General features: G+C 46.1%; 1 pseudogene; it reads left to right on the top strand.

Annotated features, from left to right (window-relative positions):
• Nucleotides 1–1,511: 1,511 nt before the first annotated feature.
• Nucleotides 1,512–80,929, top strand: LOC141183449 (uncharacterized; annotated as a pseudogene).
• Nucleotides 80,930–144,179: the final 63,250 nt, after the last annotated feature.

A 144,179-nucleotide genomic window follows, 5' to 3' on the forward strand; every position in this document is an offset into this window, starting at 1 on the left:
GTATGCGTAAACACTGCAAACATCTGTAGATATTATCCTCTGCCTCAAATTGCCAGAAGAGTATGCATAGAATCAGTCTCAGGTAAAGGGAACCAGAAACTACAGATGGATTCACAAAAGAAAATTATATTAGCATAAAAATGAAAATGAATAAAAAATTAAAAACAAAACACAGACTGCTTAGTGACAGTTGTGGCAAGTGTCAAAAATTATTATAAAAACGACGAGAAGCTAAGTGCTTCATTAAGACCACATAGAACTACAGTCCCCAGGGTGACAATCCATTTGGTCTCGCACTGCGCCAAACGTTTTCTTATATCTCCTCCCCGTATGCCAGCATGGATGAGATCAATCACCCTCCCCTTAAAGGACTTGGGGCTACAGTCATGATGCATCATGAAATGTCGGGGGATGGTTTTTAATTGGGTAATATCAGCCGCTGTCCTGGCTACAACCATGTCCCTCACATGTTCCCACACGCGTACCCGCAATTCTCAGGTTGTGAATCCAATATATATCTTTGAATATCCGCAGATAGCATAATAAACTACATTTGTACTACTACAAGTGATATAATGTTTAATTGTAAATTGGCGGAGTCCATCAGTCGACGTGAAGGAAGAGCTGCGAAGGACATTGCTGTAGGCGAGACAGCGGCCGCACGGAAAGCATCCCAAATTAGGACCCCTATTTCAAAACAAATTTGCCACAGGTGGTGTGTAGTGGCTTTTAACTCTCAAATCTTTTACATTTGTGCAGCATCTAGATGTCATTAGAGGGGCGACTGGTAGACTCGATTGCGAAGACAATTCTGTCTTAAGAATAGGCCAGTATTTCTCTAAAATGGTTCTCATATGATGCCATTCATGGTTATAAGTAGAGATGAATCGAATTCTCCCATCGCACCTCTGTCACTTAGAGGGGGTTTAAAGGAGTGAGTTCCGTGAGGTATTCTTGGCCCGCCTATAACCTGCCTTGATGCATCTCTGACTGTAGCCCCTGTCCTCAAAGCGAGATCTCAAGTCCCTCGTCTACATATCAAACTTGACCTTGGAACAAATCCGCCTCATCCTGAGGAACTGGTCAACTGGGACAGCACGAATAGTCGCCGCACTGTGTGTGGATGATGCATGTATCAAGGAGTTAACGGAGGTGGAGTTCCTAAACACATCTGTCTGCATAAATGCATCATGGTCTACTTCCAACTTAATGTCCAGGAAGTCCAACCTCCTCTTATCCGCCCTGTATGTAAGTTTGATGCTAAATGAATTTTCATTTAAACGACCGATGAGCCGCTCAAGCTGCTCCACCGTCCCTTTCCAAAGAAAAAATAAATCTTCTATATACCTATACCAGCACTGGATGGGTTCCATGGCATGTGCGCCCTTACCGCCAAAAATAGTCCTCTCCCAAAAACCAAGGAAGAGGTTGGCATACAAAGGCGCACATGCCACGCCCATCACAGTGCCGTGCATCTATAAATAAAATCTATTTTTGAAAACCAAAAAATTATGAGTAAGGACGAAGTGGAGCAGCTCAAGTATCAGATTACAGGTCGTGCTGTACCAGTTGCTGTCCCTCAGGAAGAAGCGGACCACCTCAAGTCCATACTCGTGTCTGATGCAGGTACAGAGGGACTCTACAGCTGCAGTTACAAATAGAACATCTGGCTCCACAAAGATCCCATCCACCCTCTTCAGCATATCAGTCGTGTCTCGTATATAAGACTAGTGATGAGCGAGCATGCTCGCTACTGCTCACCGAGTATTTCTGGGTTGCTCGAGTGGGAACTCGGGTCCTCTCCCTGCATGTTTGGCGCTCTTTAGAGAGCCAATGAACATGCAGGGATTGCCTGCCATGCACTGTAATACCGTAGCCATGTTGGTTGTGGCATTACAGTGATTGGCTGGCCGCACAGCGTCATCAGGCCTATATCAGACCTGGCGCCGCCATGCTCATCACAGTCACTCCAGATCAGACAGTGTAGGGAGAGGTGCTGTGTCAGGGAGAGATTTGATCATGTATTAGGTAGTGTAGGGAGAAAAACCGTACATTACTCATATCCATCTTAACAAATAGTCCTTCTGAGGACTAATCTATCTGTAGAGATATCAGGCAGGCAGGGTGTATAGGCAGGCAGTGTATATAGCAGACTGCAGTGCATATAGCACAAGAGGCTCCATTCCAATTCTGCCTTCTGCTGTTGTTAGATATTTCTATACAAAGGCCCAGGTCTCAGGGGACAGGAATACTTTTCTTTGGATCTTAATCCTCATTATTTGCTTAAAAAGCAATCCAGAGAACACGATTTTTTCAGCGCCATTTGATTGTTGGCACTGCAGAATACAGCCAGGTCCTTTCAAAATTAGAGCGCTAGAAATCCAGCTATTTAAAACTCTGTTTTCTTCATCAAACGGATCACATATACGTTGTCAGAAAATACTGCCATTTCTGGCCTCCATTAAAAATTTAAAGCAATACATCGCCATGAACCCAACTAAACTAAGAGAGATAAGACTCTTGGCCATCGACAGGGATCTCGTCGATTATGCCGCTCAACTAATCAAACCCAATATCTGGTCTCCCCCAGTGTTCCCCTACCTCCAAGATCTCCCAACAATCAGTACTCATGCTGATTTCCCTCCGCCTCCACCTTCACTTCCTCTCCCAGAGATGGAAGAAGCGGACCAGAATATCGGCCAACCCAAATATACCCCTTTTTCCACAGCACAGACGGATACTCTGTGTAACCGTCTCCTGGATCCCGAACACTCCCCCATGGCTTTTTGCAGGGGCATGACTGCAAATAGAGAGATATATTCTACAACAAAGCAAGATCTTCCACACCTGCTCCGTGTAAAAGCCGGTGAAGGATATTATCCAATGGTAGAGGCTGCTATCCCATATAATAGAGCATTAGACGCCAATATGTACGACAGTGGGTTTGACTTTTGTCAAGCCCTTAAAATATGGGCTCAGGATAAGTTGGCTGATCAATCCACTACCCTCACAGACGCCATTCAAGAGAAGGGGGAGTTGGCTGAAAAGTTTTATGGGCGCCTTATGCAGGTCTATAAGGACCTTGAGTTCTCCTTACATACTAAAACTCATTGCCAGCTGTTAGTGTCCACCTTTATCCAGGGTTTACGACTGAAATCAAGGACGCGATATTGGCTGTAAGACCAGATGTTGAGTCTGCCACCCCAGGAGATGCCCTAAAGGTAGCAAAAAGCTTCCAGAAAAATGTCGCCCGGACCACTTCTGCAGTTAAGTCTAAATCCAAACCCGCTGTAGTGGCAGTTGCGACACCTGCAGTACCCGTAACACAGTATCCTCCCTTACAGCCCCACTATTATCCCATGACGGTGCCTAATCAACAAGTAATGTATCCCGGGAAAAGACCAGTAGTGAATTCCTGTCTTCACTGTTGGAGATGTGGCCGGACAGGACACTTCCAAAGGGACTGTCACACCCCTGCTAGCCAGTGTACCGCCCAAGCCCCCATATCCAGAAATAGGACGCCTAGCCCACGAGACTCACGAGAAAATGTCCCCCAAGACCGTCCATACTGAAATGGAGGCCAACCAGAGTCTGCCATTGTGATGCCCGTAACCACCCCTGGGCTCTGTTCATCTGTCGTTCTCCCAGTAGGAGGAAATCCGGTGAAGTTCATGGTAGACACTGGGGCGGCCAACTCCATTCTAAAATCCTCTGAACTGCCCCAGGGTCTCCTGGTCCAATTTTCTAACGACAATCTAATATTGATCGGTGTGGATGGCAGACCTAACAAGCATACTCTCACCAAACCTATTCCAATTGGCCCTTTCCCGGAAGTAATGGCACAACTTGTCATATCCCCGACCTGCCCGGTGAATCTTTTAGGGGCAGACCTCTTGTCTAAATTCCGATCCTGAATTCAATACAAGGACAATGGTCAGATGATCCTTACTATAAAGGATCCAAATTCTGATACACACGTAGAGGACGTCTGCATCTTACGAGCACTACCCACGGTTATGGTTACCGTATCAGATACAAATGAAAATCTCCCAAACGATCCCAGGTTAGCCCCACACATAGGGGAAATTCCTTCTCATCTGTGGTCATAAGGCCCAGACGACATTGGGAGATTGCTGGTAGAACCAATACAGGTGTACCTCAAGCTCGGTGCGCCCTTTCCCAAGGTTCGCCAGTACCCACTCAAATATGCACAAGAACAAGGTCTACACCAGCAAATTCAGACCTTGTTAGAGAAAGGGGCACTAATTCCCTGCGTCTCCCCGTGCAATACACCGTTGTTCCCTGTAAGGAAGAAATCCCAACCGGGGCAGCCACCCACTTATCGATTGGTGCAGGATTTGAGGAGAGTAAATGCAGCGACACTCTTGGAAACTCCTGTGGTGCCTAACCCACATACGCTTCTCTCACAAATACCATCTACCGCAGCCTGGTTTACAGTAATCGATTTGGCAAACGCCTTTTTCAGTATTCCACTACATAAAGACTGTCAGTTTCTGTTTGCATTTACATATCAGGGTAGGCAATTGACTTGGACGGTGATGCCGCAGGGAGCACAGAGTAGACCCAATCAGTTTACAAAGAACATGTCCAGCTGTCTGCTGCCGTGGCAGCTGGACAACCCTGAGGTAGTGCTATTACAATACGTTGATGATCTTCTTTTGTGCGCCCCCACGGAGCAAATGTCCATCAGGACCAGTGTTAGCCTCCTCAAGCATCTAGCAAAACTGAATTGTCGAGTCTAAGCCTCGAAACTTCAGCTTTGCCTTGGTCAAGTGGTTTTCTTAGGCCACTGCCTTACTCAGGGTGCCAGGCATCTCACAGAAGAAAGAAAAACGACCATATATCTACTACCATTCCCAAAGGATCCCATAGAGCTGCAATGGTTCCTCGGACTATGTACATATTGCAGACAATGGATCCCAGACGCCTCACTGATGCAACCCCTATATAATGCACTAAAAGAAGACACTCTGCCTTATGTAAACAACAAGGACCACCAAGAACTGCTGCAACAAGCCTTTGAGCAACTAAAATCAAGGATAATGACAGCCCCTGCACTTGGAAACCCGGATTATGCTTAACCTTTCCATTTGTATGTCTCCGAGACAGGAGGGCATGCAGCCGGGGTACTCATGCAGAGACACTGTACAAAGCAGCGCCCGGTTGGTTATTACTCAGCACGTCTGGACCCGGTAGCCAGGGCCTCCCCCAGCTGTCTACGAGCGATTCACGCCACACAACAGTTACTTGAAAAAAACGGCGGATATCCTCCTTGGACATGTGACTCACATTTATGCTCCACATGATATTGCGGCTGTTTTAGCTTTACAGCAACCTAAACATCTGTCCACACAGAGACACCTGCGGCTGCAGTGTTCGTTGATTTTACCAGAAAATGTGAAATTACATTGGTGCACCACCATCAACCCGGCCACCCTGCTGCCAGCACCTGAAGGAGAGGATAAAGAGGCTCCACCACATGATTGTCTGGAACAAATTACTGCGGAGTCAACTCCACTTGTTTTAGTGGGGGAAGTACCCTTGGACGACCCAGAACTCACGTTATATACGGATGGATCCAGATATGCTGATAACTCTGGCAGGTTTCATACTGGATATGCTGTCACAACTGAAGATACATTGGTAGAGGCTGCAGTCTTACCTCCCAGTATGTCAGCAGAGGAAGCAGAGCTCAAAGCTTTTACTGCTGCTTGTCAACAGTAGTGTTGAGCCACCCTCGTAGTGTTCGAGTTCGGTTCGGTTCGTCGAACACCCATGTGTTTGCCAAACTGTTCGTCGAACACCTTCGAACACCGTTAAAACAAATGGCAGGCAAACAAAAACACAGAAACACATAGAAAACACCTAAAAAGGTGTCCAAAAGCTGACAAACTGCTCAGAAGACACAACTAACACATGGAAAAGTGACACGTACATACAGTCATGCGAAAAGAAAAGAGGTGGAGGAGTAAAAGGAGGGGGAGACACAGATATAGGCATGTCATGCCCTTCTAAAATCCAAAAAGTGAGAAGCCTACACGGCCAGTCCGTTCCTGCCCGTGCCACCTCCGTGTCGCCGGGTTTGTGCCAGAGCCGCGGTGGACCCTGACGGCCAGCCCCCCTCTCCCAATACTGGTACCTGTCCGCTGGTGGGTCGAGCGAGCCCCCCTGTGGTGGAGGCAGCTCTAAGCTTTTTAATTTAAATTGTCTCTCTAATTTGAATGAATACACTTTAAATCCTTTTACAAGGATCTATTGGAGGGCAAGTCTCATGCCAGCAGCCGCGTAATTCCAGCTCCAGTAGCGTCCACTAAAGCTGCTGCAGTTAAAAAGCTTTTATAAGGATCGAGCTCGGCTGTCCACCGCAAGGCGTCCTACCGCCAGTCCCAGCCCCTATGCCTTGGGGTGCCTCCTGATGCTCTTCACTGAGTATCCCGTGGTCCCGAAGCATTTCCTTTGAAAAAATTAAGTGTCCAAACTACAGGTGGTGTAGCTTGCTTAACAGCCTGGATAATCCGCTGACTAGCAGACACTGCTACTAGGCACAAAGTATTTCCTGGGCTAGATGCAGTTAAAAATTTGTAATTAGATACTCTCGTTGGATGCTGAGAAAGCATTCCATAGAGTCTCCTGGCACCCCATATATTATTCTCTTAAAAAGCTTGGGGTAGGGGTCTAGGGGACCCTTTTATAGCCAAAATCACGGCCCTGTATCGCAATACGTCACCTAGGCTGAAGATAAATGGAACTGTAGCACCCTGAGGGCTCGGTTGCTACAGAGGTATTGCACCTCACCCAGAGGTGTGATATCTCACTCTCAGGTAAGGATGGAGTGTGGATCAGGACCCGACACCTGCATGCATTACACCACATTGCCGTGGGGCAGGGCGACCAATATCCCCCTGAGATGGGCACGAAAGTCCTTTTCCCTGGCTGGAGTGGGGGGAGGGAACACTGAGGAAGGGGAACCCTGTAGTGCAGGAGCAGGGAGGAAGCAGTTCCTGGGTGCATTGAGAAGGGAGTATAAAAGGTGGGCACCATCTTAGTTCAGTGCGGAAAAGTCTGAGGAGAATTGACAGGGAGCAGGGGCTCTGCATGAGCTCTGCTCCGGAGGCGGGCCTAGTAACAGAGGCCCAGGCCTGGAAGAGGGAGAAGGAAGGAAGAGGAGCGGAGAAGGCTCCAGGAACGAGGAACGAAGGGATCCCAGGGGTGCGAACTGGCGAGTCGCCACCGCACGCCCGAATCCACCAGCGTGGAGGGGTCAGGCAAAAGGGGGAGACCGGTCCCCGAAACTAGTGGAGGCGGGAAACGACCCTCAGCTAGAAACCGGAGGCTGTGACATTTTATGTGGCGCAGCCCCTCGCTACACCCGCTAGGAAGGCACCACATAGGATCAGAGAAACTGGCGCCAAGTTTACCAAGAGGAGGCCCGAGGCAGCCGGACAGAAGGGTTGGTAAGAAAGGCCAGACAAAGGACACAAAAAGGGGGTTCTGTGAAGCGCTCCAAAGGTAGCTGGGAGTTGTCTGAGCCCCTCACCTGGTGAGCATAGTACGACGTGGGCAGCCGTTACCTGCAGAAGTGGTCTGGATAATAAGAACTGTGAGTAAAGGCCCTGGACTGCATCACTGACTCCGTGTCGTTACTGCTGCTGCCCTGCACCATCACCCCCATCCTCCGCATACACTGCCCTGAGGCTATACTCCTCCCGTGGGGAGTTATGCTACGCTCTGCTGCACCCACAACACCAGCCTCAGCGGTCTGCCCTGCAGCGGCGGTTCACTCTGACCGCAATCCACAGGTGGCGTAGTCGGACATTTAAACATGAAAACCACATAAATAGTTCCGCCACTGGTTTGACCACCCTGAGCCACGGAACCGGGTCGCCGCCACGGAGACTACAACCACCAGCATCCACCAAAAAGCGTCCGGCTCCGGATGTCCCAAGGCCCAGGGGGCGCGTCAGAACATTTTCATCACCTTTCATAATCACCAATGGGACAAGGCAGGGATGTCCTCTGTCCCCTCTCTTATACATCCTAGTGACGGAGCACCTGCTCTCATCAATTCGCCTTAACCCCAATATTAGGTGGATTGAGGTGGGAGGCACCGAGAACAAGTGCTCTCTATTTGCTGATGATGTCCTAGTATATATCACTCAATCACATATATCCATCCATGCTGTTATGGCTGAAATAGATCACTTTGTTACATGGTCAAATTTTAAAATCAATGCAGCGAAGTCTGAGGCCCTCGATGTCTCCCTCCCCAAATCCATACAGGATTCCATCCAGTCCAACTTTCCCTTTGCCTCATCCTCACAGGGTATCAAATACTTAGGAAATCCTATTCATAGAGAACTCTCCCGTCTATGTTATCTTAATTTTGGGCCCTTTATTGAACAACTCCATACAGACCACGGTTGGCAAGTTAGAACTGTAAGATTCACTACGTGAACCACTGGTGTTTTGTGGAAAACACATGTACACTGTGTTCCAAATTATTATGCAAAAACTGTTTAGGAGTGATAAGGGAATAATTTGTTTGTTTGTCAGTTAAACTCATTGATGGTGATGTGTGTCAGGGCTCTTTATATCACTGTAAGCAATTGCAGACACCTGTGCTAATTAGTTTGGCAGGTGTGTCCAATGAAAGGCAAGACTACTTAAGAAGGCTGTCCCACATTATTAAGCAGCCTACATTTTCTGCCAAAATGGGAAAGAAAAAGGATGTGTCGGCTGCTGAGAAGCAACAAATTGTGGAGTGTTTAGGTCAAGGCATGACTACAATCAACATTGTGCGATGATCAGGATGAAGTGTCTTGGCAATCAAGAAGTATGTAGCTGATTCACAGTAAACACGTGTGCGTGCTGAAAAGGGCAAATTGAGGACTCTTTCCTACAGGCAATTAAGTCAGGTTAAAAGAGCAGCGGCAAAAAAGCCTTGTCATAGCAGCAGACAAGTTTTTGAAGCTGCTGGTGCCTCCAACGTCCCCCGAACAACAAGATGCAGGGTCCTTCAGAGGTTTGCAGCTATGCGTACGCCATCCTGTCGACCTCCTCTATCCACTGCACACAAGCAGAAACGGCTCCAGTGGGCCAAACAATACATGAAGACTGACTTCAAAACTGTTTTGTTCACGGATGAGTGCCGTGCAACGCTCGATGGTCCAGATGGATGGAGTGGAGGATGGCTTGTTGATGGACACCCCACGCAAACACGGCTACAGCGCCAACAAGGAAGAGGTGGAGAAATGTTTTGGGCTGGAATCATGGGGAGAGAGATTGTCGGCCCCTTTAGGATCCCTGAAGGGGTAAAGATGAACTCCATAATGTATGTGGAGTTTCTCAAACAGCACTTCCTGGCATGGTTCAAGAAGAAGAACCGTGTATTCCACAGCAACATCATTTTCATGCATGATAATGCACCGTCTCATGCTGCACATAACACATCTGCATCTCTGGCTGATATGGGCATAAAAGGGGACAAACTTATGGTGTGACCCCCATGCTCCCCTGACCTCTACCCCATTCGGAACCTCTGGAGCATCATCAAAAGGAGTGTCTATGATGGCGGGAGGCAGTTCACATCTAAGCAACAGCTCTGGGAGGGTATTCTGTCCTCATGCAAAACAATTGAAGCAGAAACCATCCAAATCCTGACAAATTTAATGGACGAGAGAGTTCAGAAGCTCCTTTCGAACACGGGGCCCTATGTGCAAATGTAACATTACCTAGAATAAAGTTTTGAGTTGAAAACTGTTTGATTTCAGTTTCTAATAACCTGCTAATGCTTATAATTTCAAAAATGAACATTTTTTTGGTCTTTATTAAAATGAAAATGTTGATCGAAGAGTGTGGGGGATCTAAGAGTGTGGCAACCCAGTAGTCAGGATTTCTTCGAATTCTGACAATCTGGGTGTCATGTTGCAGGTAGTGCAGCAAGAAGGCACTTATGTGTCTTGCGCATCTCGGATCCCCAAAATTATTTTCCGGGCTAGATGCAGCTAAAAATTATTATTAATTTTAAATCTGGTGGAGCTTAGTATAGATGGCCTAATAGAATTAGTACTGCACACTGCTACAAAGCCCAAATTATTTTCCAGCCAAGATACAGATAAACATGATTAGTAATTTTAAATCTGGTGGAGCTTAGTATAGATGGCCTAATAGAATCAGTACTGCACACTGCCACAAAGCCCAAATTATTTTCCAGCCAAGATACAGATAAACATGATTAGAAATTTGAAAGCTTAAAACGGTTGGTGAGGTGATTTTAACCAATCATCAAGCTTTTACTCTCCCCAGGATGACACAGGGGTAGAAAAGTCGTTTCGGATCCATGATTTGTTCATCTTTATGAACGTGAGTCTGTCTACATTATCAGTGGAATGCCGCGTGCGCTTATCTGTCAGCACACCACCAGCAGCGCTGAACACACGTTCAGACAGAACGCTGGCTGTGGGGCATGACAAGATCTCCAAGGCGTAAGTGGCGAGCTCCGGCCATTTATCCAAATTCGAAGCCCAAAAAGAGCAAGGGTCCAGTGACACAGTCATGGCTAGTGTTGAGCCACCCCCGTAGTGTTCGAGTTCGGTTCGGTTCGTCGAACACCCGTGTGTTCGCCGAACTGTTCGTCGAACTGTTCGTCGAACACCTTCGAACACCGTTAAAACCAATGGCAGGCAAACAAAAACACATAGAAAACACCTTCAAAGGTGTCCAAAAGCTGACAAACTGCTCAGAAGACACAACTAACACATGGAAAAGTGACACGTACATATAGTCATGTGAAAAGAAAAGAGCTGGAGGAGTAAAAGGAGGGGGAGACACAGATATAGGCATGTCATGCCCTTCTAAAATCCAAAAAGTGAGAAGCCTACACGTTCAGTCCGCTCCTGCCCGTGCCACCTCCGTGTCGCCGGGTTTGTGCCAGAGCCGCGGTGAACCCTGACGGCCAGCCCCCCTCTCCCAATACTGGTGCCTGTCCGCTGGTGGGTCGAGCGAGCCTCCCTGTGGTGGAGGCAGCTCTAAGCTTTTTAATTTAAATTGTCTCTCTAATTTGAATGAATACACTTTAAATCCATTTACAAGGATCTATTGGAGGGCAAGTCTCAAGCCAGCAGCCGCGTAATTCCAGCTCCAGTAGCGTCCACTAAAGCTGCTGCAGTTAAAAAGCTTTTATAAGGATCGAGCTCGGCTGTCCACCGCAAGGCATCCTACTGCCAGTCCCAGCCCCTATGCCTTGGGGTGCCTCCTGATGCTCTTCACTGAGTATCCCGTGGTCCCGAAGCATTTCCTTTGAAAAAATTAAGTGTCCAAACCACAGGTGGTGTAGCTTGCTTAACAGCCGGGATAATCCGCTGACTAGCAGACACTGCTACTAGGCACAAAGTATTTCCTGGGCTAGATGCAGTTAAAAATTTGTAATTAGATACTCTCGTTGGATGCTGAGAAAGCATTCCATAGAGTCTCCTGGCACGCCATATATGATTCTCTTAAAAAGCTTGGGGTAGGGGTCTAGGGAACCCTTTTATAGCCAAAATCACGGCCCTGTATCACAATACGTCACCTAGGCTGAAGATAAATGGAACTGTAGCACCCTGAGGGCTCGGTTGCTACAGAGGTATTGCACCTCACCCAGAGGTGTGATATCTCACTCTCAGGTAAGGATGGAGTGTGGATCAGGACCCGACACCTGCATGCATTACACCACATTGCCGTGGGGCAGGGCGACCAATATGCCTCTGAGATGGGCACGACAGTCCCTGTCCCTGGCTGGAGTGGGGGGAGGGAACACTGAGGAAGGGGAACCCTGTAGTGCAGGAGCAGGGAGGAAGCAGTTCCTGGGTGCATTGAGAAGGGAGTATAAAAGGTGGGCACCATCTTAGTTCAGTGCAGAGAAGTCTGAGCAGAAGTGGCAGGGAGCAGGGGCTCTGCATGAGCTCTGCTCCGGAGGCGGGCCTAGTAACAGAGGCCCAGGCCTGGAAGAGGGAGAAGGAAGGAAGAGGAGCGGAGAAGGCTCCAGGAACGAGGAATGAAGGGATCCCAGGGGTGTGGACGGGCGAGTCGCCACCGCACGCCCGAATCCACCTGCGTGGAGGGGTCAGGCCAAAGGGGGAGACCGGTCCCCGAAACTAGTGGAGGCAGGAAACGACCCTCAGCTAGAAACCGGAGGCTGTGACATTTTATGTGGCGCAGCCCCTCACTACACCCGCTAGGAAGGCACCACATAGGGTCAGGGAAACTGGCGCCAAGTTTACCAAGAGGAGGCCCGAGGCAGCCGGACAGAAGGGTTGGTAAGAAAGGCCAGACAAAGGACACACAAAGGGGGTCCTGTGAAGCGCTCCAAAGTTATCTGGGAGTTGTCTGAGCCCCTCACCTGGTGAGCACAGTACGACGTGGGCAGCCGTTACCTGCAGACGTGGTCTGGATAATAAGAACTGTGAGTAAAGGCCCTGGACTGCATCACTGACTCCGTGTCATTACTGCTGCTGCCCTGCACCATCACCCCCATCCTCCGCATACACTGCCCTGAGGCTATACTCCTCCCGTGGGGAGTTATGCTACGCTCTGCTGCACCCACAACACCAGCCTCAGCGGTCTTCCCTGCAGCGGTGGTTCACTCTGACCGCAATCCACGGGTGGCGTAGTCGGACATTTAAACATCAAAACCACATAAATAGTTCCGCCACTGGTTTGACCACCCTGAGCCACGGAACCGGGTCGCCGCCACGAAGACTACAACCACCAGCATCCACCAAAAAGGGTCCGGCTCCGGGTGTCCCAAGGCCCAGGGGGTGCATCAGAACATTTTCATCACCTTTCACAATCACCAATGGGACAAGGCAGGGATGTCCTCTGTCCCCTCTCTTATACATCCTAGTGACGGAGCACCTGCTCTCATCAATTCGCCATAACCCCAATATTAGGTGGATTGAGGTGGGAGGCACCGAGTACAAGTGCTCTCTATTTGCTGATGATGTCCTAGTATATATCACTCAATCACATATATCCATCCATGCTGTTATGGCTGAAATAGATCACTTTGTTACATGGTCAAATTTTAAAATCAATGCAGCGAAGTCTGAGGCCCTCGATGTCTCCCTCCCCAAATCCATATAGGATTCCATCCAGTCCAACTTTCCCTTTGCCTGGCCCTCACAGGGTATCAAATACTTAGGAATTCCTATTCATAGAGACCTCTCCCATCTATGTTATCTTAATTTTGGGCCCTTTATTGAACAACTCCATACAGACCACAGTTGGCAAGTTAGAACTGTAAGATTCACTACGTGAACCACTGGTGTTTTGTGGAAAAGCACATGTACACTGTGTTCCAAATTATTATGCAAAAAGTGTTTAGGAGTGATAAGGGAAGAATTTGTTTGTTTGTCAGTTAAACTCATTGATGGTGATGTGTGTCAGGGCTCTTTATATCACTGTAAGCAATTGCAGACACCTGTGCTAATTAGTTTGGCAGGTGTGTCCAATGAAAGGCAAGACTACTTAAGAAGGCTGTCTCACATTATTAAGCAGCCTACATTTTCTGCCATAATGGGAAAGAAAAAGGATGTGTCGGCTGCTGAGAAGCAACAAATTGTGGAGTGTTTAGGTCAAGGCATGACTACAATCAACATTGTGCGATGATCAGGATGAAGTGTCTTGGCCATCAAGAAGTATGTAGCTGATTCACAGTACACACTTGTGCGTGCTGATAAGGGCAAATTGAGGACTCTTTCCTACAGGCAATTACGTCAGGTTAAAAGAGCAGCGGCAAAAAAGCCTTGTCATAGCAGCAGACAAGTTTTTGAAGCTGCTGGTGCCTCCAACGTCCCCCGAACAACAAGATGCAGGGTCCTTCAGAGGTTTGCAGCTGTGCATACGCCATCCTGTCGACCTCCTCTATCCACTTCACACAAGCAGAAACGGCTCCAGTGGGCCAAACATTACATGAAGACTGATTTCAAAACTGTTTTGTTCACGGATGAGTGCCGTGCAGCGCTCGATGGTCCAGATGGATGGAGTGGAGAATGGCTGGTTGATGGACACCCCACGCAAACACGGCTACAGCGCCAACAAGGAGGAGGTGGAGTAATGTTTTGGGCTGGAATCATGGGGAGAGAGATTGTCGGCCCCTTTAGGATCCCTGAAGGCGCTAAAGATGAACTCCATAATGTATGTGGATTTTCTCAAACAGCACTTCCTTCCATGGTTCAAGAAGAAGAACCGTGTATTTCACAGCAAGATCATTTTTTTGCATGATAATGCACCATCTCATGCTGCACATAAAACATCTGCATCTCTGGCTGATATGGGCATAAAAGGGGACAAACTTATGGTGTGACCCCCATGCTCCCCTGACCTCTACCCCATTCAGAACCTATGGAGCATCATCAAAAGGAGTGTCTATGATGGCGGGAGGCAGTTCACATCTAAGCAACAGCTCTGGGAGGGTATTCTGTCCTCATGCAAAACAATTGAAGCAGAAACCATCCAAAACCTGACAAATTCAATGGACGAGAGAGTTCAGAAGCTCCTTTCGAACAAGGGGTCCTATGTGAAAATGTAACATCACCTAGAATAAAGTTTTGAGTTGAAAACTGTTTGATTTCAGTTTCTAATAACCTGCTAATGCTTATAATTTCAAAAATGACCATTTTTTTGGTCTTTATTAAAATGAAAAGGTTGATCGAAAAGTTTGGGGGATCTAAGAGTGTGGCAACCCAGTAGTCATGATTACTTCGAATTCTGACAATATGAGGGTCATGTTGCAGGTAGTGCAGCAAGAAGGCACTTATGTGTCTTGCGCATCTCGGAGCCCCAAAATTATTTTCCGGGCTAGATGCAGCTAAAAATTATTATTAATTTTAAATCTGGTGGAGCTTAGTATAGATGGCCTAATAGGATCAGTGCTGCACACTGCTACAAAGCCCAAATTATTTTCCAGTCAAGATACAGATAAACATGATTAGTAATTTTAAATCTGGTGGAGCTTATTATAGATGGCCTAATAGAATCAGTGCTGCACACTGCTACAAAGCCCAAATTATTTTCCAGCCAAGATACAGATAAACATGATTAGTAATTTGAAAGCTTAAAACGGTTGGTAGGGTGATTTTAACCAATCATCAAGCTTTTACTCTCCCCAGGATGTCACAGGGGTAGAAAAGTCGTTTCGGATCCATGATTTGTTCATCTTTATGAACGTGAGTCTGTCTACATTATCAATGGAGAGCCGCGTGCGCTTATCTGTCAGCACACCACCAGCAGCGCTGAACACACGTTCAGACAGAACGCTGGCTGCGGGGCATGACAAGATCTCCAAGGCGTAAGTGGCGAACTCCGGCCATTTATCCAGATTGGAAGCCCAAAAAGAGCAAGGGTCCAGTGACACAGTCATGGCTTCAATGTTTACTTGGAGATACTCCTGTACCATCGTCTCTAGGCGTTGACTATGTGTCAGACTTCTTGTCTCCTGTGGCCTTGCAAAGGATGGGCTAAAAAAGTGGTGAAATGATTCCGCAAAATTGATGTTACCAGCAGATACTGTGGTTCTGTTACGGTTTGAGTGCTGAACACTTGACGGTCCCACGGTTGGCAAGTTGGAACTGTGAGATTCACTACGTGCACCACTGGTGTTTTGTGGAAAAGCACATGTAAGATTCTGCAACAGTCTCTGCTGATACTCCTGCATGCGTGCATCCCTTTCAATGGCAGGAATAATTTCTGCAAATTTACTTTTGTACCGGGGATCTAACAGTGTGGCAACACAGTAGTCAGGATTATTTCTAATTCTCACAATTTGAGGGTCATGTTGCAGGTAGTGCAGCAAGAAGGCACTCATGTGTGTTGCGCATCCAGGAGCACCAAGTCCCTGTTGTGTTGGTGGCAAGGTAACAATCATGCTTCCTTCCTCTGTCCTCTCCCCCTAACCTCGCACAACAGAAATGTGATCAAGGTCTCCCTCATCTGATGAGTCTTCCATCAGTTCGTCCTCCACTTCTTCCTGGGCTCCTGCACCTTCCTCACTAGTTTGGCTGCTACCATGCACCCTGGTAAAACCATCTCCCCCACCCTCACATGCCTGCCGCCTTGGCGCTGCCGACCGTCTGGACCTTGCAGATGTTAGCCCTTCCGCATACAACTCCTCCTCCTCTACTTCCTCCACCTCCTATTGTGCCACGACCTGACTCCGAATTCTGTTTAACATGTGCTCCAGCATGTAAATCACCGGAATAGTCATGCTGATAATGGCATCGTCAGCACTAAACATCTTCGTCGCCATTTCAAAACTGTGCAGAAGGGTGCATAGGTCCCTGATCTGAGACCACTCCTCCAGCGTGATTTGCCCCACCTCTGGATCTCGTTGGCCCAGGCTATACGTCAGAACTTATTCCACCAGGGCTTGTCGGTGCTGCCACAGTCGCTGCAACATGTGCAGAGTTGAATTCCACCGGGTAGGCACATCGCATTTTAGCCGGTGAAGTGGCAGGCCCAACGACTTCTGTAGAGATGTAAGTCGCTGAGCTGCGGGATGCGAACGGCGGAAGTGAGCACACAGCGACCGTGCCCTCTGCAGAAGGCCATCTAGTCTGGGATAGTGGGCTAAAAATTGCTGGACAACCAGGTTCAACACGTGAGCCATACAAGGCACGTGTGTGACATTGCCCCGGCGAAGGGCCGCACCCAGGTTTGCAGCATTGTCGCACACGGCCTTCCCTGGTTTCAGGTCCAGTGGAGACAACCATTCATGAAATTGGTTCTCCAGAGCTGACCACAACTCCTCAGCTGTGTGACTCACATTTCCCAGACATTTCAAAGTAAAAACCGCCTGATGACGTTGAGCCCTACTGCCAGCATAGTAAGGAGGTGTGCAGGATCCCTTCTGCGTAGTTAGAAAGCTTGTGGCATGACCAGACAGGCTTTGGGTGCAGGTGGAAGACCGAGAGGAGGTTGAGGAGGCAGAAGCAGTGGATGAACTTTGACATAAAGAGGATTGACGCACAACTCGTGGGTACGGCAAGACTTGGACATGCTAGTGGAGCGCAGGCACACCTTTCTTTGAGAAGTAGTGCCGACTGGGCATCTGGTACTGGGGCACTGCGACGGACATAAGGTCTCGAAAATCCTCTGTGTCCACCAGGCGGAAAGGCAGCATTTCTGTAGCCAAGAGCTTGCAGATGGTGAAATTCAACCTCTTAGCTTTCTCATGGCTAGGAGGAAATGGTCTTTTACTTGTCCACATCTGAGGGACCGAGGGCTGGCTATTGTGCTTAGACGGGGTTGATAAGGGTGTCCCCGGCAAACAGCCGGTCTGTGAGGAAGATGCAGGCGGACATGTTAGGTTGCCTTGATCCAAAGGTGGTGCTATCGATGTCGGACAGCGCTCAACACCAGCTGGTGTTACCACCTCCAAAGAAAATGATGACCTGCCAATCACGCTGGCTGTTGCAGGTAAAGAGGTGGCTGGTCTTCGCCCCAAAACAGGTGTGACTGCTGTCCCCCCAGTCACAGAGGATGAAGAGGCCGCGGATGCACAAGATATGGCAGACGGTGGTTGGCCCGGGCGGCTAGGCCGCATTGTAGCACAGTGAGCTTCCCACTGCAACTTATGCTTCATGTCCATGTGCCGGTTCATGCATGAAGTACTCAAACTATGTATTTTTTGGCCTCTACTTAGCTTTTGCTGACAAATGTTACAGATAACACGAGTTGGGTCATCTTTATCGATCTGAAAAAATGCCCAGGCTATGCAAGGCTTAGCACCCATGCGACCTGAAGAGCCACCACGACTTGTGGTCAGAGGCAGAGTTGTGTTTGAGGATGCAGTTGTTGACGTGCTTCCAGTACTACGTCTCTGTCCAGGAAGGCGCAACCTGAATTCGTCGTCACTAGCATCTTCCTCCACCTCCTCTGCTGACCTCATCTCTTGGCTGACTGTGGGTTGACAGTAAGTGGGATCTCCAACCTCATCATCATCACCCTGTGCGTTATCACACCCGTCGTCCTCAGAGCCAACCTGTTCCTGCCCTGACAAAAAACTAAAGTTCTCGCTCCAATCAGGTATTTGAGTCTCATCATCGTCTTCCTCATTGTCTCCACCAACAGGAGTTACAGTTTGGGAATGAGGGTCTACATTATGGTCAGAACCTTCTTCGTCTGGTCCTGGATCCGACTCATAAAGATTCTGGGCATCAGTGCAGATCATTTCCTCGTCTGGACTCACAGAAGCGCTGGAGTCGACCTCTGATTCCCAGGCTATAGTATGAGTAAACAGCTCTGCAGACTCAACCATCTGTTCTACCTCATACTCAGATGGGCAGCTGGAGATTTGGGAGCTGTGAGGAAGCAAGTGCGATTAGGGTGACACCTTTGAGGACTGGAGTATTTGTGATGTTGAAGTTGATGTGGAGGAGAGCCCACTTAAAGGAGCACTTGATATCCGTTGAATCACCTGCTGTTTTTGTGCCTCATCTGGAATTTGTAGCGATCGGCGTGGCCGTAAGAAAGGGATCTTATCACATTGTCCGCTAAAAGAAGTAGACATTTTAGTTTGGCTGGAAGATGGTCTTTCTTCTGCAGATGTTACTGTTGCTTTAACACCTACCCCACGGACACAACCTTTTTTCCCCTTCCCAACACGCCTATTCCCCTTTCCACCAGCAGCAGGCCTTTTTCAACTCATTTTGGTGGTTAACTAATTCACAACTCTGGAGTTGTTTGCACAAAAAAACAATGGATGGGAATCGAGCAGAGCTGAGTGGCCAAACTGTGGTATTAGGCCAAAACTATTGGCTGGGTTAGATGCAGAAAAAACTTATATTCAATTTGCAACCTGATGGAGGTCAGTATAGATGGACTAATAGAACAAGTCCCACACACAGCTAGAAGCCCAAATATTTTTTCAGAGGTAGATGCAGAAAAAAATTGTATTCAGTTTGCAACCTGATGGAGGTCAGTATAGATGGACTAATAGAACAAGTCCTACAAACAGCTAGAAGCCCAAATATTTTTTCAGAGGTAGATGCAGAAAAAAAATATATTCAGTTTGCAACCTGATGGAGGTCAGTATAGATGGACTAATAGAGAAAGTCCCACACACTGCTAGAAGGCCAAATATTTTTTCAGAGCTAGATGCAGATAAAAATTATTTTTAATTTGCAACCTGATGGAGGTCAGTATAGATGGACTAATAGAGAAAGTCCCACACACTGCTAGAAGGCCAAATATTTTTTCAGAGCTAGATGCAGAAAAAAATTATATTCAGTTTGCAACCTGATGGAGGTCAGTATAGATGGACTAATAGAACAAGTCCCACACACAGCTAGAAGCCCAAATATTTCTTCAGAGGTAGATGCAGAAAAAAATTATATTCAGTTTGCAACCTGATGGAGGTCTGTATAGATGGATTAATAGAACAAGTCCCACACACAGCTAGAAGCCCAAATATTTTTTCAGACGTAGATGCAGAAAAAAATTATATTCAGTTTGCAACCTGATGGAGGTCTGTATAGATGGATTAATAGAACAAGTCCCACACACAGCTAGAAGCCCAATATTTTTTCAGAGGTAGATGCAGAAAAAAATATATTCAGTTTGCAACCTGATGGAGGTCAGTATAGATGGACTAATAGAGAAAGTCCCACACACTGCTAGAAGGCCAAATATTTTTTCAGAGCTAGATGCAGACAAAAAATTATTTTTAATTTGCAACCTGATGGAGGTCAGTATAGATGGACTAATAGAGAAAGTCCCACACACTGCTAGAAGGCCAAATATTTTTTCAGAGCTAGATGCAGATATAAATTATTTTTAATTTGCAACCTGATGGAGGTCAGTATAGATGGACTAATAGAGAAAGTCCCACACACTGCTAGAAGGCCAAATATTTTTTCAGAGCTAGATGCAGAAAAAAATTATATTCAGTTTGCAACCTGATGGAGGTCAGTATAGATGGACTAATAGAACAAGTCCCACACACAGCTAGAAGCCCAAATATTTTTTCAGAGGTAGATGCAGAAAAAAATTATATTCAGTTTGCAACCTGATGGAGGTCTGTATAGATGGATTAATAGAACAAGTCCCACACACAGCTAGAAGCCCAAATATTTTTTCAGACGTAGATGCAGAAAAAAATTATATTCAGTTTGCAACCTGATGGAGGTCTGTATAGATGGATTAATAGAACAAGTCCCACACACAGCTAGAAGCCCAACATTTTTTCAGAGGTAGATGCAGAAAAAAATATATTCAGTTTGCAACCTGATGGAGGTCAGTATAGATGGACTAATAGAGAAAGTCCCACACACTGCTAGAAGGCCAAATATTTTTTCAGAGCTAGATGCAGACAAAAAATTATTTTTAATTTATAACCTGATGGAGGTCAGTATAGATGGACTAATAGAGAAAGTCCCACACACTGCTAGAAGGCCAAATATTTTTTCAGAGCTAGATGCAGATATAAATTATTTTTAATTTGCAACCTGATGGAGGTCAGTATAGATGGACTAATAGAGAAAGTCCCACACACTGCTAGAAGGCCAAATATTTTTTCAGAGCTAGATGCAGAAAAAAATTATACTCAGTTTGCAACCTGATGGAGGTCAGTATAGATGGACTAATAGAACAAGTCCCACACACAGCTAGAAGGCCAAATATTTTTTCAGAGGTAGATTCAGATAAAAATTATTTTTAATTTGCAGCCTGATGGAGGTCAGTATAGATGGACTAATAGAGAAAGTCCCACACACTGCTAGAAGGCCAAATATTTTTTCAGAGCTAGATGCAGATAAAAATTATTTTTAATTTGAAACCTGATGGAGGTCAGTATAGATGGACTAATAGAACAAGTCCCACACACAGCTAGAAGCCCAAATATTTTTTCCGAGGTAGATGCAGATAAAAATTATTTTTAATTTGCAACCTGATGGAGGTCAGTATAGATGGACTAATAGAGAAAGTCCCACACACTGCTAGAAGGCCAAATATTTTTCAGAGCTAGATGCAGACAAAAAATTATTTTGAATTTTCAGCGTGATGGAGGTCAGTATAGATGGACTAATAGAACAAGTCCCACACACTGCTAGAAGGCCAAATATTTTTTCAGAACTAGATGCAGAAAAAAATTATATTCAGTTTGCAACCTGATGGAGGTCAGTATAGATGTACTAATAGAACAATTCCCACACACTGCTAGAAGCCCAAATATTTTTTCAGAGCTAGATGCAGAAAAAAATTATATTCAATTTGCAAGTTGCTGGAGGTCAGTATATATGGACTAATAGAATGATGCTATGCCCAAAAGATTTTACTTCAGTAGGTGCAGTAAAAAAATTGGTATTCTATACACAGGTGGTATATCTTGCAACACAAATAGGCTACTCCACTGACTAACACACTCTGCAATAGGCCAAAAAGGATTAGCTTTGCTAGATTCAGCCAAATGCTGTGAAAAAAACTTGCACAGCACTGGCACAGACCTGCCTGGCAAAAACTGATAGGAACTGATGCAACCTAGTCCTGAAAAGGACTGCAATTACAATTAGTCTTTACTCCCACAATCTATCTATTTAAGAGCACAGACCTGCCTGATAAAAGTCATAGGAAATGCTGTAACCTAGTCCTTAAAAGGACTGCAATCACAACTATTCCCTACTCCCAAGCTATCTGTAGATTTGTGCGAAAATTGGCTTGAAATTAACAAGGTATAGCACACACAGCAACAGCGGTGCCATCTAACACGCAGCTGCAGCAGTGAGAAAATGGTGGCGACGGGGAAAATGGCTTGGTCTTATAGGGCAAGGACATGTGACATACACTGCCAATGACACATGCCCTTGCTTGTGTGAAAAAAAGCACTTCGCTCCGTGTGTGCGCTGCTGATAGGCTGACAGATTGCACCTCCCCACTGTAAATGCGGGAAAGAGAAAAAAAAATGGAGATCTTCATTATTCCTGCAGAGATCCATCCCCTGCCCCTCCCCCCACCCCGCTGTACACTCAAACTGCGTATTAACATTAATTTTCATCATTACTGAGAAATAATCCAGTTATGATTTTGGTGCACGAACAGTTATCAAACATAACCTCGAACAGCCGAATTTTTCTCAAATCGTTCGTGTTCGCCGAACGGCTCGAACACAGCCCAAAACAGCTCGAATTTGAGATTGGCGAACAGTTCGAGTCGAACAACGCTCATCTCTAGTCATGGCTTCAATGTTTACTTGGAGATACTCCTGTACCATCGTCTCTAGGCGTTGACTATGTGTCAGACTTCTTGTCTCCTGTTTCCTTGCAAAGGATGAGCTAAAAATGTGGTGAAATGATTCCGCAAAATTCATGTTACCAGCAGATACTGTGTTTCTGTTACGGTTTGAGTGCTGAACACTCGACGGTCCCACGGTTGGCAAGTTGGAACTGTGAGATTCACTACGAGCACCATTGGTGTTTTGTGGAAAAGCACATGTAAGATTCTGCAACAGTCTCTGCTGATACTCCTGCATGCGTGCATCCCTTTCTATGGCAGGAATAATTTCTGCAAATTTACTTTTGTACCGGGGATCTAAGAGTGTGGCAACCCAGTAGTCAGGATTATTTCTAATTCTCACAATTCGAGGGTCATGTTGCAGGTAATGCAGCAAGAAGGCACTCATGTGTCTTGCGCATCCAGGAGCACCAAGTCCCTGTTGTGTTGGTGGCGAGGTAACAATCATGCTTCCTTCCTCTGTCCTCTTCCCCCAACCTCGCACAACAGAAATGTGATCAAGGTCTCACTCATCTGATGAGTCTTCCATCAGTTCGTCCTCCACTTCTTCCTGGGCTCCTGCACCTTCCTCACTAGTTTGGCTGCTACCATGCGCCCTGGTAAAACCATCTCCCCCACCCTCACATGCCTGCCGCCTTGGTGCTGCCGACCGTCTGGACCTTGCAGATGTTAGTCCTTCCGCATACAACTCCTCCTCCTCTCCTTCCTCCACCTCCTCTTGTGCCACCACCTTACTCTGAATTCTGTTTAACATGTGCTCCAGCATCTAAATCACCGGAATAGTCATGCTGATAATGGCATCGTCAGCACTAAACATCTTCGTCGCCATTTCAAAACTGTGCAGAAGGGTGCATAGGTCCCTGATCTGAGACCACTCCTCCAGCGTGATTTGCCCCACCTCTGGATCTCGTTGGCCCAGGCTATACGTCAGAACTTATTGCACCACGGCTTGTCGGTGCTGCCACAGTCGCTGCAACATGTGCAGAGTTGAATTCCACCGGGTAGGCACATCGCATTTTAGCCGGTGAAGTGGCAGGCCCAACGACTTCTGTAGAGATGTAAGTCGCTGAGCTGCGGGATGCTAACGGCGGAAGTGAGCACACAGCGACCGTGCCCTCTGCAGAAGGCCATCTAGTCTGGGATAGTGGGCTAAAAATTGCTGGACAGCCAGGTTCAACACGTGAGCCATACAAGGCACGTGTGTGACATTGCCCCGGCGAAGGGGCGCACCCAGGTTTGCAGCATTGTCGCACACGGCCTTCCCTGGTTTCAGGTCCAGTGGAGACAACCATTCACGAAATTGGTTCTCCAGAGCTGACCACAACTCCTCAGCTGTGTGACTCACATTTCCCAGACATTTCAAAGTAAAAACTGCCTGATGACGTTGAGCCCTACTGCCAGCATAGTAAGGAGGTGTGCAGGATCCCTTCTGCGTAGTTAGAAAGCTTGTGGCATGACCAGACAGGCTTTGGGTGCAGGTGGAGGACCGAGAGGGGGTTGAGGAGTCAGAAGCAGTGGAGGAACTTTGAGATAAAGAGGATTGATGCACAACTCATGGGGACGGCAAGACTTGGACAGCAGCCCCTTGTCCTGCTGTCACCATAGTTACCCAGTGCCCAGTCAGCGACATGTAACGCCCCTGTCCATACCTACTCGTCCAAGTGTCTGTGGTGAAATGCACCCTGTCACACACAGAGTTTCTCAAAGAAGCGGTGATGTTGTGTGCGACATGCTGGTGGAGCGCAGGCACACCTTTCTTTGAGAAGTAGTGCCGACTGGGCATCTGGTACTGGGGCACTGCGACGGACATAAGGTCTCAAAAATCCTCTGTGTCCACCAGGCGGAAAGGCAGCATTTCTGTAGCCAATAGCTTGCAGATGGTGAAATTCAACCTCTTAGCTTTCTCATGGCTAGGAGGAAATGGTCTTTTACTTGTCCACATCTGAGGGACCGAGGGCTGGCTATTGTGCTTAGACGGGGTTGATAAGGGTGTCCCCGGCAAACTGCCGGTCTGTGAGGAAGATGCAGGCGGACATGTTAGGTTGCCTTGATCCAAAGGTGGTGCTATCGATGTCGGACAGCGCTCAACACCAGCTGGTGTTACCACCTCCAAAGAAAATGATGACCTGCCAATCACGCTGGCTGTTGCAGGTAAAGAGGTGGCAGGTCTGCGTCCCAAAACAGGTGTGACTGCTGTCCCCCCAGTCACAGAGGATGAAGAGGCCTCAGATGCACAAGATGGGGCAGACGGTGGTTGGCCCGGCCGGCTAGGCCGCATTGTAGCACAGTGAGCTTCCCACTGCAACTTATGCTTCATGTCCATGTGTCGGTTCATGCATGAAGTACTCAAACTATGTATTTTTTGGCCTCTACTTAGCTTTTGTTGACAAATGTTACAGATAACACGAGTTGGGTCATCTTTATCGATCTTAAAAAATGCCCAGGCTGTGCAAGGCTTATCACCCATGTGACCTGAAGAGCCACCACGACTTGTGGTCAGAGGCAGAGTTGTGTTTGAGGATGCAGTTGTTGACGTGCTTCCAGTACTACGTCTCTGTCCAGGAAGGCGCAACCTGACCTCGTCGTCACTAGCATCCTCCTCCACCTCCTCTGCTGACCTCATCTCTTGGCTGACTGTGGGTTGACAGTAAGTGGGATCTCCAACCTCATCATCATCACCCTGTGTGTTATCACACCCGTCGTCCTCAGAGCCAACCTGTTCCTGCCCTGACAAAAAACTAAAGTTGTCGCTCCAATCAGGTATTTGAGTCTCATCATCGTCTTCCTCATTGTCTCCACCAACAGCAGTTACAGTTTGGGAATGAGGGTCTACATTATGGTCAGAACTTTCAGCGTCTGGTCCTGGATCCGACTCATAAAGATTCTGGGCATCAGTGCAGATCATTTCCTCGTCTGGATTCACAGAATCGCTGGAGCTGACCTCTGATTCCCAGGCTATAGTATGAGTAAACAGCTCTGCAGACTCAACCATCTGTTCTACCTCATACTCAGACGGGCAGCTGGAGATTTGGGAGCTGTGAGGAAGCAAGTGCGATTTGGGTGACACCTCTGAGGACTGGAGAATTTGTGATGTTGAAGTTGATGTGGAGGAGAGCCCACATAAAGGAGCACTTGATCCATTGAAGCACCTGCTGTTTTTGTGCCTCATCTGGAATTTGTAGCGATTGGCGTGGCCGTAAGAAAGGGATCTTATCACATTGTCCGCTAAAAGAAGTAGACATTTTAGTTTGGCTTGAAGATGGTCTTTCTTCTGCAGATGTTACTGTTGCTTTAACACCTACCCCACGGACACAACCTTTTTCCCCCTTCCCAACACGCCTATTCCCCTTTCCACCAGCAGCAGGCCTTTTTCCACTCATTTTGGTAGTTACCTAATTCACAACTCTGGAGTTGTTTGCACAATAAAACAATGCATGGGAACCGAGCAGAGCTGAGTGGCCAAACTGTGGTATTAGGCCAAAACTATTGTCTGGGTTAGATGCAGAAAAAAATGATATTCAATTTGCAACCTGATGGAGGTCAGTATAGATGGACTAATAGATCAAGTCTCACACACTGCTAGAAGCCCAAATATTTTTTCAGAGCTAAATGCAGATAAAAATTATATTCAATTTGCAACCTGATGGAGGTCAGTATAGATGGACTAATAGACCAAGTCCCACACACTGCTAGAAGCCCAAATATTTTTTCAGAGCTAGATGCAGATAAAAATTATTTTTAATTTGCAACCTGATGGAGGTCAGTATAGATGGACTAATAGACCAAGTCCCACACACTGCTAGAAGCCCAAATATTTTTTCTGAACTAGATGCAGATAAAAATTATTTTTAATTTGCAACCTGATGGAGGTCAGTATAGATGGACTAATAGAACAAGTCCCACACACTGCTAGAAGCCCAAATATTTTTTCAGAGTTAGATGCAGAAAAAAATTATATTCAATTTGCAACCTTATGGAGGTCAGTATAGATGGACTAATAGAATGATGCTATGCCCCAAAGGTTTTACTTCACTAGGTGCAGTAAAAAAATTGGTTTTCTATACACAGGTGGTGTAGCTTGCAACACAGATAAGCTACTCCACTGACTAACACACTCTGCAATAGGCCAAAAAGGATTAGCTTTGCTAGATTTAGCCAAATGCTGTGAAAAAAACTTGCACAGCACTGGCACAGACCTGCCTGGCAAAAACTGTTAGGAACTGATGTAACTTAGTCCTGAAAAGGACTGCAATTACAATTAGTCTTTACTCCCAACCTATCTATTTAAGAGCACAGACCTGCCTGATAAAAGTCGTAGGAAATGCTGTAACCTAGTCCTTAAATGGACTGCAATCACAACTATTCCCTACTCCCAAGCTATCTATAGATTTGTGCGAAAATTGGCTTTAAATTAACAAGGTATAGCGCACACAGCAACAGCGGTGCCGTCTAACACGCAGCTGCAGCAGTAAGAAAATGGTGGCGACGGGGAAAATGGCTGGGTCTTATAGGGCAAGGACATGTGACATACACTGCCAATGACACATGCCCTTGCTTGTGTGAAAAAAAGCAGTTCGCTCCGTGTGTGCTCTGCTGATAGGCTGACAGATTGCACCTCCCCACTGTAAATGCGGGAAAGAGAAAAAAAAATGGAGATCTTCATTATTCCTGCAGAGATCCATCCCCTGCCCCTCCCCCCGCCCCGCTGAACACTCAAACTGCGTATTAACATTAATTTTCATCATTACTGAGAAAAAATCCAGTTATGATTTTGGTGCACGAACAGTTATCGAACATAACCTCGAACAGCCGAATTTTTTTCAAATCGTTCGTGTTCTCCGAACGGCTCGAACACCGCCCAAAACAGATCGAATTTGAGATTGGCGAACAGTTTGAGTCGAACAACGCTCATCTCTAGTCAACAGGCCAAAAGAAAACGTGTGAATATATTTACTGACTCAAGATACGCCTTCGGGATTGCACATGACTTTGGGGAGATCTGGGCAAAGAGAGGATTTGTCACGACTGCAGGTTCTCCTGTAAAAAATGCTGAAAGCGTCAGACAATTGATGGAAGCGGTACAACTACCAAGACAGTTGGCTGTTGTAAAGGTAAAAGCTCATACCCGACAAGACGCCCCTGAAGCAAGAGGTAATGCACTTGCTGATCTCCATGCTAAACAAGCAGTTCTTCTCCATGTCCATGGCTGTTACGCGACAGCAGACAAAACAGCTAAATTCCGTGCCAACTCAGGATCAACCTGCAGAAAATCACCAACCGGTCCCTCCAATCATAAAACTACGCTCCACACAGCAGAAAGTCTCTAAAGAGGAACGCCAGTCATGGAAGGAAGCAGGTGCTAAATTGATAGATGTGCTATGGAAAAAGGAACAACTATATTGTTTGCCTCGACTCCTATATCCTGCCGTTGCAGCCTGGACCCATGGACCGGTGCATCCAGGGAAAAACCAAGCTTTGCTACTAGTACAGAAACTTTATTGGGCCCCAGGAATTTCCACTGTGTTGAGCGCACAGAGCAAAGGTTGCACAACATGCCAAACCTGCAACCCAGGTAGATTACAGAATGTACCAACAAAACACCTTGCTAAACCAGAGTATCCGTTCCAACGATTACAGGTTGATATCACTATATCACGATATCACTCTCCCTAAAGCAGGATGATATGAATATTGCTTAGTGCTAGTGGATATGTTTTCCAGCTGGCCAGAAGCATTTGCCGTTCCAAACATGACTGCCAAGACCACCGCCAAGAAGCTGGTCTCTGAAGTTGTTTGCCGGTATGGAGTCCCAGAAGTTATCGAGAGTGAGGACCAGCCTTTTCCTCATGTGTATATCAAGAAATACTTACCATGATCGGATCAACAGTGGCATTACATACTCCTTACCACCACAGTCAAGCGGCAAGGTGGAGAGATTGAATGGCATACTGAAAAGGCAATTGACCAAAATGATGCAGGAGACTACGGCCCAGTGGCCTGAGCTCCTTCCCATTGCACTATATCACATATGTACCACCCCCATAGGGAAACATAAATTGTCACCCTATGAGACACTATTTGGGTCACAACCAGCTATAGCTCGATTTACCCCACAACAATTATCAGAAGAGACGGATTATGTTGTACAGTATGTGATTCAGCTTGCCAAAGCACTAACTAACACCCATGCGTTAGTATCATCTTCTATTCCAGATCCAGCTGATGCAGAAGGTTGTCATAGCCTCAAGCCTGGAGATTATGTGTATGTGAAGAGGCATGTTCGGAAACACGGACTAGAACCATTGTATGACGGACCATACCAAGTGCTCCTGACAACCCCAACAGCAGTAAAACTTGAAGGGAAGTTAACATGGATCCATGCTTCACACTGAGATGTTTTATGATAATATGTATGGTTAAATCAGTCAATACCTGGAATAGCCTACAACAGAATACTGACCTTTTTAATAACAAGTTCATTACTCACCACCACATTTTGGTACAAGAATTGAGTCAATTAGAGAACAACCAAATCAGTGACTGTTGGATATGTATTCACTCACCAGTTTCAGGTGTTAGTATGCCTTTCCTGGGGGTCCCAATCACTCTAGAAGAAATACTAAACTGGCCCAATTGTAGCGACATCCTTGCTGATAACGCTACTAAGTTTAGTAAGTTATGGAACACCACTATAGGTATACCAGTAGTTGGGTGGGTGGATCTCCCCTGGTGGCAAGGAAATATTACTGCCACCAGTAAACATCTACAATATCTTGCCCTTAAAGGAAACACATGGGTACCCAGGAACAAGTCTTCCTTGACCAATTTAGGCTTCATACCAACTGAGGGTCTACAAATCAGTTTTAATTCTACCTCTAGTATGGCTGTTGCTTTTAAACCATCATTATTGGAAAGATACATTCATAATCACTCATGGGTACATGTAAATCTGTTTATAAAAGGCACCAATGACACATGTTATGAAATATCTGGTAACGTCCCTTGTAATGAATCTTCTGAATATAAGCCTAGTGATCCAACATGTGGCAATCCGGATGTTGGATATTGTAGCCCCCTGGGACAAATGCCTTCATGGTGTATGCTGTCAAATATCACTGTTCTTATCAATTTGGTACATAAATTAGCATTACAGCACTCCGCTTTATGGAATCTGCCATCAGCCACATATTGGGTCTGTGGAAATAATGCGTATAAATGGCTCCCAGTCGGAGTAGGGGGGACTTGTACGTTGGCCCGGTTAACTCCAGCCACTTATCTTATTCCCCATAGTAAAGTAGATATGAGAGCCATCCCTCTTCATACCATCTATAAACGTGCCAAGGACAATACCCCACGCCCATCAGGAAGACCTCATTTGGTACAAATGGGTATACCCAATAAGATAGTTAGTACTGTTTTCCTCTACCCTATGGTAACATAAATGTGGGACAAATTAGTGGAAGTCACGGACTACTTAGATGACGAAATTTGGAGTATATTGGAAGTAATTAATACTACTGTTGCGGTGCAGAATCAGCTTATTATAGTGACCAATCAACATAACATAGTGCTGGACAATTTGACAGCATCTCAAGGAGGGATGTGTCAGGTTATAGGTCCTGTCTGTTGTCACTATATTGACCCCGACTCTACCATACGCTTAAAGACTAAAATGGAAGACATTAGGAAAATCAGGGAGGAATATAACAAACACAACGAATTGACCAAAGACAGTTGGTGGTCTGATACATTCTCCTTTTTGAATCCTGCTAATTGGTTTAAAGGGATTGGTGTATGGATTGTTGGAATTTTACAAGGAGTGTTGCATATTGCTATTTGCATTTTGTTAATATATGTCTTACTAAAACTAGTCTTTTATTGTATCCCAATTTGCATGAGGAAAACCTGCCAGTCGTCAGAGAGCAAGGAGGACGCTGTCAACCGGCATCCAGGGTTACTATACACGGATCTCACAGATTTAACCAACATTGAAGGCCTAGACGGTAAGGGAATGATGACCTTTATCCGCTCATCCCGACCATCTTCACGTCTGAAGATCAGAGCTCTACAATTATATCAACAAACAAGGGGGGATGGACATGCCGCAACGGCCTCAATTGGTAACATGGGCACTAATTGAGTGAAGACCAATGTCCCTCAGGCTATACATGACCCTGGGAAAGCACCTCTATTGTTGACAATAACATAATTTTTAGGGGGGAAATGTAAAGGACATATTGATATTCATACTATAGTTACTCCACTTTTGTTGCTTGCTTCTAAAATCATGTTATTGTACTACTTGCATAGCATACATTCTTTTCACAAGAACATTCTGAAGGCTACACTCTGCTCCTGTTCTAACTAGTTTACACTGGGATGTGTAACTTTGTGTAACTTTCCATCACGCGCCAAGCTTATGATAATATGACCATATGTGTGTTTCTGTAATAATTGTACTAACATTGGCTTAAGCCTGTAGCTTGGCTGCAGGTGATTGGTTATTGATATACTCAAAACAATATATAATGATAAGTAGAATAAACGGGGTTAGAGATTCTCCGAATCCTCCCATACAGAGCTCTGTCTCCATCTGGTTTTCTGTTGGATTGCGCAATCAACCTTGTAACATAGAAATTTGACACTCACTTGGTCAACCGTGAAGGGTCGTTGTTGCCCCCCCTCAACATGACAATGGGCTGAACCTGGTGACAGAGAAATGACAGCCGGGGTAGATACAGTTTCCCTCTATGCCAGTCCTTTCACCGAGCTAAAGAATATGGCTGTGGTGAAATACAACTCCCACTGAGAAGCTGTTTCAGATTGAAAAACATTGTGCCCACCAGACGATTTGATTCTGAGGGTAAACCTTTCTCACCCGCTCAAGAGCCCCATAGCAGCTGCAAAGTTAGCGCTATCATGAACTCTCCTGAGGTAGAAGCCAAGGCACACCAGAGGATTCTCTGGTGGGACCGTCCAACCCTGTTGAGAAGCAGTCCTGGCTTCTATGGCTGTTTTTTTACTGAGGAGGAAACACACGCAAACACGGGGAGAACATACAAAGTCCTTGCAGATGTTGTCCTTGCTGGGATTTGAACCCAGGATCCCAGCGCTGCAAGGCTTCAGTGCTAACCACTGATCCAATGTGCTGCCGTTAACCCTCTAATATATAACAGGCTGGAGAAACTTGCACCTACTGCCACTCTATCTTAAGCTCCTTTGTGAGAAAATGTATTTGGGCAGCCACTCAGTCTACCAAATAAAATTCCTGGGGATGGCTTCGCTACTGGTACTGTGGGCAGTGCTAATACCATGGTGTCGTACCATAGTTTGCTGGAAATATTCCAGGCTGGTAGGAGGCAAGCAAATTCCCACAGAAAAGTACCAGCAGTAATGTTCAGGCCACATTTCAAGTGCAAAGAGCTTTAGAGGACTTCCTGGGAGAAATGACACACAGGGTAGATACGGTTTCCCTCTATGCCAGTCCTTTCACCGAGCTAAATACAACTCTCAGCAAAAAACATTGTGGACTGGCTCCGCACCGTCCCTGGCCACATTCACCTGTCCACGTGTTTGTGGTTAGGCGGTCCTTCCCAATTAATGCACTGGGGAGGGCAAGGGTAATGTTGTGGGACCCGTGCTTGTGGATGGCAGAGGCGATACCGGGAAATATAGTGGCGGCTGGGGACTGAGTATGGACACCCGGCCGCCGCCGGCATGAGGTTGTGAAAAGCTTCCGCCTTCACGAGCCTAAAAGGCCATATTTCAAGTGCAACCAGCTGTCAAAAATTTGGCAGTATAGTATTGCAGCCTGTGGGTGGGTGGCTGCCTGCATACTTGTGCTTGCATTCTAAGGAATGGGGTAGGGACAACTGAACGCTGCAGTGGGACAAGGACGTGGACGGTGATTGTTGCAAGTCTGAAACGACAGGTGCATGGCGGGAGGCATCTTCACATGCTCCAAGGATCACTTATGATGGGCACACTTTTAGGCAGTGACCTGGGAGTCAGAGATGCTTCCAGAGGTCTTCCCCTTGCTGTTCCCATGTCTTTTCAGCACTGTATGCATGTGTCTGATGATGTGTCACACAGCACATGTCCAGATAAGGTTGTAAATTGTTAAAATGACATTTCCTGGTGATTGCATTTGTCTTGGTTGAAAGCAATTCAAAAGTGCAAAAACGCATCAAAAACGCTATGTGTGAACATAGCCCAAGTTGTGGAGGAGTATTTTTGTTTTCGGTTATTTATTTTGCCTTATATACAAGTCATTACCCTGGAAAGGATGTTCCTTAACATATTTCCCAGGAAAATCCACTTTGGTTTTGTTTTTGTATGTTTTATTGTGAGTCCATAAAAGTGGCGTAATACTCTGACAACATTGTTCACAGCAGTAACCTGGGAGTCAGAGAAGCTTCCAGGGGTCTTCCGCATGCTGTTCCCATGTCATTTGAGCACTGTTCCCATCGATTTGGGCAACTTTTAGGCCCTCTGCAGACCTCTGGGGAGGCCGCCGGAAAAATGCTTCAGTTTCCCATAGACTTACATTGGGCTCTTTGCTCGGATCGAGCACTCGAGTATTCCCATTTGCTCGACTCGAGCAACAAGTACCCGAGCATGATATGCTTTTGCACTTTTGCATTGCTTTCAACGGTGAAAAATACATTCACCGGTACATGTCATTTTAACATTTTACCACCACCTTCCTGTCTTATACACGGTCCAGTGTCAGAAGCCATGAGTCTGGACCACATTATTATTATTACTTTAGCGCCATTCATCCAATGGCACTTTACATGTGAAAAAAGGGTATATAAATACATTGCAAAAATAATTACAATAATCTTGAACAAAAATGTGACAGCGACTACTACAGGAGAAGAGAGGGCCCTGCTCGCAAGGGCTTACGGTCTACAAGGGATAAGTGAGGATAGAGTATGGGAGGATAGAGCTGGTCATGCAGCAGTATGGTGGAGTGAGGGTTACTGCAGGTTGTACGCTTGTCAGAAGAGGTAAGTCTTCAGGTACCTTTTGAAGGTTTCAACAGTAGAAGAGAGTCATACATTTTGGGGTAGAGAGTTTCAGAGAAGGGGGGATGCACGGGAGAAATCTTGTATGTGATTGTGGGAGGAGGAGATAAGAGGGGAGAAGAGAAGGAGATCTTATGAGGATCGGAGGTTGTGTGCAGGTAAGTACCGGGAGACTAGGTCACAGATGTATGGAGTAGACAGGTTGTGGATGGCTTTGCATGCCAAGGTTAGGGTTTTGAACTGGAGTCTCTGGGCAATGGGGAGCCAGTGATGGGATTAACAGAGAGGAGAGGCCAGGGAATAGTGAGGGGACAGGTGGATTAGTCGGGCAACAGAGTTTAGGAGAGATTGGAGGAATGCGAGTGTGTTAGAAGGGAGGCCACAAAGCAGGAGTTTGCAGTCGTCAAGACGGGAGATGATGAGGACATGCACTAGTGTTTTTGTAGATTCGTGGTTGAGGAATGTGCAGATTCGTGAGATTTTTTTTACTTGGAGTTGGCATCTTCCTCAACCTGATCCTCCTTCCTCCCACCGTTTTGAGTGCCCTGAGACAACTGATCCCACACTTGGACACTCCGAAGAGCTATTTTGTTAATCTTTCCATTTATTCTGGCTTCTCGCTTGGTCTGCTCAAAAGTAGAAAGAGCTTGGATATGTGGTTTAAAGGAGAGATTAGAGTCCAAGGTTACCCCAAGAGCTGTTCACTTTTCCATTGATAGATTCAGGCCTCTCAGTTTCCCAGCTTCAAGCAGGGCAACAGAAGATTGCATGCAATGATTTTAGCAGCCATGGTCACCCAAAGGTAACAGTGGGAAAGGGCAATTACTGTTGCAAGAGGTGGATAATGACGAGATACAATGGACAGAGTCAGGAGGAGGACCAGGGTGCGGAAGTGGAAGATGAAGCGGTGGACGATGATTTTACTGACCCAATCTGGCAAGGGGACATGCAGAGTCAGGACAGCAGCACACAGGGGGAGGGAGGCATAGCGCCAAAACAGGCAGAAACAAGCAGTGTGGTGGCCACAGACACAAGGTGGGCAACTGTTCCCTGGAACACCAACACAACGGAAGTTGCCAGTACAACTGTTAGGTCTTCTCGAGTCTGGCTCTTTTTTAAAGACTGTTGTTTAGATAACCCCAAAAAGGCCATTTGCAACATCTGCCAGGACAGCATCATCAAGAGCACCAAAACTACCAGCCTGACCACCACCAGCATGCTCAGGCACATGACAGCAAAGCACCAGACTAGCTAGGCGAAACACCAAGGTCCAGAAACAGTGTCGGCGGGTGACAACACTGCCTCTTCCGCTGTTGTGCATACACGCCAATCGCCTGTCCATGGCACATGTGAAGATGCCTCCCGCCCTCCACCTGTCATTGCAGACTTACAACCATCACCGTCCATGTCCTTGTCCCTACCCCCATCCTTGGAATGCAAGCGCAAGTATGCAGCCAGACACCCACCCACCCACAGGCCGCAATAAACTGCCACATTTCTGGACTGCTTGCGCTTGAAATGTTTCCTTTTAGATTCATGGAGGAGGAAGCTTTTCACAACCTCATGGCGGCGGCCGGGGATCTGTACTCGGTCCCCAGCCGCCACTATTTGTCCTGTCCTGACCGCCTTACACAAGCACGGGTCCCAGAACATTACCCGTGCCCTCCTCAGCGCAGATAGTGGGAAGGACCACCTAATCACAAACATGTGGACAAGTGAATGTGGCCAGGGACGGTACATCTCACTGACTCATTCCACTGGGTTAATATTGGGAAAGCAGGACCAAGTGGGACCCTGGGACGGAATACGTCCTCCTGATGCAGAGGATTGCGGGTCCTGGGTCAATCAGGGTTGCCCCTACATTCTACAGCCCCTGCACCACCTCCTCCCCCTCCTCTTCAGCCTCCATCTCCATCACTTGATTAATTTTTTCAGGAGATATTCCAGATTATGTACTTAAACTTCATGGGTGCCAATAAAAATAAGCAGAACTTAGGCGACAAACCGCACACCATTGCAGAATTGTTGAAAGCTGTATCAGAGAAACTGGTGGCGGCTCTGAAGCTAGGAAAGCTCGCACATGGACCATGCCTGGCCCATGTGCTCAACTTAGTGGTTCAGCGGTTTCTCAAAACCTACCCGGATCTGCCAGAGCAGCTTGTGAAAGTACGCCGCTGTGTGCCCATTTCAGAAAGTCAGCTACACCTTCCGCCGCCCTGGCATGGCTTCAGCATTGTTTACAGCTTCCAGCTCACCGACTGGTGGGCGATGTGACCACGTGTTGGAAATCAACGTTGCAGATGTTTGGAATGATTTTGAGCAGCAGAGAGCAGTTGTTGAGTACCAGCTTCAACATGCCTGTCTGCATTCAGGTCAGCCTCTGCACATGAGAGCTGATGAGTGGGTTTGAGGACTCCACCAAGATGGTAAGCGGCGATGATGCCATAATTAGCATCACCATCCGGCTTCTCCGTCTACTGAAACGCTCGCTGCTCACAAGTAAAGAGGAGGCATTGCAAGCGAAGCAAGGAACTATACAGGGTGATGATACTCAGTTCAGCCTCATCTCATCTCAACGTGGATTGGGTGATAATGAGGAGGAGGAAGAAGAGAACATGGACAGTCATCCTCTTGGTGAGAACAGGGAAGTTTTGGATGTTGGCATTCTGGCACACATGGCCGACTTTATGTTCCGCTGCTTTTACCGTGACCATCGAGTTGTACGCATTTTGGGCATTACAGAAAACTGGCATCACGAGAGAATTCTTGGAGACGGAGGTATGAGATTCTGATTAAGGACGATGTCAGTCTTAGATCAGTTGCAAAATGGAGGGCACGGGAGGGGTGATACACAGAATTGAGGGATGAGATATAGGGAGGTGCAGTACTGTGGAGAGCTTCGTGGGTGAGAGAGATGAGTTTGTATTGTATTCTGTAGTGATTATTTAACCTAACCAGTGCAATGACTGGTACAGTGTAGAGGCGTCAGTGAAGCGGCTTGATAGAAATACGACCCTGCCTGCTGTATTCAGAAGGGACTGGAGAGGAGACAGTTTGTTTAGAGGGAGACCGATTAGAAGAGAGTTGCAGTAGTGAATAAGAGCGACAGTAAGAGTTTTTGCAGTATCAAAGGTGAAAAAAGGTCGAATTCTGGAGATGTTTTTAATGTGCAGATGACATGAGCGGGTGAGTGATTTTCCACGTTAAATAAAGGAAAGTTGTGTGTAAAATATGAATCCACGACAGCAGGCGTGCCGAGTGGAAGTTACAGTGGCACCACCTAAAGGAAATTGTAAAGTAAGGTGTAGGTAGATTAGTAGAGGGAGGAAACTGAAGTAGTTCATTTTTGGAGATATTAAGTTCAGACTTTTGTTGAAAAAAATGATAACAAAAAAAAAAATCCCATCTGACAACACTGGCGGCAAAGGTCACAGACAGTTCATTGGACAACCAAGGAGTACAAGCGAGGGAGACACAAACCAGATGCGGCAGAGGCAGAGGAATGCTGTCAAAGGTGTGGGACAGTTTTCTCAGACCCTCCCAGCGCCCAGGCCCTGATACATGGGGTACTCTGACAAGGAGGGAAAAGTTTTGGAAGATGCTGAAGGACTACCTTGGCGACCATACCAGCGTCCTCCATAACTTCTCCCTGTGTCTTACAACTGTTGGGTGTCCAAGCTGGACAGGTGGTATGAACTTGCTCTCTATGCCTTGGAGGTCCTGGCCGCTAGCGCTTTGTCAGAGATGGTTTTTAGTGCTGCCGGGGGCATTATAACTGATATAACTGATAGCATTTTCAGTTGACAGGTGGATGTGCCTAACAGGCTGACTCATAAAAATGAACAAGAGCTGAATTGGATCAGACTTCTCAATACCACCAGATGATAGCATCGAACATAAACTTGAATCCAGTGGTTATTTTTTGGAGGGTCTATTCCCATGCACCCCCTCACACTCAGACATGGGTATACGCTTCAGGAATTTCTCTATTTTATGTTGCCCTCCTCCTTCTCCTCATCCTCCACCACCAGGGTGACCATGATGCAACACCCACATAATTTTTTGTAAGGGTGTTTATGATTAGGCATGAGCAAACATTTCAATGTTCGGTTCGGAAAAGTTCGCCAAACAAATTGATATTCGCCGAATTTATTCGCCGAATGTTCGTCGAACATTTCCGAATCACATAGGAGTCAATGGGAGGACCAAAAAAATGCATATACAACACCTAGAAACAGGACCAAAAGCTGCCAAAACACATCAAATTAGGTGTAGACACCAGGGAAGTACCATCAATTGACCCAGAGTACAAGTAATATAATTATTATTACTGTGACAGCGACATTTATTCAGTTGTGCTTTACATGTCAAAATGGGTCACCGACTGGTACAACAGGAGAGAGGACCCTGCCTGTGAGGGCACAGTCATGGACGTGGTTTGTGGAACCACTGTGCCACGGACCCCGGAGAGCCTGGAGGGGCGTGACTAAGCGAGCACCAGACTGCTCACTAGAGCCTCAGATAGTGAGGTTAGACTTTGCTCCCAATGAACGCCAGGTGCCACTCCAGGACAGACCAATGGATGCGCAGCAGCTGGACCCAGTAGGACAGAGTCTGTATCAGAGTGCAGCAGGCAGAGTCTGTATCAGAATGCAGCAGGCAGAGTCTGTATCGGAGTGCAGCAGGCAGAGTCTGTATCAGGAGTGCAGCAGGCAGAGTCTGTATCAGGAGTGCAGCAGGCAGAGTCTGTATCAGGAGTGCAGCAGGCAGAATCTGTATCAGAGTGCAGCAGGCAGAGTCTGTATCAGGAGTGCAGCAGGCAGAGTCTGCATCAGGAGTGCAGCAGGCAGAGTCTGTATCAGGAGTGCAGCAGGCAGAGTCTGTATCAGGAGTGCAGCAGGCAGAGTCTGTATCAGAGTGCAGCAGGCAGAGTCAGTATCAGAGTGCAGCAGGCAGAGTCTGTATTAGAGTGCAGCAAGCAGAGTCTGTGTCAGAGTGCAGCAGGCAGAGTCTATATCAGAGTGCAGCAGGCAGATTCTGTATCAGGAGTGCATCAGGCAGAGTCTGTATCAGGAGTGCAGCAGGCAGAGTCTGTATCAGGAGTGCTGCAGGCAGAGTCTGTATTAGAGTGCAGCAGGCAGAGTCTGTATCAGAGTGCAGCAGGCAGAGTCTGTATCAGGAGTGCAGCAGGCAGAGTCTGTATCAGGAGTGCATCAGGCAGAGTCTGTATCAGGAGTGCAGCAAGGACTGGTACGCAGCCTTACACAACTTAGACTGCAGAACAGGAAGGTTCCACTACAGCCAACCCAATAAATGGAGACCCAATCAGGATTCCGCACATTTTAACAAATTAGTGGCAGACGCCAGCAAAGTGGCATCAATTTCAGTATTACTATAGAAATGCATGGAGTGGAGACGAAAACTTCTTCCACTACAATCAACCCAATGGATGGAGACCTATTCAGGATTCCCCACATTTCCAAAAATTAGCAGCAGACGCCAACAAAATGTAATCAATTTCACTACAGTAGAAATAGTGTAAATGAGACCCTCATCTCTTCCAGTACAGCCAACCCAGGAGATGGAGACTTAACCAGGAGTGTTCACATTGCCCTAAATGAGAGCTTAACACCACCGAAGTGGCATCAATTTCACTAGAGTATAAGTATTGAAAAGGAGGCCTAAACCAAATCCACTACAGCCAACCCAATAGATGGAGTGCCAATCAGGATTCCGCACATTTAAAAAAATTAGTGGCAGACACTAGCAATGTCTAATCAATTTCACTACTGTACAAATAGTGTAAGTAAGACCCTCACCTCTTCCAGTACAGCCAACCCAGGAGATGGAGACCTAACAAGGAGTGTTCATATTGCCCTAAATGAGGGCCTAACACCACCGAAGTGGCATCAATGTCATTAGACTACAAGTAGTTTAACGCAGACCCAAACCTGTCCCACTACAGCCAACGCACTGGATGGAGACACAATCAGAATTCTCCACATTTACCAAAATTAGGGCCTAAAACCTGCAGCAGCAAAAGCAAGAGCAGGTATAGAAGCCATATCACAGACTGCAATTGTTAGAACTCTCCTGTTAGGTTTTTTCTATTATGCTGGTCACATGACCGTTTTTGCCTATTTAATCCTGCTCCGCCCTTCTGGCCTTGCTGGACTTCATTGTAATTTCTACTCTTAAGCTAGCCAGGTGCTTTGTTACCTTACTCAGTCAGTTTAGCTAGGTCTTTTGACCTCTATGTTCTATGTTGTTTGTTTGTCTTTTTACTGCTACAATTTCTGCTAGGAGGTGTCCATCTTTCTCCCAGTCCCTAGTTCTTGTAGGGATCCCTCCCATACATCTATAAGTCTTCGTTCAGACTAGCTGAGGACTTTAGCGGGTCTGATCGCAGGATCAGGTTCCCCGTTACATCGTAGGGATCTAGCTTAGTTCTATTGTAGGGACAGATCTCCTGTCTTTCCTTAGTGCTTGTAGCAGATCATAACAGTAAGTCCAGCCTAAAAAAAAATTCTCTAAGGAAAGACCTCCAGTTTCCATCATGGTGTCGGTTCAGGATTTGGCTCAACGCCTACAGGGACTCTCTCTGGAGGTGGCCGAGCTCCAGCAACACGTGAGTAGCTGTTCTGGAGCGCATTTTGTGGAGCCAAAGGTACGATTGCCTGATTTATTTTTTGGTGAACAACAAGATTTTTTTTCCTTTAAAAATGCTTGTTTATTGTATTTTCGTTTGAGACCCAGATCCTCTGGTGATGAATCACAGCGCATAGGGTTCATAATGTCACTTTTGCGCAAAGAACCTCAGGGATGGGTCTTTTCTCTCCAACGTAGTGATCCGTGCTTTAGATCAGTGGATAGTTTTTTTTCTGCTTTGGGGTTGTTGTATGATGATCCTGATCGTGTCTCATCAGCTGAGACAGAATTGAGACATTTGAGGCAGGGATCAGGTAATGTGGAAAATTATTGTACTCACTTCCATCGGTGGTCTGCTCAGGTGGGGTGGAATGATTCTGCTCTGAAAAGTTTGTTTCTTGTTGGGCTAGGTGAAAGGGTTAAGGATCTGCTGATTGCTTATCCTACACCTGGAGACTTGCAGGAGGCAATGCAATTAGCTATACGGGTGGAAAGGAGACTGCGTGCAAGGGTTAATGAGAGTAAATCCTCTACCATGTCAGCTCCGAGTCTTGAGAGGGTCTGTACTGACACTGGAGAGCCGATGGAGATTGGGGCGATGTCACCCCGCTCTCAGGAAAAAGACCGCAGGTTTTCTGAAGGTTTGTGCTTTTATTGCGGCAAATCTGACCATTTCATTAAGAACTGTGTGCTTCGTATGAACAAAGAAAAAAAAAAGGTCAGTTACGCCCGCATAGCCTGTTTAAACACTAAGGGTGTATTTCTTTCTGCTACTACCGCAGCTCAGGAAGAATTAATTGAATTTCGGGTATTTGTGGATTGTGGTTCAACTCTGAATGTGATTGATGGGGGATTCTTGGAAAAACTTAATTTAAAACCCAAACCTTTGTCATCCCCTATTGCCGTGGTTTCTGTCGATGACTCTCCCTTGAAATGTGTTACTCACAAGGTTTATGAATTTCCCCTCACTATTAATGGTATTCACCAAGAAAATTTGGATTTGGTGGTATTAAATAATTTGCCTTCTCCAGTAGTTTTGGGATTGCCCTGGTTAAAATTGCACAATCCTGTACTGGATTGGTCTACCAATGAAATTAAGTCCTGGAGCCCTAAGTGTTACGACAAGTGTTGTAACGGGCGCATTGCTGCTGTGGATGAAGGGGAATTACCTGTACCTATTCAGGATTTTTGGCAAGTTTTTTCTGAGGAGGAGTCGCAAATTTTGCCTCCCCATAGAGACTACGATTGTACCCCTGAATTTGTTCCTGGAGCGACTCTTCCTAAAAGTCATTTATTTAATCTGACTATTCCTGAGAGAAAGGCTTTGGAGGAATACATACAGACGAGCTTGGCCGCCGGTCATATCAGACCCTCTAAGTCACCTGGGGCTGTTGGATTTTTTTTTGTTAAAAGAAAGGACGGCGGCTTACGTCCTTGTTTGGACTTTCGCGAGATTAATAAAATTACTGTACGCAATCCCTACTAGAGATGAGCGTTGTTCTACTCGAACTGTTCGCCAATCTCAAATTCGAGCTGTTTTGGGCGGTGTTCGAGCCGTTCGGTGAACACGAACAATTTGATAAAAATTCGGCTGTTCGAGGTTATGTTCGATAACTGTTCGTGCACCAAAATCATAACTGGATTTTTTCTCAGTAATGATGAAAATTAATGTTAATACGCAGTTTGAGTGTACAGCGGGGTGGGGGGAGGGGCAGGGGATGGATCTCTGCAGGAACAATGAAGATCTCCATTTTTTTTTCTCTTTCCCGCATTTGCAGTGGGGAGGTGCAATCTGTCAGCCTATCAGCAGCGCACACACGGAGCGAAGTGCTTTTTTTCACACAAGCAAGGGCATGTGTCATTGGCAGTGTATGTCACATGTCCTTGCCCTATAAGACCAAGCCATTTTCCCCGTCGCCACCATTTTCTCACTGCTGCAGCTGCGTGTTAGACGGCACCGCTGTTGCTGTGTGCGCTATACCTTGTTAATTTCAAGCCAATTTTCGCACAAATATACAGATAGCTTGGGAGTAGGGAATAGTTGTGATTGCAGTCCTTTTAAGGACTAGGTTACAGCATTTCCTACGACTTTTATCAGGGAGGTCTGTGCTCTTAAATAGATAGGTTGTGGGAGTAAAGACTAATTGTAATTGGAGTCCTTTTCAGGACTAGGTTACACCAGTTCCTATCAGTTTTTGCCAGGCAGGTCTGTGCCAGTGCTGTGCAAGTTTTTTTCACAGTATTTGGCTGAATCTAGCAAAGCTAATCCTTTTTGGCCTATTGCAGAGTGTGTTAGTCAGTGGAGTAGCCTATCTGTGCTGCAAGATATACCACCTGTGTATAGAATACCAATTTTTTTACTGCACCTAGTGAAGTAAAATCTTTTGGGCATAGCATCATTCTATTAGTCCATCTATACTGACCTCCATCAGGTTGCAAATTAAAACTAATTTTTATCTGCATCTACAGTACCTCTGAAAAAATATTTGTGCTTCTAGCTGTGTGTGGGACTTGCTGTATTAGTCCATCTATACTGACCTCCATCAGGTTGCAAACTGAATATATTTTTTTCTGCATCTACCTCTGAAAAAATATTTGGGCTTCTAGCTGTGTGTGGGTCTTGTTTTATTAATCCATCTATACTGACCTCCATCAGGTTGCAAACTGAATATAATTTTTTTCTGCATCTAGCTCTGAAAAAATATTTGGCCTTCTAGCAGTGTGTCGGACTTTCTCTATTAGTCCATCTATACTGACCTCCATCAGGTTGCAAATTAAAAATAATTTGTATCTGCATCTACAGTACCTCTGAAAAAATATTTGGGCTTCTAGCTGTGTGTGGGACTTGTTGTATTAGTCCATCTATACTGACCTCCATCAGGTTGCAAATTAAAAATAATTTGTATCTGCATCTACAGTACCTCTGAAAAAATATTTGGGCTTCTAGCTGTGTGTGGGACTTGTTGTATTAGTCCATCTATACTGACCTCCATCAGGTTGCAAACTGAATATATTTTTTTCTGCATCTACCTCTGAAAAAATATTTGGGCTTCTAGCTGTGTGTGGGTCTTGTTCTATTAATCCATATATACTGACCTCCATCAGGTTGCAAACTGAATATAATTTTTTTCTGCATCTAGCTCTGATAAAATATTTGGCCTTCTAGCAGTGTGTCGGACTTTCTCTATTAGTCCATCTATACTGACCTCCATCAGGTTGCAAATTAAAAATAATTTGTATCTGCATCTACAGTACCTCTGAAAAAATATTTGGGCTTCTAGCTGTGTGTGGGACTTGTTGTATTAGTCCATCTATACTGACCTCCATCAGGTTGCAAACTGAATATATTTTTTTCTGCATCTACCTCTGAAAAAATATTTGGGCTTCTAGCTGTGTGTGGGACTTGTTGTATTAGTCCATCTATACTGACCTCCATCAGGTTGCAAACTGAATATATTTTTTTCTGCATCTACCTCTGAAAAAATATTTGGGCTTCTAGCTGTGTGTGGGACTTGTTATATTAGTCCATCTATACTGACCTCCATCAGGTTGCAAATTAAAACTAATTTTTATCTGCATCTACAGTACCTCTGAAAAAATATTTGGGCTTCTAGCTTTGTGTGGGACTTGTTGTATTAGTCCATCTATACTGACCTCCATCAGGTTGCAAACTGAATATATTTTTTTCTGCATCTACCTCTGAAAAAATATTGGGCTTCTAGCTGTGTGTGGGTCTTGTTCTATTAATCCATCTATACTGACCTCCATCAGGTTGCAAACTGAATATAATTTTTTTCTGCATCTAGCTCTGAAAAAATATTTGGCCTTCTAGCAGTGTGTCGGACTTTCTCTATTAGTCCATCTATACTGACCTCCATCAGGTTGCAAATTAAAAATAATTTTTATCTGCATCTACAGTACCTCTGAAAAAATATTTGGGCTTCTAGCTGTGTGTGGGACTTGTTGTATTAGTCCATCTATACTGACCTCCATCAGGTTGCAAATTAAAAATAATTTGTATCTGCATCTACAGTACCTCTGAAAAAATATTTGGGCTTCTAGCTGTGTGTGGGACTTGTTGTATTAGTCCATCTATACTGACCTCCATCAGGTTGCAAATTAAAAATAATTTGTATCTGCATCTACAGTACCTCTGAAAAAATATTTGGGCTTCTAGCTGTGTGTGGGACTTGTTGTATTAGTCCATCTATACTGACCTCCATCAGGTTGCAAATTAAAACTAATTTTTATCTGCATCTACAGTACCTCTGAAAAAATATTTGGGCTTCTAGCTGTGTGTGGGACTTGTTGTATTAGTCCATCTATACTGACCTCCATCAGGTTGCAAACTGAATATATTTTTTTCTGCATCTACCTCTGAAAAAATATTGGGCTTCTAGCTGTGTGTGGGTCTTGTTCTATTAATCCATCTATACTGACCTCCATCAGGTTGCAAACTGAATATAATTTTTTTCTGCATCTAGCTCTGAAAAAATATTTGGCCTTCTAGCAGTGTGTCGGACTTTCTCTATTAGTCCATCTATACTGACCTCCATCAGGTTGCAAATTAAAAATAATTTTTATCTGCATCTACAGTACCTCTGAAAAAATATTTGGGCTTCTAGCTGTGTGTGGGACTTGTTGTATTAATCCATCTATACTGACCTCCATCAGGTTGCAAATTAAAAATAATTTTTATCTGTATCTACAGTACCTCTGAAAAAATATTTGGGCTTCTAGCTGTGTGTGGGACTTGTTGTATTAGTCCATCTATACTGACCTCCATCAGGTTGCAAACTGAATATATTTTTTTCTGCATCTACCTCTGAAAAAATATTGGGCTTCTAGCTGTGTGTGGGACTTGTTGTATTAGTCCATCTATACTGACCTCCATCAGGTTGCAAACTGAATATATTTTTTTCTGCATCTACCTCTGAAAAAATATTGGGCTTCTAGCTGTGTGTGGGTCTTGTTCTATTAATCCATCTATACAGACCTCCATCAGGTTGCAAACTGAATATAATTTTTTTCTGCATCTACCTCTGAAAAAATATTTGGCCTTGTAGCAGTGTGTCAGACTTTCTCTATTAGTCCATCTATACTGACCTCCATCAGGTTGCAAACTGAATATATTTTTTTCTGCATCTAACCCATCCAATAGTTTTGGCCTAATACCACAGTTTGGCCACTCAGCTCTGCTCGGTTACCATCCATTGTTTTTTTGTGCAAACAACTCCAGAGTTGTGAATTAGTAAACCACCAAAATGAGTGGAAAAAGGCCTGCTGCTGGTGGAAAGGGGAATAGGCGTGTTGGGAAGGGGAAAAAAGGTTGTGTCCGTGGGGTAGGTGTTAAAGCAACAGTAACATCTGCAGAAGAAAGACCATCTTCCAGCCAAACTAAAATGTCTACTTCTTTTAGCGGACAATGTGATAAGATCCCTTTCTTACGGCCACGCCAATCGCTACAAATTCCAGATGAGGCACAAAAACAGCAGGTGCTTCAACGTATATCAAGTGCTCCTTTAAGTGGGCTCTCCTCCACATCAACTTCAACATCACAAATGCTCCAGTCCTCAAAGGTGTCACCCAAATCGCACTTGCTTCCTCACAGCTCCCAAATCTCCAGCTGCCCGTCTGAGTATGAGGTAGAACAGATGGTTGAGTCTGCAGAGCTGTTTACTCATACTATAGCCTGGGAATCAGAGGTCGACTCCAGCGCTTCTGTGAATCCAGACGAGGAAATGATCTGCACTGATGCCCAGAATCTTTATGATTCGGATCCAGGACCAGACGCAGAAGGTTCTGACCATAATGTAGACCCTCATTCCCAAACTGTAACTCCTGTTGGTGGAGACAATGAGGAAGACGATGATAAGACTGAAATACCTGATTGGAGCGACAACTTTAGTTTTTTGTCAGGGCAGGAACAGGTTGGCTCTGAGGACGATGGGTGTGATAACACACAGGGTGATGATGATGAGGTTGGAGATCCCACTTACTGTCAACCCACAGTCAGCCAAGAGATGAGGTCAGCAGAGGAGGTGGAGGAAGATGCTAGTGACGACGAGGTCAGGTTGCGCCTTCCTGGACAGAGACGTAGTACTGGAAGCACGTCAACAACTGCATCCTCAAACACAACTCTGCCTCTCACCACAAGTCGTGGTGGCTCTTCAGGTCGCATGGTGCTAAGCCTTGCATAGCCTGGGCATTTTTTCAGATCGATAAAGATGACCCAACTCGTGTTATCTGTAACATTTGTCAGCAAAAGCTAAGTAGAGGCCAAAAAATACATAGTTTGAGTACTTCATGCATGAACCGGCACATGGACATGAAGCATAAGTTGCAGTGGGAAGCTCAGTGTGCTACAATGCGGCCTAGCCGCCTGGGCCAACCACCGTCTGCCATATCTTGTGCATCCGCGGCCTCTTCATCCTCTGTGACTGAGGGGACAGCAGTCACACCTGTTTTGGGGCGCAGACCTGCCACCTCTTTACCCGCAACAGCCAGCGTGATTGGCAGGTCATCATTTTCTTTGGAGGTGGTAACAGCAGCTGGTGTTGAGCGCTGTCCGACATCGATAGCACCACCTTTGGATCAAGGCAACCTAACATGTCCGCCTGCATCTTCCTCACAGACCGGCAGTTTGCCGGGGACACCCTTATCAACCCCGTCTAAGCACAATAGCCAGCCCTCGGTCCCTCAGATGTGGACAAGTAAAAGACCATTTCCTCCTAGCCATGAGAAAGCTAAGAGGTTGAATTTCACCATCTGCAAGCTCTTGGCTACAGAAATGCTGCCTTTCCGCCTGGTGGACACAGAGGATTTTCGAGACCTTATGTCCGTCGCAGTGCCCCAGTACCAGATGCCCAGTCGGCACTACTTCTCAAAGAAAGGTGTGCTTGCGCTCCACCAGCATGTCGCACACAACATCACCGCTTCTTTGAGAAACTCTGTGTGTGACAGGGTGCATTTCACCACAGACACTTGGACGAGTAGGCATGGACAGGGGCGTTACATGTCGCTGACTGGGCACTGGGTAACTATGGTGACAGCAGGACAAGGGGCTGCTGTCCAAGTCTTGCCGTCCCCACGAGTTGTGCGTCAATCCTCTTTATCTCAAAGTTCCTCCACTGCTTCTGCCTCCTCAACCTCCTCTCGGTCTTCCACCTGCACCCAAAGCCTGTCTGGTCATGCCACAAGCTTTCTAACTGCGCAGAAGGGATCCTGAACACCTCCTTACTATGCTGGCAGTAGGGCTCAACGTCATCAGGCGGTTTTTACATTGAAATGTCTGGGAAATGTGAGTCACACAGCTGAGGAGTTGTGGTCAGCTCTGGAGAACCAATTTCATGAATGGTTGTCTCCACTGGACCTGAAACCAGGGAAGGCCGTGTGCGACAATGCTGCAAACCTGGGTGCGGCCCTTCGCCGGCGCAATGTCACATACGTGCCTTGTATGGCTCACGTGTTGAACCTGGTTGTCCAGCAATTTTTAGCCCACTATCCCAGACTAGATGGCCTTCTGCAGAGGGCACGGTCGCTGTGTGCTCACTTCCGCCGTTCGCATCCCGCAGCTCAGCGACTTACATCTCTACAGAAGTCGTTGGGCCTGCCACTTCACCGGCTAAAATGCGATGTGCCTACCCGGTGGAATTCAACTCTGCACATGTTGCAGCGACTGTGGCAGCACCGACAAGCCCTGGTGCAATACGTTCTGACGTATAGCCTGGGCCAACGAGATTCAGAGGTGAGGCAAATCACGCTGGAGGAGTGGTCTCAGATCAGGGACCTATGCACCCTTCTGCACAGTTTTGAAATGGCGACGAAGATGTTTAGTGCTGACGATGCCATTATCAGCATGACTATTCCGGTGATTTACATGCTGGAGCACATGTTAAACAGAATTCGGAGTCAGGTGGTGGCACAAGAGGAGGTGGAGGAAGTAGAGGAGGAGGAGTTGTATGCGGAAGGGCTAACATCTGCAAGGTCCAGACGGTCGGCAGCACCAAGGCGGCAGGCATGTGAGGGTGGGGGAGATGGTTTTACCAGGGCGCATGGTAGCAGCCAAACTAGTGAGGAAGGTGCAGGAGCCCAGGAAGCAGTGGAGGACGAACTGATGGAAGACTCATCAGATGAGGGAGACCTTGATCACATTTCTGTTGTGCGAGGTTGGGGGGAGAGGACAGAGGAAGGAAGCATGATTGTTACCTCGCCACCAACACAACAGGGACTTGGTGCTCCTGGATGCGCAACACACATGAGTGCCTTCTTGCTGCACTACCTGCAACATGACCCTCGAATTGTGAGAATTAGAAATAATCCTGACTACTGGGTTGCCACACTGTTAGATCCCCGGTACAAAAGTAAATTTGCAGAAATTATTCCTGCCATAGAAAGGGATGCACGCATGCAGGAGTATCAGCAGAGACTGTTGCAGAATCTTACATGTGCTTTTCCACAAAATACCAGTGGTGCACGTAGTGAATCTCACAGTTCCAACTTGCCAACCGTGGGACCGTCAAGTGTTCAGCACTCAAACCGTAACAGAACCACAGTATCTGGTGGTAACATCAATTTTGCGGAATCATTTCACCACTTTTTTAGCCCATCCTTTGCAAGGCCACAGGAGACAAGAAGTCTGACACATAGTCAACGCCTAGAGACGATGGTACAGGAGTATCTCCAAGTAAACATTGAAGCCACGACTGTGTCACTGGACCCTTGCTCTTTTTGGGCTTCCAATCTGGATAAATGGCCGGAGCTAGCCACTTACGCCTTGGAGATCTTGTCATGCCCCGCAGCCAGCGTTCTGTCTGAACGTGTGTTCAGCGCTGCTGGTGGTGTGCTGACAGATAAGCGCACGCGGCTCTCCACTGATAATGTAGACAGACTCACGTTCATAAAGATGAACAAATCATGGATCCGAAACGACTTTTCTACCCCTGTGTCATCCTGGGGAGAGTAAAAGCTTGATGATTGTTTAAAATCACCCTACCAACCGTTTTAAGCTTTCAAATTACTAATCATGTTTATCTGTATCTTGACTGGAAAATAATTTGGGCTTTGTAGCAGTGTGCAGCACTGATCCTATTAGGCCATCTATAATAAGCTCCACCAGATTTAAAATTAAAAATAATTTTTAGCTGCATCTAGCCCGGAAAATAATTTTGGGGCTCCGAGATGCGCAAGACACATAAGTGCCTTCTTGCTGCACTACCTGCAGCATGACCCTCATATTGTCAGAATTCGAAGTAATCATGACTACTGGGTTGCCACACTCTTAGATCCCCCAAACTTTTCGATCAACCTTTTCATTTTAATAAAGACCAAAAAAATGGTCATTTTTGAAATTATAAGCATTAGCAGGTTGTTAGAAACTGAAATCAAACAGTTTTCAACTCAAAACTTTATTCTAGGTGATGTTACATTTTCACATAGGACCCCTTGTTCGAAAGGAGCTTCTGAACTCTCTCGTCCATTGAATTTGTCAGGTTTTGGATGGTTTCTGCTTCAATTGTTTTGCATGAGGACAGAATACCCTCCCAGAGCTGTTACTTAGATGTGAACTGCCTCCCGCCATCATAGACACTCCTTTTAATGATGCTCCAAAGGTTCTGAATGGGGTAGAGGTCAGGGGAGCATGGGGGTCACACCATAAGTTTGTCCCCTTTTATGCCCATATCAGCCAGAGATGCAGATGTTTTATGTGCAGCATGAGATGGTGCATTATCATGCAGAAAAATGATCTTGCTGTGAAATACACGGTTCTTCTTCTTGAACTATGGCAGGAAGTGCTGTTTGAGAAAATCCACATACATTATGGAGTTCATCTTTAGCGCCTTCAGGGATCCTAAAGGGGCCGACAATCTCTCTCCCCATGATTCCAGCCCAAAACATTACTCCACCTCCTCCTTGTTGGCGCTGTAGCCGTGTTTGCGTGGGGTGTCCATCAACCAGCCATCCTCCACTCCATCCATCTGGACCATCGAGCGCTGCACGGCACTCATCCGTGAACAAAACAGTTTTGAAATCAGTCTTCATGTAATGTTTGGCCCACTGGAGCCGTTTCTGCTTGTGTGAAGTGGATAGAGGAGGTCGACAGGATGGCGTATGCACAGCTGCAAACCTCTGAAGGACCCTGCATCTTGTTGTTCGGGGGACGTTGGAGGCACAAGCAGCTTCAAAAACTTGTCTGCTGCTATGACAAGGCTTTTCTGCCGCTGCTCTTTCAACCTGACGTAATTGCCTGTAGGAAAGAGTCCTCAATTTGCCCTTATCAGCACGCACACGTGTGTACTGTGAATCAGCTACATACTTCTTGATTGCCAAGACACCTCATCCTGATCATCGCACAATGTTGATTGTAGTCATGCCTTGACCTAAACACTCCACAATTTGTTGCTTCTCAGCAGCCGACACATCCTTTTTCTTTCCCATTTTGTCAGAAAATGTAGGCTGCTGAATAATGTGAGAGAGCCTTCTTAAGTAGTCTTGCCTTTCATTGGACACACCTGCCAAACTAATTAGCACTGGTGTCTGCAATTGCTTACAGTGATATAAAGAGCCCTGACACACATCACCATCAATGAGTTTAACTGACAAACAAACAAATTCTTCCCTTATCACTCCTAAACACTTTTTGCATAATAATTTGGAACACAGTGTACATGTGCTTTTCCACAAAACACCAGTGGTTCACGTAGTGAATCTTACAGTTCTAACTTGCCAACCGTGGTCTGTATGGAGTTGTTCAATAAAGGGCCCAAAATTAAGATAACATAGATGGGAGAGGTCTCTATGAATAGGAATTCCTAAGTATTTGATACCCTGTGAGGGCCAGGCAAAGGGAAAGTTGGACTGGATGGAATCCTATATGGATTTGGGGAGGGAGACATCGAGGGCCTCAGACTTCGCTGCATTGATTTTAAAATTTGACCATGTAACAAAGTGATCTATTTCAGCCATAACAGCATGGATGGATATATGTGATTGAGTGATATATACTAGGACATCATCAGCAAATAGAGAGCACTTGTACTCGGTGCCTCCCACCTCAATCCACCTAATATTGGGGTTATGGCGAATTGATGAGAGCAGGTGCTCCGTCACTAGGATGCATAAGAGAGGGGACAGAGAACATCCCTGCCTTGTCCCATTGGTGATTGTGAAAGGTGATGAAAATGTTCTGACGCGCCCCCTGGGCCTTGGGACACCCGGAGCCGGACCCTTTTTGGTGGATGCTGGTGGTTGTAGTCTCCGTGGCGGCAACCCGGTTCCGTGGCTCAGGGCGGTCAAACCAGTGGCGGAACTATTTATGTGCTTTTGATGTTTAAATGTCCGACTACGCCACCCGTGGATTGCGGTCAGAGTGAACCGCCGCTCCAGGGCAGACCGCTGAGGCTGGTGTTGTGGGTGCAGCAGAGCGTAGCATAACTCCCCACGGGAGGAGTATAGCCTCAGGGCAGTGTATGCGGAGGATGGGGGTGATGGTGCAGGGCAGCAGCAGTAATGACACGGAGTCAGTGATGCAGTCCAGGGCCTTTACTCACAGTTCTTATTATCCAGACCACGTCTGCAGGTAACGGCTGCCCACGTCGTACTGTGCTCACCAGGTGAGGGGCTCAGACAACTCCCAGATAACTTTGGAGCGCTTCACAGGACCCCCTTTGTGTGTCCTTTGTCTGGCCTTTCTTACCAACCCTTCTGTCCGGCTGCCTCGGGCCTCCTCTTGGTAAACTTGGCGCCAGTTTCCCTGACCCTATGTGGTGCCTTCCTAGCGGGTGTAGCGAGGGGCTGCGCCACATAAAATGTCACAGCCTCCTGTTTCTAGCTGAGGGTCGTTTCCTGCCTCCACTAGTTTCGGGGACCGGTCTCCCCCTTTGTCCTGACCCCTCCACGCAGGTGGATTCTTGCGTGCGGTGGCGACTCGCCCGTCCGCACCCCTGAGATCCCTTCGTTCCTCGTTCCTGGAGCCTTCTCCGCTCCTCTTCCTTCCTTCTCCCTCTTCCAGGCCTGGGCCTCTGTTACTAGGCCCGCCTCCGGAGCAGAGCTCATGCAGAGCCCCTGCTCCCTGCCACTTCTGCTCAGACTTCTCTGCACTGAACTAAGATGGTGCCCACCTTTTATACTCCCTTCTCAATGCACCCAGGAACTGCTTCCTCCCTGCTCCTGCACTACAGGGTTCCCCTTCCTCAGTGTTCCCTCCCCCCACTCCAGCCAGGGACAGGGACTGTCGTGCCCATCTCAGGGGCATATTGGTCGCCCTGCCCCACGGCAATGTGGTGTAATGCATGCAGGTGTCGGGTCCTGATCCACACTACATCCTTACCTGAGAGTGAGATATCACACCTCTGGGTGAGGTGCAATACCTCTGTAGCAACCGAGCCCTCAGGGTGCTACAGTTCCATTTATCTTCAGCCTAGGTGACGTATTGCGATACAGGGCCATGATTTTGGCTATAAAAGGGTCCCCTAGACCCCTACCCCAAGCTTTTTAAGAGAATCATATATGGCGTGCCAGGAGACTCTATGGAATGCTTTCTCAGCATCCAACGAGAGTATCTAATTACAAATTTTTAACTGCATCTAGCCCAGGAAATACTTTGTGCCTAGTAGCAGGGTCTGCTAGTCAGCGGATTATCCCGGCTGTTAAGCAAGCTACACCACCTGTAGTTTGGACACTTCATTTTTTCAAAGGAAATGCTTCGGGACCACGGGATACTCAGTGAAGAGCATCAGGAGGCACCCCAAGGCATAGGGGCTGGGACTGGCAGTAGGATGCCTTGCGGTGGACAGCCGAGCTCGATCCTTATAAAAGCTTTTTAACTGCAGCAGCTTTAGTGGACGCTACTGGAGCTGGAATTACGCGGCTGCTGGCATGAGACTTGCCCTCCAATAGATCCTTGTAAATGGATTTAAAGTGTATTCATTCAAATTAGAGAGACAATTTAAATTAAAAAGCTTAGAGCTGCCTCCACCACAGGGGGGCTCGCTCGACCCACCAGCGGACAGGCACCAGTATTGGGAGAGGGGGGCTGGCCATCAGGGTTCACCGCGGCTCTGGCACAAACCCGGCGACACGGAGGTGTCACGGGCATGAGCGGACTGGCCGTGTCGGCTTCTCACTTTTTGGATTTTAGAAGGGCATGACATGCCTATATCTGTGTCTCCCCCTCCTTTTACTCCTCCACCTCTTTTCTTTTCGCATGACTATATGTACTTGTCACTTTTCCATGTGTTAGTTATGTCTTCTGAGCAGTTTGTCAGCTTTTGGACACCTTTGAAGGTGTTTTCTATGTGTTTCTATGTGTTTTTGTTTGCCTGCCATTGGTTTTAACGGTGTTCGAAGGTGTTCGACGAACAGTTCGACGAACAGTTCGGCGAACACACGGGTGTTCGACGAACCGAACCGAACTCGAACACTACGGGGGTGGCTCAACACTAAGCCCTACCCACTGCTATTGATTCCTGACTTGTTTAACCAGTTAGTGGGGGCCAAGTGGTTCTCTAAAATTGATCTCTGGGGGGCATACAATTTGTTGCGCATGAAGGAGGGTGATGAATGGAAGACTGCTTTTAACACTGCTGTGGGTCATTTTGAGAAGTTGGTTATGCCTTTTGGTCTTACCAATGCACCCGCATTTTTTCAGAATCTTATTAATGACATCCTTAGACCTTTGATCGGCAAAAATGTGGTTGTGTATTTGGATGACATATTGATTTATTCGCCTGACCTAGAGTCTCATTGGCGGAACGTATGTGAGGTATTGCAGTTATTGATTGACAATTCGCTTTTTGCTAAGCTGGAGAAATGTGAGTTCGCTGTACAGAGAATTAGTTTTTTGGGCTACATTATCTCCAGCGAGGGCTTTGAGATGGACCCGGTGAAAGTTCAAGCTGTGCAGGAATGGCCTAGGCCTATTGGTTGGAAATCGATACAGAGGTTTTTGGGTTTCGCCAATTATTACAGAAAATTCATTAAAAATGTTTCTAATATTGTTAAACCACTGACCAATCTCACCAGGAAAGGTTCTAATACGGTTCAGTGGACCACTGAGGCCATTGAAGCTTTTGTGTTTCTAAAGGAGAGGTTCAGCTCTGCCCCCATCCTTATGCAGCCTGATGTGACTAAGCCGTTTTTGGTTGAGGTTGATGCTTCTTCTGTGGGGGTCGGTGCGGTGTTGTCTCAGGAAAACAAGGATGGAGTACATCCCTGTGCCTTTTTTTCAAAATTTTTTTCTGAGACTGAACTTAATTACGATATTGGTAATCGGGAATTGCTGGCCATTAAACTCGCATTTGAACACTGGCGTCATCTCTTGGAAGGTGCTGATTTTCCCATTCAGGTTTTCACTGATCATAAAAATCTGATCTATCTTGATGCTGCCAAGCGCTTGAATGCCCGTCAGGCTAGGTGGGCACTTTTTTTTTCGCGCTTTAATTTTGCCGTTACTTACATCCCGGGTACCAAGAATGTTAAAGCTGATGCTTTGTCTCGCAGCTTTTCTCCCATGGTCGGTGCTGAGGAGGAGGGGAGCATTTTACAAGAAGGTGTTGTGATTGCTGCATTGGACTCCGTTTTGGAAGATGAGATTCTTAAAGCACAGGAGAATGCCCCATCTAACACTCCCCATGGGAGGTTGTTTGTGCCTAGGACCTTTAGGAGAGATTTGTTTGTTGAGTGTCATGAGTCTCGGTTGGCAGGTCATCCTGGAATTTCTGAGACCAAGAGACTTGTGGGTCGCAGTTTTTGGTGGACTGGATGGCAGAAGGAGGTCATTAAGTGGGTGCGTCAATGTACTGTGTGTGCTAGATCTAAGTCTTCACATACTCCTGCTGCGGGGTTGCTTTGCCCTCTGGAGGTTCCTAGTGCACCTTGGACACATCTGGCTATGGACTTTATTACTGACCTTCCCCCCTCTGAGGGTTTCACGGTCATCTGGGTGGTCGTGGACCGTTTTAGCAAGATGTGTCACTTGGTTCCCTTCATCAAACTGCCCTGCACTAAGACACTCGCTAAGGCCTTTGTCAGGGAGATTGTCAGACTCCATGGTGTTCCTACTGACATTGTTTCTGATAGGGGACCACAGTTCGTGGCTCGTTTTTGGCGTGCCTTTTGTGACAGGTTGGGAGTTCATTTGTCATTTTCTTCTGGATATCATCCTGAGTCTAATGGCCAGACAGAAAGGAAGAATCAGGATGTTGAGCAGTTCTTGCATTGTTTTGTGGCAGACAATCAAGAGGGGTGGTCTGAGTTTCTGCCGCTTGCTGAATTTGCTCTTAACAACCATACATCCTCTTCTGCTGGGTGTTCGCCTTTTTTTTGTTGTTCTGGGAGACATCCGTCTTTTGGGTCATTCTCCAAATTGGTATCGGCTGTGCCTGAGGAGGAGAGCTTATGTATCAGATAGAGACACCACTGCCACTGTTCCTCCGGTGGTGGAGGATGGGGAATATGAAATTTCCCGCATCCTTAATTCTAGACGGTATAGAGGGAGTTTGCAGTATCTCGTCGCTTGGAAGAGTTTCGGTCCCGAGGATAACTCATGGGTGAGGGCAGATGATGTTTCTGCTTCCAGACTTGTCAGAGCGTTTCACAAGAGGTTTCCTGATAAGCCTGGGCCTAGGGGATCTGGAGGATCCTCATAGAAGAGGGGGTACTGTTAGAACTCTCCTGTTAGGTTTTTTCTATTATGCTGGTCACATGACCGTTTTTGCCTATTTAATCCTGCTCTGCCCTTCTGGCCTTGCTGGACTTCATTGTAATTTCTACTCTTAAGCTAGCCAGGTGCTTTGTTTCCTTACTCAGTCAGTTTAGCTAGGTCTTTTGACCTCTATGTAGTGTTGAGCCACCCCCGTAGTGTTCGGGTTCGGTTCAGTTCGTCGAACACCTTAGAACACCGTCGAACACAGTTAAAACCAATGGCAGGCAAACAAAAACACATAGAAACACATAGAAAACACCTTCAAATGTGTCCAAAAGCTGACAAACTGCTCAGAAGACGCTCTCTTTAAAAAAGCCGGCCGGCAATTCAGCAGCGGCATACACCGGTACCCGACAATTTAGACAAGAAGGAATAGAGCATCACACATAGATTAGATAGATAGAAACATGTCAGTCACATATATAAGAAGTACAGTGACAGTGTTGGTTACTGTACTTGTCATTTAGTGTAAAGGATTTATTAAAAAAAATAATAGTGTTTTCGTGCACCGTCTCTTTAAAAAAGCCGGCCGGCAATTCAGCAGCGGTACCCGACAATTTAGAACAGAAAGAATAGAGCTTCACACATAGATAGATAGATATAAACATGTCAGTCACATGTATAATAAGTACAGTGACAGTGTTGGTTACTGTACTTGTCATTTAGTGTAAAGGATTTATTTAAAAAAATAATAGTGTTTTCATGCACTGTCTCTTTAAAAAAGCCGGCCGGCAATTCAGCATCTGTACCCGACAATTTAGAACAGAAAGATAGAGCATCACACATAGATTAGATAGATAGAAACATGTCAGTCACATATATATGAAGTACAGTGACAGTGTTGGTTACTGTACTTGTCATTTAGTGTTAAAATAAAGGATTTATAAAAAAAAAAAAATTGACGTGGGGTTCCCCGTAATTTTAGTCTCTAGCGGAGGTTAAGCAGATGGCTGGGGCAGATGTTTGAAGCCTGGGAAGAGGGTAATACCCACGGAGCTTCCCAGGCTACTAATATCAGCCCCCAGCTGAATACCTAGCCTTTACTAGCTATTAAAATGGGGGACCCCCCAAAAAAATGACGTGGGGTCCCCCCTATTTTATTAGCTAGCAAAGGCTAGGCAGACAGCTGGGGGCTGATATTAATAGCCCAGGAAGGGTGCCATAAATATTGGCCCCCTCCCAGGCTAGAAACACCAGCCCTCAGCCGCCCCAGAAATGGCGCATCCATAGGATGCGCCAATTCTGGCACTTAGCCTCGCTCTTCCCTCTGCCCTGTAGCGGTGGCAGTGGGGTAATTGGGCTGGGGTTGATGTCAGCTTATAATGCCAGCTGACATCAAGCAAAGGCTAGTAATGGAGAGGCGTCTATAAGACACCCCCATTACTAACCCCATAGTCAAAGTTAAAAGAAAACACAAACACCCAGAATAAAGTCCTTTAATTGAAATAAACACACAATTCTTTATTGTTCTAAATTAAACCATACTTACCGTCACGCCCATTCCAGCTGAAGCCAATGTCTTCTGCAATAAAAATAAAATAATAAAGCAACATCATCCTTACCTTTCCATGGTTCCCACGACAGCTCCAGCTCTGCTACATCGAGATGACAGGCTGGATCGCAGCAGAACGCTGTCATCCAGCTTGCCATGCCGCAGACACTGAGAAGCGCAGGCTTGCTTGTGCTCCTCAGTGTCTGGCTGTGACGGCATAAAGATGAGCCGAGGTCATGTCCAATGAACTCAGCTCACCTCATGCACGTCACTGACAGCGTGGGAAAATTCTCCTGCACTCAGCGCTTCAGCGTGACAATTTTCCCACGCTGTCAGTGACGTGCATGAGTAGCACAGTAGTGTTTAACTTTGGCGGCAAGATCAGTGATTGGTCGCGGGTCAATCACCATGGTGTTACAAAGGTCCGGACATTTGTGTTAAAAATCGCTGATTGGCCGTTGGCGCTGCCCGCGACCAATCACCGATTTGGGCGCCAAATTTAAATATCGGCCGCGACCAATCACCCATCTTGGCTCCACATTTAAACACCGCTGTACTGATTGGTCGCGGACGCTATTTAAATGTGGCGCCAAAATCGGTGATTGGTCGCGCCCAGCGTCGGCGACCAATCAGCACAGCGGTGTTTAAATGTGGAGCCAAGATCGGTGATTGGTCGCGGCCGATATTTAAATTTGGCGCACAAATCTGTGATTGGTCGCGGGCAGCGCCAGCGACCAATCAGCGATTTTTAACACAAATGTCCAGATCTTTGTAACACCATTCGGATACTGTGGGGACATCAGCGGCTAGGGTGTCAAGGGAGGACCGGGGAGCGGCGCTGCGGGTCGGGATACTTCTGCTGCGAGCAGTCGCTCATCTCCCGGCTTCTTGCAGCGGAAGTATCCGACCAGGCAGCGGCGCTCCCCGGTCCTCACCAATACGATTCGCTGATTTGTCGCGCTCTCCGCACGCGAACAATCAGTTATCTTGGCGCTAAAGTTAACCACCGCTCTGCTGATTGGTCGCGGACGCTGCCCGCGACCAATCACCGATTTGGGCGCCACATTTAAATAGCGGCCGCGACCAATCAGCGAGATTGGCGCCAAATTTAAACCCCGCTCTGCTAATTGGTCGCGGATGCCGGCTGCGACTAATCAGCATTATTGGCGCCAAATTTAAACACCGCTCTGCTGATTGATCGCGGTCGCTGGCCGAGATCAATCAGCAATATTGCCGCAAAATTGAAACACCGCTCTGCTGATTAGTCGTGGTCGCCGTCCGCGACCAATCAGCAGTATTGGCGCCAAATTTAAACCCTGCTCGGCTGATTGGTCGCGGTTGCCGGCCGCGACCAATTAGCGATTTTGGCGCCAAATTTAAACACCGCTCTGCTGATTGGTCGCGGCCGGCGATTGCGACCAATCAGCATTATTGGCGCCAAATTTAAACCCCGCTCTGCTGATTGGTCGCGACCGCCGGCCGCGACTAATCAACATTATTGCCGCCAAATTTAAACACCGCTCTGCTGAATGGTCGCGGTCGTGAGCAATCACCAATATTGGCGCCAAATTTAAACACCGCTTTGCTGATTGGTCGCGACCGCAACCAATCAGCATTATTGGCGCAAAATTTAAACCCCGCTCTGCGGATTGGTCACGTTCGCTGGCCGCGACCAATCAGCAATATTGGCGCAAAATTTAAACCCCGCTCTGCTGATTAGTCGCGGCCGCCGGCCGTTACCAATCAGCGATATAGTCGCCAAATTTCAACACCGCTCTACTGATTGCGCCGGGTCTGCCGCATACATATTCCAGAATACCCGATGCGTTAGAATCGGGCCACCATCTAGTTTCATGAAATAATAAAAAAAAAAATTGACGTGGGGCTTCGCACTATATTTGTGTCCAGCCAGGTACAGCAGGCAGGAACGGGCTGCCCCCAACCACCAGCTGCCTATTTGTACCTGGCCGGACACAACAATATAGGGAAGCCCTTTTTTCTTAATTATTTCATGAATTTCATGAAATAATTTAAAAAAAAAATACGTGGGGCTTCGCCCTATTTTTGGGTTCAGCCAGGTACAACTAGGCAGCTGGGGGCTGGAATCTGCAGCACAGGGAGGCCCAAGCTTTCTACCCCCCCTCCCCCGGTGCAAATTGCAGTCCGCAGCCACCCCGGAAAATGGCGCGTTCATAGAAGCGCCATCTTCTGGCGCTGTACCCAACTCATCCAGGGCCCTCGTGCGGTAGCTCACTGGGTAATAAAGGGGTTAGGGCCAGCTTGGCATTATCAGCTGGCCCTAAGCCCGAAATTCATGGGGTCACGCCAATATTAGACATGACCATCATGAATTTCTAGTAAAGTATTTAAAAAAAACACAACACCCAGAATAAAGTCCTTTAATTGAAAAAAACACACAATTCTTTATTGTTCTAAATTAAACCATACTCACCATCACGCCCATTCCAGCTGAAGCCAACGATCTCCTGCAATAAAAGAAAAATAATAAAGCAACGTCATCCTTACCTTTCCATGGTTCCCACGACAGCTTCAGCTCTGCTACATCGAGATGACAGGCTGGACCGCAGCAGAACGCTGCCATCCAGCTTGCCATGCCGCACAGACTGAGAAGCGCAGGCATGCTTGCGCTCCTCAGTGTCTCGCTGTGACGGCATCCAGATGAGCCGAGGTCATGTCCAATGAACTCGGCTCACCTCATGCACGTCACTGACAGCGTGGGAAAATTCTCCTGCACTCAGCGCTTCAGCGTGAGAATTTTCCCACGCTGTCAGTGACGTGCATTAGGTGAGCTCATGTCCAATGAACTCAGCTCACCTCATGTACGTCACTGACAGCGTGGGAGAATTCTCACGCTGAAGCGCTGAGTGCAGGAGAATTTTCCCACGCTGTCAGTGACGTGCATGAGGTGAGCCGAGTTCATTGGACATGACCTCGGCTCATCATTATGCCGTCACAGCCTGACACTGAGGAGCACAAGCATGCCTGCGCTTCTCAGTGTCTGCGGGATGACAGGCTGGATGGCAGCTTTCTGCTGCGGTCCAGCCTGTCATCTCGATGTAGCAGAGCTGGAGCTGTCGTGGGAACCATGGAAAGGTAAGGATGATGTTGCTTTATTATTTTTCTTTTATTGCAGGAGATCATTGGCTTCAGCTGGAATGGGCGTGAAGGTAAGTATGGTTTAATTTAGAACAATAAAGAATTGTGTGTTTATTTCAATTAAAGGACTTTATTCTGGGTGTTTGTGTTTTCTTTTAACTTTGACTATGGGGTTAGTAATGGGGGTGTCTTATAGACGCCTCTCCATTACTAACCTGGGCTTGATGTCAGCTGGCAATATAAACTGACATCAACCCCAGCCCTATTACCCCACTGCCACTGCTACAGGGCAGTGGGAAGAGCGAGGCTAAGTGCCAGAATTGGCGCATCCTATGGATGTGCCATTTCTGGGGCGGCTGACGGCTGGTGTTTCTAGCCTGGGAGGGGGCCAATATTCATGGTACCCTTCCTGGGCTATTAATATCAGTCCCCAGCTGTCTGCCTAGCCTTTGCTAGCTATTAAAAAAGGGGGGACCCCACGTCATTTTTGGGGGGGGTCCTCCATTTTAATAGCTAGTAAAGGCTAGGTATTCAGCTGGGGGCTGATATTAGTAGCCTGGGAAGCTTCGTGGGTATTACCCCCTTCCCAGGCTTCAAACATCTGCCCCAGCCGTCTGCTTAACCTCCGCTAGAGACTAAAATTAAGGGGAACCCCACGCCAATTTTTTTTTTAAATAAATCCTTTATTTTAACACTAAATGACAAGTACAGTAATCAACACTGTCACTGTACTTCATATATATGTGACTGACATGTTTCTATCTATCTAATCTATGTGTGATGCTCTATTCTTTCTGTTATAAATTGTCGGGTACAGTTGCTGAATTGCCGGTCGGCTTTTTTAAAGAGACAGTGCATGAAAACACTATTATTTTTTTTAATAAATCCTTTACACTAAATGACAAGTACAGTAAGCAACACTGTCACTGTGCTTCATATATATGTGACTGACATGTTTCTATCTATCTAATCTATGTGTGATTCTCTATTTCTTCTATTCTAAATTGTCGGGTACCGCTGCTGAATTGCCGGCCTGCTTTTTTAAAGAGACAGTGCATGAAAATACTATTATTTTTTTTAATAAATCTTTTAACACTAAATGACAAGTACAGTAAGCAACACTGTCACTGTACTTCATATATATATGACTGACATGTTTATATCTATCTAATCTATGTGTGTTTCTCTATTCTTTCTGTTCTAAATTGTCGGGTACCGGTGTATGCCGCTGCTGAATTGCCGGCTTTTCATGTTTCACTGTGGGCGCTGTTCCCATCGATTTGGGCAATCACTGTAAAGCCACCACCACCATGGCTGTGGCATTACAGTGAGTGGCAGGCAATCCCTGCATGATTGGTGCTCAAAATAGCGCCAGACATGCAGGACACGCTTTTGGTGAACGAACAGTTATCGAACATAACCTCGAACAGCCGGATTTTTTGCAAATCGTTCGGGTTCGTCGAACAACTCGAACATCGCCCAAAACAGCTTGAATTTGAGATTGGCGAACAGTTCTAGTCGAACACCGCTCATCTCTACCTCTATGTTCTATGTTGTTTGTTTGTCTTTTTACTGCTACAATTTCTGCTAGGAGGTGTCCATCTTTCTCCCAGTCCCTAGTTCTTGTAGGGATCCCTCCCTCACATCTATAGGTCTTCGTTCAGACTAGCTGAGGACTTTAGCGGGTCTGATCGCAGGATCAGGTTCCCCGTTACATCGTAGGGATCTAGCTTAGTTCTATTGTAGGGACAGATCTCCTGTCTTTCCTTAGTGCTTGTAGCAGATCATAACAGTAAGTCCAGCCTAAAAAAAAATTCTCTAAGGAAAGACCTCCAGTTTCCATCATGGTGTCGGTTCAGGATTTGGCTCAACGCCTACAGGGACTCTCTCTGGATTTGGCCGAGCTCCAGCAACACGTGAGTAGCTGTTCTGGAGCGCATTTTGTGGAGCCAAAGGTACGATTGCCTGATTTATTTTTTGGTGAACAACAAGATTTTTTTTCCTTTAAAAATGCTTGTTTATTGTATTTTCGTTTGAGACCCAGATCCTCTGGTGATGAATCACAGCACATAGGGTTCATAATGTCACTTTTGCGCAAAGAACCTCAGGGATGGGCCTTTTCTCTCTAACCTAGTGATCCGTGCTTTAGATCAGTGGATAGTTTTTTTTCTGCTTTGGGGTTGTTGTATGATGATCCTGATCGTGTCTCATCAGCTGAGACGGAATTGAGACATTTGAGGCAGGGATCAGGTAATGTGGAAAATTATTGTACTCACTTCCGTCGGTGGTCTGCTCAGGTGGGGTGGAATGATTCTGCTCTGAAAAGTTTGTTTCTTGTTGGACTAGGTGAAAGGGTTAAGGATCTGCTGATTGCTTATCCTACACCTGGAGACTTGCAGGAGGCAATGCAATTAGCTATACGGGTGGAAAGGAGACTGCGTGCAAGGGTTAATGAGAGTATATCCTCTGCCATGTCAGCTCCAAGTCTTGAGAGGGTCTGTACTGACACTGGAGAGCCGATGGAGATTGGGGCGATGTCACCCCGCTCTCAGGAAAAAGACCGCAGGTTTTCTGAAGGTTTGTGATTTTATTGCGGCAAATCTGACCATTTCATTAAGAACTGTGTGCTTCATATGAACAAAGAAAAAAAAAAGGTCAGTTACGCCCGCATAGCCAGTTTAAACACTAAGGGTGTATTTCTTTCTGCTACTACCGCAGCTCAGGAAGAATTAATTGAATTTCGGGTATTTGTGGATTGTGGTTTAACTCTGTAGGGACAGATCTCCTGTCTTTCCTTAGTGCTTGTAGCAGATCATAACAGCAATTTCAAGAGATCAATGCAGCACACTCAAAACGACAACATCACCTACTCTGTACAGTTTGCAATTGGGGTGCAAAAGTTCTTGGAGATCCATGACTTGTTCATCTTGATGAAAGTTAGGCGGTCTACATTTTCAGGGGACAGCCGGGTGCGCTTATCCGTCAAGACACTACCAGCAGCGCTGAAGACACGTTCAGAGAGAACGCTGGCTGCCGGGCTTGATAAAACCTCCAAGGCATGAGAGGCGAGCTCAGGACATTCATTCATTTTTGAGGACAAACATGTAAAAGGGTCCAAACCCTCCCTGATGGTATTGATATTGAACTCTAGATACTCCTGCACCATCCTCTCCAGTCGTTCACCACGTGTCAGACTTGTACTTTGTTGTGCTGGTGCACGAGCTGGTGCAAAAAATGTGTGAAAGGACTCCCAGAAATTGTCTTGCCACTTACGCTGCTGCTGCTAATGTTTTGGCGTTGACGAACTGACGTGCCGAAGGTTGAAAGACTACAGCTGCGATACACACTGTGTGTCTCACTGTTATCTTGGAGAAAACCTCTATTAAGGTTGCTTAAAAGCTTGTTTCAATACTCCAACATAAGCGGGTCACTTTCCAGGGCGGGAAGCATCTGGAAAAATTGTCTCTTATAACGTGGATATAGCAGAGTGGTAACCCAGTAGTCAGCATAATTTCGAATCCTAATTATGCAGGGATCATGTTGCAGATAGTGCATCTAGAAGACACTCATATGTCAGGCTCTTCCAGGGGGTCCAAAGCTAGGCTTTATTGTGGGCTGCGTAACACTGATACTTGTTTCCTCTGTCCCCTCCTGCCAACTACGTTCAAACGAGAGGGGATGATTATTCTCTTCATCCTCTGACAGCTGCTCGCCCATCACGTCTTCCTCCTCCATTAGTTCCTTGGCTCTTGCACCTTCACTAACAGTTTGCTTGGTATCACCAAATCCCCTCGATCGCTGTAATCCACCGTCACTTGGCATCCACCTGTGTGATGACAGTCTGGAAATTTGAGATATTGCTATCCCTTCCGCATCCTCCTCTTCTTCTGGAGCCACCACCTCCTGCCGCAGGTTATTCCAAGTTTGCTCCAGCATGTACAGTACAGACCAAAAGTTTGGACAAACCTTCTCATTTAAAGATTTTTCTGTATTTTCATGACTTTGAAAATTGTATATTCACACTGAAGGCATCAAAACTATGAATTAACACATGTGGAATTATATACTTAACAAAAAAGTGTGAAACAACTGAAAATATGTCTTATATTCTAGGTTCTTCAATGTAGCCACCTTTTGCTTTGATGACTGCTTTGCACACTCTTGGCATTCTCTTGATGAGCTTCAAGAGGTAGTCACCAGAAATGGTCTTCCAACAATCTTGAAGGAGTTCCCAGAGATGCTTAGCACTTGTTGGCCCTTTTGCCTTCACTCTGCGGTCCAGCTCACCCCAAACCATCTCGATTGGGTTCAGGTCTGGTGACTGTGGAGGCCAGGTCATCAGGCGTAGCACCCCATCACTCTCCTTCTTGGTCAAATAGCCCTTACACAGCCTGGAGGTGTGTTTGGGGTCATTGTCCCGTTGTAAAATAAATGATGGTCCAACTAAACGCAAACCGGATGCAATAGCATGCCGCTGCAAGATGCTGTGGTAGCCATGCGGGTTCAGTATGCCTTCAATTTTGAATAAATCCCCAACAGTGTCACCAGCAAAGCACCCCTATACAATCACACCTCCTCCTCCATGCTTTACGGTGGTAACCAGGCATGTAGAGTCCATTTGTTCACCTTTTCTGCGTCGCACAAAGACACGGTGGTTGGAACCAAAGATCTCAAATTTTGACTCATCAGACCAAAGCATAGATTTCCACTGGTCTAATGTCCTTTCCTTGTGTTCTTTAGCCCAAACAAGTCTCTTCTGCTTGTTGCCTGTCCTTAGCAGTGGTTTCCTAGCAGCTATTTTACCATGACAGCCTGCTGCACAAAGTCTCCTCTTAACAGTTGTTGTAGAGATGTGTCTGCTGCCAGAACTCTGTGTGGCATTGACCTGGTCTCTAATCTGAGCTGCTGTTAACCTGCGATTTCTGAGGCATGTGACTCGGATAAACTTATCCTCAGAAGCAGAGGTGATTCTTGGTCTTCCTTTCCTGGGGCGGTCCTCATGTGAGCCAGTTTCTTTGTAGCGCTTGATGGTTTTTGCAACTGCACTTGGGGACACTTTGAAAGTTTGCCCAATTTTTCGCACTGACTGACCTTCATTTCTTAAAGTAATGATGGCCACTCGTTTTTCTTTACTTAGCTGCTTTTTTCTTGCCATAATACAAATTCTAACAGTCTATTCAGTAGGACTATCAGCTGTGTATACAACAGACTTCTGCACAACACAACTGATGGTCCCAACCCCATTTATAAGGCAAGAAATCTCACTTATTAAACCTGACAGGGCACACCTGTGAAGTGAAAACCATTTCCGTTGACTACCTCTTGAAGCTCATCAAGAGAATGCCAAGAGTGTGCAAAGCAGTCATCAAAGCAAAAGGTGGCTACTTTGAAGAACCTAGAATATTAGACATATTTTCAGTTGTTTCACACTTTTTTGTTAAGTATATAATTCTACATGTGTTAATTCATAGTTTTGATGCCTTCAGTGTGAATGTACAATTTTCATAGTCATGAAAATACAGAAAAATCTTTAAATGAGAAGGTGTGTCCAAACTTTTGGTCTGTACTGTATATGACTGGAATAGTTACGCTGATGATGGCATCGTCAGCGCTAACCAGTTTAGTAGCCATTTCAAAACCATGTAGAAGGGTGCAGAAGTCCTTAATCTGTTCCCACTCCGCAAACGTGATATGCCCCAAGTCCGTACTGCGTTGCCCCAAGCTATACATCATGACATACTGCGCCAGAGCTCATTGCTGCTGGCACAGTCGCTGCAACATGTGCAGAGTGGAATTCCACCGTGTTGGCACATCGCAGATCAACCTATTAACTGGCAAGGACAAAGACCTCTGTATTGATGCAAGTCGATGAAATGAGGAGTGCGAACAGCGGAACTGAGCACACAGCTTCCGTACTTTGTGAAGCAGCTCATCCAGGCCAGGATAGTGGAGGAGAAATCACTGTACCACCAGGTTGAGGACATGAGCCATGCAAGGCACATGTACAAGCTTGCCTCGGCCTAGGGCCGCTAACAGGTTCGCACAGCCTTCCCTGGCTCTAGGTTCAGCGGAGACAGCCATTGCTCAAACTGAGCCTGGAGAGCTGCCCACAACTCTTCACCTGTATGACTGCGATCTCCAAGGCATGTTAATTTGAAGACTGCCTGATTACGGAGAGCCCTGACTGCGCAGTACGGAGGTGGTGTGTATTCGCTCTGCACCCTTGGAACGCATGTCTCGTTAGGGCAGAGGTTGAGTGTGCAGGTGGAGGCCCTAGAGGAGGTGGAGGAATGAGGAGGTGGATGCAGAAGCAGCGGAGGAAATGGAAAATACAGTGGTTTCTTCTGCAAGCCTTGGGGATTCCAAGATTTGTGGAGCAGCCCCTTCCCCAGCTGCCCCCACAGTCACCACAGTCACCCAGTGCCCAGTCAGCGAGATGTAACGCCCTTGGTCATGCTTACTCATCCAGGTGTCTGTGGTGAAATGCAATCTGTCACATGTAGATTTAGACAAGGAACGGGTGATGTTGTCTGCGACATGCTGGTGTAGCGCAGGCACAGCTTTCTTAGAGAAGTAATGGCGACTGGGCAACTGGTACTGGGGGACTGAGATGGCCATCAGTTTTCGGAAACCATCTATATCTACCAGGCGGAAAGGCAGCATTTCAGCAGCCAACAGATTGGAGATGGTGGAGTTCAACCTCTTAGCTTTGTCATGCGTAGGATGAAACAATCTTTTAATTCATAGTTTTGATGCCTTCAGTGTGAATGTACAATTTTCAAAGTCATGAAAATACAGAAAAATCTTTAAATGAGAAGGTGTGTCCAAACTTTTGGTCTGTACTGTATGTGACTGGAATAGTTACGCTGATGATGGCATGGTCAGCGCTAACCAGTTTAGTAGCCATTTCAAAACCGTGTAGAAGGGTGCAGAAGTCCTTAATCTCTTCCCACTCCGCAAACGTGATATGCCCCAAGTCCGTACTGCGTTGCCCCAAGCTATACATCATGACATACTGCGCCAGAGCTCATTGCTGCTGGCACAGTCGCTGCAACATGTGCAGAGTGGAATTCCACCGTGTTGGCACATCGCAGATCAACCTATTAACTGGCAAGGACAAAGACCTCTGTATTGATGCAAGTCGATGACATGAGGAGTGCGAACGGCGGAACTGAGCACACAGCTTCCGTACTTTGTGAAGCAGCTCATCCAGGCCAGGATAGTGGTGGAGAAATCACTGTACCACCAGGTTGAGGACGTGAGCCATGCAAGGCACATGTGCAAGCTTGCATCGGCCTAGGGCCGCTAACAGGTTCGCACAGCCATCCCTGGCTCTAGGTTCAGCGGAGACAGCCATTGCTCAAACTGAGCCTGGAGAGCTGCCCACAACTCTTCACCTGTATGACTGCGATCTCCAAGGCATGTTAATTTGAAGACTGCCTGATTACGAAGAGCCCTGACTGCGCAGTACGGAGGTGGTGTGTATTTGCTCTGCACCCTTGGAATGCATGTCTCGTTAGGGCAGAGGTTGAGTGTGCAGGTGAAGGCCCTAGAGGAGGTGGAGGAATGAGGAGGTGGATGCAGAAGCAGCGGAGGAAATGGAAAATACAGAGGTTTCTTCTGCAAGCCTTGGGGATTCCAAGATTTGTGGAGCAGCCCCTTCCCCGCCTGTCCCCACAGTCACCACAGTCACCCAGTGCCCAGTCAGCGAGATGTAACGCCCTTGGTCATGCTTACTCATCCAGGTGTCTGTGGTGAAATGCACTCTGGCACATGTAGATTTAGACAAGGAACGGGTGATGTTGTCTGCGACATGCTGGTGTAGCACAGGCACAGCTTTCTTAGAGAAGTAATGGCGACTGGGCAACTGGTACTGGGGGACTGAGATGGCCATCAGTTTTCGGAAACCATCTATATCTACCAGGCGGAAAGGCAGCATTTCAGAAGCCAACAGATTGGAGATGGTGGAGTTCAACCTCTTAGCTTTGTCATGCGTAGGATGAAACAATCTTTTACGTGACCACAACTGCGGGATCGAGGGCTGGCTAAGGTGCTGAGAGAGGATGGAGTATGGTGAACCAGAAAAACTGGTGGAGCATGAGTGAGGTGCAGATGTTACGGTGGATTGAGAAACATGTGGTGTGTTTGGTGAAGAAAACACAGCAGGCGTGTCCTCTTCCGTTACAGCTGACGGGCTGTCACTCAGCCTGAATGGAGCAGGTAAAGAACCGGAGTTTCTGCGATGGGAGACCTACGTGACAATACTTGGCACAGTAACAGAGGAGGAGGAAGAAGCAGCGGATGCATTTGATGGGGCAGCTGATGGTTGTTGATGTGCGCTGGTCCGCATTTCAGCGCAGTAAGATTCCCAGCATAAAGAATGTTGTTTGAGCATGTGAACGCTCATGCGTGTACTAGTCAAATTATTGCAGTTTTTCCCTCTACTGAGTTTTTTATTGCAAAGTTTGCAGATAACGTGAGTTGGCTCATCCTTTGCAGTGACAAAAAAGGCCCATGCTAGGCAACCCTTGCTGCCCCTGCAAGCTGCAGACCCGTGACTGCTGCTGGTCACAGCCACGGTTGTGGCTAAGGATGCAGTGCTCCTTGTGGTTGCATCACTCCGTGTCTGCACCATAGGGCGAAATGTAACCTCCTCGTCTTCCTACTCTACCTCCTCAGATGAGCTACTCGGCTCGTGGCTCTGGGTTCACACCAAGTAGGATCTTCAAGCTCATCATCATCCAATGTGTTTTCCCATTCCTTGCCCTCAGAGTGACCACTCTCCTCTTGTTGCCCTGACAGCACAGTACAGTCCGCATGAGCCTCAGGTATTTGAGTATCATCGGGATCACCTCCCTCCCCTGCGGTTAACATCTGGTGACGAGGGTCAGGAACCTGCTCAGACCCTACTTCATCCTTCCCCGAATGCAAGCTAAAAAAAATTTTGGCATCGGTGCAGATGCTTTCCTCCCCTTGACTCTGTGACTGTTTGGAGTACACTTCTGATGCCCATGGTGTAGAATGGGTGAAGAGTTCTACAGACTCGTCAATCTGTGGTTCGCTACAGTCAGTTGGGCAGTTGGCCAGTTGTGACGCGGGGGAAAGCATGGGTAATTGGGGTGCCACCTCCACGTACACCTTGAACACTAGGCCTATTCCCCCTTCCACCACACCCTCTCTTTTTCCCACTCATTTTGGTTAGATACAGTGGTAGGAGCACGCAATTAACTAAAGAAAATACATTATTTTTCTGTGCAATAGCTCAGCACACACCTGAATTTCAGCGACACTAAATGACAAGGTAAGATATGGCCTGCCGTAAAATGTTACTAACAGACAAAATGAATTTGTTAGTGTGCATGAGCCCCAATAAAACCTACGAGATATTCTCCAAACAATTTCAAACTAAGATGTCTCCTGCTGTATTACTTTAGGAACAGAAGAAATTTTTTATTGAATATCGATGAGGCCAGTATGACATAGAATATATGCTCCAAAATATTTCAAACTCACAAACCAGGGGAGGAGTCCTGAGGAGATAATTTGCATATTCCCACTGCATTTTGGGGTAAGTGAAGAGTCTCCGCGAGCTCAAAGAACACTGGATTTTGGCTGTTGGAGCTGAAAAGAGGACATTGGTAAACCGCGCGCCTACCGGCGCGCGCATTTTGAAGCTTTTTTTTTAAGCTTTTTTCACTGTTTTCAGAACATTAACAATAAGAACATGGAAGAGTCCAGGAGCCATTTGGTGAGCTGCATATCCTGCTACATGTTCACAGACTTGCCAGTGGAAAAGCCAAACTTTACATGCCAGAAATGCAAGCTTGTGTCCCTGTTGGAGGAAAAGTTGCGAAATCTAGAAGAGAGGTTAACTACCTTGAAAATCATTAAGGAAGGTGAAGAGTTCTTAGACAGAGCAGAATTATCTCTTCATGATTCAGTAAGAGAAGAAATTCGAACTGCACCTGACGAAACAGAGGAATGGAAGCATGTGACCCACAGAAGCAGGAGGATCGAGAGGCAGTCAGCACCCATACTGCTCAGGAACCAGTACCAGGCTCTCACGCAGGAGAACCATGAAGAAATACAGCAAAATAAGACTTTGCCAGCAATGAATAACCTTGTAAGCCCTCAGAATCCTCCTGGATGGAGAAAGAAGAATGTTGTGAAGAAAAAACGGAGAGTGGTGGTCATGGGGGATTCCCTGTTAAGAGGAACAGAGGCCGCTATCTGCAGACCAGACATAACCTCAAGAGAAATGTGCTGTCTTCCAGGAGCAAAAATTAAAGATGTGTCTGACAGGATATCAAGACTCTTCAGACCTACAGATCACTACCCATTCCTGCTAATACATGTGGGGACAAATGACACCGCAAGAAAGGACCTGGAAACCATCTGCAGTGACTTTGAAGACTTAGGCAAGAAAGTGAAAGAATTGGGAGCGCAGGTGGTCTTCTCATCCATCCTCCCAGTGGATGGCCATGGAACAATGAGGTGGAATAAGATTCTACAGGTGAACAACTGGCTACGTCGATGGTGCCGTCAACAAGGATTTGGATTTCTGGATCACGGAATGAATTACCTATACGATGGACTACTTGCTAGAGATGGGGTGCACCTTACGAAGACTGGAAAACATGTATTTGGAAGTCGCCTTGCTACACTCATCAGAAGAGCTTTAAACTAGAACAATGTGGGAAGGGAAGCAAAAGGCCAGAAAAAGCCATACAGCTGACAAATACTATTGAGATCTCTGCTACTGGAAGTGGAAAGGAAGAACAAAGACAAAACAATTTAAATAATAAAAATATGGGAGGAAGAGAAACCAATCACAAACTAAAATGTTTTTATACAAATGCACAAAGCATGGGCAACAAACAAGGAGAATTGGAACTACTAATGCAGGAAAAGGAATATGATGTCATTGGAATCACTGAAACTTGGTGGGACGATACACATGATTGGAATAAAAGGCTAAAAGGATACAACTTATTTGCAAGAAACAGACTTGATAAACGAGGAGGAGGTGTTGCATTGTATGTTAGAAAAGCGTATATCTGCACAGAGATTGAAGCTTCAGAGACTGGGAGTTCTGTGGAAACTGTTTGGGTAAGAATACAAGGAGAGAACAACGGAAAGGACACCATTGTAGGCATTTACTACAGGCCACCTGGGCAAGCTGAAGATATGGATGAACTCTTTATGTATCAAATGACCAAGTTCTCCAAAAAATATGACGTAGTGGTCATGGGAGATTTCAACTATCCAGACATTTGTTGGGAATCTCTCTCAAGTAAAACTAACAGGTCAAGCAAATTCTTATCGTCTCTTGCTGACAACTTTATCTTCCAAAAGGTAGGGGAGAAAACAAGGGGATCTGCTACTTTGGATCTAATCCTTATAAACAGGGAGGAAATGGTTGAGGAGGTAAAGGTGGCTGGGACCCTAGGAGGCAGCGATCATGCTATTATAGAATTTTGGATAACTAGAGGAGGAAGACATGTGAAGACTCAGACTTCAAGGTTAGATTTTAGAAAGGCAGATTTTAAGAGACTCAGAAAGAGAATAGGAGGGATCCAATGGCTGGATGTCCTTAAGGACAAAAATGTCCAGGAAGGATGGGAAATTTTTAAAAATGAGATTCTCAAAGCACAATCGTTAACAATCCCGAAAAGTAGGAAGAATGGGAAGCATTTAAGGAAACCAGGATGGATGAACACAGAACTTAAACACATGCTAAAAAGAAAGAAAGAAATGTTTATTAAATGGAAAGAGGGAGGCATATCTAAAGAAGATTATAATGCAGTCTGCAGATCCTGCAGGGCACGTATCAGGTTAGCTAAAGCTGACAATGAATTAAGGCTTGCAAGAGATGTCAAAAGCAATAAAAAAGGATTTTGGGGGTATGTCAAAAGTAAAAGAAAAGTCAAAGATGCTATAGGATTTTTACAGGATGAAAATGGAGAAATGGTAAGAGAGGATGTTGAGAAGGCCGAACTTTTTAATTCCTATTTTGCATCTGTTTTCTCTCAGAAAGAAAATGTAACATCAACTGATCTTCACTGTCCTTTTAAAGGAATAGAGGAATCCAAGTTATCTGTAAACAGAAAGATTGTGAGGGAATATTTAGCTAACATAAATGAGTTCAAGTCTCCAGGTCCAGATGAATTACACCCCAGAGTACTGAAGGAGATCGTAGAAGAAATTTTAGAACCACTCTCCATTATCTTTGAAAATTCTTGGAGAACAGGAGAAGTCCCAGAAGACTGGAGAAGAGCAAATGTTGTTCCTATCTTCAAAAAGGGGAAGAAGGTGGACCCAGGGAACTATAGGCCGGTGAGTCTGACTTCTATACCAGGAAAGATCTTTGAACAAATTATTAAACAACATGTATGTAAGTATATGGATAAGAATGAAGTGATTAACCAGAGTCAGCATGGGTTTGTAACTAACAAGTCATGTCAGACTAACTTAATTTCCTTCTATGACAGAATCACTGACTGGGTGGATCAGGGAAATGCTGTAGATATAGTATATCTTGACTTCAGCAAAGCATTTGACAAAGTATCTCACACCATCCTTATTGAAAAAATGACCAAGTATGCAATGGACCAGGCAACTGTTAGGTGGATTCATAACTGGCTTAGTGATCGGACTCAAAGGGTGGTTGTAAATGGCTTCACATCCAGCTGGATGAATGTCTCAAGTGGGGTACCACAGGGCTCCGTCCTGGGACCTGTATTGTTCAACATCTTTATCAATGATTTAGATGAAGGAATTGAGGGTAAACTGATTAAATTTGCTGATGACACAAAGCTAGGAGGGATAGCTAATACTAGAGAAGAGAGAGAGAGGATTCAAAAAGACCTAAATAAACTGGAGCAGTGGGCAGCAACCAACAGAATGGTTTTTAACAGGGAAAAATGCAAAGTACTACATCTGGGCAATAAAAATGAAAAAAGCATATACAGAATGGGAGGAATAGAGCTAAGCAACAGTACATGTGAAAAAGACTTAGGTATACTAATAGATCATAGACTGAACATGAGTCAACAGTGTGATGCAGCAGCAAAAAAGGCAAATACAATTCTGGGATGTATTAACAGAAGCATACAGTCTAGATCACGTGAAGTCATTATCGGTCTTTACTCCTCTTTGGTCAGACCTCATCTGGAATACTGTGTACAGTTTTGGGCACCACATTTTAAAAAAGACATAGACAAACTGGAGCAAGTTCAGAGAAGAGCGACCAGAATGGTGACTGGTCTGCAAACCATGTCCTATGAGGAACGGTTGCAGGATTTGGGAATGTTTAGCTTGCAAAAAAGAAGACTGAGAGGAGACTTAATAGCTGTCTACAAATATGTCAAGGGCTGTCACATTGTAGAAGGATCATCTTTATTCTCATTTGCACAAGGAAAGACTAGAAGCAATGGGATGAAACTAAATGGGAGGAGACACAGATTAGATATTAGAAAAAACTTTTTGACAGTTAGGGTGATTAATGAGTGGAACAGGCTGCCGCGAGAGGTGGTGAGTTCCCCTTCAATGGACGTCTTCAAACAGAGGCTGGACAGACATCTGTCTGAGATGATCTAGTGAATCCTGCTTTGAGCAGGGGGTTGGACCAGATGACCCAGGAGGTCCCTTCCAACTCTACCATTCTATGATTCTATGATTCTATGATTCTATGATCTAGCCAGCTGTTGATTGGTGCAGCCCAGAGAGAAGTAAAGTCCTGGTCAACCAGGGACAAAGGGACTGTGAAAGAGATACTGGCTCGCCTAAAGGACACTTTTGACACCCGCACTACAGCAGCATAGACACTGCAGGTTCACCATTTGTGTTTTTACCAGTCTGTTTAGCTACCCGGAAAGGGTCCAGAGACTAACCGGCTGAGGACTGGGAGCAGCCACTTTCTTGTAAATAGTTGCACCTCTTCAGGTGCCCTCTATTGGTTTTATATCTTTGTACTCAGTGACCACAGAACAAAAACTCGTGGAGGTGGCTGAAGATGTGGTCCGGCACTGGATCATCAATGCCCTGCAGCCACCCCAGGGCCTCCGTGGAGGGTTTTAGACGGGTCCCTCAAGAATTGCACCTCGTTTCAGTGAAATGGACACCTGGTTACAGATCATGCTGTGACTTGATAGAATGTGTTTTATATGAGAAAATGTGTTTATGCAACTGAAAAGAGTTTTATTGAAAGAAAAGTTTTATTATGCTGACAGTAACGTTTAAAAGAAAATTGCCTCCCATAAAGGGAAGATATACTGCGTTGATGATTTTATATGTGAACGCGTTCAAAAATTTTGCATGTCTTTGAAATATATTTGTCTTTTGCTCTGTTCCAGCCCGCGGACGTGCTGTGTTTTACCAGGGGTGTGTGTGGCGCCCCTGAGGGTTCAGTCGCCACAGAGTTATTGCATCTCATCCAGAGATGTGGTACCTCACTCTCAGGTAAGGAAGGAGTATGGCTCAGGACCCTAACACTACATCCACTACACTACATTTCCCGGGGACAGGGCGAGATTGCTCCTACGGGAGAGCACAGTCCCTGATCCCTGGCTGGAGTGGGGAGGAAGCACGTAGAGAGGGGGAACTATGTAGTGGATGGGTGGAGGACGTAGATCCTGGGAGCACTGGAGTAGGAGTATAAGTACGGGAGCCATCTTAGATTAGTGAGTCAGTGTTCAGTTCCAGTCAGACAGACTGAGGTGAAGACAGGGAGCAGGGGCTCTGCATGAGCTCTGCTCCAGAGGCGGGCCTAGCCAGGAGGCCTGAGCCTGGAAGGAGAAGAGAGGAATGGGAGCAGGAAGGCTCCAGGAACCGAAGGGACCCTAGGGGTACGGGCCGTGCAGCAAGCCTCCCGAACCCCCGCCGCTACTAGAAAGTAGGGGGGTCAGGCCAGATAAAAGGGAACCGGTCCCTCAACTAGCACGGAGCTACAAGGCCCAACTAGGAAACCGGAGGCTGCAGCACTTCAAGTACCGCAGGCCACAAGCCCACACCAGTACACTAAGAAGGTAGCCACATAGGACCCAGGGGACGGAACACACGTCGCCCGCCAAGGCCCGAGGAGACCGGATAGAAGTGCCACTGGGTGTGAGGTGCAGGGAGCAGGCCAGAGAGAGGACACACAGAAGGGGGTCCTGTTAAATGCTCCGGAGTTACCTGAGGGTCTGCTGAACCCCTCACTGCGTGAACACAGGACGCCGTGGGCCTTACACTGGCGCCTGTATCTGGAACTGCTACAATTGTGAGTAAAAGACCTGAGACTGCATCATACGGGCTCTGTGCTCATTACTGACTCCCTGCACTATAACCACCAACATCCACGCACGCTGCCCTGAAGCTACACTCTTCCTGTGGGGAGTTACACTACCTTAGCTGCTATACCACCAGCTTCAAAGGACTGTTCTGCAGCGGCGGTTCCTATTGACCGCATTCCACAGGTGGCGTAGTCGGACATTAACACTTATATACACATAGACTACCCTTGGTTTGACCGCCCTGGGTAGCGGACCGGATCACCGCCACAGTGACTACAACCCCCAGCATCTACCGGCCCGGCTCCGGGTACCCCACGGCCCAGGGGGCGCGTCACTTGCACAAGAACACCAAAAATGTGCTGCACCAGTGGTTGCAGAGGTACACAGGCCAGGAATTATCTACACTATCTAGCTAATATCTCTCATTACACAGGAGAACACTGAGCTGCATCTGTCTCCAGCAGTGACATGGATATGTGATTTCTGCAGCCAATTGCAGAAGCCCCTATGTCTGGACAGTGTAGATGCTTCCTGCACTATGATTGGCTGGCCGCACTTTCCTCAGTTACAGTTACTGCCCACAGGAAAAAAAAAAATAGTGCGCCGCTGATCTGACCTGTTCTAAGCTCTCCACAGCCCCCACACTCACCTGGCACATGTCTCCGCTCATCATACACTTGCACTATGCTAACAAAACTGATCAATACACCGTGGTTGCCCTGTATTCGCTTTCCCGCACAAATTCGTCAAACTTTTCCAATTTTGAGAAAATTTGCTCGCCTTTGCGATCCCGAATCCGAATGTGCCATATTCGTGCCGAATTTGAAACTTTCAAACATTCGCCGAACAAATTCGCTCAACACTATTTATAATGCTTGTAGGAAATTTTTTTAGAGGCCTATCTCTAACATTCTATATGTTATACAGTATGTTCATGTATACCTCCCAAGGGTAAATGTTTTTCAGCCCATGCACTTACCAGTACAGGAGACCCACTCCTTAACAATGGTAACAATCATGCCGTGCCCACATAATTTTTTTAAGGGTGTTTCTGATTAGAGACAAGTGACTGTTTCAATATTCGTTTCGGATTACGATCACAGTTTTTGCAATATTCGCCAATGTAATTGTCAAATATTCGCCAAACATTGCCGAACGCCATTGAATTCAATGGGTGCCAAAACCAATGCATACACAACACCTTCAAACGAGACCAAAGGCAGCCAAAACACATCATTTTAAGGGCAGACAGCAGGAAAGTGCCATCAATTGACCCAGAGTACAAGTAGTATAATTATTATTATTTATTATTATAGCTCCATTTATTCTTTTGTGCTTTACATGTGAAAAGAGGTTACTGACTGGTACAAGAGGAGAGAGGATCCTGCCCGTGAGGGCGCACAAACAGTCTATGGGATGGGTGAGGATACAGTAGGTGAAGGTATAGCTGGTCGTGCAGCGGTATGGTGGAGCGAGGTTTACTGCAGGTTATTGGCTTGTTGGAAGAGGTGGGTCTTCAGCTTCCTTTTAAAGGTTTCAACAGTAGGCGAGAGTCTGATATGTTGGGGTACAGAGTTCAAGAGTAGAAGGGATGCATGGGAGAAATCTTATATGCGATTGTGGGAAGAGGAGATAAGACGGGAGTAGAGAAGGAGATCACGTGAGAATCAGAGGTTGCGTGCATGTATGTGCCAGGAGGCTAGGTCACAGAAATATGGAGGAGACAGGTTGTGGATGGCTTTGCATGTCATGGTTAGGGCTTTGAACTGGAGTCTCTGGGCAATGGGGAGCAAGTGAAGGGATCTTATAGATTGCAATATTATAGATTGTTGGAGGCAGTCCACAGTAAAAAAGCAGCCATAGAATGTCCGGGACCCTTCATACAGACTTTTCTTAGCCAGGGCTGCTTCTCGGCAGGGTTGAACGGGCCCACCAGAGAACCAGAGACTCCTCTGGTGGGCCCTGGCTTCTCCTTCAAGACAGTTCATAGCGCAAACTTTTTGGTCGTGATGATGATAGAGGCCACCATCTCCTTAGCTTGCTGCTCATACCTTTCTGTGGGAATCAGTTTGGCTCCAACCAGCCTGGAATATTTCCAGTGCTTTGATATTGGCACCCAGTACCAGAAGCGAAGCATTCATAATTTCTTTCTCAGGAATTTTATTTGGTAAACTGAGTGGCTTCTCACAAAGGAGCTGAAGATACGGAGTGGCAGTAGGTGCAAATTTCTCCATCATGTTAGATATCAGAGGGAGAACAGAGAGGGCAGCCCAGTGGCACAGTGTTTAGCACTGCAGCCTTGCAGCAATGGGGTCCTGCATTCAAATACCACCCACCAAGGACAACATCTGCAAGGAGTTTGTATGTTCTCCCTATCTTTGTGTGGGTTTCCCTCTCAGTAATAAAGCAGCCATAGAATGTCTGGGACCCTTCATACAGACTTTTCTTAGCCAGGGCTGCTTCTTGGCAGGGTTGGACGGGCCCACCAGAGAACCAGAGACTCCACCGTTGGGCCCTGGCTTCTCCTTCATGAGAGTTCATAGTGCAAACCTTGCAGGTCATGATGATGAAAGAGGCCACCATCTCCTTAGCTTGCTGCTGGTGCTTTTCTGTGGGAATCAGCTTGGCTCCAACCAGCCTGGAATTTTTCCAGTGGTTTGGTATTGGCACCCAGTACCAGAAGCGAAGCATCCACAATTTCCTTCTCAGGAATTTCATTTGGTAGACTGAGTGGATGGCCAAATACATTAGTTTCTCACAAAAGAGCTGAAGATACTGAGTGGCAGTTTCTCCAGCATGTTGGATATCAGAGGGATAACAGAGAAGGCAGCACAGTGGTTAGCACTGAAGCCTTGCAGCGCTGGGGTCTTGGGTTCAAATCCCACCAAGGACAACATCTGCAACGCTTTTGTATGTTCTCCCTATGTTTGTGTGGGTTTCCCCCTCAGTAAAAAAGCAGCCATAGAGTGTCCAGGAACCTTCACACAGACTTTTCTTAGCCAGGGCTGCTTCTCGGCAGGGTTGGACGGCCTCTAGTGGGCCCTGGCTTCTCCATCAGGAGAGTTCATCATAGCGCAAACTTCGCAACTGCTATGGGACTCTTGAGCGAAGAGAAAGGTGGGCCCTCAGAATTAAATCCTCTGGTGGGCCCAATGTTCTTCAGTCTGACACTGCTTCTCAGTGATAGTTGTATTTCACCAAAGCCATATTCTTTAGATCGATGAAAGTACTGGCATAGAGGGAAACCATATCTATTCCCGCTGTCATTTCTCCGTCACCAGGTTCCGCCCATTGTCACACATGACCATGCCTGGCTGTATGTTCAGCGGTAAGAGCCACAGATCTGCCTGCTGTGTTACAGCTTTCAACAACTCTGAAGTGGTGTGCAGTTTGTCACCTAAGCATTAAACATATTATCTTCAGCACAGCCTGTTGCCGCTTGGCCAAGGCAGTGCTGCAATGCTTCCAGCTTGTGACAGATGGTCATTTTGGAGATGGAGGCTGACCTGGATGAGGATGAGATGCAGGAGCTGAACAATGTGATTACATTGAGGTTACATTGGCAAGTCTGGTTTTTATACTAAAGAAAGATCCTATTGTGTTTTCATATATTCATTTATTTTTTTACGTCTCTTCAAATGTGTATTGGAGATCGTTCTAATTTTTGTCAGCCCTTGAAATTGCTGCATATGCAATAACAGTATAGGAGACACACTCCTTAATAATGGGAAGGACAATTCAAATAGATTCTATATTCTAGAATATTACCTGTCTTATCTGAAATTCATTTACGGGTGAGGTATCGCAGTATGGATAGCGTATTTCACCGATCCAGGTATTATTGCCTTATACTGATGGTGCTGGCAAAAAAATTTAAAATCTGTTTTATTTCCTATCGATATCGCTGTTAGATGGATTTACAATAGGGACAGGTGCTGCTAGGTGGTATCATCAGCTCCAGATGAGTGTTCATTCTGGTCGCATAAATGTCTTCCTCAGTCCATAACTTTTTTTTTGGATTTCTTTTGCCTTATATACAAGTCATTACCCTGGAAAGAATGATTCTTAACATTTTTTCCATTTTAGCTTGTTTTTTGTATGGTTTTTTTTGTCAGTGCGCAAAAGTGGCGTAATACTCTGACAACATTGTTCACAGATATGCTATTTGTCAGCTACCAACTGTGAATAGGTTTGAACCCACAACTGCAATACTTTAAATGGAGTGTAGTATTTGACACGCTCACAAAAATTGCTGGATTATTAGGGCAGTCATATGGGATAACGTCTGATGGCCACGGTTTCAGGCTGTCACCTAATAGTTTGGTATTTGTCAGCGACCAAGTGTCAATTGGTTAAAAAAAACACAAGTGGCTGACTTTAATGGAGCATATTTGGCACGCTCCACAAAATTTCTGTATTATTACAGCAGTCATATGGATCACGTCTGATCATTGAAAAAAGTTCCTATGCTTCCACAATACAGTAATGTGAATAAAATTTAAAAAATTTGGCTGTGTTCTGCAAACGAGCAAATGGAGCAGTAAAATGGTGTACACTGACACACTGCTACAAACTGTAAATAGAGGACAATATTTTCCACATTCACTACAAATGGCTGGATTTGTACCACAGTTATATGTGATATGTCTGACGGACACCCACGGTTTTAAATAGTGGCCCTGTAGTTTACTATTTGTCACAGCGACCACGTGTGAATAGCTTCACCGGCACACTGCTACAAACTCTAAATGGAGGACAATATTTTCCACGTTCACTATAAATGCCAGGACTTAAACCGCAGTTATATGTGATACGTCTGACGGACACCCACGGTTTTAAATAGCGGCCCTGTAGTTTAATATTCTTCACAGCAAACACACAAATCATGTCAACCTAGCTTCCTATCACACTTTTTAGTTGGGGTCGGAACAATGTAAAAATGTTGTTGGTTGGATAACAGATAATGCTTCCAGTAAGTTTTCCAGCACCACCCTGTCTTTGACAGAGTCTCAGTAGCCGTGAGTCTGGACTACATAATCCTCACCCTGATCCTCCTTCCCCCCCACCATACCGAGTGCCTGGAGACAAGTTATCCCACACTTGGACACTCTGAAGAGCTGTTCACAATTCTTTAGAAATTTCCATAGATGCTGGCCTCTCGCCCTGCCCGCTTCAAGCGGGATATGAGGAGATCACATGTGACGATGCCCAAATATTTGAGCAGCCACTGTCACAAGAAGGTGATGGTGTGAAAGTGCAATTACTATCGCAAGAGGTGGATGATGATGAAACACAGTTGCCAGCAAGTGAAGAGGTGGACCAAAGGAGGACCAGAATGAGGAAGTGGAAGCCGAAGTGGTGGACGATGAAGCCACTGACCTAACCTGGGAAGGTGACATGCAGAGCGAGGACAGCAGCAACACCACCACAGGTAGGAAGAGGCAGTGGGGTGACCAGAGACAAGACATACAGCTGTTCCCCAGAAAACCAACAAGAGGAAAGTTCCAAGTCCAAGGGTTTTGTCTTCCAGAGCCTGGTGCTTATTGAAAGATTGTCCAGTTAACCCAAAAAAGGCCATTTGCAACATCTGCCATGCCAGCATCAGCTAGGGCAGCAAAACTACCAGCCTGACCATCACCAGCATGCTTAGGGCATGCTCAGACACATGACAGTAAAGAACCCAACTAGTTGGGTCAAGCACCAGGGTCCAGAAACCGTGTCTGCAGGTGGCACCACTGCCTCTTCCCCTGTTCTATGTGCACGCCAAGTCCCTGTTCATGATGCAGGCAAAGATGCCTCCCACCCTGTACCTGATTGTACACCTGCAACCACCATCAGTAACCAAGTCCTTGTCCCAGCACAGCGTTCAGTTGTCCCTACCTCAGTTCTTGGAACGCGAGCATAAATACGCAGCCACACACCTAAAGGCCACAATACTAAATGACCACATTTCCAGACTGCTGGCACTGGAAATGTTGCCGTTTAGGTTTGTAGAGACAGAAGCTTTCTGCAACCTCATGGCGGCTGCGGTCCCACCATACTCAGTCCCCAGCAGCCACTATTTCTCTCGGTGTGCCATCCCTGTCTTACACAAGCAAGAGTTGTTGAGTACCAGCTCCAACACGCCCATTGGTATTTGGGTCAGCCTGACCACATAATAGATGATTACTAGGCATAGATGTCTGACATCTGTTCCGTTCTCCAAAACTTTGAGGACTCAACCAAGATGGTGATCGACGATGATGCCATAATCAGTGTAACCATCCCACTTCTCTGTCTACTGAAACACTCGCTGCTCACAATTAAAGAGGAAACTTTGCAGGAGAAGGAAGTTGAGAAGGAGCAAGAAATTATACAGGATGATGCTGCACAGCCCAGCCTCATCTCATCTTCTCAACGCAGATTGGGTGATAATGAGGAGGAGGAGGAAGAAGAACAGGAGCTTGTTGCACGCACTACCGATGGTACTATCCACACCACTTTCATCCCATCTGTTCAGCGTGGATGGCATGAAGATGAGGAGGAAAGGGAGGACGAGGAGGAGGATGAGGAGGAGAACATGGACAGTCACCCTCTTGGTGTGGACAGGGAAGTCTTGGCTGTTGGCAGCCTAGCACACACGGCTGAGATTATGTTCTGCTGCCTTTCCCGTGACCCTTGCATTGTACGCATTTTGGCCCAACACTAATTACTGGTTGGTCACCCTTCTAGACCCATGCTACAAGGAGAACTTTCCATCTCTCTTTCCTGTGGCGGAGAGGTCAATGAAAATGTTGTAGTAGCAGAAGGCCCTAGTTGAAGATTTATTAAAAAAATTCTCATCTTGACAATGCTGGTGGCAGAGGTCACAGTTCCTTAGACAACCAAGGAGTAGACACGAGGGAAACACACACCAGATGCAGCAGAGGCAGGGGAACACTATCAAAGGTCTAGGATAGTTTTCTCAGACCCTTCCACTGCCCAGGCCCTGATACGTGGGGCACTCTGACAAGGAGGGAAAAGTTTTGGAAATTGCTTAAGGAGTAACTTGCCGACCGTACCAGCAACCTCCGTGTTTCCTCTGTGTCTTACGATTAGGCTATACAAGCTAGACACGTGGCATGAACTGTCTCTCTATGCCTTGGAGGTCCTGGCTTGCCCCACCACTACAGTTTTGTCGGAGCAGGTTTTTAATGTCGCTGGGGGTATTATAATTGATAGGCGCATCCATCTGTCAACTGAATATGCTGACAGGCTGACTCTTATCAAACTGAACAATGGCTGGATTGGCACCAGATGACAGCAGCGGAACATAAACTCAAATCCATTTTTTATCTTTTTCAGGTCTATTCCCATGCACCCCTTCCCACTCAAACATGGGTAGACTCTTCAGTATTTCGTCTTTTTGATGTCGTCGTCCTCTTCCTTCTTCTTCTTCTCCTCCTCCACCACCATATCAACAGGGTGATCATGCTACCCTCACTATAAATTTTTTAAGGGTGTTTATGATGCTCGCATTAATAATTTTTAGAAGCCTACTCTAACATTTTCTTATAGATATGTATACCCCCCAGGGGTAAATGTTTTCCAGACCATTACCAGTCTAGGATAAACACTCCTTTATAATGGGAAAAAATGTTTTCTGAGGCCCTCTAATACATCTCTTCAAAGGAGTATTAGAAAGAGTGCCTCCTTCTAATTTTTGGCATCCCTTGCACTTAGTGTATACGCTTTACTGTCTAGGAGACCCACTCCTCAGTAATGGGAAAAAATGCTTTTCGGAGGCTCCACCTTCTAATTGATGGAACATTTTTGAAAATCTAAACAGCCATTTGGCTCTATTAGTATATGATCCAGTTTCTTGTTGTGGGTTGTCAGTAGGTCGTCACATAGGGAGTTCTCACACTGCAGACAGGATTTCACCACCGAGACGGGAGACTTTGTACAGTAAGTACAGAAGATCCTGGTCTCCTCCATATCAGGCTGAGTTTATGCGAAATGCTCCACTATATTCCCCAACAGGGTAGATGAAATAACAGTCCTTGGTACTGCTACATAGAAAAAAAAAAATTTTGCAGGGCCGATTCAAATCTATTCAATATTCTAAAATATTACTATATTACCTCTCTTATCTGAAATTCGTGTACGGTGAGCTGTCGAAATAGGGATATCATATTACAGGCATCTAGTCAGGGATTATTGCTTAATAGTCCTTGCTGCTGCAACGGAAAAAAAAATTCTATTCTATTCTATTTTAATACCACTTTAGCTGCATTTAGTATAGGGATAGATGCTAGGTATCATCTGCTGGAAATAAGTGATCATTCTGGTCACATACATTTCTTCCCCTGTCTATAACGTGATTGATTTTTTATAAAAACTCATTAACAGATTCCGTTTTTTTATTGTTATCTTCAAATAAGAAATTAATCAAAGCAGGCAGGGTTGCTTGCATTTCTCCACAGTTTGGTGCTGTCACATACCAAAAAAAACTCTTTTCAGGGCTGATTCAAATCTATTCTATTTTCTACAATATTACCTCTTTTATCTGCAATTCTATCGCACAAGGGATAGCACATTGCAGGGATTATTGCCTTATAGTCCATGCTGCTGCAACAAAAAAAAAAGAAAAAAAATATATATTCTATTCCCTCTTAATACCCCTGTTAGCTGCATTTAGTATAGGTACATGTGCTAGGTATCATCTGCTGAAATGAGTGTTCTTTGTGGTCACATACATCTCTTCCACCGTCTATAACTTGATTGCTTTTTTACAAGAACTCATTGAAATATTCATGTTTTTTACTGTGATCTGCACTCAGAAATTCATCAAAGCAGGCAGGGTTGCTTGCGTTCCTCCACAGTTTGGTGCTGCCACATTCAAAAAAATTTATTTTCAGGGCCGATTCAAATCTATTTTGTTTTTTTCAATATAGCCTCTCATATCTGTAATTTGCATACAGTGAGCTGTCTCACTAGGGATAGCGTATTACAGGCATCTAGTCACGGATTATTGCCTTATAGTCCATGCTCCTGCAACCAAAAAAAAAAAGAAAAAAAAGTCTATTCTATTCCCTATTAATACTGCTGTTACCTGCATTTAGTATAGGGATAGGTGCTAGATATCATCTGTGGAAATGAGTGTTCATTGTGGTCACATAAATTTCTTCCACTGTCTATAACTTGACTGCTTTTTTTTATAAAAACTCATTGACAGATTCATAATTGTTATGGTGATCTGTAGTCAGAAATTCATCAAAGCAGGCAGGGTTGCTTGCGTTCCTCCACAGTTTGATGCTGGTAGGTACAAAAAAAACTATTTTCAGGACAGATTATAATCTATTCTGTATTCTGCAATATTACCTCTCTTATCTGAAATTCGTGTGTGGTGAGCTAATGTACTAGAAATAGTGTATTATAGGCATCTAGTCAGAGATTATTGCCTTATAGTCCTTGCTTCTCCAACGGAAAAAAAAATATTAATACCACTTTAAGCTGCACTTAGTATAGGGACAGGTGCTAGATATCATGTGCTGGAAATAAGTGTTCATTCTGGTCACATACATCTCTTACACTGTCTATAACTTGATTGCTTTTTTCAAACAACTCATTGACAGATTTGTCATTTTTATGGTGATCTGTATTTAGAAATTCATCAAAGCAGGCAAAATTAACTGATTTAATGTGTCCATTCACAGTTTCTCTATAGTATCTGTACGTAAGAGGTAGTGGTGGGAGACTTTACGCTACTGGAGCTGGAATTACCACTTCAGAACTCTTCAGTGCTTTGTTTCTATCCATTTATGGGTGCTTCTTGAAGTATGTTTGGAGTCATTGTCCTGCTGGAAGACCCATGACCTAGGATGCAAACCCAGCTTTCTAACACTGGGCACTACATTGCGACCCAAAGTCCTTTGGGAATCTTCACATTTCATTACGCCTTGCACACAGTCAAGGCACCCAGTGCCTTTATTTATAGACCTCATTCCATTTACAGTAAACAGTTGAATGATGTGCTTTAACAGTTAAATTAAACAAAATGTACAATTGGGGGAGGAAGGTTAAACTTGTTGGGTCCAGGTCTTTATTTAACCTTCGTTACTATGTAAAAAGATTTATCTTGGTCTCATCTCTCCATAAGACGCCTACGAGCAGCAGTCTATAAATAGTGGAGACCGTCTGCTGGCACTCTATAAATTGTGAGGGCAGTCTGCTGGCTCTCCAAGGTTCAAACTTTACAGAATATATACGAAAAAGAGAATTTGACCACCTCAGATGGATACATTATATTGCAGTAGCAATATGCGGCTATGCAAAGGATAGCCGGCTGCTGGCCCTCCAAAAATGCTTAGTGAGGGCTGGCTGCTGGCCCTTTAAAAAATGTTGGACATCTAAATTTTGAGTGAGGGCCGACAAATATCCCTCTGACAATAGTAAAGGCCACCTGAGGGCCGACTGAAAAAAAAATTGCACTTTCAGAGTTATTCCTTCATAAATTAGACAGGATGTGTCTGATCATGTCTCACGTACCACATGGCCAGATAAGGTATTAAAATGTTAAAATTACACTTACTGGTGAATGTTTTATTCACCGTTGAAAGCAATGTGAACGTGCTAAAACACTACGTGTGAACATGGCCCAAGGTGTGGAGGAGCATTTTTTTTTCTCTTATTTATTTTGCCTTATATACAAGTCATTATCCTTGAAAGAATGTTTCTTAATGTTCTTTCCAGTAAAATCCATTTTAGCTTCGTTTCTGTATGTTTTACTGTCAGTTTGTAAAAGTGGCATAATAGTCTGACAACATTGTTCCTAGCAGCGACCTGGGATTCAGAGATGCTTTCAGGGGTGTTCCCCATGCGGCTTTCATGCCATTTCAGCATTATTTCCATCAATTTGAGCAATGTTTAGACCCCTCCACAGCTCCGGGGGGCCGCCGGAAAAATGCTTGAGTTTCCCATTGACTTACAATATACTCGTTACTCGGGTCGAGCACCCGAGCAATATGATTTACTCGACTCGAGTAAAGAGTACCCAAGCATTTTAGTGCTCGCCCATCACTAGTGACTACACTATTGCCCAAGGTGAAGGAAAAACTAATTGAGACTCTTTGGATATTAAAAATATATTTTATGTTTATTTTTGCTTTTGATTTTTCTCAGAAGTCCTAACAAGTAAAACATGTCAATATTTAAATATTTGTATGCATAATTTACATTAATTGTAATATCTTTAATTCAATATGTTTAAAAACAATTTACAAAGTTTTAGCAAAATAAAATCTGAAGTTTGCTTTTATTTTCATGTTAATTTTTTGCTTGCTTTTTTCTGTTAAAATTGCCTTTCATTCCTGCCATTTCCATCTAACTCACTGAGTCATAGTACAAAAGTGAAGTGAACACATGCAAATTGACAATAGAAAATGTCAGAATGCTGTTTCTGGAGACTACTTAGCATTTGGATAGTACAGGCTTTGTTATCTGACTAAAGGTGGTAGTTCGGTTAAGGCAAATTCATTTGTGTATCTGCCCTGTATGTGAATGCAAATTTGCATTACTAAAAGTCAGCAGGCTTAATAAAAAAATTCTTCAAACCTTTTGTGGTTTTAAAAAAGAGGCCAAGTGATGAAGTATATGGAAACATACTTTTAATAACGTGGCCCAGCTAGGTGGTTTTAGTGAGCATTGTTCTGTACCTATTAATTCTATGAAGTACATTAAAATGCATTATTAGTTTATGTACCCGACATGGAGGAGCAGTGAAAAAGATTGTGTAAAAAATCCAATACAAAAATGTTATTTTTCACTACTTTTGAAAACACACCTTAAAGGTTGTATCCAGTAATTTTGTTTTGATCTCCCATCCTTGAGAGAGGTCATCAACATCATAGTGATGGAGGTCCAGCCCCACCACTTATCAGCTGTTCTTAGTGCTGGATGTTAATACCTGCGGAGCTGATCATAAAAGCGCTGTCAACTGAGTAGCGCTGTGAACTGGTTTCTGCCAGTTCCTGCAGATCAATTTTTATTCATTTGAATAGGGATGGACTTCCACCGATCTGTAAAGATAGGTCATCAATGCAAAAGTAGTGGAGCAATACTTTAATCTTACAGGGTGTAAAAAATTACATGTAAACAAAAACTACATTATTACATATATTAAAACCCCTTTACAGCCTGTGACGTATTAGTACGCACAGGCTGTAATCCCCCGGTTCAGTGAGGGCTCCGGCGGTGAGCCCGCACTGAACCGAGCACGTCAGCTGATTATTACAGCAGACATGTGCCCGCAACAGCCGCGGGTGGAATCACGATCCACCCGTGGCTGTTAACATGTTAAATGCTGCTGTCAATCTCTGACAGCGGCACTTAACTTGCGCTTCCCGGAAGCGCGTCCTAAGCCCCGCCCATCGGCGACCCCGTCACGTGATTGCGGTTCACCGATGGGTGGGCATGACAACCCAGGGTTTGCAGCAGATGCCTGTGGTTGTCATGAGCTGGTCGCTATGAGCGCCACCTAGTTGTCGGCTCTCATAGCACAGGACCATTTCTGCTGCATACAGGGGATCTGCTGATCCCCTGTATGTAGCAGAGGCGATCGGACAGTTGCTGCTTCTAGTCTCCTATGGAGACTATAGAAGCATGCAAAAAGTTAAAAAAAAATAAAATTTAAAAATATAAAAAAATTAAAAAAATATAAAAGTATAAATCACCCCCCTTTTGCCCCATTCAAAATAAAATAATAATAAAAAAACCTACATAGACATATTTGGTATCGATCGAGAAACGGCATAACGAGAAAAAATTTCTAAACGCCAGAATTACGTTTTTTGATCGCCACAAAATTGCAATAAAATGCAATAACGGGCGATCAAAACATCGGATCTACGCCAAAATATTATCAATGAAAACGTCAGCACGGTGCGCAAAAAATAAGCCCTCACCCAGCCCAAGATCCCGAAAAATGGAGACGCTACAGGTCTCGGAAAATGGCACTATTTTTTTATTTTTTTTTACCAAATTTTGGAATTTTTTTTCATCACTTAAATAAAAAAGAACCTATACATGTTTGGTGTCTACGAACTCATAATGACCTGGAGAATAATAATGACAGGTCAGTTTTAGCATTCAGTGAATGTGGTAAAAAAAATTAATAAAAAACAACTGTGGTATTGCACTTTTTTTGCAATTTCACCTCACTTGGAATTTTTTTCCCGTTTTCCCGTACAGGATATGGTAAAACTAGTAATGGCGTTGAAAAGTACAACTCGTCCCGCAAAAAATAAGCCCTTACACGGCCATATTTACCAAAAAATAAAAACGCTATGGCTCTGGGAACAAGGGGAGCAAAAAACGAAAATGCAAAAAGGGAAAATCCCAAGGTTGCAAAAGGGTTAAGTATATTTTCACTTTTTCTTTTGGATTTAAAAATTTAAGTTGGTTTGCATCTTATATTATACTACCCATTATATACAAAATGTAATATCAGTTCATAAAACATGTGTCTCTAATTTTAAAAGGATATTCCCATTTTAATTTTTTTATATTTGTGAATTTGTGAATATTTGTGAATATACCTTTCTTCTCTGACGCATGTGAGTTCTTCTTACTATATGCATTATCCCTCAGCTAAGAGCAGAATAGAAATCCCATGACATCCAAACTCCTCTTTAGCTACACATGTCACAAATTATTAAGGTAGCTGCAGACAAGGAGCATTTTCCTCTTTCTATAACCCCCAAATATCAATAAAGAAGGCATTGCTCAAGGATATCGTAGATATAGGCAATGGGATTCTTATATAAATACTAGAATATAAAAACTTTTGTTAGGCTTCTTGCACCTCACTTTCAAAATATTCCTAATCATATTTTTTTAATTAAATGGATGATTGGACCTCAACAGAAGGGCAAATCTTTGATTTGTGCGCATAAATTGCTTCAAATGTCAAAATGGACCTAAGCAGTTAAGTCAAATACTGCGGTAGGTCACGTTCTTTTTTAACCTTTTTATTAATAACTGCTTGGATAGAATGAAAAGCAAAGTGTTTTCACTGATGACACAAAACTTCCTAGAATACCTACAACTCAGCTTGATTGAAAAACTTAAAGGGAATCTGTCAGCAGGTTTTTGCTACCTCATTTGAGAGCAGCATGATGTCGCTAAAGAGAAGCTGAATCTAATGATGTATCACTTAGATTACTGGATGCAGCCGTTCACACACAATCACAGTTTTTATATTTAGCAATGCAGCAGAGGTGAGAAAGTTAACCCCACCCACACCAGGCTCTGTATGTACATAGTCTATAAACAGTGAGTTGCTTATCACAGAGGGGGCAAAGGATGATTGCCTGCATGCCTGCTAGTCAGCACAATGTTAATCACAACAGCCAGATATGTGACATATCACTGAGGTCTGTGTTTTAACCCCTACCTAATGCTGTCCTCAGTTTACATAGCAAAAACTTGCTGACAGATTCCCTTTAAGAGAATCATCTCAATAAGCTGATAACCAGTCCATGTAAAAAGCAAATTCAATTTGAAGCTGATTTATATAAATGAAGTAATAGTGACAAGTAATAGCCATGAGGAACATAGGTCACAGTAATAGTTATGAGGATCAAAAGCAGTACTGGGTGATCTCATGAAGACAACCTCCTTTTAGAAGAAATCTGGTGTTGCTGAGGCTCAGCTAATGCTAGCCTCTCTTTTCATCCTTGAGCTATCAGCTGTTCATGACTGTCAATTTATAATATGGGCAAACTAAGTCTGTTAGATATTCTCCTTGTTCTCACTCATCCTGAATGGGGTACAACTTCCATAACATCATTATGTTCAACAAGACAAATAAACTCCAAATATATTTATCTTTTCTCTACTTTAGACAATTATTTAGATATTTTACTAAGATTTTACTAAATCACATCTGTATTCATTTTAAAAGTGACATTACGGTAAATGGCTTCAAATACAGCTTCCGCAGGGGTTGTCATTTTCTATACCTCCTAAATAGTATATCAGTAATATATCACTTCATACCTAAAAGATTGGCAATTCAGCAGAAATGGGAAGAAACAAACCATGTGGAAGCTGTAATGGAAGCCATATTACAGTGCAAAACCCAAAATGAACTGAAAAAGTTAAATTTATTTGATAAACATGTTATAGCCAAGTACGGTGGTAGCATTCACCCCCCCCCCCCCCTTGGCTTTTTACCTATTTTGTTACATTGCAACCTGTGTTTAAATATTTTTGTACTCCCATTTGTGTGTGATGCATCAGCACTAAATAGTCTAAGTTGGTAAAGTGAAGTGAAAAGTATAGGCATAAATTTAATTGATGGGATAAAAAAAATAAAAATTGGCATGTGCATATGTAATCACCCCTTTTGCTATGAAGCCACTAAAAATTTCTGGTGCAAGCAATTACCTTCATGAGTCACATGCTTAGTGAACGGAAGCCCACCTATCTGCAATCTAAGTGTCACATGGGCTGTCAGTATATATGACGCGCCCCCTGGGCCATGTTCAAGAGACACCCGGAGCCGGATCTGGATAGGGGTAGTAGTCCTTGTGGCGGTGACCCGGTCCGTGCCCAGGGTGGTCAAACTAAGTGTGTGGCAGTCTTTGTAGATGTTTTTTGAGTGCCGACTACGCCACCCGTTGATTGCGGCTAGGAGGCCGCCGCTGCAGAGCAGACCGCTGAGGCCGGTGGTAGGTTTGTGCAGCAAGGATGGTATAACCTCCAACGGGAGGGGTATGGCCTCAGGGCAGCAGATGTGGAAGTTGGTGGTTGTGATGGTGCAGCAAGGAAGCTCAGAGACAGGTGATGCAGTTTCAGGGTTTTTACTCACAGTTGTTGCTCCGGTCACTCCGGCCTTGAGTGACCACCCGAGCCGTGCTGCGTCCACCAGGTGTGGGACTCGGCCAACTCCCAGGCAATCCAGAGCGTGGTCCTGAGCTCCCTTCTCTCTCTCTCTGCTGGCCGTTCCCACCAGGGATCCACCTTTGTCCGGCTCCCTCGGGCCTCTTGGTGGTAAAACCTTCTCTGGCTTTCCTGACCCTATTCGTGGTGTGCCTTCCTGGTGGATGTGGTGAGGGTCGTGGCAAAACTTAACCACGACCTCCGGTTCCTGGCTAAGGATCATTAGCCTCTGCCAGTTAGGGTTCCGGTACCCGTTTCTGCCAACCCTTCACCCTTTTGGTTTACTTCTGGGATCTTAGGGTTCCCTCTTGCCTTGTGTCTCTGGGCCTTTCTTCCTCCTTCTCTCCACTACAGGCCTGGCCCTGGAGCTGGGCCCAGCCAGAGCCACAGCTCCCTGTCAGCCCTCCTGGCTGAGCTCCTCTGCTCTGCTCCTCCTCAGTCTGACTGACCCTGTCCTAAGATGGTGCCCACCATATATACTCCCTCTATGTGTGAGCCCAGGTGACTAGCACCCAATGGGCTCCTACCTCTATGCCCAGAGTCCCTCCCCTATCTGCCCCTACACTACTGGGATGTTCCTCCCCCCCTCCCACTCCAGCCAGGGACAGACGCTGTCGTACCTGCACATCTAACTGGTGGGAGTACCGTAGTTCTGTCCCCCGGAAATGGGATGAGTGTAGTGCATGCAGCTGTCTGAGCTCAGTCCCACACTCCATCCTTACCCGGGAGTGGAATACCACACCTCTGGAGTGAGGTGCAATACCCCTGTAGCAGCCGAGTCCTCTGGGTGCTACATTCCCCCCTGGTAAATCACAGCACGTCCTCGGGCTGTAAAAGAATAAAAACATACCAAAACATACAAACTTTTTAAAACATACACTAACATATAAAACATTATAAACACATATAATATGACAGGTAACTTCTCATATATTGTTTTAGCAATATAACTTTTGATATAAAACTTTTCATATAAAATGTTCTTAAGCTTCTGGCCACTGTGCAAATTGTGACCAGGTAAAGGGCCACAGTCACTAGAAGAAAACAGCAGTTTTCCTATAAAACCGGTAGGGGGCGCCTTGGGAAGCGCAACTATGTACAGGTTATGGCCGCTCTCAGTCCTCGGACAGGTAGAGGGAAAGAACGACCGCTCTCAGTCCTCGGTCAGTGGGGATAAGGGATGGCTGCTCACAGTCCTCAGCCTGTGGGGAAAAGGGATGGCTGCTCACAGTCCTCAGCCTGTGGGGAAAAGGGGCACACAGGTAACAGTTCACACTAGTCCCAACGGGGACCACACTTCACTTAGCAGCAATTCACATAACAGTTCTTGTAACAGTTCTCATACCCCGACGGGTAACTTTATACAGTTCTCTTTACCGTTCAGTGGTAACGATGCCCTCCTGCTCCTTCCTGAAGGTAATTTTCAGACCCGTCCGGGTCCTCTTGTTCTCCTCCATACCGCAGCTCTTCTTCCGTCAATCGGTGCACATGAAGGGCGTACGGTCCTTTGGCACACTGATGCCGGGTGAAGGTGACCTCGTCACCCAGGTAAAGGTCACGACCACGGTGTCCCTCCGGCAGATGAGACTCGACATCCCTGCGGGTGACAAAGACGTCGCCGGGGGTTCTGTGATCCCTGATAAAGCCCCAACCGTGCTCCAGTTGGAACTTGATGACAGTCCCGGTGGCGCGGGGACCGTGGGCCGCACGGCGGTCTCGCCGGGTCCGGCTTTTCTGCTCCACGCTCTGGACCTGCAGCCGCTCCTCGCGGATCCGCCTCTCTCGCCGTTCCCTCTGAAAGACCTCCAGCTGCTGACGGCAGCACTCCGCACGCTGGGCTGCGGCCGCCCGGGTCTCTTGGGTGAACCCCATGAGGTTTTCGCCGGTGGGGTCCCATTCGAACTGCGCCTCCTCCAACGGGAGTGGGGTTATCTTGGCGGGCGCCGGAGCCGGGATCAGGGGCTCACATAGGGGTCTTTCCTTCCGGAGTCGGAGATTGAGGTACTCCGGTGGCCACTCAAAGGGCTGCCCATCCGGGCAAGTATGTTGCGTGAACAGGTCTTCACCCAAGGGTAGCACAGTGGAGGTTGAGGGCGCGGTGGTGGTAGCGGCGCCCGGATGCACCAGGCCTTGCGACCAGGCCGGTGGCACCCTAAAGGTGAAGGGCACTGTGGAGACGGCGGCGCCCGGGGGTACTCGGCCTTGCGACCAGGCCGGTGGCGTTTCCTGCTTGGCCGCGCTCAGGGTCAAGGCGTGTGACGTCACAGAGGGCGTGGCCGCGGCTCCTGCCGCTTGAGGCCTAGTTTGGAGCGGTGGCGGTGTAGCAACAGGAACGATCAGTGGGACTTCGGGCTCTGCGACGGGGAGCTGGGGCAGGCTTACGGCTTCTGGGCTCGGGGTGATGACGTCCCCTTTACCTGCTTCCATCTCTTCAGCTCCTTCCACGGCGTCGTCTCCGGCCTTCGTCCCTCCTGCACCATCCTCAGAGGCAGGCGTGCTCCTCGTTGCGGGTGGCGTCCTATGCTGGCGGGTTCCAGCCTGCAGGGCCATTTCTCTGCTCCACTCGGCCAGTACTTCTTGCTGCACTCGGGCCATCTTCCGAGCCAAGCCCTCCAGCGCGGTCTGTGCATGCTCCCGATCTTTGGGGAGCTGTGCCAGGATCTCCACCAGGCCTTCTGGGGTGGCGGCCTGCAGCAGGCTCCTGACCATCGGGTCGGTGCCGCCTGACTCTCCCTCCATCTCCGGGTGCGTTCTCTCCAGACTCCTCCAGGCTGCACCCATCCTCTCTCTTTTGTTCTTGATCCGCCCATACTGAGGGCGGTCCTGGGGCAACTTGGTGATTGTCAGTTCCAGGGGCAGCCCTCTCACGCTGATGGACATTTCTACCATTGCAGTCTCTGCTGGTGGGGGCGGTTTCCGCTTTTGGCGCCATTCCTGGACCTGGCCCACGATGGGAGGTGGCCTCTTGCCACCCTCTGGCACGCCCATAATGGCGTCCGCTCTGCCAGGGTGGGAAATCGTCTCAGATGGCGGGAATTGTCTCTTTATGGTGGGAAACTCCGTGGATGGCGGGAAAAGGCTGCAGATGGCGGGCAAACGGCGGGAAACGACCCGAGATGGCGTCCGATGGCGGGGACCCTCCGGAATTGGCGGGAGACTCCTTTTTACGGTAAATGTGAACTTTTCTTCAGGCACGCAGTACCCGGTGGTTGCGGGCATGAAATCCTGCCGACTACGCCAAAGTTGACGCGTCCCCTGGGCCATGTTCAAGAGACACCCGGAGCCGGATCTGGATAGGGGTAGTAGTCCTTGTGGCGGTGACCCGGTCCGTGCCCAGGGTGGTCAAACTAAGTGTGTGGCAGTCTTTGTAGATGTTGTTTGAGTGCCGACTACGCCACCCGTTGATTGCGGCTAGGAGGCTGCCGCTGCAGAGCAGACCGCTGAGGCCGGTGGTAGGTTTGTGCAGCAAGGATGGTATAACCCCCAACGGGAGGGGTATGGCCTCAGGGCAGCAGATGTGGAAGTTGGTGGTTGTGATGGTGCAGCAAGGAAGCTCAGAGACAGGTGATGCAGTTACAGGGTTTTTACTCACAGGTGTTGCTCCGGTCACTCCAGCCTTGAGTGACCACCCGAGCCGTGCTGCGTCCACCAGGTGTGGGACTCGGCCAACTCCCAGGCAATCCAGAGCGTGGTCCTGAGCTCCCTTCTCTCTCTCTCTCTCTGCTGGCCGTTCCCACCAGGGATCCACCTTTGTCCGGCTCCCTCGGGCCTCTTGGTGGTAAAACCTTCTCTGGCTTTCCTGACCCTATTCGTGGTGTGCCTTCCTGGTGGATGTGGTGAGGGTCGTCCCAAAACTTAACCACGACCTCCGGTTCCTGGCTAAGGATCATTAGCCTCTGCCAGTTAGGGTTCCGGTACCCGTTTCTGCCAACCCTTCACCCTTTTGGTTTACTTCTGGGATCTTAGGGTTCCCTCTTGCCTTGTGTCTCTGGGCCTTTCTTCCTCCTTCTCTCCACTACAGGCCTGGCCCTGGAGCTGGGCCCAGCCGGAGCCACAGCTCCCTGTCAGCCCTCCTGGCTGAGCTCCTCTGCTCTGCTCCTCCTCAGTCTGACTGACCCTGTCCTAAGATGGTGCCCACCATATATACTCCCTCTATGTGTGAGCCCAGGTGACTAGCACCCAATGGGCTCCTACCTCTATGCCCAGAGTCCCTCCCCTATCTGCCCCTACACTACTGGGATGTTCCTCCCCCCCTCCCACTCCAGCCAGGGACAGACGCTGTCGTACCTGCACATCTAACTGGTGGGAGTACCGTAGTTCTGTCCCCCGGAAATGGGATGAGTGTAGTGCATGCAGCTGTCTGAGCTCAGTCCCACACTCCATCCTTACCCGGGAGTGGAATACCACACCTCTGGAGTGAGGTGCAATACCCCTGTAGCAGCCGAGTCCTCAGGGTGCTACATATACACACCTTTTCTGAAAGGCCACAGAGGCTGCAACACAAGCAAGAGGCACCACTAATCACACAACACCATGAAGACCAAGGAGATCTCCAAACAAGTCAAGGACAAAGTTGTTGAGAAGTAAAAGTCAGGGTTGGGTTATAAAAAATATCCCAATCTGTGATGATCTCCCAAAGCACCATCAAATCCATTATCATCAAATGGAAAGAACATGGTACCACAACAAACCTGTCAAGAGAGTGCTGCCCACCAAAACACTCAGTCCGAGCAAGGAGGGCATTAATCAGAGAGGCACCACAGAGACCAAAGGTAACTCTGGAGGAGCTGCAGAGTTCCCAAGCAGAGACTGCTGTATCTGTCGATACGAACACAATAACAATAAGTACTCCATAGAGGTGGCCTTTATGGAAGAGTGGGCAGGAAAAGGCCTTTACTTACATACAAAAATTGTAAGACTTGTTTTGAGTTTGCCAAAAGACATGTGGGAGACTCTGCAAATGTATAGAGGAAGGTGCTGTGGTCAGATGAGACCAAAATGGAAATTTTTGGTCACCAAGGAAAACGCTATGTCTGGTGCCAAACCAACACAGTTCATCACCCCAATAACACAATTTCACTACATACATCTTCCCCTCGACTCAGACCATTTCCCCTTTCCCTGCGGCTGAAAAACATCCCCACAGCATGATGCTGCCACCATCATGTTTCACTGTGGGGATGTTTTTCAACAGCAGGGACAGGGAAATTGGTCTGTGCCGAGGGGAAGATGGATGTTGTGAAATACAGGGATATTCTTGAGCAAAACCTGTTGCAGTGTGTCAGTGATTTGAGACTAGGACGGAGGTTCACCTTCCAACAAGACAATGACCCAAAGCACACTGGAAAAGCAGCACTCAAGTGGTTTGAGGGGAAATGTGTAAATGTTTTGGAGTGGCCTAGTCAAAGCCCAGACCTTAATCCAATTGAGAATCTGTGGTCAGACTTGAAGATTGCTGTTCACCAGAGGAAACCATCTAACTTGAAGGAGCTGGAGCAGTTTTGCCTTGAGGAATAAGCAAAAATCCCAGTGGCAAGATGTGGAAAGCTCATAGAGACATATCCAAAGTGACTTGCAGCTGTATTTGCCACAAAAGGAGGCTCTACAAAGTACTGACTTTAGGGGGGTGAATAGTGTTGCACACTGAAGTTTTCAATTATTTTGTCCCATTTGTTATCTACTTCACAATAAAAAGAAAACCAAATGTTCACAGTTGTAGGCATGTTCTTTACATGAACTGATGCAAACCCTCAAAAAACTGTGAAATTCCATGTTGTGAGGTAGCAAAACACGAAAAATGGATCACATTTATTTTGTATCAGGTGTTCTCAGAAGTTGTGGCAAAAATTATTCCCCAGTTGATATATAATTTTTATATTATTTAAATCATATCTACCAATGCTCATATTGAGTGTCCAATAATCTATTGTTTAAATCAGGTTTTTATGTTAAATGTGTTTATAAACACTTATGGTAAATTTGTTTAATGTTTTATATCACAATATGTATGAAAACTATCCAAAATTTTGCACACTGGCCCCTAAGCCTAATACTAGACTCACAATTCCTGTCCTTTTCAGTATCCAAATGGGCATAAGCATTAATAGTAGATATGATAGCATCATTTGTCATTTGAATTTGCCAGGTTCGTTGAATTCACATTAAAAAATCTGATTCATGTTGTCCAATTGCTCTGAAAAGGTGTGTATAACATTCTGCGATCTCTCAGGAGTGTATCCAATCTGTTTAATTTGTTTATGAAAAAGAGAGAAAAGAGAAAGGCAAGGGCAGGGGGAGTGGGAGAGGAAGGGGGAGATGTGGAAAAGGGGAGAGAGAGACCCTTAGCACATTGACATTGATTTTATGGCTAAACCTATCATACTGTTTTTTAGCTGTAAGAAGAATGAAAAAGTGTGTAATTTAAATGCAAATACAGCAGAAAAGATACCACATTCACCATATCATTAGGCCACGGTCAGTATTTGGTGAGTTTCTTACCTCAGTATTTGTAGCCAAAACCAAGAGTGGATGATGAATACAGAAGTGGTGACGAGTTTCTATTATACTTTTCCTCTGATTGTTCCACTCCTGGTCTTGGCTTACAAATACTGAGGTAAAAAACTCACCAAATACTGAACATATGCACGTGGCCTTATTCAATTACACTGGCACTGCTGCTGTCACCTTCCTTATCTCTCTCTCTATTGATTACACAGGTTTGCAAGGGTAAAATTGTTTGAAAAGTAAGAGGTGATTTTTATATACTTTTGATCGCTGAACTCAGTAAAAATATCGAAAAAAAAATTCCATCACGTTCAATTTTTAACAAACCCTAACTCCATAGGCTTTTTCTTGCACCATATTTTGATCCCTTTGCGTGACCTTTGGTGGATGATTTTGGTGCCATTACATTAGATAGAAATTAATGGATGCTGCGCTATGATTGGCTGCTGTAGGCAGAGAAGATTTTCTTAACCCAGCTTCCAAAGAGTGTGGTGGTGTCCACAGCAATCAAACATAGCAAATGTAGTAGAGGCGAGAGAGCCTTTAAGAGAACTCTTACATGATGCTTCAAAGATGGAGAGAGACTGCCATCTGCTGGCCATACACAGTCAAGCGGAACCAAGAAATACAAGAGAAGTTGAAGAGACAGCAGATTTAGGCGCTGGACCCGGTCAGGTGACTTCCAGGAAGGAGTTCCTGGAGATAAGAGGCCAGCGCGCCAAGCCTGAGGAGTTTTTGGCACCAAGCAGCAGAGAGGAGCAGACGTGCTCCCTGCATGCTGAGAAGCCCCGCGTGGCAGGCCTAAGCCGGAGGCCTGCGAGGTGCCACAGCCGGGTGCCGGTGGATGAGCTCCGGATCCCTCACAGATGTGACCCGAGTGCTGTACCTACTGAGGAGAGTCGGAACCTGCTTGCGGTGCTGAGTGAGTTCGCGGAACCCGACGTCGCCCATCGACAGACGAGGTCTGGACCCCCCTATCCCCGGCTTGAGAGACTGCCTCCAACGGCCAGGAAGAGAGGAGTTGAGAGACTGCTGAGCCAGGAAAGTTACGCCAGTGAAAGCAGAAGAGCTGCATACGTGAACAGAGCCCTCACTTCTTCTGTTCACTCACGGTACCGGGGCCAGTTGGGTTTAGGTACTCAGGTTGGGAGGGAAACAGTTGGGGCGGAAGAAGCTAAATTTGCTTTAATTGATTTTGTCCGGAAAAGACTTGCGGCCTAGCGGGAATAACCGGTGACCCCCGCTAGAGCCAAATACAGAGATAAAGAACTGACGTGGTGACTCCCCTGACTGGGTGCACCACATTACTTTGAGAGACTTCATATTTTGTTAATATTTCAAATTACCGTTCAATACCCTTGTTGTTATCCCCTTGTTCAAAATACCTGTTTTATATATACATAAACTGTTTATAATCATCTCCGACTGTCCCTGCCTTGTGTCTCTGTGCATTGCATTCCGGCACCTGCATTACACATATCTTTTATTTTACCTCAGCAGTTTAAGAACACAGCTGCACTGTGACTGGTCGATATGGGGAGCAAAGGCAGATTTTCTTTTCGGCAGAGTTCATAAGAGTGTGATGGCGTGCTTACCACAATTACTTTCAATATTTAGTGCTTGTGGTGAATTAAGCTTCTGTTTCTAACAATTTGATCAAAATGGCTACAACAGGGGGTTGTAATTCACACGACAACTTTGGCTACATTCGAGGTTGTTTTATAGTGAAGAAACAATGAAGGATCATTCAGACTTCATTAGAAAAGTATATTATGTGCACTTTGGTGTAAAACTAGGTGATCAGGACAAGTCGTGGGCTCAACATGTACTGTGTTCTGTCTGTGTAGAAGAACTATGACAGTGGTCTAAAGGGAAAAAAGAGAGCTTTCGTTTTGGCATTCTTATGATCTGGAGGGAACCGCAAAATCATAATGATGACTGCTACTTTTGTACGTGCAAAGTTGAGGGATTCAACCTTAAAAATAAGAAGGAAATTATATTCCCAGACCTCCCGTCATTGATTCATTCTGTGCCTCATAATCCAGAAATACCTGTCCCTTCACCACTGGAAAAACTTGAAGATACACCTGATTCAGAAGATTCAGAACACGAAGAGGAGGATTCTGATGGAGAGTTTCACGCTAGTCCAAATGAGTTACAGTTTTTTTCACAGGTCAAATTAAATTATTTACTCAGGGACTTGGAACTTTTAGGCTCTAGACCAGTGTTTCCCAAACTCCAGTCCTCACGGCCCCCACAGGTCACGTTTTCAGGATTTCCATAGTGTTACACAGATGAGAGAAATCATGATGCCTTGATGATACTTCCATCACCTGTGTAACACTAAGGAAATCCTGAAAATGTGACCTGTGTGTTATGATCTGCAACAAGTACTAAGGAAAGAAAGGGAAAAGCTAAGCCTACAGTAAGACTAAGCTGAACCCCTATGATGTAGCGGGCTGCCTGTTCCTTGCGAACAGACCCTCCTTAGTCCTCGGCTATTCTGAGCAAAGACCTATTGCATAAAAGAAGGGATCCCTAAAAGAACTAAAGACTGGAACAAAAATGGGGCACCTCCTGAACAGAGAAGGTTGTTGCAGACCACAAAAAATAGACTGACAAAAAGGTACAAGAGGTCCCAGAAGGACCAAGCAAACTAACTGAGATAGGCACAGAAGCACCTGGCTAGCAAAACAGTCAAACAACACTGAAGTCTAGCACGGCCAAAAGGGCGGAGCTGGAATATATAGGCAGATGGTCACGTGACCGCAAAACACAAGATGGAAAAAAAGGAGGGTTCTAACACTGTGTGGGCCAAGAGGACTGGAGTTTGGGAAACACTGCTCTAGACTAAAGGAAAAGAACCTGTACCCTTCTGGTACCTTTTATTCATGGTACAGAAGCAGAGAAAAGGAATTTCTTCCATACTTTTATCAAGACGGGGCTCTATTGTATTGTAGTAATGTTCCTGGGTAGATGGAAAACTGTTACATTGAGTACAATATGAGTGAGTGGATACTCTTTATTGATTTAGCCAAAAAAAGTCTGAAAGCTGTGCTACTGCAAAATGGCAGCAAGTATGCTTCAGTGCCTGTATGGCAATATGTGCACTTGAAGGAAAGCTATAAGAATTAAGACTATATTCTCAACTTAACTATGAAGATCAAGGATGGTCAATAAGTGGTGATCTGAAAGTTCTCTTTTTGCTCATTGGGTAGCATGGAGGATACACAAAGTACTCATGCTTATTGTGTGAATGTGAGAGCCGGGATAGGACTCAACACTGGTGCCAAAAAAGTTGGCCAACATGAACTCAAGAACATAGTTGCGGAAAGTTTAGTTGATCAAACTAAAGTTTAGAGATGAGCGTTGTTCTACTCGAACTGTTCGCCAATCTCAAATTCGAGCTGTTTTGGGCGGTGTTCGAGCCGTTCGGCGAACACGAACAATTTGAGAAAAATTCGTCTGTTCGAGGTTATGTTCGATAACTGTTCGTGCACCAAAATCATAACTGGATTTTTTCTCAGTAATGATGAAAATTAATGTTAATACGCAGTTTGAGTGTACAGCGGGGTGGGGGGAGGGGCAGGGGATGGATCTCTGCAGGAACAATGAAGATCTCCATTTTTTTTTCTCTTTCCCGCATTTACAGTGGGGAGGTGCAATCTGTCAGCCTATCAGCAGTGCACACACGGAGCGAAGTGCTTTTTTTCACACAAGCAAGGGCATGTGTCATTGGCAGTGTATGTCACATGTCCTTGCCCTATAAGACCAAGCCATTTTCCCTGTCGCCACCATTTTCTCACTGCTGCAGCTGCGTGTTAGACGGCACCGCTGTTGCTGTGTGCGCTATACCTTGTTAATTTCAAGCCAATTTTCGCACAAATATACAGATAGCTTGGGAGTAGGGAATAGTTGTGATTGCAGTCCTTTTAAGGACTAGGTTACAGCATTTCCTACGACTTTTATCAGGCAGGTCTGTGCTCTTAAATAGATAGGTTGTGGGAGTAAAGACTAATTGTAATTGGAGTCCTTTTCAGGACTAGGTTACATCAGTTCCTATCAGTTTTTGCCAGGCAGGTCTGTGCCAGTGCTGTGCAAGTTTTTTTCACAGCATTTGGCTGAATCTAGCAAAGCTAATCCTTTTTGGCCTATTGCAGAGTGTGTTAGTCAGTGGAGTAGCCTATCTGTGTTGCAAGATATACCACCTGTGTATAGAATACCAATTTTTTTACTGCACCTAGTGAAGTAAAATCTTTTGGGCATAGCATCATTCTATTAGTCCATCTAAACTGAATCTAATTTTTTTCTGCATCTAGCTCTGAAAAAATATTTGGCCTTCTAGCAGTGTGTCGGACTTTCTCTATTAGTCCATCTATACTGACCTCCATCAGGTTGCAAATTCAAAATAATTTTTATCTGCATCTACAGTACCTCTGAAAAAATATTTGGGCTTCTAGCTGTGTGTGGGACTTGTTGTATTAGTCCATCTATACTGACCTCCATCAGGTTGCAAACTGAATATATTTTTTTCTGCATCTACCTCTGAAAAAATATTGGGCTTCTAGCTGTGTGTGGGACTTGTTGTATTAGTCCATCTATACTGACCTCCATCAGGTTGCAAACTGAATATATTTTTTTCTGCATCTACCTCTGAAAAAATATTGGGCTTCCAGCTGTGTGTGGGACTTGTTGTATTAGTCCATCTATACTGACCTCCATCAGGTTGCAAATTGAATATAATTTTTTTCTGCATCTAGCTCTGAAAAAATATTTGGCCTTCTAGTAGTGTGTCGGACTTTCTCTATTAGTCCATCTATACTGACCTCCATCAGGTTGCAAATTAAAAATAATTTTTATCTGCATCTACAGTACCTCTGAAAAAATTTTTGGCCTTCTAGCAGTGTGTCGGACTTTCTCTATTAGTCCATCTATACTGACCTCCATCAGGTTGCAAATTCAAAATAATTTTTATCTGCATCTACAGTACCTCTGAAAAAATATTTGGGCTTCTAGCTGTGTGTGGGACTTGTTGTATTAGTCCATCTATACTGACCTCCATCAGGTTGCAAACTGAATATATTTTTTTCTGCATCTACCTCTGAAAAAATATTGGGCTTCTAGCTGTGTGTGGGTCTTGTTCTATTAATCCATCTATACAGACCTCCATCAGGTTGCAAACTGAATATAATTTTTTTCTGCATCTAGCTCTGAAAAAATATTTGGCCTTCTAGCAGTGTGTCGGACTTTCTCTATTAGTCCATCTATACTGACCTCCATCAGGTTGCAAATTCAAAATAATTTTTATCTGCATCTACAGTACCTCTGAAAAAATATTTGGGCTTCTAGCTGTGTGTGGGACTTGTTGTATTAGTCCATCTATACTGACCTCCATCAGGTTGCAAACTGAATATATTTTTTTCTGCATCTACCTCTGAAAAAATATTGGGCTTCTAGCTGTGTGTGGGTCTTGTTCTATTAATCCATCTATACAGACCTCCATCAGGTTGCAAACTGAATATAATTTTTTTCTGCATCTAGCTCTGAAAAAATATTTGGCCTTCTAGCAGTGTGTCGGACTTTCTCTATTAGTCCATCTATACTGACCTCCATCAGGTTGCAAATTCAAAATAATTTTTATCTGCATCTACAGTACCTCTGAAAAAATATTTGGGCTTCTAGCTGTGTGTGGGACTTGTTGTATTAGTCCATCTATACTGACCTCCATCAGGTTGCAAACTGAATATATTTTTTTCTGCATCTACCTCTGAAAAAATATTGGGCTTCTAGCTGTGTGTGGGACTTGTTGTATTAGTCCATCTATACTGACCTCCATCAGGTTGCAAACTGAATATATTTTTTTCTGCATCTACCTCTGAAAAAATATTGGGCTTCCAGCTGTGTGTGGGACTTGTTGTATTAGTCCATCTATACTGACCTCCATCAGGTTGCAAATTGAATATAATTTTTTTCTGCATCTAGCTCTGAAAAAATATTTGGCCTTCTAGTAGTGTGTCGGACTTTTTCTATTAGTCCATCTATACTGACCTCCATCAGGTTGCAAATTAAAAATAATTTTTATCTGCATCTACAGTACCTCTGAAAAAATTTTTGGCCTTCTAGCAGTGTGTCGGACTTTCTCTATTAGTCCATCTATACTGACCTCCATCAGGTTGCAAATTCAAAATAATTTTTATCTGCATCTACAGTACCTCTGAAAAAATATTTGGGCTTCTAGCTGTGTGTGGGACTTGTTGTATTAGTCCATCTATACTGACCTCCATCAGGTTGCAAACTGAATATATTTTTTTCTGCATCTACCTCTGAAAAAATATTGGGCTTCTAGCTGTGTGTGGGTCTTGTTCTATTAATCCATCTATACAGACCTCCATCAGGTTGCAAACTGAATATAATTTTTTTCTGCATCTAGCTCTGAAAAAATATTTGGCCTTCTAGCAGTGTGTCGGACTTTCTCTATTAGTCCATCTATACTGACCTCCATCAGGTTGCAAATTCAAAATAATTTTTATCTGCATCTACAGTACCTCTGAAAAAATATTTGGGCTTCTAGCTGTGTGTGGGACTTGTTGTATTAGTCCATCTATACTGACCTCCATCAGGTTGCAAACTGAATATATTTTTTTCTGCATCTACCTCTGAAAAAATATTGGGCTTCTAGCTGTGTGTGGGACTTGTTGTATTAGTCCATCTATACTGACCTCCATCAGGTTGCAAACTGAATATATTTTTTCTGCATCTACCTCTGAAAAAATATTGGGCTTCTAGCTGTGTGTGGGACTTGTTGTATTAGTCCATCTATACTGACCTCCATCAGGTTGCAAACTGAATATATTTTTTTCTGCATCTACCTCTGAAAAAATATTGGGCTTCTAGCTGTGTGTGGGACTTGTTGTATTAGTCCATCTATACTGACCTCCATCAGGTTGCAAATTGAATATAATTTTTTTCTGCATCTAACCCAGCCAATAGTTTTGGCCTAATACCACAGTTTGGCCACTCAGCTCTGCTCGGTTACCATCCATTGTTTTTTTGTGCAAACAACTCCAGAGTTGTGAATTAGTTAACCACCAAAATGAGTGGAAAAAGGCCTGCTGCTGGTGGAAAGGGGAATAGGCGTGTTTGGAAGGGGAAAAAAGGTTGTGTCCGTGGGGTAGGTGTTAAAGCAACAGTAACATGTGCAGAAGAAAGACCATCTTTCAGCCAAACTAAAATGTCTACTTCTTTTAGCGGACAATGTGATAAGATCCCTTTCTTACGGCCACGCCAATCGCTACAAATTCCAGATGAGGCACAAAAACAGCAGGTGCTTCAACGGATATCAAGTGCTCCTTTAAGTGGGCTCTCCTCCACATCAACTTCAACATCACAAATACTTCAGTCCTCAAAGGTGTCACCCAAATCGCACTTGCTTCCTCACAGCTCCCAAATCTCCAGCTGCCCATCTGAGTATGAGGTAGAACAGATGGTTGAGTCTGCAGAGCTGTTTACTCATACTATAGCCTGGGAATCAGAGGTCGACTCCAGCGCTTCTGTGAATCCAGATGAGGAAATGATCTGCACTGATGCCCAGAATCTTTATGAGTCGGATCCAGGACCAGACGCAGAAGGTTCTGACCATAATGTAGACCCTCATTCCCAAACTGTAACTCCTGTTGGTGGAGACAATGAGGAAGACGATGATAAGACTCAAATACCTGATTGGAGCGACAACTTTAGTTTTTTGTCAGGGCAGGAACAGGTTGGCTCTGAGGACGACGGGTGTGATAACACACAGGGTGATGATGATGAGGTTGGAGATCCCACTTACTGTCAACCCACAGTCAGCCAAGAGATGAGGTCAGCAGAGGAGGTGGAGGAAGATGCTAGTGACGACGAGCTCAGGTTGTGCCTTCCTGGACAGAGACGTAGTACTGGAAGCACGTCAACAACTGCATCCTCAAACACAACTCTGCCTCTCACCACAAGTCGTGGTGGCTCTTCAGGTCGCATGGGTGCTAAGCCTTGCATAGCCTGGGCATTTTTTCAGATCGATAAAGATGACCCAACTCGTGTTATCTGTAACATTTGTCAGCAAAAGCTAAGTAGAGGCCAAAAAATACATAGTTTGAGTACTTCATGCATGAACCGGCACATGGACATGAAGCATAAGTTGCAGTGGGAAGCTCAGTGTGCTACAATGCGGCCTAGCCGGCCGGGCCAACCACCGTCTGCCATATCTTGTGCATCCGCGGCCTCTTCATCCTCTGTGACTGGGGGGACAGCAGTCACACCTGTTTTGGGGCGCAGACCTGCCACCTCTTTACCCGCAACAGCCAGCGTGATTGGCAGGTCATCATTTTCTTTGGAGGTGGTAACACCAGCTGGTGTTGAGCGCTGTCCGACATCGATAGCACCACCTTTAGATCAAGGCAACCTAACATGTCCGCCTGCATCTTCCTCACAGACCGGCAGTTTGCCGGGGACACCCTTATCAACCCCGTCTAAGCACAATAGCCAGCCCTCGGTCCCTCAGATGTGGACAAGTAAAAGACCATTTCCTCCTAGCCATGAGAAAGCTAAGAGGTTGAATTTCACCATCTGCAAGCTCTTGGCTACAGAAATGCTGCCTTTCCGCCTGGTGGACACAGAGGATTTTCGAGACCTTACGTCCGTCGCAGTGCCCCAGTACCAGATGCCCAGTCGGCACTACTTCTCAAAGAAAGGTGTGCCTGCGCTCCACCAGCATGTCGCACACAACATCACCGCTTCTTTGAGAAACTCTGTGTGTGACAGGGTGCATTTCACCACAGACACTTGGACGAGTAGGCATGGACAGGGGCGTTACATGTCGCTGACTGGGCACTGGGTAACTATGGTGACAGCAGGACAAGGGGCTGCTGTCCAAGTCTTGCCGTCCCCACGAGTTGTGCGTCAATCCTCTTTATGTCAAAGTTCCTCCACTGCTTCTGCCTCCTCAACCTCCTCTTGGTCTTCCACCTGCACCCAAAGCCTGTCTGGTCATGCCACAAGCTTTCTAACTGCGCAGAAGGGATCCTGCACACCTCCTTACTATGCTGGTAGTAGGGCTCAACGTCATCAGGCGGTTTTTACTTTGAAATGTCTGGGAAATGTGAGTCACACAGCTGAGGAGTTGTGGTCAGCTCTGGAGAACCAATTTCATGAATGGTTGTCTCCATTGGACCTGAAACCAGGGAAGGCCGTGTGCGACAATGCTGCAAACCTGGGTGCGGCCCTTCGCCGGGGCAATGTCACACACGTGCCTTGTATGGCTCACGTGTTGAACCTGGTTGTCCAGCAATTTTTAGCCCACTATCCCAGACTAGATGGCCTTCTGCAGAGGGCACGGTCGCTGTGTGCTCACTTCCGCCGTTCGCATCCCGCAGCTCAGCGACTTACATCTCTACAGAAGTCGTTGAGCCTGCCACTTCACCGGCTAAAATGCGATGTGCCTACCCAGTGGAATTCAACTCTGCACATGTTGCAGCGACTGTGGCAGCACCGACAAGCCCTGGTGCAATACGTTCTGATGTATAGCCTGGGCCAACGAGATTCAGAGGTGGGGCAAATCACGCTGGAGGAGTGGTCTCAGATCAGGGACCTATCCACCCTTCTGCACAGTTTTGAAATGGCGACGAAGATGTTTAGTGCTGACGATGCCATTATCAGCATGACTATTCCGGTGATTTACATGCTGGAGCACATGTTAAACAGAATTCGGAGTCAGGTGGTGGCACAAGAGGAGGTGGAGGAAGTAGAGGAGGAGGAGTTGTATGCGGAAGGGCTAACATCTGCAAGGTCCAGACGGTCGGCAGCACCAAGGCGGCAGGCATGTGAGGCTGGGGGAGATGGTTTTACCAGGGCGCATGGTAGCAGCCAAACTAGTGAGGAAGGTGCAGGAGCCCAGGAAGAAGTGGAGGACGAACTGATGGAAGACTCATCAGATGAGGGAGACCTTGATCACATTTCTGTTGTGCGAGGTTGGGGGGAGAGGACAGAGGAAGGAAGCATGATTGTTACCTCGCCACCAACACAACAGGGACTTGGTGCTCCTGGATGCGCAACACACATGAGTGCCTTCTTGCTGCACTACCTGCAACATGACCCTCGAATTGTGAGAATTAGAAATAATCCTGACTACTGGGTTGCCACACTGTTAGATCCCCGGTACAAAAGTAAATTTGCAGAAATTATTCCTGCCATAGAAAGGGATGCACGCATGCAGGAGTATCAGCAGAGACTGTTGCAGAATCTTACATGTGCTTTTCCACAAAATACCAGTGGTGCACGTAGTGAATCTCAAAGTTCCAACTTGCCAACCGTGGGACCGTCAAGTGTTCAGCACTCAAACCGTAACAGAACCACAGTATCTGCTGGTAACATCAATTTTGCGGAATCATTTCACCACTTTTTTAGCCCATCCTTTGCAAGGCCACAGGAGACAAGAAGTCTGACACATAGTCAACGCCTAGAGACGATGGTACAGGAGTATCTCCAAGTAAACATTGAAGCCACGACTGTGTCACTGGACCCTTGCTCTTTTTGGGCTTCCAATGTGGATAAATGGCCGGAGCTAGCCACTTACGCCTTGGAGATCTTGTCATGCCCCGCAGCCAGCGTTCTGTCTGAACGTGTGTTCAGCGCTGCTGGTGGTGTGCTGACAGATAAGCGCACGCGGCTCTCCACTGATAATGTAGACAGACTCACGTTCATAAAGATGAACAAATCATGGATCCGAAACGACTTTTCTACCCCTGTGTCATCCTGGGGAGAGTAAAAGCTTGATGATTGGTTAAAATCACCCTACCAACCGTTTTAAGCTTTCAAATTACTAATCATGTTTATCTGTATCTTGACTGGAAAATAATTTGGGCTGTGTAGCAGTGTGCAGCACTGATCCTATTAGGCCATCTATAATAAGCTCCACCAGATTTAAAATTAAAAATTATTTTTAGCTGCATCTAGCCCAGAAAATAATTTTGGGGCTCCGAGATGCGCAAGACACATAAGTGCCTTCTTGCTGCACTACCTGCAGCATGACCCTCATATTGTCAGAATTCGAAGTAATCATGACTACTGGGTTGCCACACTCTTAGATCCCCCAAACTTTTCGATCAACCTTTTCATTTTAATAAAGACCAAAAAAATGGTCATTTTTGAAATTATAAGCATTAGCAGGTTGTTAGAAACTGAAATCAAACAGTTTTCAACTCAAAACTTTATTGTAGGTGATGTTACATTTTCACATAGGACCCCTTGTTCGAAAGGAGCTTCTGAACTCTCTCGTCCATTGAATTTGTCAGGTTTTGGATGGTTTCTGCTTCAATTGTTTTGCATGAGGACAGAATACCCTCCCAGAGCTGTTGCTTAGATGTGAACTGCCTCCCGCCATCATAGACACTCCTTTTAATGATGCTCCAAAGGTTCTGAATGGGGTAGAGGTCAGGGGAGCATGGGGGTCACACCATAAGTTTGTCCCCTTTTATGCCCATATCAGCCAGAGATGCAGATGTTTTATGTGCAGCATGAGATGGTGCATTATCATGCAGAAAAATGATCTTGCTGTGAAATACACGGTTCTTCTTCTTGAACCATGGCAGGAAGTGCTGTTTGAGAAAATCCACATACATTATGGAGTTCATCTTTAGCGCCTTCAGGGATCCTAAAGGGGCCGACAATCTCTCTCCCCATGATTCCAGCCCAAAACATTACTCCACCTCCTCCTTGTTGGCGCTGTAGCCGTGTTTGCGTGGGGTGTCCATCAACCAGCCATCCTCCACTCCATCCATCTGGACCATCGAGCGCTGCACGGCACTCTTCCGTGAACAAAACAGTTTTGAAATCAGTCTTCATGTAATGTTTGGCCCACTGGAGCCGTTTCTGCTTGTGTGAAGTGGATAGAGGAGGTCGACAGGATGGCGTATGCACAGCTGCAAACCTCTGAAGGACCCTGCATCTTGTTGTTCGGGGGACGTTGGAGGCACCAGCAGCTTCAAAAACTTGTCTGCTGCTATGACAAGGCTTTCTTGCCGCTGCTCTTTTAACCTGACGTAATTGCCTGTAGGAAAGAGTCCTCAATTTGCCCTTATCAGCACGCACACGTGTGTACTGTGAATCAGCTACATACTTCTTGATTGCCAAGACACTTCATCCTGATCATCGCACAATGCTGATTGTAGTCATGCCTTGACCTAAACACTCCACAATTTGTTGCTTCTCAGCAGCCGACACATTCTTTTTCTTTCCCGTTTTGGCAGAAAATGTAGGCTGCTTAATAATGTGAGAGAGCCTTCTTAAGTAGTCTTGCCTTTCATTGGACACACCTGCCAAACTAATTAGCACAGGTGTCTGCAATTGCTTACAGTGATATAAAGAGCCCTGACACACATCACCATCAATGAGTTTAACTGACAAACAAACAAATTCTTCCCTTATCACTCCTAAACACTTTTTGCATAATAATTTGGAACGCAGTGTACATGTGCTTTTCCACAAAACACCAGTGGTTCACGTAGTGAATCTTACAGTTCTAACTTGCCAACCGTGGTCTGTATGGAATTGTTCAATAAAGGGCCCAAAATTAAGATAACATAGATGGGAGAGGTCTCTATGAATAGGAATTCCTAAGTATTTGATACCCTGTGAGGGTCAGGCAAAGGGAAAGTTGGACTGGATGGAATCCTATATGGATTTGGGGAGGGAGACATCGAGGGCCTCAGACTTCGCTGCATTGATTTTAAAATTTTACCATGTAACAAAGTGATCTATTTCAGCCATAACAGCAGGGATGGATATATGTGATTGAGTGATATATACTAGGACATCATCAGCAAATAGAGAGCACTTGTACTCGGTGCCTCCCACCTCAATCCACCTAATATTGGGGTTATGGCGAATTGATGAGAGCAGGTGCTCCGTCACTAGGATGTATAAGAGAGGGGACAGAGGACATCCCTGCCTTGTCCCATTGGTGATTGTGAAAGGTGATGAAAATGTTCTGACGCACCCCCTGGGCCTTGGGACACCCGGAGCCGGACCCTTTTTGGTGGATGCTGGTGGTTGTAGTCTTCGTGGCGGCGACCCGGTTCCGTGGCTCAGGGCGGTCAATCCAGTGGCGGAACTATTTATGTGGTTTTGATGTTTAAATGTCCGACTACGCCACCCGTGGATTGCGGTCAGAGTGAACCGCCGCTACAGGGCAGACCGCTGAGGCTGGTGTTGTGGGTGCAGCAGAGCGTAGCATAACTCCCCACGGGAGGAGTATAGCCTCAGGGCAGTGTATGCGGAGGATGGGGGTGATGGTGCAGGGCAGCAGCAGTAACGACACGGAGTCAGTGATGCAGTTCAGGGCCTATACTCACAGTTCTTATTATCCAGACCACGTCTGCAGGTAACGGCTGCCCACGTCGTACTGTGCTCACCAGGTGAGGGGCTCAGACAACTCCCAGATAACTTTGGAGCACTTCACAGGACCCCCTTTGTGTGTCCTTTGTCTGGCCTTTCTTACTAACACTTCTGTCCGGCTGCCTCGGGCCTCCTCTTGGTAAACTTGGCGCCAGTTTCCCTGACCCTATGTGGTGCCTTCCTAGCGGGTGTAGCGAGGGGCTGCGCCACATAAAATGTCAGAGCCTCCGGTTTCTAGCTGAGGGTCGTTTCCTGCCTCCACTAGTTCGGGGACCGGTCTCCCCCTTTGGCCTGACCCCTCCACGCAGGTGGATTCGGGCGTGCGGTGGCGACTCGCCCGTCCGCACCCCTGGGATCCCTTCATTCCTCGTTCCTGGAGCCTTCTCCGCTCCTCTTCCTTCCTTCTCCCTCTTCCAGGCCTGGGCCTCTGTTACTAGGCCCGCCTCCGGAGCAGAGCTCATGCAGAGCCCCTGCTCCCTGCCACTTCTGCTCAGACTTCTCTGCACTGAACTAAGATGGTGCCCACCTTTTATACTCCCTTCTCAATGCACCCAGGAACTGCTTCCTCCCTGCTCCTGCACTACAGGGTTCCCCTTCCTCAGTGTTCCCTCCCCCCACTCCAGCCAGGGACAGGGACTGTCGTGCCCATCTCAGGGGCATATTGGTCGCCCTGCCCCACGGCAATGTGGTGTAATGCATGCAGGTGTCGGGTCCTGATCCACACTCCATCCTTACCTGAGAGTGAGATATCACACCTCTGGGTGAGGTGCAATACGTCTGTAGCAACCGAGCCCTCAGGGTGCTACAGTTCCATTTATCTTCAGCCTAGGTGACGTATTGCGATACAGGGCCGTGATTTTGGCTATAAAAGGGTCCCCTAGACCCCTACCCCAAGCTTTTTAAGAGAATCATATATGGCGTGCCAGGAGACTCTATGGAATGCTTTCTCAGCATCCAACGAGAGTATCTAATTACAAATTTTTAACTGCATCTAGCCCAGGAAATACTTTGTGCCTAGTAGCAGTGTCTGCTAGTCAGCGGATTATCCCGGCTGTTAAGCAAGCTACACCACCTGTAGTTTAGACACTTAATTTTTTCAAAGGAAATGCTTCGGGACCATGGGATACTTAGTGAAGAGCATCAGGAGGCACCCCAAGGCATAGGGGCTGGGACTGGCAGTAGGATGCCTTGCGGTGGACAGCCGAGCTCGATCCTTATAAAAGCTTTTTAACTGCAGCAGCTTTAGTGGACGCTACTGGAGCTGGAATTACCGCGGCTGCTGGCATGAGACTTGCCCTCCAATAGATCCTTGTAAATGGATTTAAAGTGTATTCATTCAAATTAGAGAGACAATTTAAATTAAAAAGCTTAGAGCTGCCTCCACCACAGGGGGGCTCGCTCGACCCACCAGCGGACAGGCACCAGTATTGGGAGAGGGGGGCTGGCCGTCAGGGTTCACCGCGGCTCTGGCACAAACCCGGCGACACGGAGGTGGCACGGGCAGGAGCGGACTGGCCGTGTCGGCTTCTCACTTTTTGGATTTTTAGAAGGGCATGACATGCCTATATCTGTGTCTCCCCCTCCTTTTACTCCTCCACCTCTTTTATTTTCGCATGACTATATGTACTTGTCACTTTTCCATGTGTTAGTTATGTCTTCTGAGCAGTTTGTCAGCTTTTGGACACCTTTGAAGGTGTTTTCTATGTGTTTCTATGTGTTTTTGTTTGCCTGCCATTGGTTTTAACGGTGTTCGAAGGTGTTCGACGAACAGTTCGACGAACAGTTCGACGAACAGTTCGGCGAACACACGGGTGTTCGACGAACCGAACCGAACTCGAACACTACGGGGGTGGCTCAACACTACTAAAGTTCTGCTGCCACCACTCTACATTAAGCTTAGACTGATGAAGCAGTTTGTGAAAGCTCTACAAAAAGGAGAAACTTTTAAATACCTGTGTTCCAAGTTTCAGGGACTGTCCAAAACAAAACTGAAGGAAGGCATTTTTGTGGGTCTGGATATTTAGAAACTCATGAAGAATAATGTGTTCAAAACAAAAATTAAGTTGCTGAGAAAAGGGCTTCAGTTTCTTTTATAGAAGTCATGAAGAAATATCTAGGTAACAACAAAGATCCAAAATTGAAGTCCATTGTGGAGAACATGCTGAAAGTTTCAAAGCTTTTGGTTCTCTCGTGAATTTGAAGTTATATTTTTTCTTTCCCATTTGGACTACTTTCCTGAAAACCTTGATGGTGTTAGTGAAAAACAATGAGAAAGATTTCATCAGGATATTAAGGATGTGGAGTAGAGATGAGCGTTGTTCGACTCGAACTGGTCGCCAATCTCAAATTCGAGCTGTTTTGGGCGGTGTTCGAGCCGTTCGGCGAACACGAACGATTTGAGAAAAATTCGGCTGTTCGAGGTTATGTTCGATAACTGTTCGTGCACCAAAATCATAACTGGATTTTTTCTCAGTAATGATGAAAATTAATGTTAATACGCAGTTTGAGTGTACAGCGGGGTGGGGGGAGGGGCAGGGGATGGATCTCTGCAGGAATAATGAAGATCTCCATTTTTTTTTCTCTTTCCCGCATTTACAGCGGGGAGGTGCAATCTGTCAGCCTATCAGCAGCGCACACACGGAGCGAAGTGCTTTTTTTCACACAAGCAAGGGCATGTGTCATTGGCAGTGTATGTCACATGTCCTTGCCCTATAAGACCAAGCCATTTTCCCCGTCGCCACCATTTTCTCACTGCTGCAGCTGCATGTTAGACGGCACCGCTGTTGCTGTGTGCGCTATACCTTGTTAATTTCAAGCCAATTTTCGCACAAATCTACAGATAGCTTGAGAGTAGGGAATAGTTGTGATTGCAGTCCTTTTAAGGACTAGGTTACAGCATTTCCTACGACTTTTATCAGGCAGGTCTGTGCTCTTAAATAGATAGATTGTGGGAGTAAAGACTAATTGTAATTGCAGTCCTTTTCAGGACTAGGTTACATCAGTTCCTATCAGTTTTTGCCAGGCAGGTCTGTGCCAGTGCTGTGCAAGTTTTTTTCACTGCATTTGGCTGAATCTAGCAAAGCTAATCCTTTTTGGCCTATTGCAGAGTGTGTTAGTCAGTGGAGTAGCCTATCTGTGTTGCAAGATATACCACCTGTGTATAGAATACCAATTTTTTTACTGCACCTAGTGAAGTAAAATGTTTTGGGCATAGCATCATTCTATTGGTCCATCTATACTGACCTCCATCAGGTTGCAAATTGAATATAATTTTTTTCTGCATCTAGCTCTGAAAAAATAATTGGGCTTCTAGCAGTGTGTGGGACTTGTTCTATTAGTTCATCTATACTGACCTCCATCAGGTTGCAAACTGAATATAATTTTTTTCTGCATCTAGCTCTGAAAAAATATTTGGCCTTCTAGCAGTGTGTGGGACTTGTTCTATTAGTCCATCTATACTGACCTCCATCATGTTGCAAATTCAAAATAATTTTTTGTCTGCATCTAGCTCTGAAAAAATATTTGGCCTTCTAGCAGTGTGTGGGACTTTCTCTATTAGTCCATCTATACTGACCTCCATCAGGTTGCAAATTAAAAATAATTTTTATCTGCATCTACCTCTGAAAAAATATTTGGGCTTCTAGCTGTGTGTGGGACTTGTTCTATTAGTCCATCTATACTGACCTCCATCAGGTTGCAAATTCAAAATAATTTTTTGTCTGCATCTAGCTCTGAAAAAATATTTGGCCTTTTAGCAGTGTGTGGGACTTTCTCTATTAGTCCATCTATACTGACCTCCATCAGGTTGCAAATTCAAAATAATTTTTTGTCTGCATCTAGCTCTGAAAAAATATTTGGCCTTCTAGCAGTGTGTGGGACTTTCTCTATTAGTCCATCTATACTGACCTCCATCAGGCTGCAAATTAAAAATAATTTTTATCTGCATCTACCTCTGAAAAAATATTTGGGCTTCTAGCTGTGTGTGGGATTTGTTCTATTAGTCCATCTATACTGACCTCCATCAGGTTGCAAACTGAATGTAATTTTTTTCTGCATCTACCTCTGAAAAAATATTTGGGCTTCTAGCTGTGTGTAGGACTTGTTCTATTAGTCCATCTATACTGACCTCCATCAGGTTGCAAACTGAATACAATTTTTTTCTGCATCTACCTCTGAAAAAATATTTGGGCTTCTAGCTGTGTGTGGGACTTGTTCTATTAGTCCATCTATACTGACCTCCATCAGGTTGCAAATTGAATATAATTTTTTTCTGCATCTAACCCAGCCAATAGTTTTGGCCTAATACCACAGTTTGGCCACTCAGCTCTGCTCGGTTCCCATCCATTGTTTTTTTGTGCAAACAACTCCAGAGTTGTGAATTAGTTAACCACCAAAATGAGTGGAAAAAGGCCTGCTGCAGGTGGAAAGGGGAATAGGCGTGTTGGGAAGGGGAAAAAAGGTTGTGTCCGTGGGGTAGGTGTTAAAGCAACAGTAACAACTGCAGAAGAAAGACCATCTTCCAGCCAAACTAAAATGTCTACTTCTTTTAGCGGACAATGTGATAAGATCCCTTTCTTACGGCCACGCCAATCGCTACAAATTCCAGATGAGGCACAAAAACAGCAGGTGCATCAACGGATATCAAGTGCTCCTTTAAGTGGGCTCTCCTCCACATCAACTTCAACATCACAAATACTCCAGTCCTCAAAGGTGTCACCCCAATCGCACTTGCTTCCTCACAGCTCCCAAATCTCCAGCTGCCCGTCTGAGTATGAGGTAGAACAGATGGTTGAGTCTGCAGAGCTGTTTACTCATACTATAGACTGGGAATCAGAGGTTGACTCCAGCGCTTCTGTGAATCCAGACGAGGAAATGATCTGAAATGATGCCCAGAATCTTTATGAGTCGGATCCAGGTCCAGACGCAGAAGGTTCTGACCATAATGTAGACCCTCATTCCCAAACTGTAACTCCTGTTGGTGGAGACAATGAGGAAGACGATGATGAGACTCAAATACCTGATTGGAGCGACAACTTTAGTTTTTTGTCAGGGCAGGAACAGGTTGGCTCTGAGGACGACGGGTGTGATAACGCACAGGGTGATGATGATGAGGTTGGAGATCCCACTTACTGTCAACCCACAGTCAGCCAAGAGATGAGGTCAGCAGAGGAGGTGGAGGAAGATGCTAGTGACGACGAGGTCAGGTTGCGCCTTCCTGGACAGAGACGTAGTACTGGAAGCACGTCAACAACTACATCCTCAAACACAACTCTGCCTCTCACCACAAGTCGTGGTGGCTCTTCAGGTCGCATGGGTGCTAAGCCTTGCATAGCCTGGGCATTTTTTCAGATCGATAAAGATGACCCAACTCGTGTTGTCTGTAACATTTGTCAGCAAAAGCTAAGTAGAGGCCAAAAAATACAAAGTTTGAGTACTTCATGCATGAACCGGCACATGGACATGAAGCATAAGTTGCAGTGGGAAGCTCAGTGTGCTACAATGCGGCCTAGCCGGCCGGGCCAACCACCGTCTGCCATATCTTGTGCATCCGCGGCCTCTTCATCCTCTGTGACTGGGGGGACAGCAGTCACACCTGTTTTGGGGCGCAGACCTGCCACCTCTTTACCCGCAACAGCCAGCGTGATTGGCAGGTCATCATTTTCTTTGGAGGTGGTAACACCAGCTGGTGTTGAGCGCTGTCCGACATCGATAGCACCACCTTTGGATCAAGGCAACCTAACATGTCCGCCTGCATCTTCCTCACAGACCGGCAGTTTGCCAGGGACACCCTTATCAACCCCGTCTAAGCACAATAGCCAGCCCTTGGTCCCTCAGATGTGGACAAGTAAAAGAACATTTCCTTCTAGCCATGAGAAAGCAAAGAGGTTGAATTTCACCATCTGCAAGCTCTTGGCTACAGAAATGCTGCCTTTCCGCCTGGTGGACACAGAGGATTTTCGAGACCTTATGTCCGTCGCAGTGCCCCAGTACCAGATGCCCAGTCGGCACTACTTCTTAAAGAAAGGTGTGCCTGCGCTCCACCAGCATGTCGCACACAACATCACCGCTTCTTTGAGAAACTCTGTATGTGACAGGGTGCATTTCACCACAGACACTTGGACGAGTAGGCATGGACAGGGGCGTTACATGTCGCTGACTGGGCACTGGGTAACTATGGTGACAGCAGGACAAGGGGCTGCTGTCCAAGTCTTGCCGTCCCCACGAGTTGTGCGTCAATCCTCTTTATGTCAAAGTTCCTCCACTGCTTCTGCCTCCTCAACCTCCTCTCGGTCTTCCACCTGCACCCAAAGCCTGTCTGGTCATGCCACAAGCTTTCTAACTGCGCAGAAGGGATCCTGCACACCTCCTTACTATGCTGTCAGTAGGGCTCAACGTCATCAGGCGGTTTTTACTTTGAAATGTCTGGGAAATGTGAGTCACACAGCTGAGGAGTTGTGGTCAGCTCTGGAGAACCAATTTCATGAATGGTTGTCTCCACTGGACCTGAAACCAGGGAAGGCCGTGTGCGACAATGCTGCAAACCTGGGTGTGGCCCTTCGCCGGGGAAATGTCACACACGTGCCTTGTATGGCGCACGTGTTGAACCTGGTTGTCCAGCAATTTTTAGCCCACTATCCCAGACTAGATGGCCTTCTGCAGAGGGCACGGTCGCTGTGTGCTCACTTCCGCCGTTCGCATCCCGCAGCTCAGCGACTTACATCTCTACAGAAGTCGTTGGGCCTGCCACTTCACCGGCTAAAATGCGATGTGCTTACCTGCTGGAATTCAACTCTGCACATGTTGCAGCGACTGTGGCAGCACCGACAAGCCCTGGTGCAATACGTTCTGACGTATAGCCTGGGCCAACGAGATCCAGAGGTGGGGCAAATCACGCTGGAGGAGTGGTCTCAGATCAGGGACCTATGCACCCTTCTGCACAGTTTTGAAATGGCGACGAAGATGTTTAGTGCTGACGATGCCATTATCAGCATGACTATTCCGGTGATTTACATGCTGGAGCACATGTTAAACAGAATTCGGAGTCAGGTGGTGGTACAAGAGGAGGTGGAGGAAGTAGAGGAGGAGGAGTTGTATGCGGAAGGGCTAACATCTGCAAGGTCCAGACGGTCGGCAGCACCAAGGCGGCAGGCATGTGAGGGTGGGGGAGATGGTTTTACCAGGGTGCATGGTAGCAGCCAAACTAGTGAGGAAGGTGCAGGAGCCCAGGAAGAAGTGGAGGACGAACTGATGGAAGACTCATCAGATGAGGGAGACCTTGATCACATTTCTGTTGTGCGAGGTTGGGGGGAGAGGACAGAGGTAGGAAGCATGATTGTTACCTCGCCACCAACACAACAGGGACTTGGTGCTCCTGGATGCGCAACACACATGAGTGCCTTCTTGCTGCACTACCTGCAACATGACCCTCGAATTGTGAGAATTAGAAATAATCCTGACTACTGGGTTGCCACACTGTTAGATCCCCGGTACAAAAGTAAATTTGCAGAAATTATTCCTGCCATAGAAAGGGATGCACGCATGCAGGAGTATCAGCAGAGACTGTTGCAGAATCTTACATGTGCTTTTCCACAAAACACCAGTGGTGCACGTAGTGAATCTCACAGTTCCAACTTGCCAACCGTGGGACCGTCAAGTGTTCAGCACTCAAACCGTAACAGAACCACAGTATCTGCTGGTAACATCAATTTTGCGGAATCATTTCACCACTTTTTTAGCCCATCCTTTGCAAGGCCACAGGAGACAAGAAGTCTGACACATAGTCAACGCCTAGAGACGATGGTACAGGAGTATCTCCAAGTAAACATTGAAGCCATGACTGTGTCACTGGACCCTTGCTCTTTTTGGGCTTCCAATCTGGATAAATGGCCGGAGCTAGCCACTTACGCCTTGGAGATCTTGTCATGCCCCGCAGCCAGCGTTCTGTCTGAACGTGTGTTCAGCGCTGCTGGTGGTGTGCTGACAGATAAGCGCACGCGGCTCTCCACTGATAATGTAGACAGACTCACGTTCATAAAGATGAACAAATCATGGATCCGAAACGACTTTTCTACCCCTGTGTCATCCTGGGGAGAGTAAAAGCTTGATGATTGGTTAAAATCACCCTACCAACCGTTTTAAGCTTTCAAATTACTAATCATGTTTATCTGTATCTTGGCTGTAAAATCATTTGGGCTTTGTAGCAGTGTGCAGCACTGATTCTATTAGGCCATCTATAATAAGCTCCACCAGATTTAAAATTACTAATCATGTTTATCTGTATCTTGACTGGAAAATAATTTGGGCTTTGTAGCAGTGTGCAGCACTGATCCTATTAGGCCATCTATACTAAGCTCCACCAGATTTAAAATTAATATTAATTTTTAGCTTCATCTAGCCCGGAAAATAATTTTGGGGCTCCGAGATGCGCAAGACACATAAGTGCCTTCTTGCTGCACTACCTGCAACATGACCCTCATATTGTCAGAATTCGAAGTAATCATGACTACTGGGTTGCCACACTCTTAGATCCCCCAAACTTTTCGATCAACCTTTTCATTTTAATAAAGACCAAAAAAATGGTCATTTTTGAAATTAAAAGCATTAGCAGGTTATTAGAAACTGAAATCAAACAGTTTTCAGCTCAAAACTTTATTCTAGGTGATGTTACATTTTCACATAGGACCCCTTGTTCGAAAGGAGCTTCTGAACTCTCTCGTCCATTGAATTTGTCAGGTTTTGGATGGTTTCTGCTTCAATTGTTTTGCATGAGGACAGAATACCCTCCCAGAGCTGTTGCTTAGATGTGAACTGCCTCCCGCCATCATAGACACTCCTTTTGATGATGCTCCAGAGGTTCTGAATGGGGTAGAGGTCAGGGGAGCATGGGGGTCACACCATAAGTTTGTCCCCTTTTCTGCCCATATCAGCCAGAGATGCAGATGTTTTATGTGCAGCATGAGATGGTGCATTATCATGCAAAAAAATGATCTTGCTGTGAAATACACGGTTCTTCTTCTTGAACCATGGCAGGAAGTGCTGTTTGAGAAAATCCACATACATTATGGAGTTCATCTTTAGCGCCTTCAGGGATCCTATAGGGGCCGACAATCTCTCTCCCCATGATTCCAGCCCAAAACATTACTCCACCTCTTCCTTGTTGGCGCTGTAGCCGTGTTTGCATGGGTGTCCATCAACCAGCCATCCTCCACTCCATCCATCTGGACCATCGAGCGCTGCACGGCACTCATCCGTGAACAAAACAGTTTTGAAATCAGTCTTCATGTAATGTTTGGCCCACTGGAGCCGTTTCTGCTTGTGTGAAGTGGATAGAGGAAGTCGACAGGATGGCGTATGCACAGCTGCAAACCTCTGAAGGACCCTGCATCTTGTTGTTCGGGGGACGTTGGAGGCACCAGCAGCTTCAAAAACTTGTCTGCTGCTATGACAAGGCTTTTTTGCCGCTGCTCTTTTAACCTGACGTAATTGCCTGTAGGAAAGAGTCCTCAATTTGCCCTTATCAGCACGCACACGTGTGTACTGTGAATCAGCTACATACTTCTTGATTGCCAAGACACTTCATCCTGATCATCGCACAATGTTGATTGTAGTCATGCCTTGACCTAAACACTCCACAATTTGTTGCTTCTCAGCAGCCGACACATCCTTTTTCTTTCCCATTTTGGCAGAAAATGTAGGCTGCTTAATAATGTGAGACAGCCTTCTTAAGTAGTCTTGCCTTTCATTGGACACACCTGCCAAACTAATTAGCACAGGTGTCTGCAATTGCTTACAGTGATATAAAGAGCCCTGACACACATCACCATCAATGAGTTTAACTGACAAACAAACAAATTCTTCCCTTATCACTCCTAAACACTTTTTGCATAATAATTTGGAACACAGTGTACATGTGCTTTTCCACAAAACACCAGTGGTTCACGTAGTGAATCTTACAGTTCTAACTTGCCAACCGTAGTCTGTATGGAGTTGTTCAATAAAGGGCCCAAAATTAAGATAACATAGATGGGAGAGGTCTCTATGAATAGGAATTCCTAAGATTTGATACCCTGTGAGGGCCAGGCAAAGGGAAAGTTGGACTGGATGGAATCCTATATGGATTTGGGGAGGGAGACATCGAGGGCCTCAGACTTCGCTGCATTGATTTTAAAATTTGACCATGTAACAAAGTGATCTATTTCAGCCATAACAGCATGGATGGATATATGTGATTGAGTGATATATACTAGGACATCATCAGCAAATAGAGAGCACTTGTACTCGGTGCCTCCCACCTCAATCCACCTAATATTGGGGTTATGGCGAATTGATGAGAGCAGGTGCTCCATCACTAGGATGTATAAGAGAGGGGACAGAGGACATCCCTGCCTTGTCCCATTGGTGATTTTGAAAGGTGATGAAAATGTTATGATGCACCCCCTGGGCCTTGGGACACCCGGAGCCGGACCATTTTTGGTGGATGCTGGTGGTTGTAGTCTTCGTGGCGGCGACCCGGTTCCATGGCTCAGGGTGGTCAAACCAGTGGCGGAACTATTTATGTGGTTTTGATGTTTAAATGTCCGACTACGCCACCCGTGGATAGCGGTCAGAGTGAACCGCCGCTGCAGGGCAGACCGCTGAGGCTGGTGTTGTGGGTGCAGCAGAGCGTAGCATAACTCCCCACGGGAGGAGTATAGCCTCAGGGCAGTGTATGCGGAGGATGGGGGTGATGGTGCAGGGCAGCAGCAGTAACGACACGGAGTCAGTGATGCAGTCCAGGGCCTTTACTCACAGTTCTTATTATCCAGACCACGTCTGCAGGTAACGGCTGCCCACGTCGTACTGTGCTCACCAGGTGAGGGGCTCAGACAACTCCCAGATAACTTTGGAGCGCTTCACAGGACCCCCTTTGTGTGTCCCTTGTCTGGCCTTTCTTACCAACCCTTCTGTCTGGCTGCCTCGGGCCTCCTCTTGGTAAACTTGGCGCCAGTTTCCCTCACCCTATGTGGTGCCTTCCTAGCGGGTGTAGCGAGGGGCTGCGCCACATAAAATGTCACAGCCTCCGGTTTCTAGCTGAGGGTCGTTTCCTGCCTCCACTAGTTTCGGGGACCGGTCTCCCCCTTTGGCCTGACCCCTCCACGCAGGTGGATTCGGGCGTGCGGTGGTGACTCGCCCGTCCGCACCCCTGGGATCCCTTCATTCCTCGTTCCTGGAGCCTTCTCCGCTCCTCTTCCTTCCTTCTCCCTCTTCCAGGCCTGGGCCTCTGTTACTAGGCCCGCCTCCGGAGCAGAGCTCATGCAGAGCCCCTGCTCCCTGCCACTTCTGCTCAGACTTCTCTGCACTGAACTAAGATGGTGCCCACCTTTTATACTCCCTTCTCAATGCACCCAGGAACTGCTTCCTCTCTGCTCCTGCACTACAGGGTTCCCCTTCCTCAGTGTTCCCTCCCCCCACTCCAGCCAGGGACAGGGACTGTCGTGCCCATCTCAGAGGCATATTGGTCGCCCTGCCCCACGGCAATGTGGTGTAATGCATGCAGGTGTCGGGTCCTGATCCACACTCCATCCTTACCTGAGAGTGAGATATCACACCTCTGGGTGAGGTGCAATACCTCTGTAGCAACCGAGCCCTCAGGGTGCTACAGTTCCATTTATCTTCAGCCTAGGTGACGTATTGTGTTACAGGGCCGTGATTTTGGCTATAAAAGGGTCCCCTAGACCCCTACCCCAAGCTTTTTAAGAGAATCATATATGGCGTGCCAGGAGACTCTATGGAATGCTTTCTTAGCATCCAACGAGGGTATCTAATTACAAATTTTTAACTGCATCTAGCCCAGGAAATACTTTGTGACTAGTAGCAGTGTCTGCTAGTCAGCAGATTATCCCGGCTGTTAAGCAAGCTACACCACCTGTAGTTTGGACACTTAATTTTTTCAAAGGAAATGCTTCGGGACCACAGGATACTCAGTGAAGAGCATCAGGAGGCACCCCAAGGCATAGGGGCTGGGACTGGCAGTAGGATGCCTTGCGGTGGACAGCCGAGCTCGATCCTTATAAAAGCTTTTTAACTGCAGCAGCTTTAGTGGACGCTACTGGAGCTGGAATTACGCGGCTGCTGGCAGGAGACTTGCCCTCCAATAGATCCTTGTAAATGGATTTAAAGTGTATTCATTCAAATTAGAGAGACAATTTAAATTAAAAAGCTTAGAGCTGCCTCCACCACAGGGGGGCTCGCTCGACCCACCAGCGGACAGGCACCAGTGTTGGGAGAGGGGGGCTGGCCGTCAGGGTTCACCGCGGCTCTGGCACAAACCCGGCGACACGGAGGTGGCACGGGCAGGAGCGGACAGAACGTGTCGGCTTCTCACTTTTTGGATTTTAGAAGGGCATGACATGCCTATATCTGTGTCTCCCCCTCCTTTTACTCCTCCACCTCTTTTCTTTTCGCATGTCTATATATACTTTTCACTTTTCCATGTGTTTGTTGTGTCTTCTGAGCAGTTTGTCAGCTTTTGGACACCTTTGAAGGTGTTTTCTATGTGTTTCTATGTGTTTTTGTTTGCCTGCCATTGGTTTTAATGGTGTTCGAAGGTGTTCGACGAACAGTTCGACGAACAGTTCGGCGAACACACGGGTGTTCGACGAACCGAACCGAACTCGAACACTACGGGGGTGGCTCAACACTAATGTGGAGTTACTATACCAAGGTAGATGGAACGTGAACATGATGGAGGACTACTGCTGGATGTTTCACAGAGAAGATCCGCAGCCTTCTATAAGAGAAAAGGTATCAAGAGAAGCTTTGAAGAGACAAGGAAAAGGCACAAGAATTAATTTCCAATAAAGTTGCAGAATGAACGTTCATTAAATTTTTATATATAGTATTGTGTACATTTATGGCTACAATACAGATTTTTCTTGTTAATCTTGCTTGTACACAATTTCATGAGCATTTTGTGTAAAATCTATAAACGATGGTTAAAAATAGAAGTGTTTTATTTAAATGAGGGCATAAGAAAACATAAGAATCAGTCATTTAATTTGAAACAATGCTCATAAACCCAAATTTTGCATGCCTGTGTTATCTTCTTGCAGTTATTCTACATATTACTGACTGGAGTGTTTGTTCAATGGTTTAGGAATCGTCTTTCTGTCTTTATTGCTGAGCTTTAATATACTCTCACCCTACAATGTCTGTATAATCCCTGCTTAGGCTTTTATATATGCTATGATAGTAACTCCTGATTGGCTGCACTGTAGGCATTACAGGGAACCCGCACAGTCCCATCTGAGTCCTGTCAGTCTTTAGTGCAAGCTGTTTTGTGAAATTTGACTCCAATTTGACTTGCAACAGATCAATTCAATCATCTCTAATTAATAGAATTGCTTTGACTATATTGAGTTGGGATTAAGCATTATCTGGCAATTATCCAATCTAGAGAAAACTCATTGTGAGGGAAGAAGAGGAAAGTTATGGCCATTACTTATTGTGAATAGTGTGTCTTTAGTTATCTACTGTAAAAGAGGTAGAAAACCCACATAAAGCTAAAAACTTTAATACATGTATTAATCCCATATATTTAAGTCTTTTCTGGATCAGGTACATGACAGAGAGACAGAAAACCCTAAAAGGCTTTTTAAATGATTATTGGGGTACAATTGCCCTGGTCAAGGCTGGAATGGTGAAGTCCTGGATCAGGTTAGATGTAGGAGGCTTGTTGCCTACGGATTCTAATTGATTTTAATATGTTGGTAAAGTTATTAGTGATGTGCGAGCATGCTCGCTACTGCTCGGTGCTCGTCCGAGTATCTCACTGCTCGAGATGTTTGGCGCTCACCGAGTATTTCCAGGGTTGCTCGGCGGGAGCTCGGGTCCCCGCTCTGCATGTTTGGCACTCTTTACAGAGCCAATCAACATGCAGGGATTGTCTGCCACTCACTGTAATGCCGCAGCCATGTTGGTAGTGGCATTACAGTCATTGGCTGGCCGCACACCATCATCAGGTTTATATCAGACCTGGCGCCACCATGTTCGTCACAGTCACCCCGGAATCAGATAGTGTAGGGAGAGGTGCTGCTGAGCTAGGGAGAGATTTGCTTGTTTCTAGTTAGCGTAGGTATGCCAAACTGTATTAGAGACACATATTCATCTCAACAAACAGTCCTTCTGAGGATTAATCCATCTGCAGAGATATCAGGCAGGTAGTGAATATAGGCAGGCAGTGTATATAGCAGACTGCAGTGTATATACTGTAGCACAAGAGGCTCCATTCCTGTTTTGTCTGCTGCTGCTGCTGTTAGATATTTCTAGAAATAGGCCCAGGTCTCAGGGGCCAGGAATAATTTTTTTTGGATCTTAATCCTCATTATTTGCTTAAAAAGCAATCCAGAGAACACCATTTTTCTGCGCCATTTGCTTGTTGGCACTGCAAAATACAGCCAGGTCCTTTCCATATTACAGTGCTAAAAATCCAGCTATTTAAAACTGTGGTTTGTCCGTCACACGAATCACATATAATTGCGGTGAAAATACTGCCATTTCTGGCCTCCATTAAAAATTTGTTTCAGTGTGTCAGTGAAGCTATTGACACCAGTTTGCTGTTCAAACTAGTTACCTACAGGCCAGCTATTTAAAACTGTGGTTTGTCCAGCACACGAATCAGTGATCACATATAAGTTCACTCCAAATTCAGTCATTTGCAGTGAGCGTGGAAGATATTGTCCTCCATTTAAAATGGGCAAGGCACGTGGCCAGGGCCGGGAACTGGACGTGATGATGATGTCGCATGCAGAGGCCAAGGCTGTGGACAAGCTGAAATTGTGCAACAAAAAAAGCCCACATCTTCTCGCTCGACTTTCCTGTCCCAATTAATAGGGGACCGCAGAACACCACTATTAAACACAGAGCAGTGTGAAAAGGTTATTGGCTGGATAGCAGATAATGCTTCCAGTCACTTAGCCACCACCACCACCACCACCCTGTCTTCCACACGGTCAAGTCTCAGTAGCCGTGAGTCTGGACCACATATTACTCACCCTGAACCTCCTTCCTCCCACCATGCCGAGTGCCCAGGGACAACTGATCCCACACTTGGACACTCCGAAGAGCTGTTCACTTTTCCATTTATAGATTCGGGTCTCTCACCCGGTCCACTTGAAGCGGGGCAAGAGGAGATCACATGTAGCGATGTCTAAATATTTGAGCAGCCACTTTCACGCGAATGCGATGGTGGGGAAGTGTCACAAGAGGAGGAAGATGATGAGACACAGTTGCCAGAAAGTCAGGAGGAGGACCAGGGTGCGGAAGTGGAAGACAAGGTGGTGGATGATATGGTAACAGACCTGGCAGGAGGACATGCAGAGTGAGGAGAGCAGCATAAAGGGTGAGGCAGGCAGAGCACCCCAACAGGCAGGAAGAAGCAGTGTGGTGGCCGCAGACAGAAGGCAGGCAACCGTTCCCTGTAACACCAACACGAAGGAAGTTGTCAGTACAACTGTTAGTGTGTCACCCTGGCCTGGATGCCACAAGTGTAATAAAGCTGTGTCTGAGAGCAAGGGGAAGGTTCTCTAGTCAGGGGAACATTAGCATGCAGTACCTCCTGTCTCAGGCCAGTAGGGGGAGCAGGCTGCCCCTATAAAAGCTGGTGCTGGGGGCAGGGTTAGGGAGAACTGGATGACCTGTCTCAGGACTGAGACGTGTCCCGGAGCAGAGCAGGGACAGAAAGTTGTATTGCACCTAAGAGGAAGTGTGGCAGGAGGAGAGCCACAAGCCAGAGACAAGAGGCGAAGTGAGCCTGTCTTGGCAGATAAAGGACTTAATTTACCACACTTTGGTGTCTGAGGCTGGGAGGATTCCACATCCTACAGCAGATAACCAGTCCGCAGGGGACTGTATATTCCTTGGCCTAAGAAGCCTGGAGGATCTGCCACAACAGAAAGGACCAGCACAGCCGTACCAGGCCGGGAGCAGAAAGGAACCCACGTCGCAGGCCATACATGCGAGAATACACGGTGAGCTCGGACCGTGAGCTGTTACCCTATCAGGAGGAGATAGCCAGAAGGAGCGCAGAAAGCACGGTAGGCCTACACCCTCAACCTGACCAGGGCCAATCTCCCAATTGCTCTCAGACATCCAGGTCCCCTCCTAGCCGGGACTGTTTATGGGTCAGTTTACCAGTTTTAGTAAAGACCCTGGACTGCAACCTGTTGTCTGTGTGCTCCTTCACGCCTCTCACCACCATCACTCCCACCATCCATTATACTGCCCTGGGGCCGCACTCTTCCCGTGGGGAGTCACACCATCCCAGCTGCATACATCATCAGCCCCAGCGGTCTGCCTTGCAGCGGCGGTTCCTAATGACTGCAAATCCACCGGTGGCGTAGTCGGACATAATCATCAGCACATAACGGACTACCACTGGCCTGACCACCCTGAGCCACGGAACCGGGTTGGCACTACTACTCCCACCGTTTCCCTGTTGCCCGGATCCGAGTGCCCCACGGCCCAGGGGGCGAGTCATTAGGTCTTCCCGAGTCTGGTTGTTTTTTAAAGACTCTGCCGATAACCCCAAAAAGGCCATTTGCACCACCTGCCAGGCCAGCATCAGCAGGGGTGGCAAAACTACCGGCCTGACCACCACCAGCATGATCAGGAACATGGCAGCAAAGCACCCACCTTTGTGGGCCGAACCCCAGTGTCCAGGAACAGTTTCTGCAGGTGGCACCACTGCTTCTTCCGCTTTTGTGCATGCAAGCCAATCCCCTGTCCATGGTGCATGCGAAGATGCCTCCTGCCCTGCAGCTGTCATTGCACACTCTCAAGTAGCAGCATCAAGAAGCACATCCACGTCCTTGTCCCAGCGCAGCATTGAGTTGTCCATACCCCAGTCCTTGGAACGCAAGCACAAATACGCAGCCAATGCCCCACATGCCACACTACTAAATTCCCACATTTCGCGACTGCTTGCGCTCAAAATGTTGCCTTTTAGGCTCGTGGAGATGCAAGCATTCCGCACCTTGTTGGCGGCGGCCATCCCTCGGTACTCGGTCCCCAGCCACCACTATTTCTCCTGGCGTGCCTTCCCCACTTTACACAAGCACGTGTACCAAAATATTAGCCGTGCCCTCAACAACGCAGTTACCGGGAATGTCCACCTAACTACGGACACATGAACTAGTGCATGTGGGCAAGGACAGTACATCTCGCTGATGGCACACTGGGTTAAGATAGTGGAAGCCGGGACCTAGTCGGACCTTGGGACGGAACACGTCCTCCCGACGCCAAGGATTGCAGGCACTAAGTCAATCAGGGCTGTCCCCACAGTCTACAGCTCCTGCACCTCATCCTCCTCTGCCTCCTCCTCCTCTTCAGCCTCCATCTCAGAAATGACCAAATCAGTCACAAGCTGAAAGCACTACATCACTGCCTTGGCCAAGTGGTAACAGGCTGTGCTGAAGCTAATATGCTTAGGTGACAAACCGCACAATGCTGAAGAGTTGTGGACAGCTCTGAAAGAGCAGGAAGATCTGTGGCTCACACCGCTGAACCTACAGCCAGGCATGGTCGTGTGTGACAATGGCCAGAAACTGGTGGCGACTCTGAGGTGAGGCGAGCGCACACACGTACCATGCCTGGCCCATGTGCTTAACATCGTGGGTCAGCGGTTTCTCAAATCCTACCCGGAGCTGCCGGAGCTGCTTGTTAAAGTACGGCACCTGTGTGCCCATTTTAGAAAGTCACCTACAGCTTCCTCCACCCTTGCCGTGTTTCAGCAACGTTTGCAGTATCCGGCTCACAGACTGGTGTGTGATGTCCCCACGCGTTGGTACTCTACACTGCAGATGTTGGGAAGGATTTGTGACTAGAAGAGGGCAGTTATTGACTACCAACATCAACAAGGCCGTCGGTATTCAGTTCAGACTCCACACATAAGACCTCAGGGGTGGACATGGATGTCAGACATATGTACCATCCTCCAAAACTTTGAGGACTCCACCAAGATGGTGAGCGGCGATGACACCATAATTAGTGTCACCATCCCGGATCTCTGTCTTCTGAAACGCTCTCTGCTCACAATCAAAGAGGATGCATTGCAAGCGGAGCACAATGAAATGGAGCAAGGAACCATACAGGGTGATTACACACAGCCAAGCCTCATCTCATCCCAACGTGGATTGCGTGGCAATGAGGAAGAGGAGGAGGAGGAGGAAGAACAGGAGCTAGTTTCATGTACTATAGACGGTACTACCTGCACAACTGTCATAACGTCTGTTCAGCGTGGATGGCCTGAGGACCGAGAGGAGGAGGAGGAGATCATGGTCACTTGTCGTCTTGGTGAGGACACGGAAGTCTTGCCTCTTCGCAGTCTGACATGCATGGGTGAGTTTATGTTACGCTGCCTTTCCCATGTGCCTCGCGTTCTCAAAATTTTGGGTGACAGTCATTACTGGTTGGTGACACTTCTAGACCCACGCTACAAGGAGAACGTTATATCTCTTATTCCTGAGGTGGACAGGTCTACAAAAATGGGGCAGTATCAGAAGGCCCTTGTTGCGGAACTATTAAAAAAATTCCCATCTGAAAACCCTGGCAGAAGAGGTCAAGATCGTTGGACAACCAAGGACTGCAGGCGAGAGAGACACAACTCTAATCCAGCAGAGGCAGGGGAACACTGTCAAAGTTCTGGGAGAATTTTTTCTGCCCCTCCCATCACACAGGCCCTGAGGCACGGGTTACTCTCACAAGGAGTGCAGAGTTTGGGAAGATGCTGAGGGAGTACCTTGCCGACCATACCAATGTCCTCCGTGATTATTGGGTATCCAAGCTGGATACGTGGAATGAACTGACTCTCTATGCCTTGGAGGTCCTGGCCTGCCCTGCCACTAGCATTGTATCAGAGCGGGTTTTTAGTGCCGCTGTTGGAATTATAACTGATAAGCGCATCCGCCTGTCAACTGAAAATGCTGACAAGCTGGCCCTTATCAAAATGAACAAGGGCTGTATTGGGCCAGACTTCTCATCACCACTAAATGACATCAGAGTAACATAAAGTCAAATCCACTGTGTTATTTTGGGAGGTGTATTCCCATGCACCGCTTCACACCCACACATGGGTATACGCTTCCTCATTTCGGCTGTTTTTTGCTCTTCTCCTTATCCTCAGCCTCCACCACTACTATACCACCAGGGTGACCATGGTCCGTGTGGCCAGCATTGCAAGTTCCTCTGTCCTAATTTTTGGCAGCTTTTGCTTGGAAGGCATAGGCAAAGACTATGAAAGACCCACTCCCCAATAATGGGAATAATGTTTTTAATATGCTGTACTGCATTGCTCTTGTAAGGGGCATTGCAAGTTCCTCCATGGAGACCCACTCCCCAATAATGGGTAGAAGGTTTTTAGTACGCTGTAATCGACGTCTGTTTCAAGGGGCATTGCAGTTCCTCATAATTTTTGGAAAGCCTTTCATTCACTGCTTAGGCCAGCAGTGTACAGGAGACCAAGTTGCTATAAATGGAAAAAATGGTTTAGTTAAGGCCCTCTGACCTCCACGTTACTTCCAAGGGGCATTAGAGTGCCTCGAAATTTTTGGTAGGCATTGCACTCACTGTATGCCTTATAACTGTGTAGCCGAACCGCTCATTTTGGTACAGAAACATATCCTACAAGACATGTGTGGTTGACTGGCCTGATATTGATGTGAATGGTCCCTGTTCCTCTAGCTCTTTCTCCTTTGCCACCACCTCATCCATCATTCATCACCTGAAGCTTTGTTTTAACGGGAGTCATAGAACTGGGATAGTAGCAGGAAAACATCCAGCAATCCTCGCAGGAGTTAGGATATGCGCCAAAACGCTGACCACCTCAGGCCTAGCCGTTACTACATACATGCGCTTGCATTCCAAGGAACAGAAAGCTAAGGACATGGATGGCCTCATGATCATGAATAATTTACTCGATGTGTAGGAGGCCGACCACTGCTGCTGTCTACCTTCTGAACTTTGTGTTGAAGCCTAATTGACCCAGGACCCGCAATCCTCTATGTCTGGAGGACGTATTGCATCCCAGTGTCCAACTGTGTCCCGGCTTCCACAATATTAACCCAGTGTGAAGGCGTCAGTGAGATTGACCATCCCTGGCCACATTCACTTGTCCACGTGTTTGTGGTTAGGCTGTCCTTCCCACTAAATACACTGGGGAGGGCACAGGTAATGTTTTGGTATGCGCGCTTGTGTATAAGGGTGCACCGGGACAAATAGGGGCAGCTGGGGACTGAGTATGGATACCAGGCCGCCGACGCAGCCATGACATGGTGGCCGGCGTCTGCCTCCACAAGCCTAAAAGGCCTCATTTCAAGCGCAAGCAAGCTAGCAGTATGGTATTGCAGCCTGGGGGTGGGTGGCAGGCTACACACTTACGCTTGCATTCCAAGAAAACAAAGCAGATGCTAACTTCTATCATCATCATCATGCTCCTCACCTTGGCACTCTCAACTCCCCTGATGGAGAAGCAAGGGCCCACTGGAGGAATCTCTGGTTGTCTGGTGGGCTCGTCCAATGCTGCCCTAAAGCAGGCCAGGCTAAGAAAAGTGTGGGGAAGGTTCCTGGGACAAATAGTGGCGGCTAGGGACTGAGTATGGAGACCTCGCCGCCGACGCAGCCATGAAGTAGTGGCCTGCTTCGGCCTCCTCCAAACTAAAAGGCCCCATTTCAAGTGCAAGCTAGCAGTAAAGTATTGCAGTCTGCGGGTGGGTGGGTGGTTGGCTGCATATTTGCGCTTTCATTGCAAGGAATGGGGGAGGTTCAATTGAACACTGCCCTGGGACAAGGACTTGCACGGGGATAGTTGCAAGTCTGCATCTTCTGATGCGGAAAGGATCACTTCTGATTGGCACACTTTAGGCAGTGACCTGGGTGTCAGAGATGCTTCCAGGGTTCTTCCCCATGCTGTTCCCTTGTCTTTTCAGCACTGTATGCATGTGTCACACAGCACATGGCCAGATAAGGTTGTAAAATGTTAAAATGACATTTCCCGGTGAATGCATTTGTCACGGTTGAAAGCAATACAAAAGTGCAAAAACACATAAAAAATGCTACTTGTGAACATAGCCCAAGGTGTGGAGGAGAATTTTTGTTTTTGGTTATTTATTTTACCTTATACACAAGTCTTTACCCTGGAAAGGATGTTCCTTAACATATTTCACAGGAAAACAGTTTAAGTTTAGTTTTTGAACGTTTTATTGTGAGTCCGTAAAAGTGGCTTAATACCTCAGACCACGTTGTTGACAGCAGTGACCTGGGGGTCAGAAATGCTTCCTGGGGCGATCCCCATGCTGTCACCATGTCATTTGAGCATTGTCACTATCGTTTTGGGCACTTTTTAGGCTTTCTACAGACTGCCGGGGGTGCCGCCGCAAAAATGCTCAGGTCACCCATAGACTAACATTGGGCTCGCTGCTCGGGTGGAGCACCCGAGTATCACGGTGAGCTCGGCCCGAGCTTCGAGCACCTAAGCATTTTAGTGCTCGCTCAACACTAATAATAAGTAAAGTGACAGTGTTGGATACTGTACTTGTCATTTAGTGTTAAAATAAAGGATTTATTAAAAAAAAAAAATTGGCGTGGGGTTCCCCGTAATTTTCGTCTCTAGCGGAGGTTAAGCAGACGGCTGGGGCAGATGTTTGAAGCCTGGCAAGGGGGTAATACCCACGGAGCTTCCCAGGCTACTAATATCAGCCCCCAGCTGAATACCTAGCCTTTACTAGCTATTAAAATGGGGGACCCAAAAAAAATGACGTGGGGTCCCCCCTATTTTAATAAGCTAGCAAAGGCTAGGCAGACAGCCCAGTCACTGACAGCGTGGGAGAATTCTCCTGTGCATGCCGTGCCGGCAAATGACATCACCGATGGAGCACGAGAATTCTCCCACGCTGGGACAGCATTGAGATGGCAGGCTGGATGGTAGCAGCACGCTGCCATCCAGCGTGCCATCCTTCAGAGACACTGAGGAGCGCAGGCATGTTTGCGCGCTACAGTGTCTCTGAAGGATGGCATGCTGGATGGCAGCGTTCTGCTACCATCCAGCCTACCATCTCAATGCCGTCCCAGGGTCAGAGAATTCTCCTGCTCAAGCGGTGACGTCATTTTCCGGCACCGCATGCGCAGGAGAATTCTCCCACACTGTCAGTGACGTGCATGAGGTGAGCTGAGTTTATTGGACATGAACTCGGCTCATCTGGATGCCGTCACAGCCAGACACTGAAGAGCTTCACTGAGCAGCTTCTCAGTGTCTGCGGCATGGCAAGCTGGATGGCAGCATTCTGCTGCATTCCAGCCTGTCATGTCAATGTATCAGAGCTGAAGCCGTCCTGGGAACCATGGAAAGGTAAGGATGAGGTTGGTTTATTATTTTACTTTTATTGCAGGAGATCATTGGCTTCAGCTGGAATGGGCATGACGGTAAGTAGAGTTTAATTTAGAACATTAAAGAATTGTGTGTTTATTTCAATTAAAGGACTTTATTCTGGGTGTTTGTGTTTTTTTTAACTTTCACTATGGGGTTAGTAATGGGGGTGTCTTATAGATGCCCCTTCATTACTACCCTGGGCTTGATGTCAGCAGGCATTATACACTGTGTTCCAAATTATTATGCAAATAATATTTTCTCAGATTTTCCCAAATTACCTATATGAATTGCAGTCATTGTAATTTTCCAGTCAAATAACTATTAGAGTACAACTGAAAGGTTGTTGTACAAACTGCCTATGATAGTATATTTTTAAAAAAATAAAAAGCTCAAACTGCACTCAAAATGCATGTTCCAAATTATTATGCACAGCAGAGTTTTCAACCTTTTCATTTTAATAAAGAACCAAAAAATGGTCATTTTTGAAATTATAAGCATTAGCAGGTTATTACAAACTGAAATCAAACAGTTTTCAACTCAAAACTTTATTCTAGGTGATGCTACATTTGCACATAGGACCCCTTGTTCGAAAGGAGCTTCTGAACTCTCTCGTTCATTGAATTTGTCAGGTTTTGGATGGTTTCTGCTTTAATTGTTTTGCATGAGGACAGAATACCCTCACAGAGCTGTTGCTTAGATGTGAACTGCCTCCCGCCATCATAGACACTCCTTTTGATGATGCTCCAGAGGTTCTCAATGGGGTTGAGGTCAGGGGAGCATGGGTGCCACACCATAAGTTTGTCCACTTTTATGCCCATAACAGCCAGAGATGCAGATATGTTATGTGCAGCATCAACTACCTCTTGAAGCTCATCAAGAGAATGCCAAGAGTGTGCAAAGCCGTCATCAAAGCAAAAGGTGGCTACTTGAAGAACCTAGAATATAAGACATATTTTCAGTTGTTTCACACTTGTTTGCTAAGTATATAATTCCACATGTGTTAATTCATAGTTTTGATGCCTTCAGTGTGTATGTACAATTTTCAAAGTCATAAAAATACAGAAAAATCTTTAAATGAGAATGTGTGTCCAAACTTTTAGTCTGTACTGTATGTGACTGACATGTTTCTCAATACTCGAGATGCTCGGCGAGCACCGAGCATTTTCGGGATATTCGGGCGGGAGCTCGAGTCTTCGCCCTGCATGTTTGGCGCTCTTTACAGAGCCATTGAACATGCAGGGATTGCCAGCCAGTCACTGTAATACCGCAGCCATGTTGGTTGAGGGAATTACAGTGATTGACTGGCTGCACAGCGTCACCTCGAGTATTTAAAACTGGGTGCCGCCATCTTGGACACAGTCGCTCCGGATCAGACAATGTAGGGAGAGTGCTGCTGAGCTAGGGAGAGATTTATACTGCGAAATAGGTAGTGTAGGGTCTCTAAAGTCTGCAAAATCAAACAAACAGTCCTTCTGGGGACTAATATCCATCCCAGATAGACAAGGACTTGCACGGGGATAGTTGCAAGTCTGCATCTTCTGATGCGGCAAGGATCACTTCTGATGGGCACACTTTTAGGCAGTGACCTGACCTGGGTGTCAGAGATGCTTCCAGTGGTTTTCCCCATGCTTTTTTCATGTCTTTTCAGCACTGTATGCATGTGTCACACAGCACATGGCCAGATAAGGTTGTAAAATGTTAAAATGACATTTCCTGGTGAATGCATTTGTCACGGTTGAAAGCAATACAAAAGTGCAAAAAAACATAAAAAATGCTATTTGTGAACATAGCCCAAGGTGTGGAGGAGTATTTTTGTTTTTTGTTTTTGGTATTTATTTTACCTTATATACAAGTCTTTACCCTTGAAAGGATGTTCCTTAACTTATTTCACAGGAAAACAGTTTCACTTTCGTTTTTGAACGTTTTATTGTGAGCCCGTAAAAGTGGCTTAATATCTCTGACCACGTTGTTGACAGCAGTGACCTGAGGGTCAGAAATGCTTCCTGGGGCGATGCCCATGCTGTCACCATGTCATTTGAGCACTGTCACTATCATTTTGGGCACTTTTTAGGCTTTCTATAGATTGCCGGGGGTGCCGCCGCAAAAATGCTCGGGTCTCCCATAGACTAACATTGGGCTCGTTGCTCGGGTCGAGCACCCGAGTATCATGGTGAGCTCGGCCCGAGCTTCGAGCACCTGAGCATTTTAGTGCTCGCTCAACACTAATTACTACCCTTTACGTTCTGCCTCATGGCCAAATGGTCACTACTCTATGCTGGCTTAAATAAAGGAGACTACTTAATGGACTATTACAATATTTAATCTTGGTTGTGAATGGATTTTAGTAACAGGAATATCTTATGTTCTGGGAAGTCCGACACTGAATTTGCTGTGTTTACCGAAGTTTTATCTTTCATTACAATATTGTCCATGATGATAACAAGACTGCTGAAAAGTCTTCTGTACATAAAAGAAGTATGAGTTTAGCTTTTGTCTTGGTGGACAGTATGAAACTTTCAAGTTAGTGATGTGGAAAATTAAAAAAATATATATCACATTAAAAAAATTAACATAAAAATCTGATTTAAAATATGGGTGATTTTTATGATGACGTATTCCCTTCAAGGCTTCACATACACACACATGGGTGTACACAGTTAACGTATAGTTTTCTATGGTACCACAAAATCGCTTTGTACAACTCAGTAGTCGACTGCATGAGAATTAAAGCACAGTGGATAATATAATCGAAAAACTTAAAGTCTATCAAAAAAAGAAAAATATATAAACAGCATCTTAAAGTTAGTACTTGCAAATATAAAGAGAGATATCACTCAGTCCCAAATAATGTGTCTTCATGTGTATATATGTACAGTAGAATATGATATCTTTGGCTCTTTCTGCTTGCATTTAAATAAAAAGAATGTTTATTATGCCAGATAATGCCGTTGTACAGCAGGATTTCATTCACCTTAATTAGATTAAAATATATCAGGCACTGACCTTTCCAAGAACAAAGCTTTCGACAGACAAGATCTTGACACAGAATTGCTAAACATTTAGTGCCCCTATAATTATACGACGTCCTGGTAATTTTTTAAATGCTTGCCGAAACATGACATGCCCTTCCACCTGCTCTTTTAACTTTTTCTCACTTCAAATGACACCTTAAAAACAAATTGCCTCATTTGTCTGAAGTCTAGATGTTCATGCTGGATTCTTGAAATGAAGAAACTTGGAAATTGTAGGCTGTATAAACACTGTGAGTAAAATATATTTTATAAATGAAACATTTTTGAAAATTACATGCCATTTTGTAAATTCCATACTACATTAAAAAGGTAATGATATGTTTCTAATCACTGAGTGACATAGCGTGTGTTTACTCATTGGCTTAATGTATATAGTCAAGCAAAAGTTTGTTTTAAAAGAGAATCATAGCATTATAGAAATAGAAAATATTTTAGGACTACATTATGAAGTGCCAATAATATGTTAGTTCTTTTCATGTATAACAAAGTGGCGTTGCAGTAGTTCTGTCACACATTTTGACACAAAAAAATGGTAAAAAGGAAGAGAAATTCCCGAAATTAATTTAAACTAATTTTGTTTAAAAATTATGATGCAAAAAAAATAATCTTATTGTAACATTATGAGGTAATGCAAAGCAATAGCAAATGAACTAGTCACATAATTAGTAAAATAGGCACAGCACTTGTGTAATTAACTTGCTTCAAGAAATTGTATAACAAAGAAATATTCTCTTGTTGCAGTCAAAACTCAATATAGGAAAGCACACCCAAAAAATGCAATTTGACTGCAACATGTGAATAGCTGTATGTGCAAAGTCTAACTTTTATTGAGTTAATCTTTAGGAAAATATTAAAACATAAAAACAAATTAAAAGTTTATTTAAAAATAAAAGCCAGGCAATAGTTACAAGAAAATTTTCACGTTAAAAAATAGCTTTTGTAGTGTAAATAAGCGACTCCTTAAATTATCCTAAAATATCCAGCGACTAAAGCTGTATGCAATGTTATTTTTTTTCTGGTGAATTGACAGATATCATGATGGACATCATAATGGAACTAGACATACTAAACTTTAATGGAACTTGATGGACTAAACATTCTAATATAAAGCAAAACACTGGAAATATGACTGAGAGCATAAAAGTAGCTCTTCACTTAGTGTCCCCTTTTAAAACGTATAGCAAGGCTTCCTTTGCACACATTTTGTGTCATTTCTTGGCATGCATATTTTAAAAGCATCTTCTGGATGGCTTTATTTTATTCAGACATTTTTTACATGCATTTACAAGTCTTATAGAGAAACCTATTAGAAAACACATGAGACCACCAGTAGCATGCTTACGTTTGAAAAAAATCACTGACCCAAAGAAACACAACAATATTGTACAAAAATGCAGTTAATAGTGAATTTTATATTTTTCTACAGCTTACACTAAGAAAAATGCAGTCAAAATGTGGTGTTTTTCCTACAAGATAGGTGTAAACCATACTTAGAAAAGTCAGTATTAATAAAAATTACAGCAATCCCCATCAAATTCTATATTTTAGCGCATATTATTAAAAAATAATTGTGACATGTGGTTCCCAGCATTCACTGTACTGCCTACAGTATGATGCAGAATACAATATTGTCACATGATATGTAAGTACTTATTTTAGAGCTAATCAATCCTCTGCGAATCAACTTCTGAATTGAATTTCATTAAATTTACAGGTTCTGGTGAAATCAATCAATGCAATTTGATTTGCTCAGATAGCTTCCTGCCTTCTCGCTATCATATTACATGCAGCCACTATTTTAAAGTTTTACAGCCTAGGGATAGAAAGATAGGGTGCACCGATCATCATTACAAGAAGAGATAGAAATACCTAAATCAGAGTGTGTTGAGCTACTGCAGTGCTGAAGAACAATGAAAATGTGAGTGGTAGATTCAAGTGATAGGGAGGTGCAGGATCTGCAGAGTTTGTGTGATTGTGAAATTGATCCATGATAAATTTCAGCATAGAACCTTAATAGCACTATTTTTTTTTTCATTGTTGATACTCTACAAACAAAGTGGGCAGTTTAAGACCCCTCTGTCATAATTTTTTCTACAGCAGAAATATAGTGAAATCAATTCTAGTCTGTCAGAAAAAATGTTCTTACTGAATTGTGAGAAAGAACCTAAGACATAAACAAAGTTAGCAAGTACTCTTCAGTAAGTAAACAAATAGTAATAGTACATATTAATAACATTGGGTACTTACTTGACATAATTTTGATCAAAAAAGTGTAAAAGCCATCCCACCGTGAAAAGGTGTACCCAATCAGGATGAACCCTAACTCTTGTAGTTATCTTCCCTATGTGTCAGCAGATCTCAAAATATTTGGCGACAGAGCAGGACCCAGACCCTACTGTTCAGACACCTTCCCATGGAAAGCTGTATAGACAAATTGCACAGCCCAAAGAGGGTGAGTCACGCCCCTGTTTGTACAAAAAACCTAAAGCAAAACTGAAGAAATGAGCTGGAACATGTATTGGTATAAGTGCAATGTCTGCAAAGCGCAATTTGTTAAATGGCCACTGTGTAAATTCGTACCTACACATTGCACTTATACCAACATGTGTACCAGCTTGAATTGTGAGAAAGACAAACCAAAAGTAATATCAGTTTTTGCATTTCTTTTTTTAATTTTTTTTTTTTTAAGACAAAAGAAAATACTCAATTTTCCATAAATTTAAATGCAAATGTCTCCTTCATAAAGTGTGTGTGTGTTTCAAAAATGTTACATTATTTTGCACACTTCCTTGTTGTAATAGTCCAATATGATACCCGTGCATGCCATAGCTCTATCACGTGCTAATAGCTGAAGAATTTATCTTTCTGATTCCTGTAATTTTAAAGCATTGAAAGATTCATTTAATACATAACCTTTAATTGTTTATTTAAAAATAGTAACTTATACCAGACTCTTGACTAATCATTATATTAAACAGAAAAAATATGTTACTAGGTCCACAACCTTCAATATCAAGAGGACCTATAGATACTGCTTGTGAAGTATATACACTTTTATCATCAGCAATATATAGCAGACAGTCATGTCTATTGAATGAAATAACATTCACAATTGCTACCACAAATAAGTAGGACACACAATAATGTAAAGTGCCACCGTGCATATGACGCGCCCCCTGGGCCTGTGCGGTGCAGGGGGATACCCGGAGCAGGATCGCTGGGGGTTGTAGTCCTCCGTGGCGGTGACCCGTTCCGTGCCCAGGGAGGTCAAACCAGTGGCAGTCTATAGGTAAGAACAATGTTCGACTACGCCACCCGTGGATTGCGGTCAGTGGGGACCGCTGTTGCGCTGCCGACCGCTGAGGCTGATGTTGTTTGCGCAGCCGAGTATGGGATAACTCCCCACGGGAGAAGTATTGCCTCAGGGCAGCTAAGGTGGATGATGGGAGTGATGGTGTGAGCGTCCCAGTAGTAATGGTGCTGGTGCGGCAAGGAATCACAGAGACGTGTGGTGCAGTTCAGGGCCTTTACTGATGGTATAAAGCAGACCCTCCCGGGAGTACTGGTTACCAGTAGGGGCCTGGTCAGTCTGTGAGCAAGCAGGATCTCCCCTGGCCAGGTGGAGTTGTAGGCCTCCCCGACTATCTGCACTCTTTCCTGGCTACCTTGCTCTATGCGGGTAGAAGTAGCCCACGTCCCTGAGTATACCGTGTGGTGCTCACCCGTATGGCCGGTGACTTGGGGCCTTCCGTCAACCTTCGCTTCACGATGGCGGTGCTGGTCCCTTGCTTGTGACCGTGCCTTCGGATTTCTAAGGCCAGAGGACATGGAATCCCCTGCCGGTTGGATTCTGCTGCTGGACCTGGATGTCCCCACAGCCTCGGACTCCGTGTCCAGGTTAGTGTCTTCAGCCAATGCGAGCTATCTAGCTTCCAGCCTCTGGCACTCACTCCTGCTCCTACAGAGCTCCTGTTGTCACTTTCCCTGTGTCTGGAACTCCACTCTTTCTGACTTAATCCCGCCCCAGACCCAGTTTATAAGGGCAGATTCCTCCCCTCCCAGGTCTGGGTGGGCCGTGTTGCATGCTTAGGGCTCCTGACCAGAGAAACCTCTCACTTGCTCTCAGACATAATATCTCTATTACTGTGGTAACCAGACCCCTGGGGTGCCACATTCCCCCCTAGTAAATTTTAGTACTCCGGGACTAAACACATTTTTTTAAAGAAACATAAATACAGGGTATAACAATAATACAATAACATATTTACAAGAAGCTTTAGTTCTTTAAAGGTCACGGCGTGTCCGCAACCGGGTGTCCATATCACCCAAGGTGAAGTTTTAAGCGAAGTAGGGGACCTGTCCAAACCAAACCACTCGCGTTGGCCCTGGGCGTGGCTGCAAGGCTGGAGCTAGCTACTTTGAGCCGCAAGTAGGCCACGCCAGACAGGTTTTCTCTTCCGCGGCCGTCTTCGCAAGAGGCACAAATGGTGCAACTATCTACAAGATTGTTCCGGTTATCCAGTGTCCATAACCTGTTAGTCCAAATAAATCTGCAGGGTAACTAAGAAACACAATTAATAACAGACAACAAACATAAACCATAAACATTTTCAAGAAACAGGTAAATTCACAGTGCATTAGTTTAGATTCTCCAGCGAGCGGGCATCTGACCTCTAGTGACTCTATTGGACCTACGGCGCTCACTAACTGGTCCTGCACTACAGGGTGTAGGAGGTGTTATGGGTAAGCTGGGCAGCTGTCTGCGCACTCTTTGACTCACTAGGGGCACAGCAGGCCCACTACTAGCAGAGGGTTGATTCTCCTGTGCTGCTGGTGTGGATCCTTCTGCCTCCTGGGCCGGTTGCTCTTCCAGCTCTACCTGGTCTTCTGTAGGCACTTGAGGGGCTGGCTGGAGAAAGGTGAGGACGGGCACCACGATAGCGTTGTTTACTTGTGTCCAGGACCGGGGAAAGTCTCCAAGTACGGTGGTGATCATTTCCTCCTTTTCCTCTACGGGTTGAGGGTCTTCCTGATCTTCATCCGTGCTTTGCAACTTCTCTGGGCATTTTTTCAGGTGGTCTCTGGAGACAGTGGCTGTGGTCTCTCCTCCATCCTTGCTGATGACGTACACCTTTGGATTATTGTGGCTTGAGGGCAGTACGGTGTACGGGTCCTTTTCCCACTGGTCGTCCAACTTATGGAGCCGCCTTTTTCTTTTCAAGACCTGCTCTCCAGGTACCAGGGGAACAGCGGGAGCATGTTGGTTATAAGTCCTCTCCTGCCTTTCTCTAGATTGACAGAGACTTCGCTCGACGCTCTCCTGTACTTTCCGGTACTGCTGCTGCCGTTCTGTATCCCAGTCTGCCTCTGGCGAGGTGTCCTCAGGTGTCAGGACTCCCATATCCAGGTCAACAGGCAGCTTACCAGGTCTTGCTCGCATTAGGTAAGCCGGGGTACAGTTGGTGGAACCTACCGGGATGTGGTTATACAGGTCCACCAGATCGGGCAGTTTCTCAGGCCACAGACTGCGTTCTTCCAGGGGCAATGCTTTTAGCAGATCTATCACCACCTGGTTCATCTTCTCGCAGAGTCCATTGGTTTGGGGGTGATAGGGCGTTGTTCTTATCTTCTTGCAGCCATACAGGTTGCAGAACTCCTGGAAGACCTCCACTTCGAAGGCTGGTCCTTGGTCCATCAGCACTTCGTCCGGGTACCCGTGCGGGCGGCAGAAGTGCAGCTGGAAGGCTCTGGCTGCTGTCTGAACCGTCAGGTCTTTGACAGGGACCACCACCAGGAACCGGGAGTAGTGATCCACGATGGTTAGGGCGTAGACATACCCGCTTCTGCTTGTAGCCAGCTTAACATGGTCCACAGCGACCAGTTCCAGCGGCTGCCTGGTGATGATGGGCTGCAGGGGAGTCCTCTGACTGGCACGGTCCCTTCTTCTTAGATTGCACGGGCCACAGTCTCTACACCACCTCTCAATGGCTCCTCTCATGCCTATCCAGTAGAACCATTCACGCAGCAGGAACTCCAGCTTCTTCCATCCGAAGTGCCCTGCCCCATTGTGGTAGGCCTCCAGCACCATAGCTGCGTCCCGTCTCAGTACCACCACCTGCCAGATCAGCTCATGTGTCCGGGAATTGACCATTCTGCGGCACAACTTCTCTTTGTAGAGGAACAGTCTGCTCTTCTCCGTCCACAGTTGCTTGGTCTCTTCCGGAGCGTCTGGGTCTAGGCGGGCGTCAGCCTGGGTCAGCATTTCCTTCACCAGACGGACTGCGGGGTCACTGTCTTGCGTCTCCGCCCAATTGTAGTGGGGTAAGGGGTTGAACGTAGCGGATCGCTGGCCCCTCACACAGTGGGAATACTGGGTAATCCCATGACGGTGAAACGCAGGGAGTTCGATCTCTTCCAATTCTTCTGGATCCTCCCCTTCGTCCGGTAGGTTTGGCATCCTGGACAGGGTGTCCGCATTGGTATTGGAGCGTCCTGCCTGGTATTTGATGGTGAACTCAAAATTGGACAGGCGGGCCATCCATCTCTGCTCCAGGGCACCCAGTCTTGCAGTGTCCAGGTGTGTCAACGGGTAGTTGTCCGTGTACACGGTGAACCTGGAAGAGGCAAGGTAATGCTTAAAACGTTCGGTTACTGCCCACACCACTGCCAGGAACTCTAGCTTGAACGAGCTGTAATTCTCCGGGTTTCTTTCCGTGGGTCGCAGTTTTCGGCTGGCGTAAGCAATCACCCTTTCTCTCCCTGCTGGATCTGGGACAGTACGGCTCCTATCCCGATGTTGCTTGCGTTCGTGTAGAGGATAAAGGGCTGGCTGTAATCAGGGTACGCCAGGATTTCATCCCCCGTGAGGGCCATCTTCAGCTGGCGGAATGACTCCTCTTCCAGCTTTTCCCATTTGAAGGGTGGCTTCTGGTTTTTGGCCTTCCTGGACTGGCCTATCAGGAGGTCCTGCATAGGAGCTGCCTTCTTGGTAAAACCGGGAATGAATCTTCGGTAGTAGCCTACCAACCCGAGGAACTGCCGCACTTCCTTTATGCTGGATGGTCTTGGCCAGTCCTTAATCACGGTGATCTTGTCAGGGTCGGGGGCTACTCCGTCAGCACTCACCACGTGTCCCAGGTACTGTACCTTTGGCTTCAGTAGGTGACACTTTGAGGGTTTTACTTTTAGGCCATAGTTTGCCAGGGCTTCAAACACTTCTGCCAGGTGTTCCAGATGGTCCTCATAGGTCTTGGAATAGACGATGATATCGTTCAGGTATAATAGGACCGTCTCGAAGTTCCGGTGTCCCAGACAGCATTCCATCAACCGTTGGAAGGTTCCTGGTGCGTTGCAGAGCCCGAACGGCATACAGT

The sequence above is a fragment of the Phyllobates terribilis genome, unplaced genomic scaffold (assembly GCF_046119375.1).
Source record: "Phyllobates terribilis strain yellow unplaced genomic scaffold, ASM4611937v1 Scaffold_1__5_contigs__length_1240528914, whole genome shotgun sequence".
Lineage (NCBI taxonomy): Eukaryota > Metazoa > Chordata > Amphibia > Anura > Dendrobatidae > Phyllobates > Phyllobates terribilis.